Below are 127,814 nucleotides of genomic sequence, written 5' to 3'. Positions count from 1 at the left end.
GTTTTTAGTGCCCCATTTCGGCCAAAAACGCTTATCAAAATTGAAATTAAGTGTGTGGTAAGCATAATTGCACCTGCAGAAACACACACACACAGGTTTCTGCGTATTTGGTTCTAATTAAAGCCCCTTCCTCAACCCATAATTGCACACACATTAAGTATTTAGGGGCAGAAAATTAAAACCCTGGTAGAGTTTTGACAACTAATTGTCTGAGGTCTTCTTTTTCTACTGACTGATTGTGCATATTTCCATGTATACTACTTGAGACTGAGAGCATGAATTGTGCAAAATTGTGAGCTACAATGTCATAAAAGTCACAAAAGCTGGATGGATAGACATCGTGACTTGTAGGTTCATGAGGGTTTCAAGAATTACACACGTGCATATGTGGGCAATACAAATTGAAATCAAATAAAAGACAGCAAAAACTAAGACAGTTTGAACAGACCAGCAAAACGAAACAAAAAAGAAATCTTTCTTATACGTTGACTGACATCTATGCCAGTACATTAATGAACCTAAGTTCATGATGTCATGTAAACCGTTGGAAGAGACATCATAAATCTGCCAGCAAGATGCATTATGCACATAAGGTCAAGAAAAATACTCAAAATATAAAATCTTCAAGAATAAGATGGCACAAAAATGAACAGAATTTGTAAAGAATATCATTGAAGTGCAGTGCATACAAATTCATTGTATTTCATGTGTCTGCATGCAAACAGGAGTTTGTCTGCACTTAAATTTGATTAAGCTGCCTTGATGCTTCATGTCTGTCTCCACACACAAGTTGATGAGATAATCCTGGATTAATCAATGCATCACCATCTGGGGTGCTCATTAGCGATATTGTACAACCTTGATTAATAGCTCTCTTTTTTCAGCTCTTTTTTTTTTTTTGGGGGGGGGGGGGGGGGGCAGGGATTTGTACAGCCACAGACAGGATGGCAGATATTCAGTTTAATAGCGATAATCAACACAACAATAACACTCCATATATAAAGTCACTGCAGCTAGGTACACTTCAGTTTACTGTAGACCAAATTTCTATTTTTAACTACCAAAGCAGAGGATTCCTTCTAATCTACACACAACAATAGCTGTCTACACCTCATTAAAGATGAAAAGAGCCACCCACTACACACAAAACTTGGTTTGAAGCTTCCTAGGAAGGTAGATTATGAATGTATTAAAAGCAATCCTCTAATCATCTGTCCGTCAGACCCCGGGAAGATGAATAGAGGCAGATTACACACTCATAAAGAGATAGATACAGTATGTAAATACACATATTGGTAGACAAATGAAGAAACAACAAATACAAAGATAATGGAAGGATATTTTATGTACTATTCATATTCATAAGACACATGAAGTGTAAGATCTACTTATTGTGATGACTGTACAATTGTATATAACTGGCAGAGTAGCAGTGGCAAGACAGTTTATAGATTTCACACAGAGAGACATCTAGACAAACACACACACACACCAATCAACATCTAGGATCTTCATCTACTACAATAATTTTGAGTATAAATATCAAAGATCATTACTAATGATGGTTTTGAACATCACTAAAGTTTCCAAGAACTGTACAAAGTGCACGGTTTAGCTCTTAGAACATCGGTTGAATAATTTTAGTCACTACATTTTACAAAGGAAATGACTCGACGTTAACAAAAAGCACCATTATAAGAGCAGTATGTTATGGAAAAACTTCTCTTACAAATCATAAATATGTGTAGAGAACCTGAATTATGGAATATAATATGACAATGTCAAACAATCGAGAGCTGTGAAACATTTCACATCAGAGCTACAGAAGCATTAATTACAGAAGTTTATATTAGATACAATAAGTAACTAGACGAATCCTCTTAAATGTAAATAAAAAATTAGGCTAATGTATATCTCAATTCTTCACTTGTAATGTGATGTCTCTGTGGTTTGTCATTTGTACATGTGTGTATGCTGTGCTCTAAAAGACATGTATTTTGATGACTGTCATTATATGATCTTCAAATTATAAGTTACCGGTACCTCACACATTCATGTTTCCATACTCATTACCATGAGCTGTTCTTAACCATTTGTGCTGTGTCATCACATTACCCGTATATAGTTGGGGATCATAAAGGAAGAAAATATGTGGAAAGCTGACTCTGGCAATACATTGTCAAAGCTTTACAGTCTTCTAAAATTAAATTCTTAATATTCATATTTCAAAAACTAGGGCAAATCATAAACAAGCTTAAGCATAGAGCTGACAAATTCATATCTGGAAAAAAAAAACCACCCTGAAATCATATCACAGTACATTACCATTTGGTAAACAAAATCATGTAAAAAACATAATAACGATAAAATGAATATGCCATGTATTTATGGTATTGTAGGTGTACAAACTGAAAAACACATACAATTGTAAATCCATCCTTTATTACGCCTTGAAAAAAAGAAAGAAAGAGGGATGTATAAGTCCATTCCAGAAATCTTACAATGGAAAATGTGGTAAAGAAAATGAAGTCCTTGTTTACCTTTTAGGCACCAATGAGTCAAATGTGTACCAAATTTCACACACATACCTATGGACAAGACACTAATGTGGCATGCAAAGGGTTATAACTTAACATAAGATCTTTTTCAAAGCTGAAGGTTTGAATGGCAGAGTGCCCTTATCAATACGCATACATCACACACACACACACACACACAAACACACACACAGGGGATGTGTATACATGTATCAACAAACTTGGGGGTTAGTGATATAAAGGCGATATTCTTAGTCCCCTTGATCGTGAGAAGCAGGTGGTACAGGCACAGTGACTGGAGAAATGAATTTCCTGCCCATTGATAGCACCATGACGACAGGCATACACAACAACAGCTGGATGCAGAACCGTTTTATATTATAAAATGGATACGTGTGTAAAGTTTTTATTGTTGTTTCTATAAAAAAAAAGAAGAAAAGCACCACCTACTCAGGCTCTTTGGGGATGAGGGATGTTGCATTGAATTTTTATTTGAATGGAATTATGTTGACTGATCACTAATGACGTGCAGGAATTAATGAAACCTAATCCCAGTGTTTCTGTGAGTGAGTGCATGTGTGTGTGTGTGTGTGTGTGTGTGTGTGTGTGTGTGTGTGTGTGTGTGTGTGTTGTGTGTATCATCGTACGTGTGTGTTTTTAAAGAAGCAATACCTTAAAATTTAACTTCAAACTCCTTTTTGTAATTACAGTCAACCTCGCTTAAGTTAACCTCAAAAAGTCGAATAATCGCCTAAGTCGAAGGTCTTTTCAAGTCCTTTTCTCTTTACATTTGTCTTGATGTTCTTGAAATAAGACGTCAGACAGTGCAATGTGTCCCATGCATTTATCTTTTAGACTTGCCGTCTACTGATTCCTGCTTGTTATGCATGATGGTATAACAAGCAGGAATCCTCATAAGTCGAATAAAAAAGTCGAAGGTATTTCTTCAGTCCAAATAAATTCGACTTAGGCAAGGTTGACTGTATACTTCTTAAGGTGCTATATGAAGTGCAATAAACCGATTCTGAGCTCACTAGTCACATCTTGGAAAGAGGGGGAGCACCATCAAATCCTGAAACTTAATGAAAACATTGTCTTTGCTTGTGCACATATTATAATCTTCAAATGAGAAAGTTCGACTGCTGATATTAGATGACTGAAAGCACAAAGCCGCTAAATGCAAAATTGGCATGAAACAAATGAAATTAAGAAGTTCTATTAAAATTACAAAATGAGAAAACATACATGGAATTATGATTACAGACACGTTAGCATATGTTCAAGCAGGAATAATGTTCAGGACAACACAAAACCTAAGAATTTTTAACTTAGTACCGATAATCAATATCATTTTTAATGAAATCCAGATTTCTCCTCAGGTTTAGAAGATGTCAACTTATCACAAGATTTTATCACATAAATTGTTCAAAATATTAATCGTACAATATGAAATTTGAGCCTCAATTGATAATTTTCTCTTTGCTTCTACTCGGCTAGATCGGCACAAATGTGTAGGCCTATGATGAATCATGGGCATAAAATTGTGATACTGCCATTACTGGTGCATGGACGAGATGTGAAAGATGTCGATAATTCATTACGAAAATTGTGTCTGGAATCACAATGCGACTTACAGTTTGTACACCTTGCTAAAAGATAACTTTTTGTAGAGGGGTTAACTTGAAGTCTATTTTCAAAAAAATAGGAGTGAATATTCAAATTGACATAATTTTGCAAAACTCATAATTTTCATGACTTTGTGCATAGAATTAGTGCTACATTTGACCAAAATTTCATCCTCTGACTGAGTACAGAATTCAGAACCACAAAAAATAAGCGTCCAGTGATTCGATCCACTCTCCTCTCGCGACACAAATCACTATAGTATTACAGGGTGGTACAATATCAATGACAATGCAATATGGGTGCTGGTGGATGATGCGACACTGACACTGGGCCAGTCCCCAGCCCAGGCAGGGCCGTGAGATTGAAACACAGTTCACATTTCACAATTGATTTCATGAATGGCTGTGGATTCTAGTTCACAGTAGGCCTAGTTGGTGTCATTCAGTTAAGCAAAATTAAATGCAACTTACACAGGAACAATGCAGGCACTTGCACTGGTGTAAGTCTGCAGAAGAAAATAAGCATCGTAAGTAACATCCGGCCGTAAAAGCAGTACCGCATGAGCTAGCGAGTAGCGGAGATGCTAATTTCTCCGGCCCGACGATCTGGGGGACCTTCGTAACGAAATCCCGAAACGTTATGGCCGTGGGCAGCAAAAGACCATGAAGACTAGTAACAAGTTACACGTACAGCTATATTAGTATAAATACGACATTTTTGATAATCATATCATCACATCGCATTCAGTTAGGTATAATCATTCTGTAACTAAGTAGTATTGCGGAACAATGTTAACAACTTACTTGTGTAAAGATCAAAACTCATCGATCTGCACTCATCGGTAGAGCAGTTCCATCGTGGGTCATGCATGCAGAGCGCATCCCCAATCAGGATCCATGGCATGCTAGCTATAGCTATGCATGCATGCAGCAGCAGCAAGCAGAGGGACCGCTCTTACTTACTCACCCTTCCTCTAGCTTGGCCCTCCCCGGCGCCGCTGGCCTAGCTAGCCTGCGCTGCCCCGATCGAAGATCCTACGTTCCCATCAATTCGATGTGAGAAGCGCGCGCACAAAATCCAGTCAGTGCCAGTACTGTGGTGCTGCCCTCATCGTCAAGTGAAAGAAATTGAAATTAAGTAGGCGCTAGCTAGCTAGGCCTACCCTGCGAGAGAACGAAAAAAGAAAAAAGAAAGAAAGAAAGAAAGAAAGAAAAAAAAGAAGAAACCTAGAAATGAATGCCAAAACTTGATAGATGGGTTCTCTGACAAACAAATGAATTAATACATTGAATAAATGAATAAATAAATGAGAAAATAAATAAATAAGTAAATAAATAAGTAAATAAATAAATAAACAAATAAATATAGTCTGTAGATTGGATGTGATGATGCTATTGCCTTACAATCTTGTGCATTTCTCATGTCATAGAATAATTGAATTACCCTCTCGACTATGTTTGCTAGATCAAGTAAACTTACCTCATTAGATTTGCAAGCTTGCAAAATGATAACATGGAAGATATTGAGGCTATGACAGCATCACCTCTATGATGTGACCAATATCTCTTCATTGCTTTTTGTTTTTCTTTTCTTTTTTTTTCTTTTTTTTTTTGGGGGGGGGGGGGGTTCATGGGCAGTTCAAATTAAAGGTCAAACTCTTTTACCGGTACTTTGCCCAGTTTGAATGCACTGTTCAAAGTTCTGCTCATTGTTTGAGTTTTATTGCTTACACTGAAGTCAATGTGGTATGAATAATATTTCTCCTTGTCATGATTCAATATCATTTTGATCAAGATCACATATGCCTATAACGTGAACTTAATAAAATGGCATCAGCATCTCAGAAGCCTCACATTGACCTGTTTACTGATAAGTATCAGCTATTCTGTATCAAATCCCCTTCTTAAAAAAGATTAAAAAAGACAAAATTGTATTCATGGCATCAATATTTGATGGTGGTGCTATAGGCCTACCGATTTCTGCCTAATTTCTGTTGCGAAGTTCATTTCATTTCATTTCATTTATATAGGGCCTGTTTCATTTTCACACGGGCATCTGCTTCAGCCAAACCGGGAGCCAAAGCGAGTGTTCTTAGCACTACAAGTCCACGCATCTTAAAAGATAAATAAATAAACAAACAAACAAACAAACAAACCCAACCAGATACATATAACATATGATGCAGGAACATACAGGAACATTATTTGTAAACAAAAAAAAAGTTGAAATAAACCATAAAAAACAAAAATGACATCAACATTTGAGATTGCAGGCTACACATCACAAGTTTGTATGGAAGCTTGAAGATTGATTACAGGTAAGCCTATATCTTCATGATATCTACATACTGGTAAATAAAATTGAATAAAATTGAACTTCGCAAAACAATGCAAAATTCTTGTGCTCTGCACTTATTGCATGTCCATCACATGCAATCAATGAAACTGTTTTACTTCTCTGACTTTATATAGTATATATATATTGCCATAAATAAATCTGATCAAATATGGAGCTGAACAGCCCACTTAGAAGATATGACAATCATCAGTGGATAGAGACTCGAAGGTTATCTGTATTCAAGCAAAGATTAAAAAAAAAACACCTTCTTGCATCTTATATTGATTGATGATAATATGACCTTTAATTAATGACCAAGTGTGTAATTACGCATACTTGTACCATGTCACCACTCTCTCTGTTTTTATTTCTTTTCTTCTCTTGCTTTCCCACCTCCCTTTTGTTTTTGTTTCTCACCTCCGGTCTCACCTCATTCCTTTATTCATTTTACAATACATTGTACTATGTATATCATTTCCACTAACCTGCATGTAATTATGTGTTTGTTTGTTGTTGTTGTTGTTGTTTTTTTTTTTTTTGGGGGGGGGGGGATCTTAACAAGCTGTGCTTTTTCAAGGTCCCACACATCATTCCATGTATAAACATCAACCTGGTTCAATTTTTGTAATTATACAAAACAAAGCACGTGTCCCCACAAGGGGTTTGTATTACATCTTATTTTATGTAAATGGTTTGTGAAAATAATCTGAAATTGAAATTGATTTTTTTTTGTATTTCTGTTTTTATTGAAAACTATAACATTTGCCATGAAACAAAGTACATATCATACCTGTGAAAGTATAATGCTCAATGGAGCATAAATGAACACACAACCAAGACAATACAATACAATACAATAAAATTGTACCATGTACTTGTACCATGTCACCACTCTCTCTGTTTTTATTTCTTTTCTTCTCTTGCTTTCCCACCTCCCTTTTGTTTTTGTTTCTCACCTCCGGTCTCACCTCATTCCTTTATTCATTTTACAATACATTGTACTATGTATATCATTTCCACTAACCTGCATGTAATTATGTGTTTGTTTGTTGTTGTTGTTGTTGTTTTTTTTTTTTTTTGGGGGGGGGGGGGATCTTAACAAGCTGTGCTTTTTCAAGGTCCCACACATCATTCCATGTATAAACATCAACCTGGTTCAATTTTTGTAATTATACAAAACAAAGCACGTGTCCCCACAAGGGGTTTGTATTACATCTTATTTTATGTAAATGGTTTGTGAAAATAATCTGAAATTGAAATTGATTTTTTTTTGTATTTCTGTTTTTATTGAAAACTATAACATTTGCCATGAAACAAAGTACATATCATACCTGTGAAAGTATAATGCTCAATGGAGCATAAATGAACACACAACCAAGACAATACAATACAATACAATACAATACAATACAATACAATACAATACAATACAATACAATAGAATACAATACAATACAATACAATACAACACAACACAACACAACGAAAATGTCTCCCTGCATATGCAGTGGAGTCCCACCACAACAAGAGCCATGGAAATAAATTACGTTCTATAAAATAATAATTACATGTATTGAAATCACACAATAACAGGGAAAAGCATTCACAATAATTTGAGATAACGGCCGGGTGCCACTTTTGAAAGAAAAAAGAATCAAGTACAGATTTGTCGACTAAGGTAAGCTCCCCACCAATCTCTCTAACATAATAACAAGGGCAAATGCCCTATCATTCACTCCAAAAACACTAAAACGACTCTGCCTATTATTATAGGTGGGGCTCCACTTCATAATATTACCCATGTCTGCACAAAATTAGAATGAAGTAACATTCCTTTACTGATTAATCACTGTGGTACATGTACGTAGGGAGAAGAGGAATCAAACTATTATATAAATGAATGTCCATTTTTTACAATGAGAGCCCAATTTACCACTTTTCTCAGCTATTTTATGTTCAATTTTTTGTTTCATTCGAACAAAAGACATAAAGGATAGAAAATTTAAATCTACCTGCTGAAATTTGCAGCGAATTACATAATATTTAATACATAAGAATAAAAAAGTAATACACCTGTCGTGCCTATTTCCAGTATCAACACCAAATAGGTAATTAAAATCAAGGTACACTGTAGTGACTCTCTTGTTAATCATGCTGTCAATACAATAAGAAAGCTTCTTCCAAATGTGAGCAACTACTGTACAATCACAAAATATATGTTTCAAGGTTTCAGGAAACTTCTTACAAAAATAACACAATGGAGAATCACTTCGACCAATTTTATACAAAAATGAGTTGAGGGCTATTGCGTTATGAAATATTTTAAAATAAAAAGACCTTAACTGGGTATCTAATGTACAATTAAAATTGTTTCTATGTATTGCGAGCCAATCAGTATCATTTCCATCCAAACAAAGACATTCTTCCCACTTGTTTTTAATCTTGTTCTGAGACAAATAGTCTTTATTTCGTAGCAAAGAATATGCATGTTTAAGTACTTTGGGTTTTCTAACCAACTCATCAGAAACAATTTTATCAAAGATATTTTCATTGACTTCATGCTGATCTGTAAACCAATCCAAAAACAAACCATTCATCAGGGAATCGTACTTGCGACGGTCCATTATAGGGATGTCATATTCTAATACTAAATCTTCAAAAGTCTTCACAAAATTGGCACCCCTATACAAGTGAGAAACATACAAAATACCTCTTTCATACCAAGCATGATAGTAAAAATATGGTCTATGTCTTAAACTCACATGCTTATTATACCAAATGGAATCTTGAATATGAAACTTGGTTAAATTCACTTCTTTTAATATTAAATGTCTATATTCGTACCAAATCTTCAGAGTTTCCATTGTTTTGACAATTTTTTAAATTTATTTAACACACATTGGGGAGCTTCTGTTTTCCATAACATTAAATAATCATTGTGAAACAATTTGAGCATTTCGATTTCTATATATTTCCATGCACTCATATAATCATTATTCAAAAAGTGTTTCACTCAGACCATTTTCTGTGATTTTGCATATAATAGGTAAAGTACAAGGATCAATCATTTTCAGCCCGGGCCGCCTTCTTCATATGAATCACAGAGTAAAACTCTTTTAACCCGGTCATTGCCATTATTCCAAATAAATTCATATGATACTATCCAGTCTTTTAAAAAAAGAGTTAGGAATGTTGATACATAAAACTGAGAATAGGTACAACAACTGACGCAGTAATAAAGTCTTAACAACTGTTATTTTCCCAATTAATTATAAGTTCCTTTTCCTCCAGCAATTCATAACTTGTTCTATCTTTTTTAACTTCACAGGGAAATTTAATTCATATAAAGATCGCGTGTCCAGAGAATATGTAACACCCAAAGTTAAAAGTCTTAATTTTCCAAATGAGGCCATTTTCTTCAAAGGGTTTTTCTTTGCTATTCTTTAAGTTACCAATGTGAATTGCTTCATATTTAGACATATTTATGCGGCAGCCTGAAAAACTATAAAAACAATGTAACAATTCAAACAAATTGAGAAATGAATCAATTTCACCATTTAAAAAGCAAATAGTATCATCAGCAAACAAGGAGATCTTTTTTTCCACATCCCCAACCTTAATACCTCTGATGACTGGACTGTCCCTAATAGCAATAGCCAACATTTCAATGGCCAAGATAAACAAATAAGATGATATGAGGCAACCCTGAAATATACCCCAGTTCATGGAAAATGACTTTGACAAAAATCCATTATTAATGACAAAGCTTGATCTACTATTATAAAATGTTTCGGATATAATCAATAAAATTTTCTCCAAGGTCAAATTGCTCTAATGACTTAAATAAGTAGTCATGTTCAATCCTATCAAAGGCCTTTTCAAAATCTAATAAAACTATTGAACCAGGCTCACTCACAAAATCAGAGTATTCAATAAGGTCAATAATGGTCGGAATATTTGCACTAATATTACGACCACTCAAGAATCCCTGTTGATCTGAATGAATTAGAGAATTGATAACCCTTTTTAAGCGTTGACTCATTACTTTAGCAATTAATTTGTAATCCACATTTAACGAGGAAATTGGCCTATAACTTTTGATTTCTAGAGGGTCTTTCCCTTCTTTCAACAACAATGTTATTACCGGTACTCCATTTCTTTGTGTCTGGCTTAATAAACCATTAGTGAAAGAAAAATTGTATGAGTTTATCAGCATATCAACAATATCATTGAAAAATATTACATAAAATTCACTAGGGAGGCCAGCCAACCCTGGAGTCTTGTTTGAAGACATTATCTTTAAGGTAGACCACAATTCAGATTTTGTAATTGGGCCATTTAAGATTTCTTTTTGAATCTCCGAAATTGTTGGAACATCTAATACTGAGTAAGCCAGATAAGAATAGAGAAGCGGCTGCAACATCTTCTTGGGAACAATTAGAGGAATATAGGGACTCAAAATAAATACCAATTTCTTCCAAAATTTTATCTGGGTCACTTAAGATATCTCCATCACCTGACTTTAATTGGCGAACAATTTTTCTTTCATTATTGCGCTTTTCTAAATTACAAAAGTATTTAGAAATTGATATTGAATTGGTTTGCGAGTGTTTGTTTTGTTTTCTGCAACGGTGCTAGCGCCACCCACGTGCACCTGCTGCAGCTGCTGCGTCCACGCAAAGTCGATGTACATTTTTTTTAGATCGGATACAAAAAAGATGAAGCACAGCCATAGAGTTGGAATACAGCTCTGTGAGCACAGCACGCCACTACACGCTTAAAATTATCCGATATATACACCGCACTAAAGATCTTACACTCAATGTAGAATCCTTTGATTGCAAGGTATTCCACAGTAGCTCGGCTTGGCACAAAATCCGTGCAATATGACATCGGAGGGTATGTTACGGGCGGCTGGTTTAATCATCTTTAGGAGAGTGCGAAGGGATGTCGAGTACTTACTCCTGCAAACTTCATATGGACGACATCACTGGACACCGCCTAAAGGTAAGGAAGAAAAAGTAAAAGAGGATCGAGTGAGACAGTTTTTCCGCCACACAGCACGGTCAGCACGGTGAGAGAGCCCGGGCGCCGAGCCGCCTCGCTGATTGTGATCGGCACCTCCGTGCCGTGCGTGCATGCGATGGGCTGGTGCACGGTGGTGGGCGGATGGCGGCGTGGGCGTGGATACCCTGGCTTTTATACCCGTAGGCCTACCTATATCATTGTTGTTATCGTCATTAATTCCTCCGCTAGGCGCTAGAGAAAGAGGTTATGTTTTCATCGGCGTTGGTTTGTTTCTTTGTCTGCTTGAAAAATAGCTCAAGAATTTGTGAACCTGAACGGTAAAATTTGCTACGTACAGGTACTTCTAGTAGGTACTTCTAGATTAACCGCAGCAGCGACCCCATACGGACAAATTCGTACCGTAAGTACTGTGTTACAGCGCCCCGCGACGGGGTTACTTCTAGATTAGAGTTTATACACAGAAAGATCCGTGTGTCCGGCCGGATCTCCGGAGCGGAGGAGTCTTTTATTTTTTTGACGTTATCGCTCTCCGGAGGAGGGGATCCATGAAGCCAGAGACGCAGTCTCCGCGGAATAAAATCCCTGATGACCAGATACAGGCCGATCTTTCGGTCAACTTCTAGATCTACATGTCTTAAAGGACAAGTTCACCTTCAATTCTAACTATACACAGCCCAGTCGGGCTACTTCAATTCATACTAGACATGTAGTCCATGGGCCAAGACCAGATTTTTACGATATTGGTACCACTTAAAGGGACAAATTCTGCTTATGCATTTTGAAATGGTATGTATCTGTAGATGATATTTTGCTATGATAGCAATTGTTGTTGTTGTTGTTGTTTTGTGTTTAGTGGCGTTTTCCATTCTCTTTAGAATATTTACGCCAAACACTTATCTATAAATTTCTTTTCCTTTTATCATTTTTTTTTCCAAAAAGAATATTGTAATGAGTATCCTTGGTCAGCTGTCGGTACGTCTATTTGCCTGCTTAATTCCAGAGAAGTAGCTTAGTCTCAGTATCAGCCGTTAACCCTCATAACTCCAAATACCTTTTTTAAGCTTGGTAAACCATGGAGGTCACAATCCGCTCCCTCTATCATTTCAATATTTTTCTATCAATTGCTCTGAAATGTGGCAAAAATGTAACTCAAGACATACTCTACAAAATGGCACCATCAAAACTTTTCTTGGAAACCACAAAGAGGGAGCAATTTGTCAAAATACAAAGAAAACAAAGAGAATTCCATTAAATAATATTAGATTAACTAATTTTAAGACATATGTCGGGCAGTCAAGGCGAAATTGCATAGTTTTTGCTGTTGATCTCTATCTAGACATATAAAGACACATTTGAACTTCATTTTAACCTTTTCGGAGTATTTACAGGTCCAAATCTTAAGAAAATGGTGTTTACCACAGAAAAAAAATCAAGACAAAACACAAGAGGGCGCTGTAGTTTTTTCAAACATAATTGAATACTTCCTTTAAAAGTAGAAAATTTTATTATTTTATGTTGTGAATACATAAGATAATAAGTAACAAAATAAGGGTCAAAATGTGAAACGGAACTTGCTTATGTTTATTTGTTGCCATGGTAACCAAAATATGTTAACACTAATTAAACATATCTTATACAACGTATATGCGTAATAAGTTTCGGGAAACGACATCAAATTTAGAGGTGATCAGACAATATATCAAACTTATAGTGAGCAAAATTTAAAATTTTCAGTATCAACGGAGCACCTCTCTCTCCAAATTTTTGCTATTTTGGAGATAATAACAATTCATCCACTGTCACATAAACAAATGTGAGGGAATCCCCATTCCACATACGCGAGCTGTTGCATTCTTCGTGTTCTTAGAGTTGTTATTCAACTATGCGATCAACACTTTGGAGAATGTTTAGGGAGAAAGAGTGAAAAAACACGGCATTTCAAAGGACACTATCAATGGCGAAATTGTGTCTGTCACCTTTTGTCAAAATCATGATTACTATATTCGTAATCAAATGATTCTGTACCACTCCAAATAACCAACATTTCGATATCATTTTGACATATGCACCTCAACAAACAACTCCCAAGTACCAAAACGTCAATAGCGAGATATCTACATATTCAGCAAAATTAAGAGCGCAACGAGAGATAGCAAAACATCCTTCTTAATACTTATAATTCTGCAAAACGGGTGAGTTAATGTTACTAAATATACAAAACACTCTTCAGAGCAAATTTACGTCGACACCTAATGGAAAGGATAAAGTGACAGGAAATAGAATAGATAGTGCCATGATAATCATACCAAAAGATATACAAAAAACGAACATTAATTCTAATTCAAACAAACTAATGAGCAAACACAAAATAGGCACGCAGATGTATATTATGGACGTTAATCGAAAAGAGAGAGTTTTTAAGGCGGCTTTGTTCTGCTGTCTTGTTTTTATATACGATTTTCGATATACTGGGGAGTAGCAAATCTCCGCAAATGCAAATAGAGCTATGTCGACGGAGCAAATTAGTGCTTGTTGCAGAGTATTGTCAGAATTTTCAGAGCAATTGCATTTTGGTAGAGTTTCATAAGTCTGGAACAGGGAAGAATTATTATAACGATCCCCTCTGACACAAGGTATAAAAAAATTCCAAGTAGATATCGAGAAACAAATAGAATTGCGGTGAAAAGTCGAAATTACTTTGCTCCTTGCCATGCATCATGCTAGAATAACCAAGTTGCGAGAAGCACAATTAACAACCTCCCCCCAAAAAAGGATGATTTTTTCAATTGTTGAATGGCTTACTCAATATCTGATAAATCATTTGAAAATGTGATGTATAATTACATGTAAAAAAAAAGTCTGGTTTGGGGGTAAAAGTCTAGGAATGGGAATGGACAAAACCCTCCAATTCCCTTGCTGTATACAACCCATATGGGGTACGACCGCGGTCATTTTCTGGTATCAAGATCTGCAAATACCTTGTTTGAGGCTGTTATCTAACTTGATATATAATGGAATTTACATCAGTATTCCGCTCTTCTGCTCTGTATAATCTCATCATTTTGAACTGCCATCTTTATTGTGATTACTCCATAATTCCAATTTTCATTGTTCTTCCAAACAGGAAATTTATTATCACTTATCTTATTATAATAATATGTAAGCCTTGATTAAGCTATGTCTTAAAATTATTCATTGATTCAATAGTCACTCATCCAGATGTAGCCCTTGAATTGGCTATAAAACTGCTCGGCAAAAGATATGAAAATATGCACAGTGGAATGTAGCAATTTATTGTAGAAATAAATTTCCATGGATATTTTAGCGAGAAAATGAATGGCAACGAATGATAAGAAAATACCGTTTTGCGGTAACGTCTCCCATTCCATACATTTTTTCCTACATAAAGAGAGGTACCATGTAGAACAGCATTTGGATATGGCCGCGGATGCCTTGAACGTAGACTATCACTCCACAGAGAGATACACCGCGTTTAAAACAGTGCGCTCCGTAGAGACCGTGCTTTATCCTTCTGTGTATAGTCTCGGTTCAGACGCGCGGGCTGATTATTAAAGCCCAGAATGCATTGATTAAAGACTACATTTTTCATGACTAAGCTACTCATTTGGAATTGCTATCATAGTTTGATACACTTATATATCCCTAACAAACAAAACGGCACCACAAAGGTTTTGTCCCTTTTGTTGGTACCAATATCTGACCTGGCCCATGGACTAATGTGGGTTGAGTGAATGCAGCAATATTAACACATCAGTGAGAGTTTGAGGAAAATCGGACAATCCGTTCAAAAGTTATGAATTTTTGAAGTTTCTGCTCACTCAATGCTAGATGAGAAGACTACTATTATAGCTTGTGATGTCACATGTGTACAACGTTATAAAGAAAGAATAAAGAAAATTCAGCATATTTTCACTTTTCTCGCGCAACGAAAGAACACTTGACTTCTCTCTTTCAGAAGGTAGGGGGAATAGTATTACCCTTAACATATGTCAGTAACAAGTCGAAGAAATGTGCCATTTATTTAAAAAAAATGAAATTTTGTGAAATTCTCGTTTTTATTTTCCTTATATCGTTGTACGCATGTGACATCATGCACTGTAGTAGTCAACTCATCCAGCAGTGACTGCGCAGACACTTTAAAATTCATAACTTGTGAACGGATCGTCCGATTTCCCCCCAAACTTTCACTGATGTGTTCTAATGATATTGCTCATGCTGCATTCACTCATTCCACATACTTATGTTGAATATATGAAGGTGAATTTGTCCTTTAATTGCTTTATGAAATAAACAAAAGTACCCTCAAATGACACAAGGAACAGATGATTAAATTTTGGTAGTGATCTTGGGAATTTGTATGGATTTTTAAAGGATTTCTGATCTTTTAGAAGATAGGGTTGTGGAGGATTTGAAGTAGATTGACAAATGTATTCAGGTGATACTCTAGCATGTTCAAAGCTATAACCTCCAAAATTTAACTTTATGAAAATGATTGGTCGTGACAACACAGAGGAAATATACACTGAAGGAAATTGATTAAACAATCAAGTTCTTTATTACACTTTGAGGGGCCATGAACTTGGGAGTTCAAGCTGCACATATTTGAGGTTTGCATGATACAAGCTCTTGAACATGTTGAAAGTGCTTGCTCTGGCTCTGCTTGGGCGAGGCACCTCGTAGCTGGAAGCTGATGACGTAAACAAAAAGCTTCTATATTAGGAAATTGGACGATTTTCATTGAGCTGCTTGAGGGAGGTCTGCACTCTGCTACGAGTCTGAGTGCTTTTCTGATTTTCTTTCAGTTGATTGGTGATTTGACCTCATCCAATCCCGATTGGGTCCCCCCCCCCCCTCCCCCCTTTTGAATAAAAATTGTACATGTGATGGAGTCTGGACTTTGGTGAGCTATGATTAGTATAATAAGTGCGTAATCTTCAAGCATGAAGCTGCACTTCGCTGAAGAAGAAGATACAGACCGTCACAGATATACCACTGGTATTAAAAATAATTTTTGACCTGAATTGTTACTTTCTTGTGATAAGATTTGGTTATAACCATGTCTGTTTAAACAGGAGTGCCATGTACCAGGTAGGTCTTTTCCTCTCAGATCAATATAAAATATGGTATAGATGTTTTTCTATTGTTTTCTTCTTTCTCCTCTTCTTAAAATTCATCATCTTCTTCTTTCATTTGTCTTCTTTCTCTGTGATGTCACAGGGCATTTGGATCCTGGTGAAGACTACCGCACAGCTGCTCTGAGAGAAACAGAAGAGGAGGCTGGCTACGAGGCAAGTCAGCTGAATATCACAGACTTTAAGAGTACCCTGAGCTACCAGGTCAATGGTCGACCTAAGGAAGTTGTCTACTGGCTTGCAGAGCTGACAGATCCAAATGCACCAGTGAAGTTGTCACATGAGCATCAAGCCTTCAAATGGTCAGGCCTCGAGGAAACATGCAGGCTTTCTCAGTTTGAGGACATGCAACAAGTGTTTCGTAATGCTGAGAGCTTCCTAGCGAGGTGATGGATTTGAACTGAGATCCTGAGGACGCGTGATTTTACTTTCTGAAGGAGTTAAAGGACAAGTTCACCTTCATAAACATAAGGATTGAGAGAATGTAGCAATATTAGTAGAACACATCATTGAAAGTTTGAGGAAAATCAGACAATCCGTTCAAAAGTTATGAATTTTTGAAGTTTTTGTGCAGTACCCGCTGGATGAGAAGACTACTGCAGTGTATGAATAACTTAGATGTCACATGCGTACAACAATATAAGGAAAATATAAAGAGAATTTCACAAAATTCCATCTTTTGAAAAAAGTACAAATTCCCCTGATTCGTTACCGATAAATGTTATGGGTAATATTATTCCCCGTGCCTTTAGAAAGAGGCAAGTCAATTGCTCTTTTATTATGCGAAAAAAGTGAAAATATGTTTAATTTTCTTTTATAATTTCTTTATACTGTTGTACGCATATGACTCACAAGCTGTAGTAGTCTCCTCATCCAGCGGTTCCAACACAAAAATTTAAAAAATTCATAACTTTTGCATCGATTGTCCAATTTTCCTCAAACTTTCACTGATGTGTTCTACTAATATTGTTGCATTTTCTCAATCCTTATGTTTATGAAGGTGAACTTGTCCTTTAAAAGCCTAGTGAAAAGGTGGTAACACTTTCGCCAGTGGGGACATGTGACAGGACTAGTGTTCGGAGGTGCTGAATTGTGTGTGAGCACGATAAAGATAACAGAAGACAGTGGAACATGCGATAGAAAGTGAGAGAATGAATTATGTACAGGTACTTCGTTGATCAGATACAGTAATATGGGTGCTAGTGAAAACCTCTTCCACACACCTTTGTGAATTTTACATGCTGAGATGGCATTCAAGGTCTGTGTTTGTTCACTTGGTTGGATAATGTGATGTAGTCAAGTGTGCAAATATACATTCGTTCATTTTGAATTCCAGTGGTCCTATTGTAGCAAAATTTTAGCATATCTGTTGGGTCACTGAACTTGTTACAATTTAGTCTTGATCCTCAACTGCATCATGCCCATTTTCTGAGTGGTTATTATGATATACATCATTTAAGACTAAGGGCAACTATAATTGAGGTATGCCTCCAAGATTCCACCAAAGTACACATGTGTACATTGTATATTGTTTGTGGCAGGCTAGACATTACCCATCCAGCAACAGAATCAGTCTCACAGTACATAACTTACCTCAACATATGTGACCCGCTACAACAGAATGATCCTAAAGTCGGGCGAGGTCGATTATTTGAAAATTGCATGACATAATTCCCTCATCTTTCTGCTTTAAATTGATATATAACAATAATTATAAAAATAATCGGCTGCGGAGATATCGATGTTTAAAAGAGAGCATGTCGAGACGTCTGGGAAATCACTGTTTCGAGAAAAGCGCCCTAAAAATTTTCCTTTCGACGCCATCGCGATCAAGGGACACGCAAGTCAGTTTTCAGCTCCGGACAATAGAAGGTAAGCCCTAGCAACCCCCGAAAAGTTCATTCAAGCACAGCGTCTGCGGTCTCCTCACCGACCAGCGGCTGAGCATAGAGCAACCCGCCTGCACGCACCAGTCGACTGGGCAGTGTGCGAGCTTCACGCTATGGTTAGCAGCAAGCAGCAAACCGACCAATGAGATCACTCTGGTCGGTGTTAGGGGTGGAGCCTATCTGTGGCGCTCAATCCGAATTTTCAAACCAGTTTCTGCTTCGCTGAAACGCTAAAAAACATGGCTCAGAAAAACGCTATTTTTGGGTCTTTCCTTTCATCATTTTGCGTCAAAATTACGACAAATGATAGAAGACATGTCAGACTCCAATAATATGTCAAAATCAGAAAATCGTAAGTTTTGACAAATTTTAATGCTCTGACTTAACTCGATTTTCACGGCTTCGACCGTGCGCGACTTTAGGACCTTTTTGTTGTAGCGGGTCACATATATCAGCGGTCATTACATTGTGCAAAACACACCGCAAACACTAGATCGCAAACACTAGATCACCACACGCTCCCGCAGTTGAATGAATGCAAATGGAGAGGTTACATACTGTTCAGTTGTCTTTATTGCTTGATCATCCCTAATCCTGATCCTTCAATTCCTATCACAAACTTAGGTGACTATTAAAAAGTCAAGCATGCATCCAAGTCTCAAAGTCTTAGCACCCAAGGACTAAACTGGCTAAAAACTGTCTGGCTAAAACTCTGACTGGCTGAGACTCACTGGCTAAAGAAACTGACTCTCTCTCAACCCCCCCCCCCCCCCCCCCCCCCCGATCTATCTGATACCCCCTGGCCCTGGTTATTGCAGCTGCTGTGGCCAGTGCCAGGGGTCGTGCTCTAGTGCACACAAAGACCTGGGGTTTCAGTACAGATTTTGCACACACAGGGGGGAGGGATGCATGAACCTGGGTTTCTACTTGGAATTGGTAAAAGATATCTTGCTGATGTACATTGTAGTGGACGAACCCAGTGATAGCAAGGTACATGCCACTGTAAAAATCTGTTTGTCCATATGTAACTACAGTAATGTGAGGGTTCATGGGTGTATGCAAGGGGGGGTCGGGAGGGTCGTACGACCCCCCCAAATTTTCAAGAGGTCCACTTTTTGTAAAAGACATTTTTTTTTAGGGCTTTTTACTCTATATAGGCCTACAACAGGAAAAAAAAAAGTGACCAGGTGGTGTTCCAGCAAATTGTCAAAAACCTCGTAAATTTCGTAACTTAGTTTTAGTATGCCATAATTTACCTTATTTCTAAGCTGCACTGCCATGCCGAAAAAGTCACTTTTGTATGCACCAAATTGCCCCATTTTAAGATATAGAATTCAAAAACTCCCTACCGTGGAAGGGGGGACACCCCCCTCCCACACCCTCCCCCCGCTCGATCGCTCCGCTCCCTCGCAAAGGTAAAGGTCCAAAAATTTTGGTTACGACCCCCCCAGAAAAAATCCTGGATACACCCCTGGGGTTTCCTCGCCAGTACTAGCATCAGTGTTTGTGTCCAATAATTAAATTTATGGACAGTTTTACAACTCAAATCTTCAAGTACTAATGAAATCTCATGCAATTCCAATTTCCAAAACTAGCTCAGTATACTGTGTGCCATGTATGATGAAACAAAAAACAATCTAGAATATCAGGATAAATCTTCTCACAGTAGTGATATTTCATTGTATCTGTGTTTGTTGGAAATTTCATTGTTTCTGTGTCTGTTGTATAGATATAAAAATGGATTCTTGTATTTGTCTGTAAAGTTATGAATGCCTTTCAATGATATGCAATTATAAAGAAAGAAGTGATAGTAAGGAAGCAGTTGTGACAGTTTTAAAGTGACTGTTATGTTGGGTTAGAATGTGTATAGTGCCACCAGTGATAGATTTTACAGGGGTTCTTGAAACTCCGTATTTTGTATTGTATTAAGAAAAGATAAAAGTAATTTCTCAATTTAATGGACAATGCACTTCTAATATTTGAGCAAGATGAGTGAAATTGCATGAAAAGGGTATTACAAATGTAGGAACAGCTGCAAATATTGGGCTAGCTTTTCATAGAAATGAAGCATGACAGATTGAGTCAGTGTACAGTATTGAGGAAATTTAAAGTGAAACAAAAGATAGAGAGTGTAAGGAATGATTTGCTGCAAATATCTAAGCCTCAAGGAAATTTCTGATACCAGTGAACTTGGCTGCAGTGTCCATTCAAGAAATGCAAGTTGAGAACTTGTCCAAGGCAGGGCTCAACAAAGATAAAGACCGTGCGGGGGAAAAATTGCTCTGAAGCACTGTTGCCATGACAACAAGCACCAGTCCTATATACATTGTACAGTGCACTCCCGTTATAACGAACACGGTTATAACGAAATTCCGGTCATAACGAAGTAAAAATTGGGGCTGCAACGTCATCCACTCTATGTATTTCTATTGTTTATTTGTTCGGTTACAATGAAATTCCGATACATCGAAAGAAAACTGCCGGTCCCGAGGACTTCGTTATAACGGGAGTCCACTGTACCTGATTGCCTGTCCCCATTGTAGCTGTTCTTATTTCATGTAAGTGTTCAAATGGTCTTTTATGCTACAGAGCCTCTGATTGGCTTTATGATATCAATTGCACTGTTTATCTCTGAGAATGTTACTCAGAAGAAAAATGAAGAATTCATTCCTGGAATCACTCATACAATACATGTCTGTTTTTGTCTGTTGTTGTGTCTTCATCTTAAGTGACTTGTTTGCAAAGAGTACCTCGCAGGTACAACGTTGTAGTTGTATCAAGGATGTGTGAGTGTGTTATACATGTGATGTGTGATCAATACCTCTTAGTGACTATTTTACCATGTAGTTGACTTTGATATAAGTAGTGTGAAATAAAACAAAGACAATGGTACAACTGTTAAGCAAAGTTAGACATTAAATGAGAAATTAGTGAAATAAAGATTTAGGTGGTATAATTTGATACATAGGATACACCTTTTTTCTTTAATCCATATAAAGACCTTGTATACATATATTTTTTTATATTGGTGCACAGATCAATGGGAGACATGTAAGGGGATTACATCATTACCTTGGCTAATATGTATATAATTTTACGTATATTTTGTAGAATCTGCTGTAAGGCTAATACATGTGTTCTTCATCACTCTTACCAAGGGGGGGGGGGGGGGGGCACTATATTATTTCAAAGTGAGGGAGCTGACTTTATTTGAGCAGGGACTTCGATTTGCTTTTGACAATGGGGATGGGGGGGGGGGGACATTTTGGTACCACGTACATTTTCTGATGCCTCTGACAAGTAACAACAAAAAAAAAAAGGAAGAAAAAGGTCTTAACATTTTCTGATTCCACTTCTGTTGTTAATCAACGGACAAAAAAAGGTCTTTACATAATTATTTGGGTGACAAAAAAAAAGTGTGTGTGCGTGTGTGTGTGTGGGGGGGGGGGGCACCCCTAGCTCTCTTGAGATAATTGTGAAGGATTTAAAAAGATGACATAAGAAAGGAATTTTCAGTAATTCTGAGGATTTACAGTTCATCTAGTTTTGATGCAGTTTATCATGGTATGGTATTACATGCACACTGTATGTGTATATTACATCTGAAACTCCTTTCCAGCAGTAGAATGGAATAATCTCAGATTAAGCCCTACATATTGCAGAGCTGCCAAGTCTCACGCATTCTGCGTGAGACTCAAGCATTTAGGGTGTGTCTCACGATCTCACGCATGGCACCCATTTTTCTCACGCATCTGGTGAAGTCTGCAATTTGGGCCAAAAATAAGGAGCATAGCTCAAAGGATTAAAGTGATAGTTGCAATTGAAGGTATATTTCCCTTTTGCCTTTCAAAATTAGTAAAAAATAGTCACTTAAGTATGCACCAGATCGCATCATTAAGAGCTAATAATTCAAAAAAGCTCCCTACCGTGGGAGGGGGACACCCTCCTCGTTCGCGTGCGCATGCGCGCGAGCGCCGAGACGCCGAGTCATAAAAATCTCACTCATAAAAGTTTTTTGAACTTGGCATCTCTGATATTGTCATGGTAACTCACACATCATCTTCAGTGACGGATCCAGAGGGGGTGCACAGGGGGCACGTCTCCTCTTTATTTTTTGTTAAAACAGAAGAAATTTTTTTAAAAATGGGGAGGGGGCATGCACGCCCCCCTTAATTTTGCAGGGGGGGATCCAGGGAGGACCGCAACCGGCGCACGCCCCACCCCTTTATTTTTTGGTTGAAACAAAAGAAATAAAAAGAAAAAATGGGGGAGGGGTGCGTGCTCCCCCCTTTAATTTTGTTAACACGCCCCCTCTTTACGGAATTCCTGGATCCGCCCCTGTTTTGTACAGGCACCTCCTCGTTACGGGATTCCTGGATTCCCCCTGATCTTTGTATTGTCTAACCCTGACTCTACAAATATAATTCAAAGTCAAAAGATTGTCGCAAATGCTTCATATTACACAACATACAACTTGTGTGAACGATGTCAGGTGTATTCACACCAATTACTGTACTCGGTATTACAAACACAGTACATGTGTACTAGGTTTAATAAATGCACATACATGTAGATGTGGCCCTGAATAACACTTCCATTTTTTTTTTTTGCCCCACAAAAGAGAATATCAGTGATTGTGAAATCGTCAGTGAGAGGGTTTGCATAATCTGAACAAATCAGTGAATAATTTGAGTACCTCTCAGACAAAGGGGGCAAGGCGACCACAACATTGACATTTTGATATTATCGATTTTTGAGTTTATTTACTTTTGAAGACAGCAACAACTAATCTTACTAATTCAGACAATGCATTGAGTTAATGCAAAGTGACATGAAGAAGAAAATTATATTCGAGCTGAAAACGAGCGAGGAGGATGAATAACGGATACACATGAAACCTAAATTTCCAACTTTTGGATAATCTTTTTTAAATGTATTTTTACAGTATGTCGGTCGTGCATCATGTAGGCCGTAGCAGCCTACGAGCAGTGTTAGAACTAGCCAGCAGTGACTTTCGACTACAGAGGGCGTCGTGAAGATGAAGACAGCATGCATGCCGCGGGATTTTTGCGTTCCATCCATCACTGCAAGCTGCCTGAGCTGAGGTTTGTTTGACAGGGGACAAATATACCTTCATGAACGTTGACAACTGCTTTTTGGTGCATTTTAGAGAATGTGAACTCGTTTTCTATACCCTCCTTCTTTTGACGTGATCCGCATTATGGTGCTAGGTGGTGTCAGTGGATGAGCTGGAGCCGAGGGTTTAGTAATTTGTATTCGCGTCCCACACGTAAGAATCTCTGTCGGCAATTATCACATGTTGATTGTTTATGTTGCACGTGTTAATACACTGACATAAATTTACATAGTCTACGGACGTACTGCGACCAGCCCCAACGCGCACGCGAAGCGTGTTGGGGCTGCAGCCACACTCACAGTATAAGGCAAAAAAAAAAAAAAAAAAATTGTGTGTTTGCTCTTAATTGTCAAAACCCAAGAGGTCGGTAGGTCGTTTTTGTTTTGTTTTGTTTTGTTTTGCCCCTTTTGTCCATGTCAATGCACTCAAAACTCCAAAAAGTCCAAGGGATTCATTAAAATTACGTCTTGCCAGGGCCCGGTACGCGAGGCAGAAACAACACTCATAACGACACGTTCATCTTTGTTAAATTTTGCAAACGGCTCAAAAAAAGTACCTTCCAGTGAGATGCTGGCAACTGAATTCCAAACCCCCAAACACTGAACAGTTTTGGTGCCATGACGGCTGGTAACGCCAACTAACGGATGCTGCAAAAGTAGCCATCTTGGTTACTGCGACCAGCCCCATACGCATAGGCATATGGGGCTGCTGGTCGCAGTTACCATCTTGGCAGCCGCGCTGCGCTGCACCGCGGCCGTTACGGTAGCGGTAGCTAGCTAGCTAGCGCCCACTACCTATGCGCATATGCATGCATTGATTGGATTTCGTGCCCGTGCATGCACGCACTTGAGCCAAAAAGGTAGCTAGCATGCAATGCATTAAAACGTAGCCTGCGCTGTGGCCCCGCGCTGTCCGAACACAATTACGACGTGTCGATGAGATGAAAAGAAAAAACAAACATATTCTTTAGACTTTTTTTTTTCCATTCTTTAGCTTAAAATTGATGATTTTGGGTTTAAAACCGTTCACAAATTTGCAGAATATGAAATTTGTGGAAAAAATAAACTTGAAAGAGCCAAAAAAAAAAAAAAAAACCACAACCCGAAATTTCCGTGATTTTCTGTCGGTCGCGTAGGGCAAACAAACCATTTTTTTTTTTTTTTTGCCTAACTGTTAGTGTTACGGAGCGCCCAGGGGTTAATACGGATGGTAATGTTTCATTTTAAATTACCAGTGACTAGTGTATTACAATATTTTAAACATAGCATCAATTACCATGATAACATTTTTAGCCATTCGGTCCTTCCTCCTGTAAAACACAGCCGAATGAATGCCGAACGAAAAGCGTTCGGCCTGTGTCCTTGGTTTGTTACTCATGTGTGTAGCCTGTAGGGAAGGATGTGAGTCACAGTATAGGGAAGTATTGCGGTTGAATTCCAACTTAATTACTCAAAATTTCTTCAATTTGAACACTTACATATTTGTGGTCCAATTGTTGATAACATCCACCATAACCATGACACTCGCTCGCCGTGGAACGTCTTGCTCCTCCGCGCTCCAGTACCGGTACGGCGCGGCGGTAGTTTTAGTTTCTTTCAGGGAAAATATTGGAGACTACCGGTCAAGAGGAATCTGTGAGAATGAAAACTGCTCCATTCAATGGATTTGAAACCTGTGCGCATGCGCTAACCAGAGTGCAATGTAGCCTTTTCACAAGGCCTTCTCACTGTATTGCGTTGCTTTCTTGGTGAATGAAGAAGCGATTCTCCGGTACTCCCAGCCGAGCGCCACAGCGCGCTGTCGCGTGCTGTCGCACTCGGCGTGAGAGCGAAGGAAAGGACCTTGTCCAAAGGCGAAAAACATTGCGCCTTACATGCATAGAGTCTATTCATAATCATATCGCCAATGTGCTATGTGCCTTCGCAAAGGTTGTTTCAAAAAAAAAAAGGGAGGAAAAGGGGAGAATGGAGATGGACTCGTACTAGTCGTAGAAAAACGTCTTTTCAAGACCGTAAGATCAGTTTCAAAGTGTGCAAGTGAATGGCAAGTATGAATTAGATAAGTGACTGTAATGTAGAGTATAAAAGTAAGCCTTTTGCTGGTGAAATACATTACTTATTTCTAGAGCCACTAAAATTTGGGTTTGTCTTCAACGTTCAGTGACAGCACTCTTTCAACTCTGGGCGCTCCCTCGGTATAACTGTGTACAAGGAGCGTCCAGGGGTTATTCTGATACTGGACCTGGAAGTGTGTCATAATGTGGTCAGTTGCCAACCAACTTCAGTCTTCTCTGGTCTTCAGAGTAGAGCCAGGGGTAACCCCAGGACGCTTTTTTGCTCAGTTGTACTCTTCAGAGAGATGTATTCCTTGTAGGTGTATGTAACCACAGTCCACACAGCACAGTCTGACATGACTGTAGTCTGTAGTGTGGGGCACAGTCCTCGCCGATGAGCAAATGGTTTTCCAAGCCCAATTACAAGGCACATAGCATGAAGTAACTATACACAGCCCAGTCGCTGTACGTAGATGCGTAGTAACAGCGTCTGGTTGGGCTAAGCATGAAGTTGAACGTGATATGACTGAACAAGAATTGGGAATAGCTTGTTTTCAAGTGTGGAGTGTGGAGCTACATGTGAGAACAAGTCGTTTTGAAATACCTGGTACTAGACCTACACTATAGTATCTATTTGATCAGCATGATCAGTCATAAATAAAACTTTATAAAGTGGGATTGCCACTTTGACTGGTATGATGACTTAGACGATGTCCATGGCAAACTTTGTGTATCCCACAAAATACACAATTTCTGGTGTCTATTACTCAGCTCAGTGACAGTTGCCAGTTAGTTATCTTATGCTTGTGTGTTAAATCACTAATTTACCACTCCATTGAATGTTCTGCTGTGAGACTTGGGAATGGTTCTATTCATGTAGATATGCTATAGTCAGTAATCACTATCATGCAGTGTGTACACACTGTCAGTCTCCACATTCATGTGCCAGTTGGATAAAAGATATCTTATGCCTGATTCAGCAAAGTACCTCTTGATCTTGGTTTCCATCAGATAGGTTCTTGGACTCGGAGGAGGCATTGATGACATCAAACATGGCTGCTGATTCATTGCAGCATGAGGGCGCTGCTCATCATGTGTTGATGAGAGACCTGAAGGAAGCCAACGAGCAGCTAAGCAGCATGCAGATGTGAGGATTTTGCTGTACTGCATGTCAAAAAAAAAAAAAAAAATTACAATGGGACCCTCTACAATGATAACTTAAAAAATAGTGAATCAGTCCAGATACAATTTCAGGATAAGAAACTATAACTTATTACCCACATTGTTCAGAAAACCCCATCTTATTTGCTTCAGTGGTCAAAGAGAAATGAGGATTTTTGTTAAGCATGTCATGAATCCCTCCCTCCAAATACTGTCCAATGTGTTTACAATTTAATCTGCAGTTCCAACTGCATCCAGGCACTAAACTTCGAAGTATCAGACCCATGACTCGATTTACATGAAACAATATTTCTCTGTGACCACTTTACCAAATTGAATGGGGTTTTCTGCAAAATATGGCTAAGATGTTATATTTTTAGACTCTGAAATAGCATTCAGACAGTTTGATCATAATGGAAGTTACCAATGCAAAAATCAAATTATTATTTGTTTTTGGAACACACTGTATACCAGTAGTTGGGTTGCACAGTTGATGTTTTGGTTACACATTGAATGAATCATACAGTGCCTGTTTGTTAGACTCTTAATGTGCCTAGGTGCTGCGCTTAATTTACCAAACTTTTTTCATCAGCATTCTGTAATCCAGCGCTGCAGGCTGGCACTGGTCAGACGGTCCAGACAAGTAAAAATCACTGTTGGACCAGTAACGTTTTTTTTTTTTTTTTTCAGGAATAGACCAGTAAAAAAATGGGGGGAAAAGAGTACGCAGCCCTTTAACAATTTTGGAATCCATCCAAACTTGACCTAGTTGTAAAGTACACGCAAGCCGATTATGACATGTATTCCCTATGTATCTCTTACAAATTGTTTTTCTCTCTCTCTGTCTCTTTTTTGTTTGATTACCTTCTGCAGATCGTCTTCCCAGCAAGAGTACTTGTTGGTCAAGATTTACAGGAAAACAATATGCCGGCTGACAGCAGACTTTTTGTCAAACATTGATGATGGTGAGCTTTCTGTCGTCTTGCACCACTCTTCCACTTCATGATAAACATTCCTAAAAGGGCACTTTTAAATTCTGAATGTCTGCTGGAACCAATATGAATAGATCATTTTATAAAGCACACCACCATTGACAGTTTCAGTGGTCATGAGAAATTATCCCTGCAAGATTGTTAAACTGCAGATTGAAATCCATGCTATTAAAGGACACAATTTTTTAATGATTAGATTGCATTGGGCAAATGATAAAGTCATCTTTACCTTCTGTGAGAAGGATTGTAGAAAAACATTTTTTTTTTTTAAATATGAGATTGGTCCCTGTTTCAAATGCATATTTTATGTTAGTACCTCTAAATATGTAAGATTATGGTTTAAGTTTGATCAGTGAGAAAATCTGTAAGTACTTCAAGATTGATTTAAAGGACAAGTTCACCTTCATAAACATAAGGATTGAGAGAATGCAACAATATTAGTAGAACACATCAGTGAAAGTTTGAGGAAAATTGGACAATCGATGCAAAAGTTATGAATTTTTAAAATTTTTGTGTTGGAAAAGCTGGATGAGGAGACTACTACAGCTTGTGAGTCATATGCGTACAACAGTATAAAGAAAATTTAAAGAAAATTCAACATATTTTCACTTTTTTCGCATAATAAAAGAGTGCTTGACTTGCCTCTTTCTAAAGGCAGGGGGAATAATATTACCCATAACATTTGTCGGTAACGAGTCGGGGGAATGTGTACTTTTTTCAAAAGATGAAATTTTGTGAAATTCTCTTTATATTTTCCTTATATTGTTGTACGCATGTGACATCTAAGTTATTTACACACTGCAGTAGTCTTCTCATCCAGCGGTTACTGCACAAAAACTTCAAAAATTCATAACTTTTGAACGGATTGTCTGATTTTCCTCAAACTTTCAATGATGTGTTCTACTAATATTGCTACATTCTCTCAATCCTTATGTTTATGAAGGTGAACTTGTCCTTTAATGTGCATGAAATTAAAAAAAAATGAAAATCACAAATTTCAAAGTATCATGTATTCTGCAATTATACAAATGTGACCCGCTACAACAAAAGGATCCGTAAGTCGTGGGAGGACAGTTTTCTGAAACTGGCATGACATTATTTCCTTCCTTTTCCACTTCAATTTCATATATTACACGACTCATAAAAATACTCGATTGCAGAGATATCCATGATTTTGTTAGCGCATGTCGAGTGGTTTAGGAATCAGCGTTTCGAGAAAACTGCCTTCGAAGTTTTCCTTCCCATGCTACCATGATCAAGGGGAGGCAAGACAGTTTTCCCCGCTTAACAATAGAAGGTATGCTCCTAGCAACCTCCACGATGTTCATTCAAGCTTAGCACCAGCGGTCTAGCACGACCAATCAGTAACTAGGATGCCACGCACTGACCAATAAGATCACTTCCTCATTGCTAGGGGCGGGGTCTAGCTGCGGCGCGAAATCCAAATCTTCGGACACGTTTCTGTTCCGTTGAAAGTCAGAAAAATCATGGCCCAGAAAAATGCTATTTTCTTGCCTTTCCTTCCATCATTTAGATTCGAAATTTCGGCAGATGTTAGACGCTACATTAGACTACAAAATTATGCCAAAAACAGAAATCTGATCGTTTTGACCGATTTTGATTGTCTGACTTCAAACTCGATTTTCTCGGCTCAGCCGTCAGCGACTTTAGGATCCTTTTGTTGTAGTGGGTCACAAATTATCCCTGTTTGTCAATATTCCCTGTCCACTGTGACTGAAGCCCAATATTGTGTGGGATGTTTTTGCAAACAGTGTCAACAAATCAAATTGGAAAATCAGCTACTGTTGATTCAAAATTAAGTTTTCTGTGATGTATTGCCTTTTCTTTTACAAAAACCATGCATTGTTTATGCCTCCGCCAGGAAGTGGTGCCGGAGGCATTATGCTTTCGGGTTGTCCGTCCGTCCGTCCTAATGAAACTTGGCATGTATGTGTGTTAGGGGGTGAAGTTGTGTTATCTAGGAAATGGTTCAAGTTATTTTGAAACTTACTACATATTTTTGCTTGTTCTGCCTGACGGTGATTATCTTATTATGATTTCTAGGGTCAAAGGCCAGATGAAAATGGCAACAATTTACTATTCAATACAGAAATTACACTTTTTCTCCATACCTTAAAAATTACTCAGTGCATAAACTCATGAGTGGATCAAAGTCAAGTTAAAGTTCTTAAATCTCCAAATACATGCTCTCCTATCCATCCAATTCAACCTAGGTCAAGGAAGGTGAACATTCAACACATTTGTGACAAACTTGTCATTTTAATATTTTGCCAATTTTGTGAAAATGTAATCATACGTTGTCCACATGTACTATAGACCTATTAAGAGAACCATGCATTATGGCGGAGGCATACCAGTCGCCATAGCGACATTTCTAGTTCTTAATTTCACTGTAATTCTTTGTTATTAAAGATTTCATGTTCCAGAAATGCATTTTTTTAAAAAAAATCTGGGCAACAAGTCTTGAAGATTAAATAAAGCGTATATTCGAGCAGTTTGAATTAGGTGGGATAAAATATTGTTCAGGTGATATCAGATTGGTCCCTCCCCCCCCCCCCCCCCCCCCCCCAAAAAAAAAAAAAAAAGAAAGAAAAATGGAAAGGGAAGGTCAAGATTTATCTCTTTGGATGTATTTACTTGTAAGCTGTAGTACTCTGTTGGTCATATTATGTTCGTTGCCTTTTGCTACCAGACTTTTAGATCATCAGGGTTGGGCAAAGGAATTGCTGCATTTATCGTAATGTGACACAGTGACTGCATTTTGTTTCCTCTTACTATATTTAGTGTGCAATGAATTGTCCGGTGAGTCTGTCAGTTCTGGGAGTCAGCAGTGTGTCGCAGCGCTCAACTTCATCCAGTACTATGTCAACGGGAAGCCGGAGATCTTTGTCGGTTCCGACCCACCTCATGACTCACAGGGCGCCCAGAGCTCTGGCAGCAGGGATTCGGACAGAGGACCCCATTCTGACTTCTTTGTCACGGAAAGTGAGTCATAAACTGTTAGCTGTGTGTACAACTTCCTTTAGATGTCATTCAACAAACAACTGCTCCCTTTCAGATGTTGGTACAGAACAGGAAAAAAAAAATTAAGTGTGAATATGTCCTGTTCGTTATTGTATGTGTAAGCAAATAAATTGCAGAGTGCTATTGACATAATTCACCTTGTAAAGGTTATAGAATACAAACACCTGCAGGTCGTTTCTGCCCTGGACTTTGTTCATAGTTCGTTCTTGATCACTGTGCAGTTTCTGATTGGAAATTATATCAGGAAATTACAGTGTATTTTGTGTAAATCAATGAGGGAAATATGATGCATGTAAGCCATCCTGGGCCCCATTGCAAGAAAGTTGCAATCAATTGCAAATAATTGCTAATTTTGAAACAACCATTCTGATTGGCTCAGGGTCTGCCCTATTAAGAAGACATGCATGCAACAATGATTTTGATTGGCCAGTGACGATCAGTTGCAAGTTGCGTTTAAACGCAAAGTTTCTAGCAACGGGGCCCAGGTCTCGTAAGACCCTACAGTCTGTAAAAGCATGTTTGTTCCTAATGAGATACCACACCTCCATTTTGTGTGAGAGCAGAAAAGATTTAAGTATAAACTTTGGTAGAAATGCAACATTACATATGATAGAAAAATCTGATCAATTCTGACAAATATATAGAGACATATGACAACTTTTTAATGGTCAGTCAATTATCCTATATGCATGAAGTGTCTCAGATGTTGTGTATTAGACTTTTGCATTAAAAGCAAGCATTTAAATGTGCCGTTACGATGCTCATTTTGAACTTCAAGACCAGTGGCCCAAGCAATTTAAGCCAGAAGGGGATTCAAATTTTCCATATTCTGGAAGACATCAAAACAAGGGATGCATAAAAGCATAGCTCCTCACTGCCAGGAGGGCTTCTAAATATGATCAATTGCAAATCCGTCAAAATGTGTTGATAGAAATCAATAGAAATTATATCACTGTGTAAATGGGAAACTGTTCTCAAATGGTAAAATATCACTATCTGTATCAAAGTTTTATGTTGTTTGTTTGTTTGTTTTTTCAGCCTTGAATAAATGGCTTCTGAGTCACCTTTTTCAGCTGCTGGCTGAACATGGCTGTCGACTTATCCACGAACAAGCCTCCAAAATTGTCCTCTCTCTGCTCCAACTCATCAAGTTCAAGGAGGCCAACAGCTTCCATCGCATCATCAATGAGCTTGTTCATCTTCTGGCTGGTAAGCCAAGGCTGGATAGATTTAATAATGCATTTTAAGAAAAAAAAACCTTGATGTGCTGCAGAAGAGTTTGATATTGTTATTGCATTTTTTTTCTTCGTAGACAATAGTGAGGTATTTATGGGATTGGTCTTAGATTGGTTGAAATGCAAAAGGGGTGGATTTGAAATCTGCCATCTTGTAGATGTTGTACAAATCATCTTAAAAGAAGTATTTTGTCATTCTGAGATTGCACGTCTTTATCCTATCAATTGCGGCCTACAAATTTTTCTGTTTTGGGTATTTTAACTTTATTAGCGGAGAATACATTTGAAGTTAGAAACCCTCTGTAAAATGTTCAAGAGGTCATTAATGTAAAACTAACATTTTTCAAGGTTTTTTATTGTGGTAGGAACACTCATTCATTAACAATCTCCATTTTTATGCCTCCGCCACGAAGTGGTGCCGGAGGCATTATGTTTTCGGGTTGTCCGTCCGTACACGTACGTCTGTACGTGCGTCTGTAGCATCCATACGTCCGTACGTACGTCCGTCCGCATTCGTTTACGCGATAACTTGAGTAATATTGACTGGAATTTTACCAAACTTGGTCCAAGTATAAAGTATGATGGGGCAATTACTTAATTAGATTTTGGGTGAAATTGGCCAAAGGTCAAAGGTCAAGGTCAAATCATGAAATTGTATATTTTTACGCGATAACTGAAGACTGGATCAAGCAAATTTCACCAAACTTTGCCCGAGGATAATGTATGGTGGGACAATTATTTGATAGATTTTTGAGTGAAATCAGACAGAGGTCAAAGGTCAGAGATCAAGGTCAAATCCTAAAATTTATCTGTTTATGTGCTAACTCAAAACTGGATGGAGCAGCTTTCCTCAAACTTGGTCTAAGGATGATGTATGATGGGGCAATTAGTTGAGTAGATTTTAGTGACATTGGCAAGAGGTCAAAGGTCAAAAGGTCAAGGTCAAATGCTAAAAATGTTGTTATTTCCCCCATATCCATGCCATGCCCAAAGGTATTTTCTTGAAACTTAGTGTAGACATGTACTACTGCATAAAGATTCTCCAGAGAGAGTTTCATGTCATAATTTCAAAGGTCAAAAGGTCAAGGTTAGGTGAAAATGTTACAATTTCACTTTTCTCGCAAATGGTTCAATGTATCTTCATGGAACTTGGTACATATGCATGTACTGACTGGCAGGGATTATCTAGGGAATTTAGGGGTCGTGGGTCAATAGTCGGGGTCAAAGGTCAAGGTCAACTCCTCAATATTTTACTATTTCCCTCATATACTAGTATATATATGCAATGCTTGCATTATTATTTCTAAAATTCAATATACAATATGTACACAACATGTATTACCTAATGGAGATTCTCTTGGAAATTTCCTGCCAGAAGGTCAAAGGTCAAAGGTTAAGGGTCAAGGCAAGGTTTAAATACAAAAAAAAATACACTGTTATTACACTCTTTCTTCATACCTTTAAAATTACTCAATGCATAAACTTGAAAAAGGGTCAGTCAGAAGTTAAGTAAAAATATTCAATTCCCCAAATACATGTACCTGAACTCTTTCTTAGATAATTATAGCAAACCTAGTTCAAGGAAAGTGAACATTCAAGATATTTCGGACAAACCTGTCATTTCAATATTTTGCCAGTTATGTGAAACTGTCATCACACATTGTGAAGACATTGTGCTATACACCTATTGGGAGAATCATGCATTATGGCGGAGGCATCAGTCGCCATAGCGACATTTATAATCTGTATATGTTGTGACCTGCTTCTGCTCAGAGTTATCAAATGTACATGATTTTGTGACGTACACTCTACAGTGTACCTGACTTCAGGTGAAGTGTCATTAAACAGATCAAGTAATAGTTCATGAGAGTGAAATTGGTAGATCTTTGTGTTCCAAAGTTACCCATGATTCAGTAGTAGGCTTGGAAAGTTGGGAATGAGAAAGCACTGTAAATCTGTCGTAAGTAATGAAGCTCATTATAGAATACATAATTTTGATATTTAGTTATATTTGCAGATGTTTTAGATTCCTGGAAAAAAAAAGTCAGAACAGAAAGAAGAATTCAAGATGTTTTATTTGTGTTAGGAGTAAAATCAGATTTGAATCATTTGAATCCAAACCATGCAAGACCAGATGAGCCTATGAATGGTGTTTTCATCAAAGTCCTAACATATTGTGACTTAAAGAATATTTATTTTTGAATATGTGAATATTTCAATCAGAACTGATGCAGATAAACCATGGGAGCTTCACCGATGATGATGATGAGGTCAAGGAACCAGAGATACAAGTGAAGCACTTTGCGATCAATGTCGGCCGGATAGCTAATGAGGAGGTATGATGTCTTTGTCGGAAGTTTTGCATGAATGAATAACTTAGTATACATGTACCTGCCAATTGTTGTGCTAAGAAATGATTTCATAGTTTATTTGAAATATCCGTGACAAAGTACTCTCTATTATGATATGCCTACTGCCTGTGACTGTATTATGTTTCATGCAATACACATCAATGAGATGATGAGTTTCATGAATGAAGAGAGTCTAATATAGATGTCCTCTGTTTGTTAACTTTACTCTTGATAAAGCAAGATTGCACACTTGTTTTGTGACATTGTGAACACCAAGTTAGAAGGAAGGAACTAGGCTTAAAGCTATCCCAGGAGTCACCCTATGCTGAAAGTCAAGCAACATCTATTATAGTTGTTTCGTTAGTTACCATTCTCATTCTTAGACAGCCAGAGAAAAAAGAAATAAAGGGATGAAGTCTACAAAGAGAGTAAAGAAATATCTTCTGATAAGTGGTATTTAGTTTGCCTTGTAGAAGTTTAGCCCTTCTTTCAAATGGTAGTTGAAGTGAAGTGTTAACCTGTTGAAGACTAATCCCAAGGATACTTGGGCAAGGGTCTATGGAAAATGTGTGTCGTAGCAAGATTAAACCGTCCTCAACGGGTTAAGAATGTACATGATGCATTTTCTTGCAGTGCAGCCGATGTTATCATTATTCTGTGTAGTAGAATGAGCAATTTAAAGGACACCATACTGTATTATCTCCCGTTCGGGGAAAATCATGATTTTCTTTTAAAAGATTTCCTTTTGTTTTCCCCCCTATTTTTTTTTTTTTCTTTGGGGGAGGGTGCAATGTTATATCTGCTTTTGCACCATGCCATGCTAATGATAACAGATAATGTAAAACGAGAAATTTTCGCGTGCATTTTAATTTCGCGAATTTCGCGAGCGCCAAAATTCGCGAAATTAAAATGCACGCGAAAGTTTTTGTCTACACTGCATGCATTGAACACCAGTGGCAATTCGCGAAAATTTCATGCCACGAAAAGGGCTGTCGGCTCCAATTCGCGAAAATTTCATGCCGCGAATATATCATGTTTTACAGTACCTGCAGTTTGGCAAACCTTTTGTGGATTTTAAAGGGCAATGCTTAATATGTACATACAGGTGACATAACTTCTGATATTGCAATTGCTCACTTTCAACAATGCCAGACACTACAGCATTCTGGCATGTTTTCCAATTTTATTCAAATTTTCAATAGTTTGTCTGCATTCAATACACTTCGCCCTTATTGCTTAAATTTGCAGGAACATCAAGAATTCAAAATCATCAGCTCCCATCCAAAGTGCATAGAAGTCTGCCACGTCAGTAATTGCTTTCTCCTACAGGTTGCCATCTGGTAAGACAGTGCTCTCGGCACATAGGAGTGTGTTTCATGTGTTCAGATAAGCCTGGAAGGAGAACTTGCAATGCCCTTCTATGTTAATCTAAATCTATAGGCTTAAGAGTAGTCATATCTACTGTGGCACTGTATACGCCAAACTATTTTGCGAGGTTTTCATGTTTGCAAATTTGGCGAATCGGATGCTATTAGCAAATTTAAAAACAAGCAAAATATTAACTCTGATTCTGACCTGAAAGCGATGTGCATGCATACATTTCTTCTTTCAGTACTGTACTCCACAATCATGAAAGTTACCACTCTTGAAATTGTCTGGAAGTCCCGATTCAAGAAAATTCAGACTCGTTAGATACGTGGCATATACAAGTAATTGTTCGATAAACACTAATGCTTCTATACAGATTTACGTAATCCCCTTCCCTTGTGTTTGATGACACTAGAATATTGAACTTGTCTTGCCAGCAATACCTGACAGTTTGAATATGCATTTTTAGATTTTTTGTTTTTGTTATGTTTTTGTTTTGTTTTTGTTTATTTCAGGAGGAATGTAAATGATCTAATTTGTTAGGGCTTGGACTGTCAATCACAGCATATTGGGCTCAAGTTGGGTTTAGTCTATACTTTCTGAAATAGGGGTGGAGGCATAGTCACATGTTCCCTACATCTTTGTGTCAAAGGAACTGGCTGATTTCTGGTCTTGCCTAGTGGATCTCTTAACCTGTTGAGGACGAGTCCCGAGTATACTCTGGCAAGTGTCTATGGGAAATGCGTGTTGTAGCAAAATCAATCCGTCCTCAACGGGTTAATGCTTCTCGCAGACCCAACCAAACTTTCTACCAAAATTTATATTTGGTTTTGCACCCATTTTACATATTGGATACTGCATTTAAAAAATAAATAGATAAACAAATAGACCAAAAAACCTAAAAGGAATGCAATGCACTTAGTCATACTCTGATTCAATGGAAACTCGGTTTTGATGTTGTCTTCCAGTGATGTTCTGAGCGAAATGGCAGCAGATGCCCAGTCCTTTTTGTCACACAGCATGCTGCTCCTGTGGACCACATTGGCATGGCAACTGGAGGATGGTCAGCTGGAGATTAAACAGGTCAGGTGTTTCTATATATGCTGTGTGGAGCCACTTTAGTACACAATGCCTCCAGGGCTTATAGTCTGTTCCATCTTTATGCTTACAGACATATTTGCTGCCCAATTCTTCTTTATTGTGTTTTGTATTGTATCAGCATACTGAAAACTGATAAAGCTGATGGTGATATGTATTGATGTTGAATGATGAGGATGATTACAGTGATGATAATTATAACAGTAGGAATTCAATTCAATTCCATGCCATTCCATTCCATTCAATTTATTTCAATTCATTTATTTTTCATTCCTTTTTCCGTACATAACATAACACTAAATAAATGTAACGATAGTTGTAATGCTAATCTGCTCTGATGCAGAGGTTGCCTACTGTACACAATCTGTGATCGAATAAATGCATTGATGAACATGTGACTCAGGTCTATTTTGAAGTCTTGCTTGTCTTTTTCTTTGTTAACAGGCGTCACTGAAGACCTTGGCTAGGCTGATCCATTATGTGGGTACACCCCCTCTGCAGTCCATCAATCACATTGTTGATCTGATGTTCAGCATGCTTACTTGCCTCCAGTCAGAGCATGACATCTTCAGGGAGTTCAGGTAGGAGGATGTTGAATTCAAGAATGGCCCTGCCCTCTTGCGTAAGCTTGAATTAAAGAGAAACAGACATTTGGCCACATATAATAAAAAAAGAATATGTGCCAGATATTCGATCTGTCAGTCTTTGTGATAGTGTGGCTTAAAATCTAGTAGCATACACGTCTACATTAGTTGTATCGATGTAATTGTAGAACCAATAATTTGAAAGTGATAAAGTTGCCCTCTTAAGCAGATGAAAAGGAATGACATATCCAGACAAGCAATGGTTAATGAAATTGCTGTTGATATATATTGAAATATTATTTCAAAAGTGGTTGTTTGTGTTGAGTGTTTGCTCTGTTGCTGAAGTTGTTTTACCTAATAAAGCAATACAAACATCAATTTCATTTTGTGGGCATGCTTGAAGATAAGAAAAAAAATTGATAGAGAGAAAGAGAAATTAGCATCTGGTTAGGACAATTGGACTAAGTAGTTGTCTGGAATTAACATTTTACCATTTTTTCACAAACTGTACAGAGATCGCACCGGACTGGAGGAAAGTCTTGCAGACTGCTTCCTCACACTGTTTGAGGAGCATAATGGTGGCCCCGCCCACCTCCTGCCTGCATCAATCATTGAGATGGTGACGGAGAAGCTGGCGGAAAACTTGCTAAAGTATGGTCTGTGTACCCTCAGGACAGGTGAAGATGGCTTTAAAAGTTTGATTGGTGATGATGACTTGAAAAGTTAGATTTGTGATGATGACTTCAAAAGGTTAGATTTGTGATGATGACTGTAAAGAGTTGGATTTAGATTTAGATTTGTTCCAGCTTGCATTGGTTTGATCCTAGCAAGATGCTAGGTTTGATCCTAGCAGTTATTGTAATAGCAACGAGAGCATTACAAGGTGCTACACACAGGATACTAGTAGTTGGTAGATTGTTTGCTGTTCACTATTTGACACAGTCTCCCCCCCCCCCCCCCCCCCCCCCACCCATCCCCATCCACACTTTGCTCTCAGTGAAAGACAGTCAAGTAATGTGAGGTGTTGAGTAGCCAGAACATTTGCTCAGTTGTGTTCAAATCATTTTTCTTTTTTGTTTTATGACTTATCAAAGAAAATATACCACCAGTCTTTGTTTGTTTTGGGTTTGTTTTGTGTTTTTTTAGGACTGCTCATGCATGTTGCTCTGAAAGTACGAGGAAATATCTAAATATCTACCCTCTCCCTTTCAAACAGGACATACATGAATTGTTCAGATGAAATGTATTCAAATCAGTGTGTAGTTCTGTGCTGTGTCTGTATGTAAGCTTAATGAGTTACACGGGAACTCAATGTTTCAGGGTGTTCAGAATTTGATGTAAGCTGTAAAACAGGACATTCAGTTTGATGATAATTGATTCATTTTCAAGCTTTCTTGACAAAAGCAATGACTAAATAATAAGTCACCAATGTAACTGGTGGTTTACTTATCTGTTTCTTTTTTTTTCTTTAATCATTCCACATTAATGTAAAGTTGATATCAGTCAACATTTGTGTGTGAAAGCAAGTTTCTGTCTGTGCTCAGCATGCCTTCTGTTCTTCACGAATTTGCAGAGCGTCTAAGACAGGCATTGTGCCACCTGATAGTGTACATTCATCGCCACGTCCCACCTGGCTTTGAAGCCATGGAGGAAATACGTCGGTCTAGAATGAAGACCATCAACCATGCCCTTGTCCAACAACTTCACATGCTTCAAAATGCTCAGGTAAGTGAGCTCAATGTCACCAGTGGTTACAAACACAAATGTGTATTTGCTATTGTTTTTCTTTAAGAAAAGAAATTGAACAAATAAACTTACTGAAAATGGTTTGATCTGTTACTTTTCTGATGTATGATTTTCTCTCTAAAGAAATAATAAAGTTACATGGAGAGACATATTGATGTCTATTCACAGTATATTAAAGAAACACCAAAAGAAACTTAATATGTTTACTTAAACTGTTTAAACACTGAACATACCTCTGATTTTTCTGAAGACTTCAAGCTTTGCAATCTAAGAATTTCTCTGTCTGTCTTGTACAAGCAAACTTATTTTTGTGACAACAGCAATGTAGGCATATCAGCGGTTGAGAAAGATAAGGGTGTTAAGTTAATTTTGGCCAGAACTGAGTTACACATGTCATGCTTCTTGTTGCCTCCTGGACATGAAGCCACTTCAAACATGTATCTATTCTAATTTATGTTGATTAATGAGTTATTAATGAATGATAAAAGAGGCAATAACTATTTTACATACTTTAATTTTGAGTCAGAAAGGCATCAAGTCACCCAATGTAGAATGAGAAGGGATGCATCCCACTGTGCTGTGCAATCAACATAAAGCCCTTCTCATACTTAATTGCTAGGCGATGTTGCAGCTTCACTTGAAATAGGATGAAAGATACAATGCTAGGCTAGATTATTTTCATCCTTTTTATGCCTCTGTCCAAAGGGTGCCTGCCAGAGGCATTATTTGTGTGTGTGTGTGTGTGTGTGTGTGTGTGTGTGTGTGTGTGTGTGTGTGTGTGTGTGTGTGTGTGTGTGTGTGTGTGTGAGAGATATTTGATGTTTGGCCATCTTCTGGTGAATAGCCTGAACCATGTTTTCATGAACAGTGGTCCTTTGAGCTTTATTGGCTGTCTGCCAAGCTCATCTGCCATGTCTGTGGCCAGGTGAAGTATCTACTTGGGTGAAAAGAAAATATTAAAAAATACATAATAAGCTTTCCATGAATACAGTTTATACTCTGACATTGTATTTAATCTAAACGTTTTTAACTAATAAAATTCACAAATAAAACTTTCCACAGCAAGGTAAAAGCAAATAAATTTCACCTGAGGTATGGTCAGTCCGTAACCATAAAATGCAGGCTTCTCGATATGCTCAACCAAGGCTCTTCCATCCTGTTTGAGTCAACACTGTTCCCCTCCTGGGAATCATGCTTGATTTTGTCCATCTATTTACCTGATCCCGCAAAGTCGTGGCTGGGATATCGCACCTAGAGGCAGCTCTTCTCATGGAGATGGCTAATTTCTACCACTCTCTTTTATTTTGAAACTGTAATTGTGAAGAGAACTGTAATTATACCTTGATAAGGCACTTGCCATTGACGTGCTTGTGGGCAGCGAATTCTGCAAGGGTCATTTTCCTGGCAACGCCGGTTCAGTGGGCATTGCTGAGAATGATGTCCAGGACCTCCGCATCCCTCACTCTCTGGACATTTTCCCATTTTACTATGACAAAGAAGTAGAAAAAAAACATTAAATGATAAAATAAATTAATAAATCATTATAGTGATTATAAAATCATGATGAGAATGTGAAAATATGTGGGAATTATAAAGGGCTTCAGATACCTTATGCTTGAATTCAAACAGGCACAAAGTTATGCTCAATTCAAAAAAAAATTATGCTTGATCTTAGGCCTGATTTTAGGCATAATAAGGTATCTTTATGGTACAGATTTACAATCAATATTGATCTAATGCTTGAGTCACTGAATGACTCAAGCCAATTCCCAGTTACCTTAAGTTCATTTTCATCCAGTGCACTACTTCGCCCTCTGATGACGCGTCATCATTCCCCCTCATTTTTGTACCAAAGAATGTTTGTTGCATCCTAAGTGCTTTGCTTAAATATGATGACATTGTGATGTGATAGCTTCGTCTTGCAATGAATAATGATGATATGATAATAACAATAGTTGTAATGATGATGATGATAAAAAAATGGGGAAAAAATAATATGTTCAGCTTAAATATTGCATGATGCAGTCAAGTCTGTATGCACCCTACAATAATTATTCAAATGATTACAGAACAGATGCAAAATACATATGTAATACAATACAAATAATATAAAAATATTGCGCTGAATGACAAAAGTAATGAGAGTCTTGTCTTGAATGTCTATTGAGTTGGTGCTGTACGGACAAAGATGGGTAGGGTGTTCTAGATGGTGGGTGCCATGATGGCAGAATAGGGTTTGCTGTAGGTCAAATGTAAATGACCTGAAAGCAGGATCTTTTCAGCTTCTCCCCTCTGTCCCTTCTCTCCTGTCTAGCTCTCCCTTTCATCTCAAGGTGTTTGTGCTGCTCCTCAGTATGCTTCAACTTTTCTTCACTGCTGAGATTATCAAAGCAGCACACTCCTTGCACAGGTCTTTTTTTGGTTGATGGAAGTGGAGGTTGTGTGACCGACAAATTTCCTGTTGGTGCACAGAGGATGAAGTATGGCTTCCTCTTCTCTTCTTGGCAGTTGTCACAGTACAGTCTGTGCATTGTCGTTATGTTCAAGTTGGATGCCAGGTATTCTCAACTTGAAGAATTCCAGCAGTAGTGGGATTCTACAGTGGGATAGCTTTTAATATCCAAGGCTTGATGCAATTTTTTTTTCATTTATGACCAATTAGGGCCATCAAAATTCATCAAATATCATTTAGATGGCCCAACAATTAAATTTTTGTGGCCCTAAATGTTGTGTAGACAGCTTCCAAGGTGCTTGGCAATGGTGACATCATGTTTTTCAATCACTACAGGTATGACTCTGCGCAGGTGGTTGATGTATCTGCCACATAGATCTGGAGTCGACTTCGTTCTCCAAAACTCATATATTGCTTCCTTGGGTTCTGGCAGAGTCTGCGGCTTGGCGTTTCATTGAAGCCATAACTTGAGCTGGTGCCACACGAGTTCAATAGAGTTGAGGTCAGGACTCTCAGGAGGGGTGACCCACCAGTTGATCCCGTTCGCCTTCATGAACGCCTTCGTAAACTTCGAGCAATGTTTAGAATCATTGTCCTGTTGAAACCGATGATGATCAGGATACGTTGCCTCTATAAAGGGCATCAGGGTCTTGCGAAGAATTTTCTCACAGTAGAAATTGGAGTCCATTATGCCTGAGATTACAAGTTAGGATATCCGTTGCTCCCCTCCGTGAAATTCTGGCCCAAACATGTAATTTTCCTGGATGTTTTGGCCTTCCCTTCAGTTTCCTCTCCTGCCCCCTCTTTTGGAAGCACAACTGTGAATTTGGGTGGAGCTGTACGATACACTCGTTGGTAAAAATCACATCATCAAAGGTTTCGTTGTCGGCCATTAGCTTCTTGCAGTGGGGTTCCCTTTTTGATTGATTGTCGTGACGGACGATCTGCGACGATTTAGCTCGGCAGGGGAACCAGCCAAGGCTTTGCCTGCACCGCCTGATGGTCGATGAAGACACATCTAGATGGTAGTCTCTGCAAAGTAATATTAATAATAATAAATCAAAACAACAACAATAATAATATAAAACATAGCTTTTTACTCCAGATACTAACAGCAAATGCCACAGTCTGCCTAACAAACTGTGGAAGGAACCTCCCTTGGTAACCCATCATCTTCCATAGTCTGTCCATCTGGGTCCAGAAGTCAGTCACGGGACCACCCCCCTCACTGAGGAAGAAGGGTTCCTCCGTGACTGACATCGGGAGGTATCCAGGTGTGTGGGCCCTCAGTTTGCCTATGTACACATTCAGCAGTCTCTCTCCTTTTTTGGAAAGGAATACGTCAGCTGCTCCGTAAGTTGCCTTTGTGTTGTGGTCGTGAACCTTCAATGATAATGTTCATTACATACATTATTAAATTGTCCGTCAGCCTTTAAATACCATGTAACTGATTGATGTATCTGCCACATAGATCTGGAGTCATCTTCGTTCTCCAAATCTCGTATATTGCTTCCTTGAGTTCTGGCAGAGTCTGTGGCTTGGCGGTTCGTTGAAGCCATAACTTGAGCTGGTGCCACACGAGTTCAATAGGGTTGAGGTCGGGATTCTCCGGAGGGGTGACCCACCAGTTCATCCCATTCGCCTTCATGAACGTCTTCGTAAACTTCGAGCAATGTTTAGGATCATTGTCCTGTTGAAACCGATGATGATCAGGATACGTTGCCTCTATAAAGGGGATCAGGGTCTTGCGAAGAATTTCCTCACAGTAGAAATTGGAGTCCATTATGCCTGAGATTACGAGGATATGGGTTGCTCCCCTTCGCGTAATTCTGACCCAAACATGTAATTTGCCTGGATGTTTTGGCTTTCCCTTCAGTTTCCTCTGCTGTCCCCTCTTTCGGAAGCACAACTGTGCGTTTGGGTGGAGCTGTACGCTACACTTGTCGGTAAAAATCACATCATCAAAGGTCTTGTGGTCGGCCATTAGCTTCTTGCAGTGCGCTTCCCTTTTTGATTGATTGTCGCGATGGACGATCTGCGAGGATTTAGCTCGGCAGGGATCCCAGCCAAGGCTTTGCCTGCACTGCCTGATGGTCGATGAAGACACGTCTAGATGGTAGTCTCTGGAAAGTATATGCTGATTGTCCCTGCTGCTTAGCTTGTCGTTTTTCCTTGTAAAGGTTGTCAATAATAATACGGAAATCTTCTAGCTTCGAACAGCGGGGATTTTCCTTCTGCAATCCTGTGATGCCTTGCTCCGCTAGTTTAACTTGTAAAGAAGTTACACCAACATGATCATCTCGAGAGAGAATAATGATAATAATAATGATAATAATAATTATAATGATAATAATAATGATAATAATGATAATGATAATAATAATCATGATGATAATAATAATAATGATAATAAAACTCAAAACAACAACAATAATAATATTAAACATAGCTTTTGACTGTGGATACTAACAGCAAATGCCACAGTCTGCCTAACAAACTGTGGAAGAAACCTCCCGTGGTAATTCATCTTCTTCCATAGTCTGTCCATCTGGGTCCCAAAGTCGGTCACGGGACCACCCCCCTCACTGAGGAAGAGGAGTTCCTGAGTGACTGACGTCTGGAGATATCCAGGTGTGTGGGCCCTCAGTTTGCCTATGTACTCATTCAGCAGTCTCTCTCCTCTTTTGGAAAGGAATACGTCAGCTGCTCCGTAAGTTGCCTTTGTCTTGTGGTCGTGAACCTTCAATGATAATGTTCATTACATACATTTTTAAATTGTCCGTCAGCCTTTAAATACCATATAACTGGTTGATGTACACTTTGTTGTATCTGCCACACAGATCTGGAATCATCTTCATTCTCCAAAACTCGTATATTGCTTCCTTGAGTTCTGGCAGAGTCTGTGGCTTGGCCGTTCGTTGAAGCCATAACTTGAGCTGGTGCCACACGAGTTCAATAGGGTTGAGGTCGGGACTCTCCGAAGGGGTGACCCACCAGTTGATCCCGTTCGCCTTCATGAACGCCTTTGTAAACTTTGAGCGATGTTTAGGATCGTTGTCCTTTTGAAACCGATGATGATCGGGATACGTTGCCTCTATAAAGGGGATCAGGGTCTTGAAAAGAATGTCCTCACAGTAGAAATTGGAGTCCATTATGCCTGAGATTACGAGGATATCCGTTGCTCCCCTCCGCAAACTTCTTGCCCAAACATGTAATTTTCCTGGATGTTTTGGCCTTCCCTTCAGTTTCCTCTCCTGCCCCCTCTTTCGGAAGCACAACTGTGAATTTGGGTGGAGCTGTATGCTACACTCGTCGGTAAATATCACATCATCAAAGGTCTTGTGGTCGGCCATTAGCTTCTTGCAGTGCGCTTCCCTTATTGATCGATTGTCGCGACGGACGATCTGCGAGGATTTAGCTCGGCAGGGATCCCAGCCAAGGCTTTGCCTGCACTGTCTGATGGTCGATGACGACACGTCTAGATGGTAGTCTCTGGAAAGTATATGCTGATTGTCCCTGCTGCTGAGCTCGTCGTTTTCCTTGTAAAGGTTGTCGATAATAACACAGAAATCTTCTAGCTTCAAACGGCGGGGATTTTGCTTCTGCAATCCTGTGATGCCTTGCTCCGCTAGTTTAACTTGTATAGAAGTTACACCAACGTGATCATCTCGAGAGAGAATAATGATAATAATAATAATAATAATGATAATGATAATAATAATGATAATGATAATAATAATCATGCTAATAATAATAATAATGATAATAAAACCAAAACAACAACAATGATAATATGAAACATAGCTTTTGACTGTGGATACTAACAGCAAATGCCACAGTCTGCCTAACAAACTGTGGAAGAAACCTCCCTTGGTAATTCATCTTCTTCCCTGGTCTGTCCATCTGGGTCCCAAAGTCAGTCACGGGACCACCCCCCACACTGAGGAAGAGGGGTTCTTTTTTGACTGACGTCTGGAGATATCCAGGTGTGTGGGCCCTCAGTTTGCCTATGTACTCATTCAGCAGTCTCTCTCCTCTTTTGGAAAGGAATACGTCAGCTGCTCCGTAAGTTGCCTTTGTCTTGTGGTCGTGAACCTTCAATGATAATGTTCATTACATACATGATTAGATCGTCCATCAGCCTTTAAATACCATGTATAAAGTGGTTGATGTATCTGCCACATAGATCTGGAGTCATCTTTGTTCTCCAAAACTCGTATATTGCTTCCTTGAGTTCTGGCAGAGTCTGCGGCTTGGCGGTTTGTTGAAGCCATAACTTGAGCTGGTGCCACACGAGTTCAATAGGGTTGAGGTCGGGACTCTCAGGAGGGTTGACCCACCAGTTGATCCCGTTCGCCTTCATGAACGCCTTCGTAAACTTCGAGCGATGTTTAGGATCATTGTCCTGTTAAAACCGATGATGATCAGGATACGTCGCCTCTATGAAGGGGATCAGGGTCTTGCGAAGAATTTCCTCACAGTAGAAATTGGAGTCCATTATGCCTGAGATTATGAGGCTAGCGTTGCTCCCCTCTGCGAAATTCTGGCCCAAACATGTAATTTTCCTGGATGTTTTGGCCTTCCCTTCAGTTTCCTCTCCTGCCCCCTCTTTCGGAAGCACAACTGTGAATTTGGGTGGAGCTGTACGCTACACTTGTCGGTAAAAATCACATCATCAAAGGTCTTGTGGTCGGCCATTAGCTTCTTGCAGTGCGCTTCCCTTTTTGATTGATTGTCGCGACGGACGATCTGCGACGATTTAGGTCGGCAGGGGAAATATATCAAATTAATTTAAAAAATAAATCAAATCATGGGATATATAGCAAAATATCAAGAAATCATTCAGAGGTTGATCATTCAATCATTTTGTCGAAGAATCTAGTAGATCAAACTTCTTCCTCTTTTTTTTTTTTTGACCAATTGACTTAAGATTTGGTGGGTATAATCACTATCATATGTTGATTTGTAATATAATTTTTTCATCTCTGTGTAGTAATGTATTAACTTCCTGACAGTAAACTTTATGTAAATCATACCAAAATGTATTCATGTAAACTCAATTTTCTAGCAATTCACTTGAAATGCAGCTCCATATCTTTAATAGTATCTGACCCTTTTTGTGTCAATTGAAAGTGATATCACCAGAATTCTGATGTTTCTTAAAAGATAATACAAATATCAATAAGATTCTGATTATTAATGGGATGAACTCACAATTCATTGTTATAGGAATGACAGAAGGCTGGTTTGGTAATTGTTGGATGGGTGTAATATTGGAAGATAGCAAGAAAGTGTTAAAGAGGGTTTTAAAGTAGAACCTAAACCAAGATATTATTCCAGAATGTGATTTGATATATGAAACAAACAAACAAAAAGTAAGTGAAGCTCAGGACTCTTTGTCAAAAATGGCTTTTGATAATGAATAACAAGCTTCAACGAGAAAAGATACTCGTAAATCAAACAAGTGTTTAATAGGTCTTTCACATTTTACAAGTGAAATCCTTGGATGTGACTGCCCTGAAAGGGATGTGTTAATGCACTTTGTTATTTTGATAATGATGACAAGTATTATGATTCAGGGCCCTGAGGACTAGAAAGAAGTAATCTTTGATACTGACTTCTCAAAAACTCTATTTTTTCTCCGAAGTGACTGAACTGTTTGGAGGATCATTATTACTTTACAAGAAGGTCTCGGTGATACTCTTTATACATGCTTGAGTATAGGGGTGTTTACGTGTGTGCACTTTGGGACAGAGTATCTAGCATCTACCCTGGTAAACTTTCAGACAGTTTCACAAATCTACTCTTTGACTGCAAGGCAGTCGGGATGAGACAGCTCATCCTTTTCGTCCCCTGCCTTCAGATTGTGGTAGAAGCTTTGGTTCTCTCTTGGGATTACTCCAGCCTGACACAGGGAAACCATGTCGGGCTTCTTGGCATAGCCCTGCAGGGTGTTTCAGGTGATTTCCTCGCCCTGCCTTCTTGACTTCACATGAAGATAAATTGTATTTGTACTTGAATAGGATGGTACTTGGATCTTCCTTCTCATACCTATGAATTACCTTCATCTTCATCAAGTGCACTACTTCACCCTGTGTATTCTTCTTGGTGTTTGTGAACAAATGATCCTCCAAATCCTTCAAATTGAGGATGTCTTTTTGTTGGATCTACCTTTGTTACCCTTTACCCAATACAAGTTTTCCGGCATTTTCTTCTGTGTAATCAACTCAGTGGTGAGAAGTTTTACCATCCAGGCAAAGTTGAATATTTGGTTTTTAATAACACATGCAATAGAAAAATGGAAAAAGAAGATCAACAAAAACGACAAAGTAATAAAGAAGTCTAGCAGTTTTAAACATGGGCCATCCCTTTTGTATTCCTACTAGTATCTTTAAGGCACAATTTTCATGCTGTACACTATGTCGTTGTCACTCACACTGGTGTATACTATGTTAATCGGAATATCACATGTTCCCAACTCTAACTCTAGTCCTGCTGCCACTTCTTCCGGTAACTGGACGCAATCCCCGGATTCCAGTATGATATCGACAGGAAACCTTAAAAAAAAATAATAAAGTAATAAAAACAAAATAGAAATGAGAAAACAACAAGATTTAAGACGAGAGAAGAAATTCATTGATATGATACATATAGATGTATTCGATACATGGTAATCAATGAACCACTATGAATAAGCGATTGAAACAAGTGTTTGGAAATGTCATCCCGTTACCGTAGTGACACGACCAGTGTCGGATCCAGAGGGGGCGCAACCGGCTCATGCCCCCTTTATTTTCGTTAAAAACAAAAGAAATAAAAACAAAAATGAAAATGTAACCCTAAAGTCGCACCAGAAATATTGGTCACACCCCCCCTTTACAAAATTCTTGGATCCAACCCTGCACGACTATACATAATAACAGATCTGTGCCGTGAGTGAGGAACAGAACATTTCAGTAAATGCGTTTTAATATGAAACGTGAAGCTTTAAACTGTAGTTAACATCACTAACGTCTATATTGCCTACCTGCCGTTGTACCTTGTAAAATGTATGTCGTGCACACATTGTATGGAAACATGCACCATTAGAACAAGATCAACTGAAACACCACATGGGGAAAAAAAGCAACTGGCTATAGTTTATTTACAAAAAGGAATTGAACCGCCCAGTTATTTGAGATCTTAGGATAATTCGATTTGGTACTGGAATAGAAAAAAAAAAAGATACTTGACCAATATGATGTATGTTCTGCTCAAATTACACTAATAGAAAATACATAATGTAACACATGCTACAAGTTTGTAATCTTTCTTTCGCTGTGTACACTTCAGGGACCCGTCTAATAAAGAGTTGTGATCTATTCAAATCAATTGCAACTTTAATATTGAATGCAAAGCCATCAGAAAAAAAAGTTTTGATTGAAATTAAGATGGAAACTGCAGTCAATCAATCACAGCTTGTGATTAATTGCACCTTTCAAGAGATTTGTGATTGATTGATTTTTATCACAAGTTTTATAAGACAGGGCCGTGGTCGAGATATCCAGAAACCAGTCTTTAGTCGCTGGCCCACGGTAGTCTGGCATACATGTGTCTACGTGTTGTTACATCTCCGAGACGAGAATATTATTTATGTTTTGATAGCAAAACAAAGAAATCAAAAAAATGTTCCGAGCAAGCGTAAAATAAACTTGTTGATCGCTACCCACCGGATTGATGTTTCAGTCATTCCAAACCAGATTTTCATCAAATAAACTTTGAATTCCTATTAAAATGGTATGCTCTGTACTATTTCATACAGTGTAAGGGTTTTGTTAGTATCTCGCAAAAAGTTAAAAGCCCAATTTTTATCTCCATCAATACTGTACCATCCCTTTAATGTTACCATGGAATTCACCCTTACCGGCTTGTGTCTCCGATGGCCATGACAACTCCATGCTTCTCCTCACGTTTTGGCTTTGAACACTGTGGAAAAATGACAGCAAGATAGACACAATGAACAATAAATACACAATTTGTCACCATCTTACAAATATTTCTTTAGAATTGTACCAGTAATTAGTATCTGAAATTTTGTTGATTTGGCATGGATTGACCTTTTACAACCATATATTATACTACTTGATCTATTCTTTATCATTTGTCATAAGTTACCAGAATTATATGAATCACTTTCCTATGGCAGTTATGTTTTCAGTAATTATTTCACAAGATACAGCTCAAAGCTCTTTTCGAAATTATCATTGAACGAATTAAAATTTGTTTAACATACCTTATCATGAACATTGACTCTTGTAGCGTTCGCCAAAATTCCCTGAATTCATGGGTTGAACAGCTTATTAATGTATAACACATGTACATTGCAACAGACAAAGTACAAATTCTTTGCTCTTGTTCAAATTGTATTCGTCCCCGTAATTATGGAATGAACAAAAGCTTTGTCCATGTTCTCCTGTAGGCCCCAGTCAATAATTTTATAAACACAGATCATGAATGACCTACACGATGATCCCGAGAGATCTGGGATAGTTTTCACCTGGGAATGGGACCGACAACGAGCGAGCGTTGATAGGACTATACATACAGTATGAACACGGCAGCTACACGGACAAGGCCTGAATCAAGGCAAAATATCGTTCTGGCCTGCTTGCAAAATCATCAAATTTCATCTCAATATTTACCTGGTGCCTAAGAAATGTTTCAAATAAACCTGCAATAACAAGATATTTGTTGGGTAATGACGAAAATTCGAAATATTAACCAAAAAAGTTCGCATCTCCGAACTTTCCCGATTGGAGTCAGACTAAACTCGGACTCTAGTGGGACAACTCGGCCTCGCTTTGCTCGTGGAACATCAGTCCCCTGATTATGCCATACGTGTTTGACCTCCAAAAGTTTCCTTGTTCACCTCCCGTATTATATCATGTCCAAGAATTATACCCAAAGCATAAACATAGATCTCTTCCGTGATCACCCTAGATCAGATCCTGGGCGATCTGGCATACACTGGAGCATTAAATACTTAAATACAATATTGTAACCTAAACAGAACCTATAAATTTACATGTATAATGCCAAATGATATCCAAATAGGATTCATGTATGTGTGTGTGTGTGTTTGAATCGTGACCTTGAAATGCCTGCTAATAGAAAGTAACATTGCAATTTTTGTAAAATGAACATTTACCTCGATCTTGCTAAAACGCATACTTGAAACGCGTCCTTCCTCTTTAATCACAGCAGTTATTGTCACCTTTCTTCCGCACATGAGGTCATTCCCTGCAACAGCGGCTTCCCCCCAGAGTACGACGTCCAATTTGGCACCATCATTTTCTATTTTCATCGATTTTCTTGTGTACCCTGCGGTCTCTACGAATTCTCCCGCCTACAATGTATAAAGAAAGCAAATGAAATGTCAAAACCGATCATTACCTCATTACTCTAACGAAACGATAAGTACATGTACTCTCAATTCAAAAGTTCTATTTGAATAACTTGACAACTTTTTGTGTGTTTTTTCACACAAAAATACAAAACAAAGATCCAAATTAACGCTATTTGCATGTAAACCATTATCACCTCATTCATTGGCAGATGTAAAAATGAAGCAAATGTCCCAAGCAGGAAACATAAAAGAAAAATACATCTATGTAGTTAATAGCTAAACGGTGGCAACTATCTATGTCATGTATTCATACATGGTCAACCCACATGTTTACTATTTCAAAACTAGACACCTTTGTGTCAAACTCAGCAAAACTGTTACTACAAAAAATTAGATAGAAATTTATCTGTGAACTGTCATATTTCTCTAATTACTATCATGGGTCATTTTATGTAACACAATTGTTTACTGCAATTCGTTAATCGGAAGTGAACTCCCGTTCACCGAGCAAGATACATTGTGCATTAGTTTCCCACATCAGGTATGCACACCTGACATATGCGTTACTGTAATGCACGACTGATCTAAACGGTACAGATTCAACGACAATTGAATATTTAGATATGCTTTTTACGAACTCGCATGAAATGTAAAAGTTTACCTCGACAAGTTTTCATGATTGTTACATGTAAATACCGCTCAAGTAGTAACTTGTCCAAAGTGACATGAGCACATAGCCCTTTGGCGCTGCAAATTGGAGTTATGTTTACAACTGTGCGTGTATGTGCCCGCTTTTTTTTTCCCCCGACATAGTCATGTTGTACCCATATTAAAGGAATTGTATCGTTTTGGCTGACACTTCATTTCAGGTTTCTAACATTTGTGTTGCTCAGATAAATAGAAACCTCGTATGAAATATGAAAGAGCAAAAAAATGTGCCATTTTTAACGATATTTTGCCAGTAGAAGACTGCACAAAATAATGGTTTGATAGTGTATTGAGAAAACTGTACTCACTTCCGTGATGTCCCCACAGATCCTTAAGCATCTCTTGAGGGGAGCTCCTCTCGCCTCTGCCACAGAAACGACCTGTGGGTTGACGAAGTCGTCTATCACCTTCGTATCTCCCGCAAAATTGCTCACTTTGGTGAAGATCTACAAAATGAAGTAAAAATCAGTGTTTGGTAAATGCAACTGAACCAAACATATATGCATCACATGTAATACAGTAATTGGAACTTTTTTTTTCAATCATTGCTCCATTTGAATGTTATGCCTTTAAATCATGCATCTTGCACAGTCTATACTTACTAGTAGGCATATCCTGACATGAAACATTAATTGCTAACTTACCTTACTTTTCCCTGTCACTCTTAGAGTTTTGGGACTCTCGTGGACATCAGTAAGAATCAGTCTCTGTCCGTATTGTGTGTCCAGGAGACTCTTCGCCTGATGTGATGAGTAGTTGTTCGCATAGCAAGGTACAATTCTTCCCTTGCAATCCCCCCCAACTACGTACAGTGTTCCTACAAGAAATTTGCTCCCCTGTCCTCTCCTCGTTCTCTCCTCAAATTTCTCGACGATAAACACTTTTTGGGGACTGGCCATTGTGAAACTCTCATATTACGTGCACTGTTTCCACTATTTATTGACATTGAACTTGAGAGGAATTTGCATTCTCCAATGATTAACATAATGTCAAGATGTCTTTCACGCTCACGCCTTTTTCAAAAATATGCGTGATCGAAAACAACAACAACAAGGCAAACCAAAACAAAGAATATAAACGTTACCTTCTGGATATATTTCACTTAAACTTGCACTTGCCCTATACTTCGCCTTTTTAAAAACAATGTTATTCAAATCACACTGAGAGATGCAAGTGCATACCATGCGGTGCAAATGTATCCTGGGCCCTAGATATGCTAATTCATTTGCGATTGATTGCAACTTGTGATCAACCGCATATGTGCATATCATAAACAACTTTGTGATTGATTGTTCCAATCACTGTAGATGCGCTTGAAGTTAGGAGCTAAATAGAATGTCAATATGTTTTTGTGTGCCTAATACTGAAATCCAGAAGTCATTGTCTGGAGCAGAATTTTTTTTTTTCTATTTTGATTTATTTTCTATTTCTCAATTTAAAAAATGCATCAAATATTAAAAAGTAAAATAATGCAAAATATGCAGCCAGGATGCACAATAAATTATTGTAAACAAATAGGAGAGGGTGGTCAAACTCTAAAAGTTTCAATCTAATTATAAATGCCAAAGAAATATGATGGACCCTAATTAAAAGCAAGCTTGTTACGCATAGGTCCCAGTAATGAACCGAGTGTAAAGATGAATATAAATAACATGGATAGAGCATAACACTAAAATATAGAAAACAAAATGAAAAGACAAGAACACTTGAGGATATAGCATATCTATTTTTTTAAAAATATTTATTGCATAATCTCAAATGACAATATACTGAAAGTAAACTGTCATAGAACAACTGTATGACACATGTACATACAATATAACTAGACCTAAGATGTACACTCTAGCATGCACTGAGGATTTGAAAGTATGTTCAATATTACAATAATTATAATTGTGCGGTAACTCCAATTGACAAAATTACTCACTCAAATTATAATGAACAATTATCAATAGATATGAGAGCAACTTATAATACATAGAACTCATATGTGTCATTAATAGAGCTAGTCCTCATTGTCCAAGACAGGCATCTCTGGTCCACTTGTTTCTACAGTCTGTTTAATGAGTTCTACATGTACAGGGGCCTGTTTCACAAACATGGGAAATCGATCCAACCCAAGACCGATCCCAACTCTGGGATTGATACCATCCTGGGAACGACTCTTGTGACCTGTTTCACTAAATCGATCGTTGCTTGGAAACGATATTTAATTGAGTTCGACCATTTTACTATTATTGAACGGGGATATGATCGACAGTGACCGATATTGTAGCAGAAAAATTGCAACTCCAACTAAGCAGAAGGTATGATTTGAAACTTTGAAATCGCTCTTTCGTGGTCATACCTAAAGCATAGATAGTACGCTAGTATAGAAGCGTAGAGCAATCTAAAGCCATCATATTGGCGTACTTTACAATGGTAGGTGGCATTGAAAGAATATTTACCTGGCTTTTCTTTCAGGCCAGTGCCATCGTCACTTCTTTGACAGCCCTAGAAATTGACGGGATGCTGCAACCATGAATTGTTGAGATCTGTTCGAGCAGACTCCCCATCACATAAAACCCAAGGGTCGCAAATATCTTTTGCTGGGCTGTGAGAGCTTGACTTTGGATGTTTGGGGTTTCACTTTATTTTCCAACATATCAAGGATATGAAGTACCCCTCTTCTTGAGAACCTGTACCTTTTGAGCATTTCAGCATCATTGTAGAGGTGGAGCGAGTTTGTTCTGTCTCGGAAAACCCGCTCTCGCCTACGAGCTCTCTCCACTTGTACTGATAAGATGGCAGCCACGTTGAATGTCTATGTATCTTTCCCAACTTAGGTCTGATCTGAATCAATCCCAACTTTGTGTTCAATGCCTGGCTCTGTATCGTTCCCATATGGCTTAGTGAAACAGTTCCCAACTTTTTGGGAATGATCGATCCCACAACTCCCCCTGAGATCAATTGAATTGAACTTAGGATTGATCCCGGAGCTTAGTGAAACAGGCCCCAGGACTTGTACCTCCCCATTCACGTTCTTACAGTAACTGGTGTGCACTGTAATCTTTGTGATCTGTCAAAACTCACTCTTCATCCTGCGACTTTTGATCACTACTTTATCGTCATTGCCAGTGATTGTGCTGCTGGTGTCCATCACAGCACCAGGAGAGTAGTAGTTCAATGCACAGACAATCTGCTGAAAGGGACTTAAAAGCATAGTTTCTCTGGGTTGAATACTCAAGGACTGTGGTCAAACTGTCAGCCAGATCCATTAAACAGACTCTGGTTAAATGGTATTTGCGCATAGTGATCTTTGAGATCTGATCAGTGTTCTTTTCCACATTGAGATTCATCATTGAATAAAAAATGACATATGAAATTAGAGGGAGAATAAAAATGATGACATTATGAATACTATAATAACAACTGAAAATATCAAAATTCGGCTGACCATTAAAATTTGATATGAAATGAAAATATGAAATAAAAACACTGATAACAATACATTTCTGTATGATGAAAAAAATACAATTTTTGCATATTACAAAAAAAAATAAATGAAATCATAAAGTACATCTATGAAACATTTTTTACATTTTGTGTTGAATAAAATATTTTTTCATGCCTTAAAGAAATGGAAACTTTTTTTTTGTAAGTAGTCCTTGCATTTTTATTGATTTGATAAAGAATTTGCAGAGTCATTACATAATGCATATTTTTTTAAACCTAATATCTAATAATCTAATCCATGATTTCTAAGAGTATTTTCATACTTAAATAATTAATACCAACAATTATATCACACTTAAAAAAAAAAAAAATAAATTTTCTACCTGTCTAAAAATAAATCTGCCATAAAAGACTGGTATATACTTTTCCGACTATACAAATATACCTAATATATATTGGTACAACATCTGGTATAGAAGGTTATGCCAGTTGACCATTCTAAACAGTATATGAAATTGTTTGTTACATATTTTTGAAATACATGTATTTGCAATATGTGTATCTTGTTTCAAATTCAACTGTGTACGCACAAACTATCATGGTAATTTAGACACACATATAAAGAGAAGAATCACAGATGTACAGTGCTTCCAGTAAAGGTTGGTTTTTAATTTTTTTTTAAATTCTGGATAGGGCTCCAAATCTTTAAAGGCAATTATCTCAGAAGAGCCAGAAGTGACACAACACCCGATCATTCTCAGCCGACGATATTGTCTTGTGTAAAGTTTACCTTCATTTCTAATACCTGTTATTAAAAAAAATATATATATATACACCCAAAACCAGTGTGTAGTTCTTCCACTGGAGCTTGCTATTGAGCGTGAGCTCCAACCAGTCACTGCTGCTCTGGAAAAAGAACAGCCTGCTGGGCCTGGAGACCGGAAGTCCTCTGGTACCTTGAGTGAAGTGGTCACTGCCGGCAGCAGCTGTGTAATCGACCTGACTGACACCAGTAGTGGAGATGAGGCACCGGAGGTGACAGGGACCAAGCTGTCCAGGAAGAGGTTATCAGATGGGAAGTCAGCCTCCTCAAGGTTAGCTTCTTCTAAAGGCATTATCTACCATTTGCAGATGAAACAAAATCCCAGCTTAAGTGCTTCAAAATAGACCTAAAATGTGAGTTAGTGATAGAAACAACCAATGTAAATCAGTATAATCATTGTTACTTAATGTTGAACATACAAGATATAAACAATAGAATAAAAATGTTTCTAGACTAAACCGTTTACAGTTATGGTTTACGGTAGGATTTTTTCAATACAACTGACCTACATGTACACATATGCATCAAATGTGATAACTTCAACATTTTTTTTTTCTAGATCACTGCTCCCACTGGTAAAGAGTACCTTTAAAGCGACACCATTTCCAAATGTCTGTGAGAGGTAGTAAGTTGTGGGGGAAAGGGAAGACAACTCCTCTATGTGATGGAAACAATGCTCTTGAATTTGTTAATTTAACCTTTACTTTGAACTAATTATTAATCATCACATCCCCAGTCTTGCTTTCGTGGCCAACTTGCACGAATGTTCTGAACTTAACCCTTCAGAGGCCGGGGGGCCTCTGAGGTCCCCCTCGACATTCCATGCGATGTATCGCCATCGCAAAAAGCTATCGCCCTGATGTTTCATGACTTTTTTCTTTTGAGTCTCCCGCATCTTTTGACACCAAATTTGGTGTACATAAATATGTACATGCATGTCAGACCAAAAATTGTTCGAAAACGTGAATTCATGACTATTGTACAATTTCAATGCAAACTGTGCATACAGTCAGATTTCATTAAAGCATGATTATTTGGGGGTTTTATTGATTAAAATCAATTAAAACATATTTTCATTTTTGAAACACTGTTGTGACCAAATTTCATCTTAAAAACAATAGAAAACATCAAGAAAAAACCAGGAAATACATAAGAAATTAAAAAATAAGAAAATACTTAAGAAATTTATCTGATGGTGCATTTTTTTCTCTTATATTTGCTGAGAACACTTAAAAGAATATTTACACTAGCTTTATTTCAGTGATTTATACCAAATAGTCTAATTTCATGCATCATTATGCATAAATTAGCATAATTTAGTCTTAATCATAATTTTTTGAAAAATCAACTGTAGTGTTTTAGATTAGTCAAAGGCAATGTGTGTGCCAATTTTCGTCGCGATCGCGCTTTCAACGGTCGAGATCTGGAGGGGGAGGGGGGCGCCTGGTAGACCAGAGAAGTGAGCTGCATTCGAAAAACCTATCTATTCCCTTGTCACATTTACAGCTGTACCAGTGCCCCTACATTGTATGTTTAATACTGTTCATAATTTGCCCTGTGCTACATATGTTTTCATCCATTTTGTAAGGATTTATGAGTTCATAAATATATGTTCACAAATTTATCGAGTCAACATCACACTTAGATATATGTTACCAATTTCGAAGGACATTGGTGAATATGGATAGCGGAGGTGGCAGCATTTTAGAGAGGGAGGAAAAAATGAAATTCTTTTAATGTGTGTGATGTGCAGGTACTTCCTATTCCTTTCAATGCTTGTATATGATCAAACAGACGGACTCATGCAGGAGGGGATTGTGAGCCGATGTCGAAAAAGTCCCCCACCTTACAGGAAATCATTTATAAGCGGGATTCGCTGTGCGGCATTAACACCTCTGATAACAAGGTATGAAATCCCTGGTAAAATTCATAAACCACTGCATGCAATGTCAGTAATGCATAGACATCGGGACTATGACAGGGCTCGACATGCATGTATACTATGGCCTGTTGGCCCAGGGCCTGGGGCTGCTAAAAATTTTTCTTTTGGTGTCTCGATGGATCAGCTAAAATCCAGACAGAATTTTAATACTATCCTATTGTTCTGAGCCACCAAAATGTCAGATTCGAAGATTTTAGTTTGTTAGACAGACCGTCAGAGAAAAAAAAGTTATTGTTGAACCCTGACTGTGATGTTGAATCTTCCATTTAATGATGTTGTGGATGAGCTAATCCCTAGAGCAGTGATCAACCAAGATGTACATAAAATTGTACTCTATATATACATGTATTGTGTATATATTCTTGGAACCTACTTTAAGGTAAAGGAAGAACAGAGAGATACACATCCACCATGAAGTATGTGAGTTGTGTTGATGTAGCAAAACAAAATGAAAAGCGTGCTTGTAGTTAATTTGCTAGTTGAATACATCGTTTCAAGCTGTTTTGCATTGTCACAGAACTTGTACTCATTCCCTGATGTTGCATAAAAATGGGCCAAATGGAAGATATGTTTGCAGATACCAGAAAATATTCCCAACTTCTATTTGTACAAACATACAGCAGAGTACATATACTACTTGTGTAAACAAATCATAATGTTGATCGTGTACTTCATTCTCTCTTAATCGTACTGGTCTCCAACTTGGGGACACTAGTGCTGATCTACATGTACCAAGTCATGGACCCAGATGCTATGCATTCTGAGTTGAACTGAGTAGATGCAATTGGATTGATCTATCCAAAAGATCATCAGAATTTCCTTTATGTTCTTCTGCTAATAATGCATTCACTGAATCCACATATACGTTATGTGTAAATTCTCTTTTTAATTGACTTTTTGCAAGGAATATAACAATGTATCTATCTTTCTTTGGTAGTATGAAGTGTCCTTCGAAAGTGATAATTTCCACAATGCATTTCAAACCTTTCACCCTTGGCCAGTCGGTCATTATTAGCTTTGTAATCAGTTATCTCATGATGCATTTTCCATGTAGAGTCTGTACCATGTTGTGGAGGCCACCCGATGCCTCACAGAGATCATCAGCAGGTGCTGCAGTCGACATCATCGGCGTGGCAACCCCAGAGACGGGCAGGCGGCTGCGCCCAGGACCGCATCCAGGAAGAAGAGGGCTGGAGGAGGGAGAGAGGGGGATGCCGAGGCAAAGGCAGAGCTGTCCATGTGGATGAACATGGAGGATCTGGAGAGGCTCAGTGGGCTGTGGCAGAGGACCCTGCAGCATTTGGCAGAGATGGGAGGAGGGGTCGCCATGGCAACCAGAAGGAGTGGAGAGGAGGGGGGCCACAAGAGGGAGAGCGAGGGCCTCATCCAGTCTTGCTTTGAGTGTATCTGTCGCTGCATTGGCGCTGTTCTGTCAGTTGCAGGTATTATCCTTCTGTCTTGCCGTTCTCACAAATTGATTTATTAACCTGTCGAGGACAGGCTGATTTCGCTATAACATGCATTTCCAGAAGACACCTGCCCGAGTATACTTGGGTCTCGTCCTCAACGGGTTAAATGTGTGTTATTGGGTCTTCAATATCATTTACAAGTCACTGAATAGTAAATTCCTAGGAACTTCATAATTTGAGGTTGCAAATGAATGTATATGAGCATAGGAGATGTGCTGTCTTTATGGCACATTTTGGTTGAAAAACTGCAGGTGAACAGTTCATGTCTCAGTATAGTGCTCAAGATCATTACTGATTGCTCACATGTACAAACACAACTTATGTTATGCCCTCACTGTGCTGTGATGTCAGTGTCCACAATAGTAATGTCATATGTTATAACTGGAAAATTGTGTACATTCATTTCTCTCGTTTGAATGCCAAAACAGAATAAAGCATGATGGTAATTATTTTCTGCAGACTCGAAAATATTCTCATGTCATCAAGACTGTGTAGCTATATGCAGCGTTGATGCACCCTGAATGGCAATTAACATATCTCTGACATGGTTGTGTTTGTTTTTGTTTATATAGACATAGTGAAGCTTCCGGTCCAGTTCTTGCATGCTACCACGTGGATACTGTGTATTCCATGGCTACCTGTAAGTCAAGCATAAGATATTATTAATCTTGTCGGGCTTAAAACTGTCAGTTGCAATTCATAATGAGGGGACATTTTTTTTTTGCAAATATTGCTGTATCAAGTGTGCTCTCTACATTTTGCTAATCACGTATGTGGTCATATAATTGCAGACTTGAAGCTCTTGTGTTGCCGAAGGAGTACACCCTCAAGCTGCAAAGCACACATATTCAGCTTCAAATTTGATTTCTGGATTCATTAAAGATTTTACAGTGATTTATATTACATCGAATAATGCCAATGACAATTATGTTCATGAGTATGAGTTCATCCAATTTAATAGTCGGTTGTCTTTGGGCTTCACTATTCCAGATGGATTCCAACTGGCTTGACTTAAAGTCATTCGGGAATCTGACTGCCAAGCAGGCTGCAACTCTCAGCAATAAACTGGCTGAAAAGCTGGGTGAGATTTCTGTTTTCACTATTCTCATTGCAGTCAGATTTTGTAGAGTTCCGGCAGTGATGTATAGTAGGTGATAGATGCAATTGTATGACCATTCATTTCATCATTTGAAATTCCCTGCGACTCAGAATATGGGAGTATTTTGATTAAGACTTTATAGATGATAAAAGTAAGGTCAATTATTGAAATACAATTTCAGAGGCACTTCTTTGTGGCTGGTTCAGATATTTTAGCATTGAGATATTTATGGACTAAAAACAAACTGCAGATGAATTGCTGCTAATGTTACAGACAGCTTGTACAGGTTAGTCATCCTCTTTGTCACCACTCTACCACAGAGATGTTGCGAGTAATGGCAAGTTTATTAGTTCTGGTGACTGTTCATTTGTAGATGATGCAGCAGCAGTGGAATAAACTTCAAGAATATAGTTTGAAATGGATGTATGTCTCAAGTGCATGTCTTGCAAACAATAGGCTAGCCTACTCCTCCCGTAAGCAGCTGCCTGTACTGGCCACTTATAAGCCTCGTCTTAATCTCAGTCACATTCAGAGTAAATGTTTTTCTGTTTGATACAGAGGACTCTTCCAAGCAGCTTTGCCTACAAATCCTGCCTCTGTTGACCAAGGATGTAGCACCAAAGTGGAGACTGCACATCTTCAAAGATGCCCTGGTGAGATCATTTTATCAACAGAGGAAACAGAAATTTAGACCCCTATTTTCATATTAAAGTTATCACTGCTAGGTCGTTAGAAGACTACAATAGATAGATACTATTAGCTACCCCCTACTTGTACATAAACTACAGGCAAACATCTACAGTCTGGTGAAATATTCCTTGAGGCTGAAGGCTGAATGGAATATGGCTCCAGATCTTTGGTATTCCCTACATTTCATTAGAACAAGAAGGGGGTAGCAATGTTGTCTTTTTAGCACTTGTGCACTAATATCAGCAACAATGTAAACATGAAGTACAATGGGGCAATGACATCACTAAATATGGGAAATATTAAGTGGATGGCCTGTATTTTGTAACCGAGTACACTGGTAATTTAGAATACATGATAGATCAATGAGATTACAGAAATCATGATCACTAACAGAATTCATGATCTCTAAAAGACAAAATTTATTCTCATTGATTTCATGTGAAAGAAAGAAAAAAGTTAGTGAAGATTTATGTACGTACAGGTCAGTTGGAGATTTAACATCACCTCGTGCAACCAATTTTACACATGGTTTTGATGTAAGTAACAGTTGTGTGAAAATGTAAAACTTTATATCTCTACTTCTTTTTCATTTAAGGTATTATATCATTTAGAGGAAACCTGTATAAAGCATTATGCTCCTCTTATTTTGCTGCATTTATTAGAGCCAACGTGAATGTAAATGGGATTTGTTTATTTTTGTTTCTTGTTTTATTTCGGAAGTCTCGAAAGAGACTACGATGCATAAAGAGTAATAATAGGAGAGCCCGCACGCGCGTCCAGCAATACGTTCGCGTTCGTTCCAGCCGACAGGAGGTTCTCCTGCATAGCTCTGCGGTTTGAAATTTTTCCTTAAATTCATCGCCGGAATTTTCCTTCTCGCGAGAAAATTTTGCTTCGCCGGTCATCCGGAACCTACTGAGAAGTGTTTTGACGCATCTTTCGAGCCTAATCGTTACATTGGTTCGATAAATATGAGCTCGAAAGAGCAGCACGATCCATCCTTCGCTTTACGTGCTACACGTGGACAGGAGGTCTGTGCCACGAAGTCAGAGTTACCACCACCAGCGCCTCCCTCCGGCGATGCCGGTACGGCGCACGTACAGAAGAATGTGAGCATCGGAAAGGTTTAAGATTCAGGGAAGAAGACGATTAAGAAAATTCCCAAAAAAGCTCCTCATACGGTATCGAAAGCCCCTTCCGAGGATCGGGCGTCTACCTCCGGGGACGTTAGTTCTCGTCTAGACAAACTTGAAAATCTCCTCGCCGAAGTGGTGAAACACCTTCCCCAATCGCATGATAAAACCACTAGCCGTGCTGCTGTGGTACATACAGGCGCGTCTACATCGAAATCTACAGCGGAGGAATTTTCCCGCTTGCCTACTAACGTCCGCCATTTTGTTGGGGACGATTTTGATACGTCTACGTCTGAAGACGCAGAGCGTGATGGACCGTTCGATTTTGACGAAGGGGTGGAAGAGGTTCCCCCTGCTGCACAGCTACCACAGTTGGCAGCCAAGTATGCTATCCCCCTCGGGATTGGGGAGGCAGTTGACGAGGAAATCGCAAAATCGGTGAACTACTTTATTGGCAACAAACTAGAAGATAAAGCCATCGAGGAAACGGTTGAAAAATACCCCCCACCGAGCAACTGCCCCCACCTCGATACACCTAAAGTGAACGCTCCCATTTGGGAACACTTGCAGTCCGTCACGCGTAATCGTGATTTGAAACTACAGCGAGTGCAGAAATGTCTGACTCGCGGTATTGGGGCTCTTCTTCGCTCTCTCGACGCGCGAGATATCTCCGAGTCTCAGCAAGACGCACTTGCTCTATTGAGTAATGCGCACTTTGAACTGAATTGCGTGCGGAAGGAGCTGATTAAGCCGGACATCAACTCGGAATACGTGCATCTCTGTAAGCCTTCTACACCAGTCACGCAGCTGTTGTTTGGTGATGATCTCACAAGACAGATGAAAGATCTAAAAGAACAACATAAGGCCTCTGCTGGGGTCATGAGGACCCAGTAGAAACATACTTCTCGTCCGAGCGGCTCTTTCCATCCGTACAGACGGCCCTTCAACAGCGGAGCTCGCCGGCAGGCTCGCGATGTGGGCTGGACGGGCTCGCGTAGCGCTGCAGCCTCACGCTTCGTGCATGGAACGGCAAATCGTCCTTTTGTAGACCAGCGCTACCAGGGGAAGTCGCGACCTCCCCCACAGCAACGGCCACAGAGCAGAGCTCATCCACAGGCCAGAAGCAAGACTCCCCACAACAAGTAACCCAACAGCCCGCCTCTGAAGAGGTAGGAGATATAGATTCAACATATTGCTCATTTGACATGTCAGTAACTGACCATGATGCATTTCTACCTTATCTAGAAGAACGGTATTCTAGATCTACTCCTCAATTTACTAGATCTATAGAATCTAGACCTACCACTTCATGTGTAAATGACCATCCAGTTGGAGGTCGACTGAGGCTTCATGCATGTAATTGGGAGAAGTTAACTTCAGATCCCACAGTACTACAAGCTGTGAATGGCTATAAACTTGAATTCAAGCCTGAATGTTTTCCACCTGAAAGGGTTAATCCTTTGGTTCAGTTCAAAGTAAAGAATGAAGATTTGGCCAATATCCAAGCTGAAATTGATTCACTGGCAGCCAAGAATGTTATTGAACCTTGTTCACATGAAGTGGGGGAGTTCATCTCGAACATTTTTACCCGCCCTAAGAAGAATGGCAGCCTTCGGGTCATTCTTGACCTCTCAGAATTGAACAAACGCCTAGTCTATCAGCATTTCAAAATGGATTCCATCCATACAGCAATGCAATTTATTACACCAGATTGCTTGCTAGCCTCAGTCGACCTTCAGGATGCTTACTATTCAGTACCAGTTGATCCGCAGGATAGGAAATACCTGCGATTTGTGTGGCAGGGCAAACTTTGGCAATATTGCGCACTGCCAAACGGGCTTAGTACAGCACCGCGTTTGTTCACAAAGCTTCTCAAACCGGTTTTTGCTCATCTGAGAAGAGCAGGTCACATGGTAGTGGGATACCTTGATGATACTATCATTATTGGGAAGAGTGAGGCTAGCACTCAAAGAGCAGTCGATGCTACGACTGATCTCCTCGAAGACTTGGGGTTTCTTGTCCATCAGACTAAATCAGTGTTAAAACCCACTAAAGAAATCACCTTTTTGGGATTTGTCCTTAACTCTGTGAACATGACAGTTACTCTTCCTGAATCTAAGAAGGAAGATATCACTGCTGAGTGCACAAGTCTGTTGCATGCCACAGAATCCTCTATCCGAGAAGTGGCTAGAGTAATAGGGAAACTGATTGCTACCTTTCCTGCAGCCCAATATGGGCCCCTCTACTACAAAATCTTGGAAAAAGAGAAGATTTTGGCATTGAAGGCCAATAAAGGTCATTTTGATAGGAAAATGAGCTTGTCTAGTAGAGCCAAACAGGAACTTAAGTGGTGGATTGATCACATACAGTACACCTCTAATCCTATCGACAGACCCAGGCATACAATAGAATTGCGCACTGATGCGAGTGGGTCTGGTTGGGGAGCAACAGACATGTGCACAAACATAGGGGGACGATGGAATGAAGTGGAAAGAGAAAAGGCTGTTAACAATGAGATAAATTATCTAGAAACCCTTGCAGCAGGATTGGCATTGAAGTCCTTTTGCTCTAACCTGAGAAATGTTCATGTTCTCATTAGAATGGATAATACAACTGCAGTCTCATATATCAACAATATGGGGGGCTTCAGATCCCAGGAATGCAACAATTTGGCACATGATATTTGGGAATGGTGTATTGAAAGACAGATTTGGATCACAGCCGCCTACTTGCCAGGACGGCTCAATACCACAGCAGACTTCATGTCAAGGAAGTTTAATGATCGAACAGAGTGGATGCTTAACAAAACCCAATTTACAGAAGTGGTAGAACATTTCGGCCTCCCTGAAATCGATCTTTTCGCTTCCAGACTTAATGCACAGCTACCCAGGTATATCACTTGGCAGCCTGATCCTTCGGCAGAGAATGTAGATGCATTTACAGTGGATTGGGGTCCATTATGGTTCTATGCTTTCCCTCCCTTCTGCCTTATCCCTAAATGTCTGCAAAAGATAAGGGCAGATAAAGCCACAGGGTTGTTAATAGTACCAAACTGGCCTACACAATCATGGTTCCCAGCACTTGAGGACATGCTGACTGAAAAACCACTTGTCCTATGTAGACATGCACAACTTCTTGTTCAACCTGTGTCTTTTATGCCCCACCCCTTACACAAACATTTGGATTTGCTCTGTTGCAGGCTTTCAGCCAACCCTTCAGGTCGCAGGGATTGAGTGCAGGGACCGTCAAGGTCATCGTAGCTTCTTGGAGGAAATCTACACGACAGCAATATCATAGCTTCATCAGCAAATGGAAAGTTTTCTGCACTGCCAACAACATTAACTATCTCCAGACCTCTTCGGAATGGGCACTAGAATTTCTTTCAGACTTGTTCCATAAGGGAGCCAGCTACGGTACTATAAACTCTGCTAGAAGTGCACTGGCTTCTTTTCTGACACTCACAGACAGTTCGTTTTCCATAAGCACTCATCCTCTAATAACTAGATTTGTGAAGGGAGTCTTTCACTTACGACCCCCCAGACCACGCTACACGGAGGTGTGGGACGTTAGAACTGTCCTCAACTATCTGAGGAGGAAATCACCTGCAGGCGAATTGGGTTTGAAAGAGCTAACGTTGAAAGTGACAATGTTATTAGCGCTTCTCTCAGCACAGCGGGTGCAGACATTGAATGCTTTGAGAATAGACAAGATGACATTCAAAGACAACTCTGTCAATTTCGTCATTGATGACTTGTTAAAGCACCACAGACCTGGTAATACAGGCCAAGTCGTTAGCCTAAGAGCGTACCCTCCAGACAGACGAGTTTGCATTGTACGATACCTTCGAGAGTATCTGAGAAGGACTCAGATCATTAGGAAGGACCAAAAGTATCTGTTAATAAGTTTTTGTAAACCGTATCACAGGGTTTCTACCCAAACTTTGTCACGATGGATTAAGACAGTTATGACAGAAGCTGGGATTGACACCAGCTTGTTCTCGGCACACTCCACGAGAGCAGCCTCAGCGTCTGCTGCCCAGAGGAAAGATCTGCCTGTACATGAGATTTTGGCACAGGCAGGCTGGAGTAACGAGAAGACATTTCAAACATATTACGCGAAACCCCTCAGGAATGAGAATAGGGGTTTCAGCCATGCAGTATTATCATAAAAGGTAAAGCCATACATTGTACCCCTTGTGGTAATTATGGTCATTGGCACAGTTCTGTGTGGCCAAAAAATGTGACTACCAGCTTCAAAGTCTCCTATTATTACTCTTTATGCATCGTAGTCTCTTTCGAGACTTCCGAAATAAAATAGAAAATTTAAATGAGAACTTACCTGTTTGAAATTTAAATTGTATTTTATGAGGAAGGCGAAGGAAGAGACTACAGTCCCTCCTCTCCCACCCTTCTTCATAATCTCAGGTAGTTCTCAATAGCAGTAGGATGACTGCTGGTATTGGTATTCACATTTTTCGGAGCTACTAATATTGCTGGACGCGCGTGCGGGCTCTCCTATTATTACTCTTTATGCATCGTAGTCTCTTCCTTCACCTTCCTCATAAAATACAATTTAAATTTCAAACAGGTAAGTTCTCATTTAAATTTTCTATTATATTATATTTCTTCCACTTGACCCTGGACAGACCAGCAGCAAAGCAAGCATCCAGACATCTGCCATTAAGGCTCTCCCCCTGTTACTCCTCAACTTGGGACCAAACTACTTCTCCTTCGCACAGGAATATCTCCAGTAAGCATTCACTTGTATTTACTGTATTCCTACGACAACATGTAGGTTCTACGTACATTACCATCTATCAAATCCAGGGGGGCATTTCATGAAGGAACTTGTCGGATAAAATATCTGACAAGTCAATTATATCCGACAAGTTTTGAGAAATTCTTTAGTCTGATTGGCTGATTTCTCTGAACTTGTCGGATATAATTGACTTGTCAGACATTTTATCCGACAAGTTCCTTCATGAAATGCCCCCCTGGGCACTGTTTTTGAAAGTTGGTTACCCTGTTGGGCTAGCCCTGATGGTAGTTGTCAGTCTTTTACAATTTACAATAAAATCTTTGGTTTTGATTGGCTGAGGTCTGGTCACTGACTGTTACAATGCTGATTGTCAGAAACTGACTACTTGTCAGGGCTGACAACTTTCATGAAATGGTGCCCAGGATGTCATGAAAAATGTCTCTGAGGTTCTTCCAGGGCTTTCTCAGAACACCCCATATCGTGACTATTAAAAAAATAAATAAAGATGGAGGAACGTTAATTGCTTAAAAAATTTTGCTTCTCAAGAATTGATTTCGATGTAGTTCAGAATCATTTCAATGTGAGTGGACGTATGCTTGTAAAGCACTGTGTACCATCCTATTTCATAGCCCCCTCTGTAGATCTGATTCGGATGAAGTCTGTTGCTGTCTGGCCGAAGTGCTGGGGGAGCTCTGTTGTGTTATGGCAGGAGCGTGTGGACTTACCAGGTAAGATCCACTCAAAGGTGTAATTTTTCTCTTTTTTTGTTTTGTTTTGGTAATCTCTTGTATGTCTTATTAAAAGCTAAAATATTGTTTTCAGAACGACTCAAAATTCATCTGCCACCATTTGGAATTTGCTTGTGATATATTACGAGTTTACATAGAAATGTACCAGACTGTTAGTAATTTGCTGGGATAATGAGTTGTTTTTTAGTATATTGAGATCAAAGTGTAAAATATTAAAAATAGCATACTAGACTTTAATTTTTGAAGAGCCCTCCCTGTTCAGTAATAAGTAGATAATAGAACAGTATTTGATGATTGCTTGATATTCCCTGACAATCAAATTTCCCCACAAGATTCACTCATGTGGAGGAGATTGATAGATACTGTTATAGCCCGATTTGTCGATTATTGATAATCAATTATAAAACATTATGTAGCGACTATGAATGGATATGTTCTGAGAATGCAACACTTTTTGCGTACCTTCTTGGCTGATATTTTACATTTTCATCATTACCAAACTAAAATCCTGTTATCGCAGCATTATTTCACAGATTTCTTATGCATATGTGTCCAATTTAGAGCAAATATTGCCAGTTTCTGCAGGCGTGTTTTACCTGTAACATCTAAAATCATGGTGAATGCTTGTTTCATACAGTACAGTGTGAAGTCACTGGAGTCAAAGCTAGGCTAATGGCATAATGTGTTGTACAATGTGCAGAGATTTGGATGAGGGAAACAAACCCTTGCATACGGCAGTCAGGCTGGACTGGAAGCAATCGGGTCCTCATTCTGATGGGGTCTACCACCCTCCGCAGCAGGGCATTGTGGATCCATCTGTGGTCTCACCTTTCATGATCTTGCTGCAAAAAGATGTCCAGACAAGACTAGGTATGTCACAGGGCTGACATTGATGATAATAATGATGATGATGATGATGAGGACAGCGATTGGTTGATGGTGATGACGGCGATGATGATGAGGACGGCGATGATGATGGTGATGGTGATGATGATGATGATGATGATTTTGATTAGTGTCACATAGTGACCTAGCACCTGGTCACTCTGTGGTTTTATTTTTTTTTTAGACCTGCTAGTTCATCTACTAATAGCAATAATAACTACCGTTATCGCTACACAGCCACACTAAAACTTTAATAGGCCCATGATGTAAACACGATTGAATTCACGTGCACACAAATCAATGTTTGACTGACCGTTTGACACAACTTTGTTTATTTACTCATGTGTAAATTCTACAACAGGGTAATGATGCCTTGTGAAGGAGCTTGGCATTAAGTCTATGCAATCACATAAAAATTATCATTAGTGTGAGCACTCAACTTAGATACTGTAGTCGACGTCTGCATTGGCTATACCAATACACGCAGCCTCTAATACACCACACGTCCAATACAGCACTGCCACTGTCTGTGTTCGCAAGATGTCCCCACAAAACGTCTCGACATCGTCCGTCCTTCCCAAGCCGGATCCAGATCGTCGACCTCCACTGCTAAACCCTCAGCACAGCACGACGAGCGTCACGATCATTGTCTTTGATGAGAGCTCACCGACCTCCACTGGTAAACCGTTAGCACAACGAGCGTCACGGTCATTGTCCATGATGAGAGCTGACTTGCCTATCGTGGTCGTCCATGCTTCCTGCTTATCCTCTCCCCTCAGCTGTATCTAATTTCCCGCACGTCTACCTTACCAATCTCCCGACTATAAAAATGCATAACCTCCCATACCGAATGTACGACACTACAGTACGTCCTATACAGACCGCGGCGCACGGAATGTGGTCGCGTGTCAGCTGTTTACCTATGGTCTACTGATTTGCATACGATAAACAAACAACTACGCAAATTTTCAAACCCACCATATCTTGGCTATTATACTTCCATTGATCTAAGCTTACACTGTTCTCTGTAATAAAAAAAAAACAACTATCGTGATCTATCAATACATGCTTGGAAACCTAAGGAAATACATGTTTCATCCTGACAATATCCCCCACCTTAAGATATAATTCAAGGGGAAATCTTAATTATATCAACAACAACAAAAAATGTATTTTCCTTGTAAAACACTGGCATATACAGTATAACAGTTATGTTCTACACAAAGAAAAACCTAGCAACTAAAAATCACCTTTATTAAACTATAACAAAAACCAACCATATACCCTACAATTATATACAACCCTGTGCATCAAGCAATTACACCTTGTACATACCAGTTCTAATTCCTTTCTGAAACATTACCTAATGACAAACAATGATTTCACTACTACTGACTAAGCAAACAATAAGCTTGCAAAAAGTGTGCTCTCTATGTACTTCACATGTGTAGCACATAATTCTAATCGGTTTCACCTAAAACTGATGTAATTGATAAACACTTGCAACATACACTGATCACTACTGTGCCTATCGTTTCGAATCAGTCACATTATATGCACTTGTGTAGATGTTTAATAAACCACCAGAAACTCTCAAATATCACAACTTCTCTTTAATTAATGCCAAAATTATTAAAACTACAATAAAACTTTCCAAAACAAACAAAACCAATTTCCCTTTTTTTTTTTTGTAATAAAAGAGTGACACATTCCAAGTTCAAACAGACTTATTAAACTTACATAATAATCATAGAACAATTCTACGAACAGCATGATTTTTTTTTTCACACTGCACATCATGCTTTGCGTGACTATGCATACATAAGTTTGAGATTTGGATAATACATGTATGTGTGTCAATGATGCCCCATAGAATTACAGAGTATCAATGCTAACCTTGCAACCTCTCGACTGTCTGAAGATCTGGTGTCTAAGGAGAGACATTAAACCTATCTCACTCCTCAACTCTGAATTATCACCTATATGATCCTGTATAGTAGTATCCAGTAATAGTTGGATAATAACTCAAGCTATGTAATTAAACATTACATATGCGATAACAACTCAAACTACAATCTGTACATGTACATAATTACACACTACAACGCGATTGCCCTACACCTAATCAATAGCGACGTTGATGTAGTGCGGGTGTAGTCTTGTCGCAACGCTGAAAGAAATAACAGAAATAAAAACAAGCATCATATTCTTTGCTTCGCGCATTTTGTTCTTAGCAAACAAAACATGTACAAAGGAGTTACTGAACTTATTGAATTTTCTGCATGTATATGTCCATATTAACACCTGTCTACAGCCAACCATGTTGCCTGTACATTTAAAGTAGACTTCCATAATAATGCATCTTTGTAACATGAAGAAAAATCTTATAATACTGTACTGACGTCAAATATATGCAATAAACACTGTATAAAAAAAAAATGGTTTGTCAGAATTTGTTATTTTGGCTTTACTATGTTCCATTTGAATTTGACCGTCTACTCTGTGTTGTAGGTTCACACTAGGCGGCTCATGGCATCTGCAGCCACATTGTCTTTGCCCTTTACAGAGACGAGCCTGAACCTGTGCTCCTGTAGGCTCATGCACCATCGCATGATTCTTTTGTTGTGCATTTTCTTCGCCTGTATGTACGTTAACGGCTTGTGATCTGTGTGGACTTCGAAAGACCGGCCACACAGATAGAACTCGAACTTGCGAATGGCCCAAACAATCGCAAGACACTCCTTCTCGATAGTGGCATAACGACATTCCCTCGGGAGGAGTTTCCGACTTGCGTAAGCCACTGGGAAGTCTTCGCCATCCCGTTCTTGCATTAGAACAGCACCTAGGCCAGTGTCTGAGGCATCGACCTTCAGCTTGAATACCTTGGTCTCATCGGGTAGGTGCAGAATGGGTGGCTTGATCAAGCTCTTCTTCAATCCGAGGAATGCTTGTTCTTCGCCTTCTCCCCACTTCACCTTCTCGGGACTTCCCTTCTTCGTGAGATTTGTGAGGGGCAATGCCACATCGGCATAGTTGGGTATAAAATCCCGGTAATAGCCGGTAAGGCCTAGGAAGGATCTGACCTGCTTCTTGGTCACCGGTCTTGGGGCCTCGGCAATCTTCTTTGTGAGACGTTCGCTCGTCTGTAGGATCCCCTCACTCACCTCATGGCCAAGGAACTCTATGGACTGAAATCCCAGCGCACACTTGGTTGGTCGAGCTGCCAAGTTGGCCTCCCGCAGTCTACTCAACACGGCTGAGAGTGTGGTCACATGTTCCTCCCACGAGTTTGTGTGCACCAACACATCGTCAATATAGGTCACCACATTGGGAACACCCAATAGCAGCTTTCTCATCATCTTCGTGAATTGGGCCCCTGCTGTGACAAGTCCAAATGGCATGTATCTGAATTGGAATTGTCCTATCGGTGTCAGAAACGCTGTCTTGGCCTTGTCTGAGTCTCTCAAAGGGAGCTGCCAGTATCCCTTTGATAAGTCCAATTTACTGAAATACTTGCTCTTTGCAAGTGACGCAAACAAGTCTTGCTGCACCGGCATCGGCTCAGGATCGAAAACCGTAACCTTATTAAGGCGCCGAAAATCGATACAGAAACGGTTGGTTCCATCCGGTTTCTTTACCATCACAATCGGATGACCATAGGGAGAGTCAGATGGTTCAATAACACCCAATTTCATCATCATCTCAACCTCCTTCTGGATTTCACCTTGCAACGCTTGGGGTACGCGGTATGGTGGTGACCGCACCGGTTCGTCTGTGGTCAAGTGTATCTTGCACTCTGCAATACTTGACTTCTTTGGTACATCTGTGAACACATCCTGATACTCACACAATAATCGTCTGATCTGCTCTTGTTTCACCTCGTCTAGGGAAACATCCAGCTGTACATCCTCAACGAACTCTCTCTGAATCGGACAAGGCATTTCTGGTATCTCAGTGACCACATCATCGTTGTTTTCCATGCCTTCGTCACTCCACAACTCATCTACACCACCATCATGGCACACCTCGAAACAACTTCCAGCAGTTTCTTCCTCTGCTACCCTGCTGAAGTATCGCTTGAGCATGTTTATGTGGAATGTCTTTTTCATGCCATCTACATCCACTACGTAGTCATAGTCATACTTGGCACCGACCACCTCATATGGCCCTTTCCATTTGACCAAGAGCTTGTTTTGCTCCGTCGGCAGTAACACCAAGACTTTGTCTCCGATCTTCAACTTCCGTTTCTTCGCACCTCGATCATAGTAGGTCTTGTACCGCTTTGCCGACTGCTTCAAATTTTCCTGTGCCATCTGCCATGACTCAACAAGTCTCTTTCTCAACTCGATGACATACTCATACTCACTCTTTCTTTCTGGCTCGACAGCATCGTTTGTCAACAGCTCTCTCAAAACCTCCATGGGTCCTCTCACATGCCGACCGTATAGTAATTCAAATGGAGAAAAACCCAGGCTTGAGCTTGGTGCCTCTCGCAAAGCAAACAAAAGGGCAGGAAGATACCTATCCCATTGGCGTGGCTCCTCTGTGCACAACCGCTTCAAAGACGATTTCACCACAGCATTATACCGTTCCACTAGCCCGTTGCACATGGGATGGTATCGGGAACTCGTCAACTGCTTGATTGACAATAACCGGCAGACTTCTTTCATCAAGTCAGAGACAAATTGGGGTCCTAGGTCAGACATAACCTCTTGCGGTATACCCACTCGACTGTACACTGTCACCAGTGCTTCTGCGACATCGACTGTCGTTATTGACTTCAACGGAATCGCTTCCGTATACCTCGTGGCATAATCTACAATTGTCAATATGTAGGTGTGACCACGTTCAGAGGGAGTGAACGGCCCCATCAAATCGATGGCGATACGCTGAAATGGTACCTCGATTGTTGGTAGTCTACCTAACTCCACCTTTGGCACTTTGCCTTTGCTGATGGTCTTCTGACATACATCACATGATCGGCAGAAATTGGCAATGTCTTCATACATGCCCGGCCAAAAGAACTGTGTCTTTACCTTTGACAATGTGTTGTTGATCCCTAAGTGACCGCCAAACAATGACTCATGTGCCAAATGCATGATATCAGCACGATATGCCTTTGGCACCACAACAAGTTTTGGGCCAATCCCCTCTGTCGGGTTTTCCGGATCTCTTTCCTGCCTCAATAGGCACCCCTGATCTACCCGGAACAGATACCTGGAATTATCAGTCACACCAACCTTATTCCACGATGCTCGAAGAGTGGGGTCATCTTTCTGTTTCTGACGAAACTCTGGCGGATCTGCGACTTTGACCGAATCGACCACAACTAACCCCTTCTTGGGTTTTGCACTGCGTGCTTTTTGGGCCCGTGTCTCCACAGCCATGACAGTTGGCACTCCACTGTCATCATTCCTGACTGAACACTCTATCTCGCCCAACACCTGGTCTTCCTTCTGAGATCGGGTTCCGACTGCCATCACCTGTGGATCATCTTCTTTCACCTCAGAAAGATTGTCAACCTCTTCCTTATCAACGCCATCAACCTTGGTATCTACAGTTTGCTCACCATCTCCAATGACGTATCTACCACCATCATCCTCCTGATCAGCATCGTCACTCAATGCTTTGCCCCCTCTGGGCACCCACTTCAAATCTGGATCATTGGGCTCACGTGCACCAGTGACATTCCCAACAATCACTTCACACAAGCAATCCGGCATACACAATGCTTCAATCTCACCTGAAAAATATGGGGAGTCTAACTCTACCTTGGCGACTGGAAATTGCTTGACTGTTCCATCAATCAACCTCACTGTTTGACACTTCCCAGTCAGCTGATGTCTCTCAACCAGTCTGGACTTAACAACACATGTACTGCATCCTGTGTCACGGAGTACTGAAATTGGAACTTCACCAGGATATAACCTGCCTGAAACAACTGGCATACGATTCATCATCGCACTTACTTGTCCGTAAGCCATTCCCAGCTTTTCAACTTTCTGATACCCGTCCAAGGGCACATGATTTCCAACAGGCATGCACGCAGCTGATTGCCCTGTTGCCTGTGGCTGTTTGCCACCCCCGTCATTTGACCTCAAACTACCTATTGAGTTTCCTGGACTGCCAGCTGACGGCGTGCTAGCATCCATGTTTGACCGTGTCATTTCTGATCCTTCAGTTAGCACCTCTGTACCAACCATTGCTTGAGCTGATTTCACACGCACCATGGGACAATCCCTCTTCAAATGTGTAGGACTCCCACACTGATAACAACCCCTCGGGCCATCTCCGCGCCCAGCCCCATACTGGGTCTTCTTACCCTGTGATGGCTGATTCCTTCCCCTCACTTCAAATGGGCGCTGTGGGGGTTTCGGACTACCTGGTGTGTTTTTCGCACCACCTTGTGAGGGCTTTGAACCTCCCCATTTCTGATTCTGATCAGATGTCTTTGATTGCTGTCCAAATGTGTGCACACCATGTGCATTTACATACACATCAGCATTCTTACTGACCGCCTCCATTGAATCACAATCCCTTTCTTTCAAAAATGCCACCACTTCCTTCGAACAATTATTCAAAAATTGTTCCCGTAGGACTAGATCAAACAACTTATCATACTCTTCATCGATCCCTGACAACTCAATCCACTGCACCAGATACCCTCTGAGCCTCGTCGCAAAATGATGTGGCCTTTCTCCTTTCTCTGGCCGTGCAGTCCTAAACTTCCTGCGATACCCTTCTTCAGTCAACTGAAAATGCACCATCAACTCCTGTTTGACTCTTGCATAATCATCTCTATCAGCAGGCTCCATTCTGTTCACCACTTCAAGGGCTTTGCCACTCAGATTTGAAATCAGATATAAGGCCTTGAATTCAGTAGGGATCTTCTGAATGTCAGCAAACAACTCAAACTTGTTGATATAGGCATCGAACCTATCCCGATCCTCGTCAAACTTGCCTATTTTCAAGTGCAAACCACTCAAATCCACATGCGTACTGGAATTTGTCGATCTCATTTCAGCCATTTTCATTTCATGTTCCCGGACCTTGGCTCTTTCCTCAGCCCGCATTTTCTCTGCAGCCTCATCACAACGAGCATTCACGAAACTATTCAACTCTCCACCGGAGTAACCAAGTTCCCTACCAAGGGTGGCAAAGTCTCTAATTTGTTCTGGAGTTGCCATCGTATCATCCAACAACAGCCAACCAAAAGAACATCAACCAGGAGAAAAATCCACTCCCAATTCACAACAATTCACTGAATACTCCGCTCAGACTTTTAACTGCGAATTCGACACAACCTCAACCAGGTCTACTCTTAACCAGTACACACCTTAATACATGCATACACTGCATACAATACCATGCTCAACTACGTAGCACCTTAAATCAACCACATGATAAAGAAGCTTTTAATTTTCTTTACCAGCCTATGGCTGTGTCTTACACCACCTAACATAGATCTAGCGTTAGCAGGTCTCGGTGGGACCTCCAAAATTGTCACATAGTGACCTAGCACCTGGTCACTCTGTGGTTTTATTTTTTTTTTAGACCTGCTAGTTCATCTACTAATAGCAATAATAACTACCGTTATCGCTACACAGCCACACTAAAACTTTAATAGGCCCATGATGTAAACACGATTGAATTCACGTGCACACAAATCAATGTTTGACTGACCGTTTGACACAACTTTGTTTATTTACTCATGTGTAAATTCTACAACAGGTTAATGATGCCTTGTGAAGGAGCTTGGCATTAAGTCTATGCAATCACATAAAAATTATCATTAGTGTGAGCACTCAACTTGGATACTGTAGTCGACGTCTGCATTGGCTATACCAATAGCAATACACGCAGCCTCTAATACACCACACGTCCAATACAGCACTGCCACTGTCTGTGTTCGCAAGATGTCCCCACAAAACGTCTCGACATCGTCCGTCCTTCCCAAGCCGGATCCAGATCGTCGACCTCCACTGCTAAACCCTCAGCACAGCACGACGAGAGTCACGATCATTGTCTTCGATGAGAGCTCACCGACCTCCACTGGTAAACCGTTAGCACAACGAGCGTCACGGTCATTGTCCATGATGAGAGCTGACTTGCCTATCGTGGTCGTCCATGCTTCCTGCTTATTCTCTCCCCTCAGCTGTATCTAAACACCCGCACGTCTACCTTACCAATCGGAATCTCTCGACTATAAAAATGCATAACCTCCCATACCGAATGTACGACACTACAATACGTCCTATACAGACCGCGGCGCACGGAATGTGGTCGCGTGTCAGCTGTTTACCTATGGTCTACTGATTTGCATACGATAAACAAACAACTACGCAAATTTTCAAACCCACCATATCTTGGCTATTATACTTCCATTGATCTAAGCTTACACTGTTCTCTGTAATAAAAAAAACAACAACTATCGTGATCTATCAATACATGCTTGGAAACCTAAGGAAATACATGTTTCATCCTGACAATTAGGATGGTAGGTGTGATGGAAGTAGCAGGTGAATTGATAGTGGCAGCTCTGCCCTACATTTGGCAAAAGGAAGCAAATGACAAATCATCCAAATCTGAAATTATCAATTCTAAATGTTAGATACACTGTCTTCTACTTAAATGATTTCATTTTTTTTTTCTTCCAAGTGCTTGTTATGATGAACAATAGCTTGGAAATTTGCTTGAAAGTGATCTTTCTTGCATGCATATCTGCACAAATTTGTCTCAATCATACTTTTCTAAAAAATAAAGCAAGCAAAGCTGTGATTTTTGTTTTACTGTTTAGATCCCTCAAATAGTTTACATTATGTATACATGTATGTGAACATACGAATGATGATCTACTTTTCTGTTCTCTGCCGCTAATGAAAGGGATGCTACACAGCTTGAGGCAGGTGTTGAGTCATCTGGACCTGAAGCACACAAACTCAGCCGTGACAAGCATCCTGAATGCGTACTTGACCCTGGTCGTCGACGACAATCCTCTTGTCCGACAAGTCTTCAGGTAGGAGCACCTGTAAACACAGAGCTGACTGGTCTTGCCATGTTTGCAGGAGGCTTCGTGAAGGTTGAACATATGTCCATGTCCTTACGAAAGATTATAGCAGTCTCCCCCGATTTGGTATTATCTTGGCCTATTGATATGCTTGTTACATTCAAGTATCTTCCAGACTGCTCTGTGAAATTTTCCTGATTTTGATGTGTGAATGGTATGTACATGTATCCCCGACCTACGTAGAATTATTTCTGCAACACCCTTTCTGTAGAACCATGTGCACCTCATTTAGTGTGTAACTGTTTGTGCCAAATGTACCTGTGATCTGCTCAGTTCTATACATTTATGTAGCATATGCACAAAAATAAATGCATTTATCTAGAAACCTGTAAACCTAGGCTAAAAAGGTCTGTTGGCTCAGTGAGAGGCTCACCCAATCTTTCAGTGACTGTTACATGCACTGAGAATAGGCTTGACCAGCGATGTGCCTTGGTCACTGATTGGCATGCACGCTGGATTGCTTTCTTCGCTCATTGACACACTAGATGTCTGGAAATGTCAATGAATAGAGATTAACTGATCCCCTTGATCCCTTTTGTGCTACCATGATGACTGCCTTCTTGTTGGACTGAGGCACATTGAGTGAGCCTGCTAACTTTACAAGTAGGTCGAGTTTGGATGGATTACTAAAAAGATACTGATAAAAATGTTTGGCGAGTCATTATAGATATTTAAGATATTATAGTTGTTTAAGATATGATTTATTATTTATATTTATTTATAATTAAGATATTTAAAGAAATTTAGGAACACTCAAAATGAATATCAGGAGAGGAGGCTCCTTGTAGTGAAACAGATTGAGATCATACCTACTGAGGCACATCTCTTCATGTTGATAATGTCAGTCTGTGGTCTATATTTTATTGCAGTCGTAACATCAAGCACCTGGTTGGAAATGGTGACCAGTGTAGTGATTTGAATGTCCAGGCAGTGGTCACTCAGCTCAAGTCGGCCTTTCTGACAGGCAAGTCATCGGGCAACGGACGGCTGCAGGAAACTGTCGTCAGCACTATGGGAGAACTTGGAAAGTGAGTTTGATGTACTAAACTCTTCTCTCGTAAAGGTTTGCAGTGGCATGATTAAACTTATCTTGCAATGTGACATGCTTGTGTCTTTAATGTTTCATAGTTGGCAAGCCATTTAACCCGTTGAGGATGGTTTGATTTTGCTACAACACGCATTTCCCATAGACACCTGCCCGAGTATACTCGGGACTCGTCCGCAACGGGTTAAGAGCCAGTTTTAGCTTAAAAACAGAAGTGATGTGGTAGTCGGGGTGTTTTTAAGTCATCCAGAATCAATGGTTTCAGATTTTTCTTTTCCATTTCTGTGTGAAAAATCCAGAATACAAGACAGATATCACTTTGTTCACATAGATTACTGACAAGGAGAAATCACTGCTTTATTGGCTTTGTATGAGAACATTAAAAAATGTTACAAAGAGTTGTAACTGTTTCCAGACTTGTATGCAAGAGTAATGCTTGGCTGTTAACTACCACTGTTATCATGTCGTGATGACAAGTACCAACTTTTATTTGATTGGTCCAGAGTTGCAGAGGGAGAGCTGTTGATGGTGGTTGTTATCAGTCTGCTTGAGAGCCTCCTGTCTCCCATTACCATGGTAACCTCCATTGCCTACATTCAGGTAAGCCATCTTATACTTATTGCTTGTGTTGCATCTCCCCATTAATATCTTTTTTTTCTCATCTTCTTCTTCTTCTTTTTTTTTCAGACATTACCTTATGAACTGAGGATGTCTATGGATATGTATTTTTTAAATGTTGAGTAGAACAATCTCCTTGAGGTAAACTTAGCATAGTCAAAAACCATTGAGTAAAATTCAGCATATCACAGACTGTTCTTAATATGCTGTTGGTGGAAGAATCGTAGAACTGCCCAGTCTCAAAATGTGCAGTATTTGTTGTCTTTTGTAAAGGAGTTTAATGTGCCTTTAGTCATTTAATGACTGTGCATTGAATTATATTACACGTTATGACTTCATTCGTGTCTTACATGTACCAATAGCTTTTAATTTTTAATTTGTCTGGATGCAAAGGACATCCTTACCATTGTATGCCCAGAAAAAGTCATGCAGTGACTGGCTTTACAGCACAGAATTTGAGGAAATAATAACATCAGCTTTGGAAGCAGATGAGTTGATTTTACAGACACGACAGACAATGTCAAATGCACTTCCACCTGATGTTGAGTCGCAAAACATTTGTATTTTCATTATGTGCAGTGCTGTGTATTGATGCCAACTAGAAAAAAAAAAAGAGTAATTATTTGCTGTCCATATGTTGATGCGAAGGTGTCTCTTTCTGACTTCTAGCTCCATGCAATAGCAGAGGCCAAAGGTCAAAACATGGGATCCATCTTGTCCCAGTTCAAGCAGCCGGTGTGCAAGTTCCTGGTGGAGGCTATGCACGAAGCAGTGCGGTCCTCCTGCCAGAGCCAGACCCAGAGCCAGGTAGAGACCCAGAGTACCCAGGACCAGGACCGGGACCCATGCCTGGAGACTATTACCAAGGTGGCCCATGCATTCAAGTTCAAGAACCTGGAGGCTTTCTACACTGTAAGTGTGCTCTCTCATAATTATCTTGGTCTTACTAGTAGTTACATCATTGTTCCCGAGAATTGGGGGGTCATGTACCTTGAAGTTCTCCCATTTTGTTACTTCTTCCATTACTTTTCCTTAGAACTGGAAGGCATTTTATCTTGTAAAATTTATACTGACACCGAGCATGGAAGCAGCAACGATCATGTTTTTGCAATGGTGCGCCAAAAGTAATCATGTCTGTTTCTGTTAAAGAAAAATCATTGATTCGGTACAACATCACCCAAAATGGCATTCTTATGTCAAAATCAAGAGCAACAAAATCACCAGTTTAAGATTAATTTTGTTACAAAATTATAAGTGGGGAAGTGATATTCTAACAGGTCCAGACATGGTTTCTTTTGGCACACCATAGCAAAAAAAAAACCCGGACCGTTGCCGTTACCATGCTCGGTGTAAATGGGCCTAAAGTCTATCCTTTCAGGGGAGATCCTTCCTCATTTATGATCCAAAAAGGCATTGTACAACAGTTATGTCCTTCTCATTTTCACTGTACAAATTTGCGGCTAAAACCATTTTCAGCTATACAGTTCTTATGCGGAATATCATATATCTGTATTTTTTTCTTTGTCTGTTTACGTCACGGCAGCGCACTCTAGAATTTCTGCTTCCCCATATTGTGAGCAAGGCAAGTCCAGAAGCAAGCATTCTACTCAAAGCTATGGCAAAGACGCTGAAAATGGTGAGTACTTGCTCAATTCATCTGAATGCTTGTTTTCATATATTGCATGGTTTCTGTGTGATGCTATTTGCTGTGCAACAGTGCATTCTTTCTTGCAATAAAATCAGAACTATAGTGCGTGGTAGCGAATGTTATTTTGTAAAAAACTCGCCAGATATTGTTCTGCCTTTTCTACCGCATCAATTGCTATATATTTGTAATCATAGCAGGTAAAATGACAAAATTTTGTGGGAGACCATGTTTGATGTGAACTCTTAGAGGCAACACAGATATGAATATGTGGGACCAGATGGGATGGGAAAGGGTCAGCAGACTATGTGAGTTGGATTGCTCCACTCCATCTTCAGACATACATGTAGCAGTGTGCAGTGTACACATTTTTCATTGATTGAATGATTGATTGATGATTGATCTCTCACTGAAAATTTCCAAAATGCAATGATCTGTGATGCAGAGTCATCGCGAGATGCTGGTGGAAAACTTCAAGTTCATCTTCTCATATCTGGTGAGGACCCAGGGCAAGACGGAGCTTGAGAAAGCTCTTCACTACATCCAGGTAAGGAATGCCTAGATCTAGAAGGAATCCTCTCTGTTAGACCCCCCCCCCCAACTTTGTGCTGTAGGAGCAGTTAACAGAAAGTGGAATCAGTGCAACCAATAATCAATAATCACAAAGATGTTTGTATGTTTCATAGCACTATGTCTATTTTAATTAAAAGATGTGATAGATACAAAAAAGTTGTGGGGCTTCCTTTACATTTAAGATGTATATTGTTACAAGATTCACTATTCAGTTACACTTGTCTAGCATTGCCTTTGCTAGAGATATAGCAATGTCAAAAGCTCCATGGGAATTGCGATGTTGTTTGATTGTTTGTTTGTTTTTTATGTATGTGTGTTTGATTGATTATTTGTTTATTTATTTGTTTGTTTATTCATTTTTTGAGGGGGTAATTATTACTTTAACGCTGTCTCAAAGTGTTCTCTTAAAAGATCTTCATACTGTTAACTGTCCCTGTCCAGACTGAGACGGAGATTGAGCTTGGCAGTCTTCTGAGGATGGACTACCAGAGCCTTCACAATGAACTTCTGCTCCATCTCAGCCACAACTTCTCCCAGGTAGGAATGCTGGGGTCTGAACCTCCTTCTCGCACTCCTTACTTCTTTCAAGTGCCCACAGACTGTACAATTACACCCCATTCACACATAAAATCTAAATTGTGAATGTGCATGTTTTTTTGCAAGTAATTGTACCATTATAAGCGTAGGTTTACCTCGTATGTTCAACACTGATCACCCCAACTCTCCTCTTCTCGGACACATCTATCGCATGATGTTGTTCATCTCTGTTGTGCGCTTGTGTGCAAAGAGTGACATAAAATGGTGCATTTCAAGTATGGCTACCTGTGAAATACATCTAGACACTGCTCAAATTCTGTAAAGCAAAACTGTAATGTACTGAGACTTTTAGGATAAAAGACAAATAGGCTGAATATGTATCTCAGTTCCCATTGATTTTGCTTTAAAAGAATAGTGGGTGTTAGCCCTTGCAATGATAACTACTCAGTGATCATTTCCTTATTTCTGCCTTGGTATAAAGTTGCAATGACCTGTTGTGCTATGATGAGAGTGTTATTGCCTTCAAACGGTTTTTTACAAATTTTTAGCAAATTGCATTAAATGAAATCAAGACAGCATTATTGAATTCTAAACATTTTTCACATCTCTAATCACATGATTCTGTGTACATAAATTGAAATGCATATCAGTAGGCCATCTAACTACAACTGTATGTAGATTACATGTATCATACGTACTTTGTTTTATTTTTCATTTTTACACTAGTTAGAAATACTTTTGTTCAGGTGGTTAACAGGGACCATTAGTGCTAAACTGGAAGCCAGCCAGTTTCCAGTCATTAATAAGATCTGACTGTCATTAAGAATAAGGGCATGTAAAATCCAAACCACTACATCAGTAAAGAGGGGTCTAGACTTTTTTTTTGTTTAATTCTTGTGATGTGAGATTTGTCAAATTAATTCTTCCAGGTGTTCAGCGGACTGGCCATGTTGGCTTCCCGCGACGATACATATAAGGGACCCAGGCCCATCACAAAGCCTGATGACATGGCAGACTTCCTGCAGCCAAGACTACTGGGGATTCTAGCTTTCTTTGACTCACAGCTGCTCAACAGTAGAATACCCATTCAAGATAAGAAACTGGTAAGACAATATACTTCAATTTTTGTGTAGTAGCAGTGGATTTTTTTGTTCAACTTGAAGAGATATAAAGTTATTTCCTGTGAAAATTCACAATGTTAGTTGCAGTATGAATACATTTTTGTTGTCACAATTTCATAGTCATGTTTTGTATATTCACTTCCGCAAACAGCTCTGATATATTCCATGTTGTTTGTTCGTGCTTATCCATCTGTTTATCTACACATCTTTTATGCCAGAATGCATTTATTGTGGAATCTATATATTTCTTTCTCTCTCTATTTCTTTCTCTCTATCCATGCTTATAGAAGGTACAGTTTTTTTAGAAGGTACAGTTTCTCTGTATATATCTATTCCTATCTAATATATATACTTGCTCTCTGTCTTCTGCACATTTTATATTCTTTGATGTAACTGCATCTATATCTCTCTTCCTGTATTAAAGCTGTGAATTTATATGTGTCCATTTTGACCCAATATAGGGTGCTTTCGAGCACTCTCCTAAAGCGAACTGTACTGTACCAAATTCTGCGCCAGAGGAGTGCTCGAACCGAAAGTGTTTCGTACCATACTGTACCGAGCCAAAAGTGGACCACTTCCGGATGTGCTCCAAAAGCATACCAAAAGTTTGTATGTAAAAAATGCGCGTAACATGCACATATGTAATACTGCAAAGAGTTCATTTTCTTTGTTCAGGACATCTGTAAGTGGTTTAAGCGCGACAGGTGAATGACCCTTTTGCTACGAAATGTGTGACCTCCTCTAAAAGAAACTCTTGAGGTACAAATTGTACGCTTTTTCAACGGAGCACTAGAAGGCTCCAAATCTGGTGCAGTTCAGTACACTTTGGTTCACTTTAGAGCGCTCAAACTCACCCAGACTCAGACTCTTATCTGGACCTTGTTAATTAATGTCAGGCCATGGAGAGTCTGGTGTGCATCATGAGACTGATGGGAGCACGTCACATCACCGGACTAAGGGTCAAGGTGATGACCACCCTTAAGATTGGACTGAGGTACAAGGAGCACGGCTTCCCTGCCCTCTCCTGTAAGGCCTGGGACTGCTTTGTGCACAGGTGGGTGAAATCTGACAAATACAGGTAGATCCTTTTCTTTTCGATCAAGCACTGAATTTGTCATTTATTTTCTGATTCATGTATATACGATTGATTGATTCATCTTTTTATATGCCTATGTGTCAATCTATATGTTTGCCTATCCATACGTTTGTTACCTACCCATATTCTATCTTGTTATCTATCTACAGTATCTGTCGATCTATCTATCTATCTATCTATCTATTTATCTATCTATCTATCTATCTATCTGCATGTATCTACTATCTTTTTATCTGCTTGTCTATGTGTCTTGTCATCTAGCTATTTATCTATCTATCTATCTATCTATTCATCCATGAATGTTTGTCTGTCTCTGTTTGCCTCTGTTCCTTTTTATTTGTTTTTTCTTTGTCTCTTACTTCCTCTCTCTTTCTTTGTATCTTGCTAACAGCTTATTTACTTGATTTACCTGTATTTTAGTTCGACAAGTACAAGTGCAATCATTCCGTCATCCACTAATCAGGAAAAAAACACTAAAAATGTTCAAGGGTACAAAGAATTATGCCTTCATTCGTAAAAAGTGATCAAGTGGTGAATGAGATATTTGTCTTTGATACCTTACATGATTGGCTGATAGTGTGGAAGTTCCTTCACTGGGTCCCATGCTGAGTCAGGTGATCGTCACCCTCCTACCTCTCCTCAACCAGCTTCCTCAACAGACCAGTGCCATCATACAGTTCCTCATCATTGAAAACAGGTCAGAATACATCATTTGAGTATTTCCTACTATCATGATATGCCTACTTATTAAAGGGCTCAACATCAGTGATGACCCTGTGGCCTGGATCTGCTAGAAATTAATGTTGGGCCACAAAATTTCCAAAGAAAGGCTACCGTTTGGTGGCCTGATTGGGCAGCTAGAATTCAAAATGAATGTTTATATAATATTATCCTTTTATTTCAGACCACTACATTTTTTTTAGGCCACCAAATTGTCAAATTTATAGATTTTGAGTGGCCTGAACAGGCCCCCAGAGAAAGAAGGTAGTGTCGGGCCCTGCTTATTAGCATCACTGCTTCGTTGTGCACAAATGTGCTTTGGTTAAAAGTGGAAACTGTGCATTTTATTTTGACACTGACCAGTTCAGGGATATTTGCTTAATATAGAATTGCTACTGAAAAATTTCTTTTTAGTACATATTTCAAAATTTTCCAAGAATCATTTGTGTGTTTTAATTTCCATGCTGTTTTAGCAAATCACAAACTTTGTAAAAATGTTCAGTATATAAAATATTCAATGTTTACATTTCTTTTCTTTTTTTTTTAGCTGCAGTTCAATATTTCTGTGGAGTCTGCACCAGAATAGGGAGCATTCGCCCATACCAGAGCAAGAAGGATAATTTCATAGTCATGCAAATGGCAAAACTGCATCGAAAATTTTATCCAATACCTGGAAATATTACAAAACTCAATCTGTATTGTAATTTAAGTGTGCAAATTTTGTTTGAATTCCAGGAAACATTTCAAATCTAAATTTGTACAGAGAGATACGAGGTATATTAAGCCATCAGACAACTTGTTCAGAATGAAGTTTTTTTTATGCTCCCTGTGGTGTTACACACACCCACACACACACACACAAAATTATCAATGACAGAACATTACACATTTTCGAAGTTCAATTTGTATTAGTCCAAGAATGTAGTGGTTGATATTTCTACATACTGGTAGTTTTATATTGACACAGTTTTCCCCCAATTTTCCCCATAGAGATGCCCTGAGTGACCGCTTCAATGAGATCTACTTCCTGCCAGACATTCCTGAGCTGCATGAGGTCAATTCTGTCCTGAAGGAGCACAGAGAAGACCCTTCCAGCCAGCCTGACCTTCGAACCTTGTTACGAAGGTCACTGAAGGGGATCACTCACGAGAGTGTGGACGTCAGGCTTCATGCTCTCTCCAACCTGAGAGATTTGCTCCGAGCAAATCAGGTGACCTATTCTCTTGATCACATGTTCAGTGACAGCATATATAATGTAGAAAGATTCATGTGCATTGAAGACAAATTGATCAAATGTTAACATGAATACATTAACTCAATACGATAAAACATGTTTTCCTTAAAGGTCCAGTTTACCTTTGGGAGCAGTGATTTGAAAAATGTTCAAGATATCGCCTTTCATGCATATGTGTAGGTCTGTTTTACCACAAAACACCCTCCCATATATTTTTTTTTTCAATAAAGCCTAAAATATAAGGAGACGTCAGTATTTTTCTCACTAAACCGTAACTGTAGACGGTTTAGTCTGGAAAAGTTTTTAATATAAATATTGTTCACATTTAGTATATTAACAATACTAAACATTGATGTTACTGATTCAATTTTTCGCAGTGATTGTTTCTATCCCTGACTCACATTTCAGAACTATTTTAAAGCACTAATACTGGGTTTTTGTTTCATCTGCAAATGGTAAATCATGCCTTTAAACCACAGCCTGAAGATACAAAGCACTGGATGAGTGGAGAATCGTATTTTCAATGTTTTCTTGTTCAGTTGTAATTTATACTCATTAACAAGTGTGGCAGGTGACCTATGTACTAGTGATGTGTTACATACATATACACTTGTAGGATGAGTATTTAATTTTAGCTGGTCAGTTATTTGATTCTTTGTATTAATCACTTGTTTTTCAGTAAACTATAGTCAATATGTTGTTTTACAGTCTATATATGTATCATTTGTGGTTGTTGGCACTGTATGTAAAAAAAAAAACAGGGAAATTTGGAAGTTTCATTGTCATATTGATTACATTTCACTGCTTATTCATCTAAGAATGAAATATTAACAGTTGCATATTCACAGTTGCATATTCATTCAGGTAGCTTACAATCCAGTAATACTCTTTTCTAATGTCCATACTTTAACTATTTGTTATTATTTGTAGTTATGCAAGTACTGAAAAACCAGAAACGTTTGCAGCATGAAACTTTCGCTAATTGGAACAGACAGCCTTTTTTTTTTTTTTTTTTTTGCAGCATGAACCTTTCACAAATTGCCACTGGCATTCAGTGCATTTTCCAAATATGTCATCCTCTTGAGAATCTTATTGCTGGGCATAGATGTATGTATATTCCCTGTAAAATGTGTACTTGATAACCTCTTTTTTGTCTTTGTGACATTTCAGGCAAGCCTTCATGAGTATGTTATGGGGAACGAGACAGTGGCACCAATCATCAGTGAACTTGTTTCTGTGGTGAGGATAACTTTGTGCGAGAGCCATTACAGCTATGGTTTATACACAAAGGACAACTTTTTGAGTTCATTTATATCATGTCTCCATGCCTCCACCACTACTGGAGCCAGAGTTATTATTTCTGTATGATATTCATCCTGTTTGATGGAGTTTCATTGCACTAATAATTTATGTGTGCCTCAGTGTTTTTGTCTTCTTATTACAATTTTGTCAGTGAAAGTGAACTGAGTTATCAGGTTATAAACCTTATGATATGATACAAATAGATAACATTTGTGGGAGTATAGTGTGAAAAAGTATTCGTCAACATTGTTTACCTATTCATATTTAGTGGGCAGAGCTTAGAGCACTGTTGATGCAACTTGTCCAATAGTCAGCCCCAGCATTCTGCAATGTTTTGTTTATCTTGACACTCTAGAAATGACACTCTCATATGAATTAATTTTGAATAGTAAACACAAGTAGCAAAAACAATGTGTTTTATGCAGGCACCAAAAGCAAGGTGTTGCATGCAAAACTGCCTTGCTTCAAGGCTGCCTCTTAGGGATAGTGTTTTCTGAAATTCCAGTGCCCAACCCTTATTTGAATGCCTTTCCTAAGCCATACAGTATGTGCATATCTGTGCACTCATGTTGGATCACGCCTGCTTAAAGATTTAGACTCCTTGGACAGTCTTTATGTTGTGAGTGTGAATGGGATAAAATTTGTATTCTGCCTGACTCTTCCATGTCCCAGCTGCTATCTGGTTGCCATGATTCTGACCACAAAGCCCAGAACCTGTTTGGGGAGTGCCTGGGGGTCCTTGGTGCCATAGACCCCGGGAGACTGGACCTCAGCACCTCGTCTATGAAGAAGGACATGTCTCGCTTCCGCGTAAGTGTCTGTGTCAGTTCTAAATTTCCATCATCTTACATAATCAAACCTGATGCATATACATGTAAATCTACATGGTTATGATATGCCCAGTGTTGACCAGTAAGCTTCGTGTATCGTGCTACGATCCACTAAATCATTGAGAAATTTGTGAGGTTTTGAAAGGTGGCGTCACTTTGATGCCTCAATTAAATATCCATTTGGGATGAATATTTGTGGAAATAACGCTTTACTGATCTACGACCAGATTTATGAAGCAATTTGTGTGTGTGTGTGTGTAAATGGGTTCTCTCTGTACAGGCTAGTGTAGAGGACTCTAACTTTGCATTTGACCTGATCAACGACTTGGTGAGGGCATTTCTGGCAGCAGCCGACCCCAGGTCTCAAGACTGCTCAGCTTATGCCATCCAGGAGATGCTGCAAATTTTCCAGTGTCGTGATGTCAGCAAAGTAGGGTGAGTTAGACTGATAGTACAGTAAACCTCGCATGAGTCGAAGCTCTCGGGACTGACAAAAATGCGTCGACTTAAGTGAAATTCGACTCTCGCGAGAGTCGATTTTTTTTCGACTCACAGACAGTTATGTACATGTATTATAGTACATTTGCATGCATGTGTGTGTGTGTGTGTGCGTGTGTGTGTTTGCATTCAAATTTGTCTGTTCTTGAAGATAATGTTCTTATTTCGTTCAAAATTGAACATGGAATTTGTATCAATACTAGTAGTTAAACGTAGTTCTGAGAATGTCTGCGCCTGGCAATGTGCATGTGCTATGTCTGTGGTGCAACATAGGTAGCCATCACTGTCAACCTACCCTGAGACAAACACTCTCCCAGGCCCATCCCACCTCCATTGAACAAAACTATACAGCCAGCCGGGCACGCACAAACAAGCTCCGCCCACTTGGCCTGTCACTAAAATATTAAAGCAGCGATTGGTTGACCAAAGAGTTCTGGCTTGACATGGATAAAGTATGGATGTGCTGTGTGTATGGATAAAGTATGGATCGATGTTCTGTGTGTATACATGTATACATGTGTATGTATTCGACATGCGTGCAGAGCGGTACGGTGAGTGTGCATGCTTACCTGCAGCAGGCCAGGGACGGGGTTCTGCGACATGCCGATTTTTTTGTTCTCCTCTAAATGTAATGAGAATGCCAGACAAGTCTTCGGCTCAAGTGATGTAAACTACGTGTATTTTGTACAAAAGGGACTGAATGTTTTACTTCGACACAGCCGAAATTCGACTCTCGTACTTCAGCTTATCCAAATATTTCTTTAAAAAATACATAGGGAAAAATCGGGACTTTTTATTTTGCGTCGAGTTAAGTGATTTTCGACTCACTCGACGTCGACTTATCCGAGGTTTACTGTAATAATTATAGTGACACACACAGGTAAGAAAGGTTTTTGTGGATGCAGGGGTGTGAAGCTTGGTCTCGGAGTTCTGGCCAATCTTTTTCTTGAATGTAAAAAGCAGAATTATGTTTGGGATGCTTGCAATGAGGATTTACTTGTCAGTAGTAAAGATTGGCGCTGTGAACACACCTTCAAGTGTTCTTCAGGTGGGAAAACTACGCTTTCCGGGTTGTCTCAATCATGTTGGCATACACTTTTAATCTGGCACACCATCAAGGAATCAAAGTGGTTGAGGAAAAAATCTTGCAGTCCTCAACATCTTTTATCTCATGTTCTGTTTGACTTGGCCATATTTACCCATGGTAGCCTCTCCAGTGTTAGCACTGCTGCTTCAAAGGGCCAAGCCATTATTGATACCCCAGCATTGCTAGAAGAGGGAACACTGTTGATGAAACATTTTGTCCCAAGGATGTACTGAAGCACCTTGGAGGAGTCAAGCTCAGAATTACCAGATGAAAAGTCTTAAAACCTTGGCTGCTACACTAAAGTACTCTCACCAAGAGATACAAAAGTTAGGCAAATGTGTTATGATCCAATAGAACCAAAAGGGCAGTCAAGGTGTACATCACGGCACCTTTAAAAACTATTTGCAGAATGCTGGAAACTCATGGTTTGGAATGCTTCTCTACATCTGGGAAGGTTACAAGTCCTCTGACAAGCCTTTCTGATTCTCAACTGATGATGTAGGTTCCACAAAATTTGTTCTTGTGACAATTGCTTCCATGAAATATCTGCATGCTAAGCCAAACATAAATTATACCCACAAACATAACCCTAACAACCCTATCACAATTCTTACCCTAACCCTAAGTCCTTGGAGCAAATAGTACTGGAGCAATTGGTTGCAGCAGCAAATGTCGTGTCACCGATGATGTTACCTACCAGTCCCCTAATAAATGCTAGTCACTTTAGTCAGTATTTTGAGATTCTTAGTGTTTATGAATTGAACTAGGTAAAAATAATTTTTGAAATAGGGCTGCTAAAACAAAGGGATTAATGATTCCAAAACTTAAAAACAAACATTGGTAAACTATGCTTTTCAGACACAGGGGAAGTCAAATTGATTAAAGTACTCCAAGCAGCTAGGTGTTAAAGTGCAATTCTCAAGAAATACAGAATTGACAGCGTTCAAAATTAATGTGAACGTCTCTGAACTGTATGTTTGCATATTCCCAAGAAAATATTGATGTAATTACTGAATTCCCAGCTTTTTAAACACTAAAAATATTTAAAGAAAGTGATGATGCCTAACACCATTTGGTCTGTCATCTTGGTCACAGACCTGGTCAACAGCTGTGGCAGCGCTTCCCAGAGCACATCCAAGAGATTCTCCTCCCCCACCAACACACCAAATACATCCCTTCCACAGCATCATCCATCGTCAAGGTGACCACTCATCCCATCTACCGCAGCAAGAAGGCCAAGACCTACAAAGAATGGGTCTGCACCTGGACCAGCTATCTAGTGACTAAGGCAAGATTATGGCTATTTGGTTTTCTTGAATTGAGCTGAGCTTGAACCCTGTTTGTTTCTTGGACATTTTCTCTCTTCTTTTTTTTATTTGGTCTTGTTCTGGTAGTTTCTGAAAGGGAGATGTGATGAGAGTTTGTGGTTTGTTATTTGTGATTATGTAATGCCTCACACGGAAAGACAAGAAACCGGAAGCTGCAGGAAATATATATAAGATCTCTATGACATGCAAGGCTATATCATACAGACGTAGGTTGCTTTTTTGGTGCATTGTTGATATTATAGCCTCGAAGAATCTCAATTGGATGTGACCCAAGGAGCTTGCTTGGTGGGTCGTAACGCAGTGTTGAAATCCTAAAGGACAATAATATCAAGCAAGTGAATTTTTAAAAAGATTACGCATGTTCGATCGCAGTTGCACTAGCCACTTTACACATCAGGCACTGCCATAGACATTTGCCTTGCAATTGCATTGGACAGGGGTAACCTCTCTAGCTATGGAAGCCAAGCGTCTACAGTACATGTACAAAAGTACCGCATATGTAACATGTACATACCAAAAGAGGGCGGTTGAGCATTACGGGGCTGAAGGAAATCGTTGAAATTACGTCCTCTGAATTTAACGGATCAGAATTCAGGATTCATGAAAGTGAGGAATATGAAGTCATATGTATGTCTGTCTTGTGGTAAAGTGCTGCAACAATTGCAGTTATCCTGGCAAGAGAAAAAGCATGCAGTCTTCCTAGTGGCAACTTTTTGATAAATACTTGAGGTGAGAGGATCACACATGATGTAGGCTACATACAGTACTGCTTTGTGTTAGAAACACCCCTAATTTTGTGCCTCACAGGTGAAAGCAGACAAACCTGGTAAGATCTTCCGTGCCTGCAGCATGATCATCAAGCATGATATCCACACAGCCATGCTTCTCCTCCCCTACACTCTTCTCTATGCTCTCCTGGATGCTAATGAAGATGACAAACAGGAGGTAGGGATTATCCAACGCTGGTGTTGGTGTTTGTGTGCCATAATATCTCATTGTACAGGCAACTCCTGTAATAACAAAATTTTCAGGATCAGCAGTTTTCTTTTGTTATATTGAAATTTGTTGTAGCCAAACAGTAAAGTATATAGAGATGCATAGATGATAATTTGAGGACCTAAATTTTCATTTTGCTGTATAACTTCCATTGTACTTGTGTTTGTAACAAGAGGAGCACTCTGTATTATGAAGCATGTCATCACTTTAGCCTGCTTCATTTTTCCCTTTTCTTCCTAGCAGTTAATAACCAAAGCATATCGTCGATGGGGTGACAAGACCTCGTATCTCAAAAATGTCAAAAAAAATTTTTTGGCTTAATGGTCAAATAATGGGCCAAGTGATGTCTTGGCCAAATCCCAACTGTCTTACTCCAAAAATGAAGCCACCATGACATGTCAAAGGAAAGGCTTTCCCATTCACTACAGTGCTTTGGCCGCCATGTTTTTTTGCTCTCCTGAACATTTGTCATTTTTGAGATACGAGGTCTTGTCACCCCAGCGACGATATGTAAAACCTAGATGAATTAATTTTCTATGAAGTTTTGATTCTTTTTGTTACTGGTCACCTCATCACCAGCTAACTTTTGAAATATTACTCATAAGAGTGTCTCAGTCATTATTGCCTTCTGGTATTGCAGGAAATAATTACAGCTTAATCTTCACTCCTTTTGCACAGATTCTCTTGGCACTAGAAGAGGAGCAATTGTAACCAGGCATTCATGATTTCATAGCATCAAAAATATCTGTCTTTTTGGTAGTACTTCTTTTGTGTAGGAACTATATATATTTTTTTATACCCCCACCCACTCATAGTGTGTATGGGGGTATATAGTAATCACTTGTTCTTGGAAATTGTAGCATTATGAAAGTATCAGTATTTCAATTATCCTTGATATGCATCTAAAACAGCTGAAAAATTATTCTATGTGGTCTTGTGAGTAGTCTTCTTGGTATCAAAGCCAGGCCCTGTATGGTGATTGCAGTAGCTCACCATCTGTAGTAAATCATTGTTAGTTACATACCAGCTGAAGTCACACTGCTAGTAAATTCCTGCCTCTGTCATATGACCCGGTGACATCATGCAGATTCAGAACGAGATTTTGGCTGTGCTGACGCATGCGGAGAAGGTTGAAGATCAGAGGTCTAGTCAGGAGAGACACATGAGCGCCCAGACGGTGTTCTCGGTCCTTGATCACATGACCAACTGGAAGAGACAACGTGCACAGATTCTACAGGCCTCCAAGAGTAGGCGGGGTGCCGGCAATTCAGGTGAATAGTGACATCCTCTGACTTCAGGCTTCCCAGCCCATCAGGGAAATCAGGGGAAATTATTTTACCTTTTTTTCCAGTCATGGAAAAGTCAGAGAATTGATAAAAATGCTTAAAATGAGGGAAAAGTCAGGGCGTTTATAAAAATGCCTAAAATCAGGGAAAAGTCAGGGAATTTTGATTGTCTCAAAAATCAAAAGTGATTTATACTGCAGCAACATAGAAAACGTGAAACTGCATGAAAATGAGTTGAAAGAATCATCATGGAATTTTGAAACTTCATCAGGGAAAAATCAGAGAAAAATCAGGGAATTTTGTTTTCTTGAAATGCTAGGAACCCTGAAGTTTCAGAACAGCAGGCCTATGTTTTTTATTAATTTCGTTGATTTCTTCATTCATATTGACTAGTGGTACATATAACAAATGTTGTAAATGTAGCAAATATGTGTATTGAATGGGAGTCATGTGCCCTTCCTCTTATAGCAAAGTATGGACACATAAAATAATGATTTGTTAAACAGCAAAAGCTCATTGTCAGACCATTGGCTGGAATGTGTCTGAAATTAGTGCTAAATGGGTTGAATAAAACCAGCAGAACTGCAAATTTGATGACTATACACATACATGGTACTACAAGATGAGTTTTGTCAGAAAGTGAAGCATTGCTAATCATACCTTCTGACTAGAGATTCAGTCTGTAGTAAAAAGTTGTTACTCGTACTGTAGATCAAAGGTACAGGCTCTTGTGAAGAGATAGAATAGTAGATCTTATTACTTTCTTCACACTTGTACAGTAAATTGTGGAGTTTCATTTGCATATATATAAAAAAAAAAAATATATATATATGTATATATATATATATATATATATAATCTCTTCTTTCTTTTTTTTTTTTTGGGGGGGGGGGGGGGGGCTTTTCCAGGCACAGAATACATATCAAACTTCCTTTGTATTGTTTCTGTAATACTGTGTATTAGTTGAATATCTACAATGCATACATTTCACTTTTGAAATTTATTTTGCTGTACATAACCCTTTCGGTCACAAAGCAAAGTATTCACAGCTTCAGGAGTCAGTAAAGTGTACATGCTCCCCCTAAGCCATGTCCATTGTTTTGCCCTCAACCATATTTTCTCCAGCTGAGATTGCAGCTGTTGAGAGCCACCTGAAGTGCGTGAAGGAGTTTCTGCAGGAGATCCCACAGGACATCCTAGCGAGGGCGTCCTTCAACTGCCGGGCCCATGCCCGGGCACTCATGCACTTCGAGTCGTACATCTCAGCCAACAGGCAAGATGTTCAGCAGCATTTGGGCTTCCTGCAGGTCAGTTGTCTTGTTTACTGTTTGTTCGTTTTTTGGTCCAGAGATCACACCCCATCAAGATAGAGGAGATCGAATGGTGGCAGAGAAAAAGTTAGGACATTGATGTCATGGATACTGTGTCTTAAATAATATTCTTTTATATTAATTTCATGTGACAGTCATTTAACACAATATTAGTAGAAAAACCTCTTACTCTTAACCATTACCACCCAAGTATTTCTTTGATGGAAGCTGTTTAGAGAACATTTTTTTTTTTTTTTTTTTTGGGGGGGGGGGCAGGAACATGCTTTTTAGTCAGTTGCAAAACCCTTAAATATTCCATAAGACAGCACAACATCTGCAAATCAGTTTGATACCACTCAACTATAGTAATTAAACAAATATCTGCTTCCAATCATGATTTGACATCCTGCAGAAGCTGTACATTGCCATGGATGAACCTGATGGAGTCTTGGGAGTCTCTGCCATCCGCCTCCAGGAGCCAAGCCTACGGGAACAGATTCATGACCATGAGAGCACTGGTAAGATACAATAAAGCAGATATACAAACATATTTTGTGGTTTATATACAAAGGTAGATACAATTTGTAAGTGGATAGATAGACATATAGATAGATTGATAGATAGATAAGATAGATCGATAGATAGATAGATAGATAGATAGATAGATAGATAGATAGATAGATCGATATGTAGATAGATAGATAGATAGATAGATAGATAGATAGATAGATAGATAGATAGATAGATAGATAGTAGATACAAAGAGGGATACATAGATATAATGTATATGAATAGAATGATGGATGGATATATACATTGTATTATGGTATATAACATAAAAATTATGTATTCACACATGCATTTATAATTAACATAGATGGATGGAGGGAGGACAGATATTAAAACAGCTCTTGTTAGTATGAAACATTTGTACAAGATAGTTGTACAAATGTTTCATACTAACAAGATAGTTGTACGGTATTACTGTTGTGAAATACATGCATGGGTATGCCTGGCCCTGCAGGAAACCTCCAAGATGCGGTTGCCTGCTACGAACGAGCAACCCAGCTGGAAACGGGAGAGCTGGGGCATCACAAGGGACTGGTCCGCTGCTTGCTGGACTTGGGCCAGCTCAACACGGCCTCTGTCCATGTCAATGGGGTGCTATCTCAAAGGTAGATATATCCTATCTCCACTCTGTTTAGTCAGAGCCCCACTCCTTCCCCTCCCCCTTGTTTAAAGCCTTTTTCAATTTGCTCAAAGTTTTGAATATTGGAGCATGTGACATCAAAATGATGAACTTGAACTACATTCCCAACCTACTCTTTGTTGATACTTTCTTTTGTAGACTAATAGGTACGAGACATCATTCAAAAGTAAACTCAAACATGAAAAGACTTGTGAAGTGAACATATGAGAGCATATGATTAGTAGTCATGATTCAGACATTTCTGAAGATTGAATTCTTAGGCATTTGCAAGTTCTTTGATTGTTCATGCACCATTTCAAGGAAAATTCCGACTACAAATCTTTTTCTCTATTGCTATTTATGGAGGTGAATTTGCGGTCATAAGCATAATATGAAAACATAAAATATGTTATATTAGCAATATTGATTAGCATGTCGTTGTGTTGCCAAGCATTGTGTGTGCAAACCAGCAAGTGATGGTCCCTGCCTGATTATCTGTTCATTGCGGTGTATGCTCCCCTATTCCAGACCAGACTGGACGAGTCAGCTGAACTCCTACAGAGTTGAGGCCAGCTGGAAGCTCGCCAAGTGGGACGACCTGGAGGCCAACCTGAAGCCAGAGGGGTCCAACACCAACGACTGGAATGTCCTGCTTGGGAAGACTCTGCTTGCTGCTAGAGATGGGGTAAGAACCGGTCCATGGACCAAATGATCAATTTCTGGAAGAGGTCTGCAATCATGATGGCGCTCATGATAGATTATTATGTGACCATTCTCAAATACTGTAAAAGCAGTTATTTTCACATGTAGATGTTCTCACAAATGATGAAGTCATACACATTTTTCGCCAGATGTTTTTTTTTTTTTTTTTTGCGATTTGATACTGATGCTTTCGTTCACTCTGCCTCTTTACTATACATGGCTATATTTTTACGTGTTGTTCAATATTGTGGTCCAACAGTAATTTGCGAAAAAATCAACCCTCATGAAAATGACATCTTTTACATTAGCCTTAGTTGTATGTATGTTGCATTGTAGCTCTGCCAAAAAATGACATGGACAGATTCATGTTTGTTTGTATGTGCATGTACAATTGTATGTTTGTCTTTGTGTTCGTGTATCTTTGTGATTGTGTATCTTTATCACATGGTTTCAGCACTCCATTACATAAGAAACTAGGCCTGCCAGCCTTGTTGTGCTGGAGTTGTTCCATGATTGGAGAGTTTAAGAGTGTGGAAAGTTTTGGAGGAGTTGAATGTGATGAAGCTCTCTATTGTGGGGTCAAATTGGGTAAATACAGGAATGTTTGATTTTTTTTCTCCCCCCCCCCCCCCCCATCTTCACAACAGAACCAAGAGGATTTTCTGTCCCACCTGCGACTAGCCCAAAGTGCCCAGATGGGCCCTCTGTCTGCTGCTAGTATGGAGAAAGGCTCCTATCAAAGGGCCTATGACTATATTGCCAGGTAATATGCAAGACTCTCATGCTCAAATACCCAGTCAGGATTCATATCAGAATTGCACAGTACCGTCAGTGTTTTGTTTCTTCTTTTGCGTGTGTGTGTGTGTGTGAAAAGTGGGTATGCATAAGAAATTGACCCCCACAACTATCACCATTGGACTATTCTTTCACTAATCAGTTATTGCAGGCAACTCCAGTTATACCAAAGTTCTGGAGACAGGACGTTTTCTTTCGTTATATTGAAATTTGTTAAAACTGAAATGAATAGCCCTATGGACTTTCGCAATAATATGTTTAAGACCTGAATTTTATCTTGTGTAGCAAAATTTAGTAGTTATACGCCTGCTTGTTGTGACAGGAGTGCGCTGTTTTGTGTACAAGGGTGACTTCCAGAAAGAAGGCGATCGTTTCATTTTCCTGGCTTGTATGGGTAATGCTGCATTACAATTCCCTTGCTTTTTTAAAACATGTATTTTTAGTAAGTTATGCCTGTAATCTTGGATATGATTACCCTCATTACAAGCTATTGACATTAGAAGTAGTGTTTGTACTCACTATTTGCAGAATACATTCCCTTGAAGGACTTGTACATTTATATTCAAGTTCTTGTAGTTGGCTTTCAATTTTTGATTCCAAACATTGTATTCACTGCGATGTCTGTAGACTCCACATGCTGTGTGACCTGGAGCAAGGGGTTAGTGGTCTTCTGGGCATCTCGGCCGGTGGCAGGGGGAGCCAGTCCCAGGCCCAGTTGATGGGCAGCTGGGATGCCAGGCAAGCCATGGCCCAGTCCTCCTTCAGGACTCAGGAACCCATGCTGTGTCTGCGTAGGGTCATGCTGGGCTTTAACCAAAGGTAGGTATCATCAGAAGGCAAGAAGCAGAAACAACAATGAAAGTTCCATGTAAGGTACATTGGACTATTAAAAAGCAAGATGTTTACAACATAAAGTTTTGCATAACTGCAGTGGATGAAAAAAAAAAAGAGGGAAAAAAACTCACATTAGAATCAAGACAAACACAGACTAAGCCTGTGAACAATTTGGCACATAATAAAGCATCAAAATGAACACTTGCTTAATACCAGTAATTTCTGTGGTAACTTTAGCTTTGTATTTACTTGCAAAGTTTTGCAGTTCCTCAAAATTTGTGCTGGTGAAATACAACATTATCATTATGTTATAACATGGCAGCACCTTTAAATGAGTTGTTAGTTCTAGAAGAATTTTGCTCATAATGATCTTCTGAAGAGCATGTCATTACATTGGAAAATTTGACAATTCTATGATTTTTAGTGCAACTTAAGAATATGATACCAACTAAAATTTCCATAGGAGCAAACTAGATTTTCATTATCCACAGCATTTACTGTAATGTTGCTGTTCAATATTGATGCTTCTCTTTAAAGGTAAGAACATCAATGCTCTACACTTGTGTTGACAGAAAGTCTTGTTAGTTAAAGGGGAATCTACAACAAATTCCATAAGATTTCATTGTTTACAAATAAATGATACACTGCCTTGAACTTGTTACTAACATATGTTGATGATAATAGTTTTTTCCTACCTTCTTATAGTGGTCAGTATGCTAGAAAAAGTGGAAATTTGTTGAATTCTCTCTATATTTTTCTTACATCTTCTTTCCCTGTCTCAACGCTGTTCTTCCTAGCTCTGAAAATGCCAGTCTCAACAAGGACATAGGCCACTGCTGGCTGAAGAGTGCAAAGGTTGCAAGAAAGTAAGTCCTACATTCTAGTTTTTGTTTGACAACCAGTGTTCCATACAGCTCTCCCAGAGTATGTTTTGCTTTTGTCCAAATGTGTCAAGAGTGTGGACATGTGTTTTGTTTTATTTGATTTAGCCATGTAGTTGTGATATTCCTATGCATGTTCATTCTGTGTGTGTATCAGATGTCTGAATGTCAATAATCCATGAAAAACCAAATCCATGTGTGTGTGTGTGTCTCTGTGTGTGTAAATATCTAACTTGAGTGAGCCCATATACAATTAAAGGTTACTGTACTATGGCAGTGATGTATCATGGATGTATACAGATGGTTGTCAAAGAAAAAAAATCAACACATATGTACAATTGTAAGTTTTAAGTTATTTCTGTAAAATATTTATATGTATCTGTTGGAAATGGAAAAAATAAATGAATGAATGAAAAGTGAAGTGGAGAAATTAGTTCATATCAACAAGTGTTTTTCATAAGGCATGTTCTTTGATATGTTACATAATCTCTACACTGCGTTTTCAAAAGATTACTGACAAATCCACAGAAGTCTGATTTCAGCTGGAAATTGTCATGTATGAAAAGCGGTGTCCTTAACCCTGTGTGCTTGTGTCTGACACCAGTCTGTTTAACGATTCTCTCTGTGCCTGCAGGGCAGGTCATCTCCAGGCAGCGTACAGCTCCCTGCTGAATGCTAGTCTCTACTCCCTACCAGACCTCTGTATAGAGAAGGCTAAGTGGCTCTGGGGCAAGGTGAGGAAGGTTTTATCAGTGCTAGTCTTTGAGCAAGGCTCTTGATTACTTTGTTTTTTCGCATTGCCAGTGTGACTTGAATGCTCGTGAGTTTCTGAGGGAAGCACGTTATATGTTGGTAATGCTACATCCCTGACAATTCTCTCAACCTTATAGTGTTTAACATGTGACATAAATCATATATACAATTCAATTGTGGAAAAAAAAAAATATTGCATGGCTGTAATATATAATTTAGAGATTGCTTTGAATAGGTTCTGTACGAGGATGCTTCATTAGCACATTTACCTGGTGTATAAAGCAAATTACATGCATTTGTACAAATATATGAAACATGTTTGATAGTTGTTAAACACTTCATTGAATAGAATATACCTTGATGTACTTACTACTGTATCACCATACAATTTTTATATCTCACTGTAATATCAACCTCACTTCTGTATTTCTCAATGCATTACTGGTTCATGTTTGGGGAGGAGTCTAGCTTTAGAACAGTGTAGCGTGAAGTAATGTGCATGTACTGTCATGATGCACTTTTGATTGTTTGTGTGTTTTGGTTTTCAGGGTGATTGCCATCAAGCACTGATTGATCTGCAGAAGGGCGTGGCCAAACACTTTTCCCATGGCAACCGTCTCCAGTGTGACAACTCAACTGAAGCTAGAGCTGAGAGATTGGCCCATGCTAAGGTTCCACTTCAAACCAGTTTTATCCAAAGCTTTCATAATCAAGCACTTTTTCTACTAGTTGCTTATTTAGAGAGGTCTGGTATTTGATACACTGTGACATTCCTGTCTGTAATAGAAATGCACAAAAGTAACCTTCCCAAGAATTATTTTCTTAATGTGGATAGCAAGAAGGTACGTAAAATTCATCCTTAATATCAAAACCCCAAACCTTTTTGATAGAGCTCAAAGAAGGCAAGCACATGATAGGATATATGGAGGAAGGCAAATAGATGTTTTTGATAGTTGGCCCATGAAGAGTCATGATTAATGTAAGAAAGATAATGTAAGCTGCTAGTAGAATGGCCTTGAATATAAATATGAATATCTTTTGAACGAGGAGTTTATGTCTTGAATTAAAGCAATAGTAAACCCCAACGATGCTTTGCCCTAAATTGTTTCTTCTTGATGAAGATTATGGAGTAGATTCTTTCCCCTTGATGCATTCACCAAGAGTTGTGGAAGATCATTCCATCCTTTTATCCCCTTATCTTTGTGATCACTTTGATTGTTGAAATTATTCCCCCCCCCCCCTCCTCCCTACTTTTCCCACAGGCCTTATTGCTGGTGGGTAGATTCATGGAGGATACAGCAAAGTTTGAGAGCAACTCGGTGATGAGGCAGTACAAGGCAGTGACGGAGGTCAACCCGGAGTGGGAGGACGGACACTTCTACATGGCCAAGTACTATGACAGACTCATGCTCAACTTCACAGACAGGCCCGAGAAGGCAGGGTAGGTCATCGTGCCGTGAAAGAGCAACTTCCAACATGTGCTTTATAATTATGTTGCTGCTGTTGGCAGGACTTGACATTCTTATTGCATGGTATGATACAATAGTAGATGATGTATTAGGCATTGTATGGAGCAGTGGGCGTCCTCGTGGTTCACCAGGGTCCCATTTCATAAAACTCGTTATCAATAACGAATGCCACATTTCTGTGACAAATTTGCTATCAGCCAATCAGATCCAATGATTTCAGTAGCTCATAGCAACTATCGTAACTTGTTATTGTTAACAAGTTTTATGAAATGGGATCCAGGTGAGACCCTCGTTCAAATTCAGAAGCTGACCCAAGAAACTAGGCATAAACTTCACAGTCATCCAACACACTGTCAAACCAGTGGGGCTTCCTAGCATAAACTGAGAATGATCACCATTGCAGCAAATTATGTGTACACAATATCATCATTGTGCACATTTAGGATATGGTATGGAATAGCGAGTCCGTACTAAAGGAATTTTTACCCTTTTCCACATAATGTGAGACTACAGATATTGTTATTTGAATTTTGAATGAAAAGCTAATAATGATTCATTTGCTCTTTTGCAGAGAGTTTGTTGTCCATGTGGTCAAGAACTTTGGTCAGTCGCTGCTGTACGGCAACCAGTACATCTACCAGTCCATGCCACGCCTCCTCTCCCTCTGGCTGGACTATGGTGCCCATGTCTCTGACCTGGAGAAGAATAATAAGGTTGGGAAGGCGGCCAACGTCATGAGCATGCTGCACAAGGTCAGTGTCGTTTTCGACTGTTTATTTGCATGGAGAATTTTAGGTTTGGAAACCGTCATCAGAGATGTTTTCTTTTCAGAATCATCTTTTGAATTATTAACTTCAAAGTGAAACCAAAACTCTGCTCATCATTGAATTATTTTTGTAATCCAGAGTTATTTAAAGTACAGTAACAAAACCGTGAGATGAGAAATACTTTTACTCCTGGCCATGTGTCTGTAACATATACGACTTCATGAGAGCCTAAATGGTGGCTTGCTTAGGAATGCATTACACTGTGCCATTAAAGCACAATGTGTTTCAGAGGGATAAATACCAGGATAACCAGAAAAAGGCATATACATGAAATAGTAAAAAGAAAGAATAAAAAAAGAGATATGAGCAGAGGATTTGATTTTGTCAAAGCAAAACTGTGCTTGATCTGAAACTTGAACTGTGCTGTCTGTTTGCCTTTCGGCTAAGTACCCTAAATATTGCTTGTAAAAAAAAAAGTAAACAAAAGTCATATCAAATTCTGATGGACTTTAAATATATTGATAAAACTACCCTGTATGGTAGACATCTACTGCAGTAGTAGTATTATGTTGCATTGAAATTGACAAAAAACAAAGAGCTTTGACATTTACAATCTTACAATGTCATGACAGTTATTGAGCTGCACATGTTTAATGACAATGACTGTAAAATGTGTATACCTCCTGGCAAAATTGCTTTATCTTTTCAGATTATAGCAGAGTTCACAGAGAAGCTAGCACCTTACCAGTTCCTGACAGCTTTCTCCCAGCTCATCTCCAGGATCTGTCACTCACACAAGGAGGTGTTCCTACAGCTACAGGTATTACAATAGTTACTCTCAGATGATGATTCTTGATCTCGAGGATTGCTAACCTTAAGGATAATTTCTACAGGGCGCCAAGTATTGCATGGTCAGTTTTTGTTATGAAATCAGTCACTTTGTCTACGAATGACTGATTTTAGGACGAAATGGCTATTTTGTTATTATAAACAAAAGACTGATTTCGGAATGAAATTGACCGTGCAACACTTGGCGCCCTATAGAACTTACCCTCGAGGTTGAGGATCACCATTCGAATGCATAGTGTTCCCTCAGTCTTTTGAAACTTGAATTGCACTTCATTACTGCAGTATACATTATAATGTTCTTCTTCAGTGAATTAACCAACGAAGCAGTGATTAAGTGTTCAAAACACTACCAAGATAATTTCTACATTGAGATTTGTTATACCTGTCAATATCATTTTATTTTTTGATATCCCATTGTTCAATCCGTCATTATGTATGGCATTATTCTCCTGAGTAGTTGTTATTTTTTCATTTACAAACCTGTGCATTTATTAATTCATTTGATTGCTTGGTATGCCATGGTGTTTTTCTCTTGTTGCTTAAAAAGAGCCAGCAGTCTTGGGTATTGTTTTGAGCAGTGAAGCAGAGGTGCTTTGGTAACGCATGGTCGTAGAGTGTCCCACACGAAAAATAAAAATAAAAATAGAATAATAAACTAAATGAGAGACATTCACTAATCTGTACTTTTTACTTAGGTATGGTGTCTTTATTTGGTGAATGAAGAAATTAAGTTCTTTGATATTCTTTTGTTTATAAGTAAAAATATGTTGTCTCCAAGAAGCTTCTGCAGGAGTGCAGCTTAGATAATGCAAGTTTGCTGCTCAAATGTTGTCCATCTCTTGGAACTTTCTCCAAAGGGTTTTTTTCATTCATAGCTGTACAAATTTCTTCATTTACTTGCATGCTGATGCAATCTTATGTACAGCAAATAGTCATGGAGGTGAGGGAGGTTTTGAAATTCTAACTTACTCCATGCTAAACTGTTTATCAGAGGAGAGAAAGGACATGATTTATAGCATAACTTTTTTTTTTTCCATTTTCATCGGCAAGGAAAAGATTAACCTGCAAACTTTGCAACATTTCTTTCTCCTCATTCCTCATTGCAGGAGATCATAGCAAAGGTGGTCGTTGCCTTTCCTCAGCAAGCAGTCTGGATGTCTATGGCGGTATCAAAGGTAAGTGCATATGTGACTGCCCAGCTCAATTTCCCATTTTCTACACAGATTAAAAGAGTTTTAAACTCTGAGCTTTAAAATAATGAATAACCTGTTCAGATTGAACGATTGTAACCTGTTCACAAAGTGATTAAAATGTGAGAGGTAGGAGCTGTAGTTTTATGGAAAAGGGAGAATAGGTGGTTTAAAGGTTAGGGTCACTCGAGCACAATTTTCCAGTGAAGCAACACCTGTTAAAAAAAATAAAGTGCAATTCAGAAAAACTGCTCATATCTTGATTTCAGTTTTGTTTTAAGCTGCCATAGTTTGATAGTAGGAAGAGAAAAGATCACTCTCCCAAGTAAGGAAACTGAGAAATGCTGAACCTGTCAACCCAAATGACATATTTTGGTCCATAACTGAGAATCCCAATCGTCATGCTTACATTTCTCTGTTAATCACTGTACTCCATGGTTGCGAATTTAAACACTCATGAAATTGTCGGGAAGTCCTGATTCACGAAAAATTAGACTCACTAATGATCTCTTCTTTTGCATTGTTTAATATTGCATGCAGTCCACGTACCAGATGAGGCAGCGGCGGTGCCTGGAGATCTTCAGCCGTGCCAAACAGTTGGATAAGAGTCTAGCAAAGTTCATCAATGTAAGCATTGCAACATGAATGCCATTGTATTCATGACTGTGTCATGAATGTTGTCATGTTTTGTATTAGATTAGTCTACCCATTATTCCAACTAAATGTTCACACAGGTAAAAAGACACAGTAATCTTAATCTGTTAAAATTTGACTGCCTTGCAGGTTGTAACCTGCAAGCCAGTTGTGATGTTTAGATGTATTGTTAAATCTCCACAATTACTGCAAAATTTGCATGAGTTTTTTAATTTATTTTTTATTATAACCTTCTACAAAGTTCTAGTCAAAGTATCTAGGGCATGAAGAATGAAGAAATAAAAGTCTGTCTGTCTGTAATGGAAGTACTGTTGATAGAACATGATACACAGTGCCAGAAGGTGCAGTTGAGAGACCCTCATTGAGAACCTTCCCCCATGTCATTTCTACTTACACTACTGTGTAGGTCAAGTAGTTGAATGTTCCTTCACACAACGCAAGATGTCCGAGATAGCCTTTGCATGAGGTTGTATTGTTTCATTCACATTCATGTTGTGTGTTTGTTTGTTTTTGATTTTTTTTTCCAGAATGCGACCAAGCTGACAGACAGACTCCTTGACCTGTGCAACAGACAGGTGGAGAGCAACTGTCAGAGGTTGAGCATCAACAATGACTTCAGGTCACTCAAGAGGCTTGTCTCAGACAGGTGGGTCTAGACATTCCCCTGTCCTCACTCAAAGTTCTCCTCTACTTGGCTCAAGCCTTCTCTCTCATTCGGGAATCATTGTATGATGGTTGGAGCTAACATTCTGTGACAGACACGTTTAAAGGCTATTTGTGTGATGATGCCCATACCTCTCTCACATACAGTAGATTGGGATGATGTTACCAAGTGGATGTTACTGTGCAGGCTGAGTATACATACTGTACGAGCTGAAATTTTCGCGAATTGCTACTTGGAGGATATTTTCGCGTGTTGTTAATTTCGCGGTTGCGAGGGTCTAACTGAACTTAGTTATTCGTGCGTTGTTATTTTTGCGATTCAAAGGCGATTCGCGAAATTTGCGAAAATAAAACCACCGCGAAAATTTCAGCTCATACAGTATGCAAGGGGGCGACTGTGATGTGCTAATGTTGACAGCCCTGGTGCTGCCATTTCAATTTGGCTTCTTACTCCCCTGAATGGCCCATGTTTTTATCCCTTATTTGTGGAGCACAGGCTCATTCCTGAGCAAGTGCGTACATCACAATATATCAGCAGACTATGTTTGACCTCATGCCTGTGGCACATACATTATAGGCAGACTGGTCTAGGGCAATTTAATACCCCCTGGACAATTACCCGGACCCTTCCCCTGACGCTAACCCTAATCCTAATCCTGAATCTAATCCTAACCCCAACCCAAACATTAATACTCTATCCGTATCACTATCCAGTATTTAGTGGGGGGGGGGGGGGGGGGGGGGGGGCGGTAATTGCCCTGACATGAGGCAGACTAGGAAAGATAATGAAGACATACGTGTGTATGAAAGTGAACAATGGAATGCACTTATTGTCCATTTTTTCAATACAGCCTGTTTTGTCTGCAGTCTCTCAACAAGTATTGATTTGTGCCATTGTGTTTTGTTGTCTCATTTTTCTTATTGCAGCAACTTCCACCGCATCATCGTCCCCCTCCAGTCGGCCATGACGGTGACCCTTCCCAGCACTCAGGGTGCCCACAGGGACCACAACCCATTCCCTCTCACTGAGGTCTACATCGAGGGCTTTGACGACATGGTGAGAGAAGTTATTCCCTTGTGACCCCCAAAATTCTACATGTTCCACCCCCCCCCCCCCCCACCAAAAAAGCAAAACAAAAACAAAGCTGACATCAACAACCCAGAGTTGATGGTTCCAAGCAATGCCAAGATGACTCTTTATCATTGTTCATTAAAGTTGAAACAACTCCTTCCCTCCATGATGCTTAAAAGTGACTGTGGGTGTGAGAGTTTCACAAGTGGTGCCCTTATGACTCTGATTTAGTCATAGAGTTCAAGTGCTCCTTTCCCTTCGTGGTGCTGGATTATGATGGGGGTATGAGACTCTTTCAAGTGGTGCCATGAAGACTGATCCTATCATTGTGCAATAAAGTTGAAGTGTGCCATATTCCCTCCATGGTGCTAGAATATTATGGGATGCAAGAGTTTTTTGAGAGGTGCTCTGAAGAATCTGATCCTATCCTTGTGCTACGAAGCTGAAGTGTACTCATCCCTCCGTAGTATGAGAACGTCAGTGTGGGCGGGCATAAGAGGTTTCAAGCAATGAACAAATAAGTCTAATTTTCTCACTGTGCGCTCAGGTGGAGGTTCTACCGTCCCTCCAAAGACCAAAGAAGATAGGAATACAGGGCAGTGATGGCAGGCTGTATGTCATGATGTGCAAACCCAAGGTAGGTACAGCTTCATTTCCATGGCTTATGCACATCTGGTTACATTGAGAATTCAAAGATTAACATCACAAAATAGTCTTTCAGTGCAACACACATTTTGCAATCTATATGAAATATCAAACTGTATTTGCTGTATAATTTGTGTTTTATATTGTGACTTTTGTACATAATGATGTTGGGTTAGTCTGCACCTTCAAGAGAAAAGTGATAAGCTGCGATGAGCTAGAAACAATTTTATTCACCCTTGAAGACTGGCTTTGGGACAGCCAAGGCTATTTTTTTAAGGAAAAAATCCACAGAGGCCAGCTATTCATCCAGTAGCAGATGCACCACACACAGAGTACCATGGTATTTTATGTCGGCAAAGCACATAGTAAAGCTTTTTTGCTTAGCGGTATGGCCATTTACCAGGTATTTTAATACTGGTTTTGAGAATTTAAGCTATAAGAGGTGCCCAAGCTAGAAATGGAAGACAAAAAATGGATGAGAAAAAGTTGACCAGAGCTGCAGTAACATTAGTCTGAGCAGGTTATTGAGCTTTGAAGTGCACTTTTTTATGTACAAACATTGTGTATGTGTGTGATAGTTTGGCCACCAATGAACTTGTCAATGTGTCATCTTGGCTTTCACAGCCCTTCTCCACCTTCATATTTTCCTGGGCAGCTGTGTGCACTCTTCTAGATGCATTGTGATTCATCATAAATGGTTGAATGTCAGTCAGCTTTAAATGACCACAACCTCGTTGGTTTCCCTTGGTTAGGATGACCTGAGGAAGGACAATCGTTTGATGGAGTTCAATGGTATCATCAACAAGTGTCTCAGGAAGGATGTGGAGTCCAGGAGGAGAGAGCTTCACATCAGAACATACGTAAGCCTCTGACACTTCTGCCATTTCCACTTGAATGTGTGTGTGTGTGTGTGTGTGTGTTTCTGTGTTTGTGCATGCTATTGGTAGTTAAGTGAGTGATATATTAAACCAAGCCTATGTTTCAATCATTAGTTTTACAGTAAAGGACTACTGTAAAAGTAGATATTTGCGCGGCTAATTTTTTTTTATGCTAGGCCGGGTAAGAAGAGTTATATGTTTTTTTGATTCCGCGGAATCAAGATATCGAGTACTGGAACATACGGCAAGCAAAATTATTCACATGCTTTTATTTTCGCGCTAGTTTCTGGTTGCGCGAAATGCGCAAAAATTTCAACACTGCGAAAATTTCCACTTTTACAGCAGTGGCTTTCATGTTCATGCTAATCTATCGGGATGTTCAGCCTTGCTGCTATAAGAATAAGAGAATCTTTGTTACTTACATGAGTGACTGTGTCAGTCTTTTAGATAATGTGTGGTTCATGCTACCATAAAGATTTATGGTGTTTTTATTCATTGTGTGTGGGACAGGCTGTCATTCCACTTAACGAAGAGTGTGGTCTGATCCAGTGGGTTAACAACACATCAGGACTGAGGCCAATCCTACACAAGATATACAAGTATGTATTTCACACTGTAGAAATCACAACAACAAAAAACCACTTTGGACATCATTTCTTGATGACAGTAATTTATCAAATACTGTAATGTTCTTCATATAGTAGTATGTGTGATATTCTGTTCTTTTTTGTCCACAAATTAAACTTTGATGTCGATGCTACAATGTGCCGTGCTCCAACAGCTGCAAGTCATTGAATTATTTTTCATTTATCAGTTGTTTTAGGCTATGGTAATGTCATTTAGGAATAGTATCTCACTCTGCATGCACTTATATCTCATTAAAGTGGTCCTTTGATGTCGCAAAATATGCAGAATTTGCAGAATTCAATTAGATTTGATGTTCTGACAAATTCTTTGAGTCTGAGATGCATAATTTAATGCTACATGTACACCTTGTAAGAGATGATGCTAGCAAAAGCTGTCAAACGTAAAACTGAATTTTGTGTGTGCAGTCTTAAAGTTCGGATGCCGAGGATCAGTACACAATAAACCTAGGTACAATTGTAGCAGTGACCATAGTGTAATTGCAGGATGTTAGACAAAGGAAACCTATCTATATCCGTTGTGAATTCAGACTGTTCAAGTATGTGACTAAATTCATTAGGACATGTTCAGTTATGAGTGATGATGATCTATAAATAAACATCTTTAGAGAATCAGACCATTATTTACATTTTGAGTGTATTTGAAGCATTTTACCCATGTGACACATGTGAAGGCACAGTCAAACACGACCAACACACATCAGTTGTTGACTTCACTGTATATTGGATTACAGGGAGAAGGGCCTGTACACTTCTGGTGTCGAGCTGAAAGCCATGATTCCAAGTCTATCTGCAACTCTGGAGTGAGTGTTCCCTTGTGGTAAATAACTTTCAAGCAACATGCTGCCTGAGTTGAAACCAATATTGATAGACTGGCTCACAATCTTTTTTTCTTTTTATACCCCCGCCAAACGAAGTTTGAAGGGGGTATATAGGAATCAGCGGACGGTCGGTCGGGCGGTCGGTCGGGCGGTCGGGCGGTCGGTTGGGCGGTCGGTCGGGTGGTCGGTCGGGCGGTCGGTCGGGCGGTCGGTCCGTTGCAAATCTTGCGTCGCGAACTACTTCCTCAGTTTTCAACCGATTCCCATAAAACTTGGCACAGATGTGTGCCTTGGGTTGTAGATGTGCAAGACGTATTTTTTGACAGTACCCAAAAGTACGTTGCCATGGTAACGGCATATTATGGGCAAAAATGGGTACAAATCTTGCGTCGCGAACTCTTCCCACAGTTCTTGATCAATTTTTATGAAATTAGGTACAGATGTTCATCTGAATATGTTAATGTGCAAGACACATATTTCCGCAGTGGCAAAAAGTGCGTTGCCATGGTAACGGCATGTTATTGGTAAAATATAGGGCAAAATGCTTCATGGCAAAACTGCTTCATCAGTGTTCTTCCAATTCTCATGGAATTCATATTGAATGTTTGTCTTAGGATATAGGTCAGCATGACACATTTCTTGACAGTGACAAAAAGTATGTTGCCATGGTAACAGCTCACATATTATGAGCCAAAATGATGGAAAATTTTGTGTTGCAAACTACTTCCTCAGTTTTTGCCCAATTTCCATGAAACTTGGTACAGATGTGTGCCTTTGGTTGTAGATGTGCAAGACGCATTTTTTGACAGTACCCGAAAGTAAGTTGCCATGGTAACGGCATATTGATGGCAGAAGATCAAGGAAAGATCTTGCGGATTTAACTATTTCCTCAGTTTTTGACCAAAGCTTATGAAATGTTTTTTGGCGGGGGTATAACCAGTCGCTGTAGCGACATTTCTAGTTTAATGTTGTTTTCAATCTGCAATCGTGTAGAACTAAGCATTCTCCAGCAGTCATCATTGTTACAGATATTTTTTCTTGTATTCTTTTAATCTTTCCTGTATGTGGTTTTTCATTATGATTAAACTTGACTGTGTGCTCGTTCTCTAAATTTTGGCACGGAAAGGTGCTTTCACGTATCTTTTGTTTTATGTCTCCTCTATGACAATGTGGCACAAAAATTAATTCAAAATATCTGTGACTCCTACAAGGTATGCACACATTTTCAGAGTGACACTCATTCTCAAACTGTTTTCTAACCTTGTTTCATGCAGCCAAAAGCTGAAAATATTTGAGGACAGGCTGCTTCCTCGATATCCTCCAGTGTTCGGAGAATGGTTCCAGAAGACGTTCACCGACCCAACATCCTGGTGAGTCTCCTCTTTGTCACTATGACTACAACCAACTGATCTTTATTTTTTTCATGTTGTTGTTGCCAGAAATGGATATTCATTTCGAGAGTCAGTTTCATGGCACTAACTTGTATGAGAATAAATAAATGAAGAAATAAATGAATTGATAAATGAATGAATGAATCAATGAATCAATCAACCAACCAACCAATCAATCAATCAATTAATCAATCAATCAATCAATCAAATAAAAGATAAAAAATGAAGATGTAATACAAGTGTGCTTATGAGAATAGCATATACTAATGACTAATGTTTTATAGTTTGATTGTGTCTATAATAGCAACATATTTGAAGAGAGTGCATAATGCTGGCCCATTTTGTGTCAGTGTTTACAAGCATCTGAGGAAAGATCATACCATTGTACCATACGTAACCTCACGTGGCCCATTAGCGTCTACCAGTTCACCTATTCCATGTTAATACTTCTGTCAAAATAATTTTCAAAAGTTTTTATGACAAACAACAAGCTCCACACTCCTGACACGAGGCTGTTCTGATGTCATACCCCAATTCTTCAGGTACTTGAGCCGCCTGGCATATGCCCGGACTTCAGCTGTCATGTGCATGGTTGGCTACATCTTGGGACTGGGTGATCGCCATGGAGAGAACATCCTCTTTGACTCTACCAATGGGGATTGTGTGCATGTCGACTTCAACTGTCTCTTTAATAAAGTATGAAAGTTACTGTATACACCAATTATTTTACAACATTTTATTTGCGCGAATCTTAGCTCAGGATGCTTTATGATTTGATAAAATGCTATTGACATTTTAAAATTCATATACTTAAAAGTTTCATGTTACTTGTCGCAAAAACATAAAGAGCATATTGATAACAAATATGAAATTTGTTGCTGAATAACCATGCAATCATAACACAATATTCTCTATGGCATATTTTCTATATGGCAGATTGCCCATGGCATTGAACTATCACAGAGCAGTCTTCAAACCCAGTATAGATTTGTATCGGTTGCAACTCAAAGATGGATGCCGGGTTTCTCTACCCATTCCCCTTTGTACCAACTTTGTTTTTATGATTAGAACTATTAGTTAGTCTTATTTATACAGCGTAGCCACTCCAGTGATCTGAGCACTGTAGGAACTGCTTTTGATAGAAACAAAGATGGAAGTACAAATACAGAGAAAATACCAAGAATTTAGGAAGTGCAAGTTTAAGTAACTTTGTAGATTTCCATTAGTATGTAGCATGTATATACCACCTTACATGTTTTATTCTTTAGCTGTGTGCTCATTTCTAAGGTAGTCCCTCATTATCTTTTACAAGTGAGGGATTTCACCCCAAGGCTTTACTTCAGGCAATATTGAGCATGAGGTGTGCAGTTCTGAAGGAGGAGGCCGATGCTCATCATACATCTGATTATTACTCATTTCGTTCCAGGGAGAGACATTTGATTGGCCAGAGAGGGTGCCATTCCGACTGACCCACAACATGGTGTCTGCCATGGGCCCCATGGGATATGAGGGAGTCTTCCGACGGGCCTGTGAGGTCACCATGAAGGTCATGCGCGACCAGCGGGACCCACTCATGAGGTAGGCACTTGCCCCTCTTCTTTAAAGAGCTATAGCGATATTTGTGTCATGATCCTGGTATATTACAGCAAAGTGCCATGAAATCCAGCGTAGTGGAAGCTCAGTGCCCTAAAAGATCTTCACTGGCTTGTATTCTGTTCTTGAAATTAGTCTGTCTAGCAATACAGTATTATGTTTGATGTTGCATGATTTTTGGTGATGTCAAGTAAAAAATATGGTCTACCTTGCGGATTTCTATTTTCCATACACTGTTGGTGTGTCGATACTATTGGACCTTTAAAGGGACTGTAAAACATTGGTTGTGGCTTACTACAATTCTGAAACAATGTCATGAGATGTCATGGTGTCCTTTAAACCAAACATAGAACTGAAACATTACACTGTCTGAAGAACGGCTATTACAAGAATATGTCTTTGTATGTAATGATATTTTGCCTACAGTGTCCTGAAGACGTTCATCTATGACCCCCTGGTTGAATGGAGCAAACCATCAAGGGGAAGAAGCAATGCCCTCAGTGAATCTGGGGAAATCAACAATGAAAAGGTATGGGAATGACTTTGTCAATTGTTTGTCTGTTTGTCTGTTAATTAATGATAAAAGTCATTAAATTTCAAAAATCTTAAGCCGAATGATTCATATAAAGATAAAATAGATGAAGTCATTCTTTTTTTTTTTCTTCTTCTTCTTCTTTTTAAAGGTAGAGACTGTAGACTGTTAAGATTTTGGCAATAACTAGATGCATGAACATTGTTTTGTATGTAGATATGAAAAATGGTAAAATTGATTCTGTGACTACACTGCAAAAAAAAATGGTCAAAAAACATGTCACTGAGTAGAAAATATTTCCTTTTCATAGAGCTATGATGGTCATACTGACAGCAGAAAAGTAGATAAGAGCCAATTCATTATGACATCTGTGCAGTTAAAGATGCAATTCCACACTAATTTGGTCATAAACTTTACCAGCTGCAGCAAAATCAGACAGAATGGTAGGGATTGTGAGTTGATGATGTCACTCCAGCTAATTTGCATCTAGTCATTGGTGAAAGCATGTGAAACTTTGAAATTCTGTAAGTTTATTACATTGTATTTCTTGTCTGATTTTGATGAAATGTCTATCATTTTGTTCATTTATTCTTACTCTATCAGCAAGCCAACTTGAACAGGGTGCAGAGTTGCACTACCGATTTTGAGCTTTATTGAATGACCTGGAAGGAATTAGGTCTGTGGGTGCTTTGCTTGATAGACCCACATGCAGCTAATCATTTTGGTCGGACTTCACAAATGTACACGTAGCATGAAGCCATGGTTTCAATTCAGTGTATGGACTACAACAAGTTTGAAATATTTGTAGGCATGCCTCGCTCAGCCAGTGTCGGCATGTGTTCAGTTTTGGACGTCCATTAGCGTGGTATGCTATATGTTACAAGCATTTGTGCAATCAAAATTTGAATAAGCCGTATACTGTCTTGTAACCACCATTGTGAATTCCTGTTTGTTTGTTTGTTTGTTTGTCTACTAAGAAAATCAAAATGTTGCCCCATATTTTCCCACAGGCCTTGGTTCATGTGAGAGATATTGAACAGAGACTCCAGGGCATCCTGAAGAATAAGAACAAGACCCGAGGATTGCCCCTGTCCATCGAGGGTCATGTGGATCATTTGATCAGGGAAGCAACTGACAAGCACAACCTGTGCCAAATGTACATCGGCTGGGCTGCATACATGTGAAGAGGTGATCCTGTTTGCAGCCATCTTCCTGTCGTCATACCAACAACGGCTACTTATGCCCAGACCATTTGGATGGAGGGAAACCTTTGGCAATGCGGATTTCTTTTGTGATGAACAGTTGAATATGCTGTGTAGGTGAAATTCGTCCCTGCTAAACCTTACGCAGTCGGTTCTGACTGGCAATGTTAAAAGTACCTTGATTTTTGCCTATCGTGTCTTGAGGCAGAATAAGTCAGGTTTATTTATCAAAAGGAGCAAGAGCTGGACTTGAATGTAACTTAAGCCTCTGAGTGGGCAGGTGTCCGTAGTGTGTGCAACATGAACCCATGCAAGTGTAACTATGTTGGCAATGTGTACAATGCCCTGTGTTGCCTGAGTCAAATTCATTAGTCATACTGTACCACCAGGACATGAGGACTATGTTTATTTGTTTGTTTATTTGTTTGTTTGTTTGTTTGTTTGTTTGTTTTTGGAGTCAGGGGGTAGGAGTGGGTGGGAGGGGCAGAGGGTAGGGAAGGCCAAGCAGCAACTTTGCCAAAAGTATGATGTGAATACAATGCCCAGTTCTGGGAGTTTGCTGCCCTGCCTCATGAATGATGAATTTAACTTCCTCCATGATTTGTTTTGGAGATATTCCTTCCGAGAATCATTTCCGTTCTCCCTACCTACCTCAGCTTGACTTTAATGCATGACACTCATCTCTATGTGCACACTGGGGAATGCCACCATTGCAATCACTACATTTTCGGTTCAATGCCAGATTCTGTATGCAGATAGTTATTGCCAGGATCTAATATATAGGGCAACAACATCTCCCATAATTATGTGGACAGATCCATATTTGGAGGGCATTATCTTGATAGAAAAAGAGATCCCTTACATACAAGACTCAACATCAGCAGTGGCCCGGAGCCACCAGAAATAGGTCACCAACACACCACCAGGCCACCACTTTTGAGAAATGTCAATTTTGTGGCCCAATGTAGGACCACCAAAAATTTGTGAGTGTGTGCATAGTTTTTAATGTGATTTTCTCACATGAAAAAGGAGAATAGCTCATGACTCAGTGCATGAGAAGTGCAGCATTTCAGTATAGCTGCCACGACCAGGGTTGCAAGATTGAAACTACAGATTTAGTCTTCACGGCCAAATTCAATCTATTTTACAGCAAAATTCGGCCAGTGTGTATATTTCTCTCGGCCTAATTTCACATCCAAATTTTATTTATTCATTATACAAGTAGGTTTACCATATGTTAAATATAATCATTTCATGAATATGTAGTGTCACAAAAATTGTGTTTATGCCTCAATTCAGTATTGAACCTGTTACACTTTGTAAACTTAGTTACAGTACATGGCATATGAAGCCCTTTATCATACCAGCCGATGTTCAGATAATTATCAGGTTTTATGATCATTTTCATGTTTTATTTATAATTCTTTACTTCTTAGTTACAGTAATATATGATATTTGAAGCAGTTATTTATACCTGCTTATCTTAAAATAGTCATTATACTACAGCTTGTGATGTCACATGCATAGAATGATACAAGCAAAATATAAACAGAATGTCATGAAATGTCATTCTTTTTTGACAAAAGTACTCATTCCCGCATTAAATCGTTGCTGACGTATGGTGGGGTAATATTATTTCTCCCTGCCTTCTGAAAGAGGCAAGTCGAATACTCCTTTAATATGCCAGAAAAGTGAAAATATGTTGAATTTTCTTCATTTTCTTTATATTGATTTTAACACACATATGACATCAGAAACAGTAGTAGTCTTTTCATCCAGCGATGGTCCAATTTTCCTCAAACATTCATTGATGTCTTGTATTTATTTTCTCATTTTCTCAATTCGCATGTATATTGTGGAGGTGAACTTGTCCTTTAAGCCACCATTAGACCCAAACCCTGCCAAACACGCACCACTGCACACAACAAACACCATCCTTCCCAGAATATCACATGATCCCTCCTCATCCTGCTACAGACAGCCAAAACACAACCCAAACAACACACACGTCTGCCTAGCAGGTAACTACACAGTAAAGTAGAGTTTATGTTTGTATATTGTATTACTGTTTGTCATTTTCTGTTATATGATATGTCTGTATGTGATATACGCCCACCAATACAATTAAATGTATTAAATTTTATGTTTATTTATAGTAACTGTATACAGTATCCTTTATTGTGTTATGTCTTAAATTGCTTAATACATTGTATGTTGCCAAATATGTAATGAAGTCGTTAGCTCATGCTGAAATCACGCTCAATTCATTAAGTTCATTTCTCCATATGGTTTGTTATACTTAAGACTTCTATTCCATGTTTGTATGAACAGACAATAAAGTTAAAGGAAGACCCAAGGTCGAAAGCTCCTACTACCCAGGTGGCAGTGTGTGACATCTATTGTCTTCATTGTCACAATAATAAGCCCTCCTAAGATGACAAACACATTTGGCAAACATAGCAGCATCATACCACTGAAGATGCAGTGTATATATCTAAGTGTGTGCATACTGTATATATAATGAAGAAATAAACTGGTAATGCATTTTTTGGCCAATAAAGAATGGTATGAGTTTATTCAACTCTAATAAACTCATTCTTTATTGGACAAAAATGCATTACCAGTTTATTTCTTCATTTCTTCGTGGAGCCAATACGTGAATTCTCAATATATATGATATATTATTAGGTGATACGCTATCAGCGTATCACCTATTGTGATTGTCAAAATTTCTCTTTTTTTTTATTCTTCTTTCTTTCTGCCACATTTTGTGTCGTCAATATCTCAACAATGACATTACGGAATAACATAACATTTTCAGTCAACATGTCTCATAACAATATCTAGCCACAATAAGGTTTTCATGACAGTAACATATCTATGACGTCATCTAGGCGCCATTTTGTGATTTTCGGACCTTGTCACATGATCGATCATAACTTCATAACTAGATATCATTTCTGTATCATTTTCGGTGGACATAAAGTTCAGGTCAGGCTCTATCTTACGTTTTAACGCTAGTTACCAAGGTCATCATTACGAGCGCGTACGCGCGCGTTAAAATTTTAAAAGGCTCAAAACGACTTCCCAATGGGAAATCTCGAAGTTTCAGACAATTTTAAGCGTTTCAAACATTTTCTCGCGTGCGCGTCCGTCCGCGCAATTTCGCGCGCAGAGGGCGTAACCAACATGAAAATGCAATTTTTTTGACTGATTTGGATTTCTGATACTTTGAGTAACAATATCCATTGATTTCCTATCGATTTTGACCTATAACAAAGGAATGCACTGGCGTCAAAGTTGAAATTCCGCGCGCGCGTCTTTCTGCAAATATAGTGAAAAAACATGTTTTTGTTTATGTCGCCATAGCTCTTTAAATCGTCCATTGACCCTATATTTCTATTGCATATTACAAAAGCATATGAATTGGAAATAACGTTTCAAGTACCAATATTGCCAGGAAAACTCATGACGTCATCATATCATCATCTGAAATCAAAAAAGTGGAATTAATTTTTTTGAGGTACTCTTTCTGACATTCATTTACTCGTATCTCTATTGTTTAAGCTTAATATCACCCCAAATTCAGATATGTTTTACTTTGAACATTTGCCTTTCAAGTCCATGTCATGGTTTTGAAATTTGATGACGTCATCATACTTTAAATTGTGATTAAAGGTAAAGACGCAAAATCGGACAAGTTTACGTGTTATGTCTATGGGAGGTGATTTTTTTAAAAACCATACATTGACTTGACAACGTTTAAGCTACTTTATCTCAGATGATTTTGCTTCATTTCCTCTGAAAATTAAGTATGTTGTAGCTGTGACAATAAGCTGCAGTAATCATGCATTTTATTCTTTGAAATCTCCTCATCAGGTTGACAATTTTGCAATTTAAAACTGAAAATGAGAATGGAATGCGGACGAAACGATTCCTGATTCATCTTTCACGTACATAAGTTTACGTTCCTCTAATTTTCTCGTCGAGACGTATGGCCGAGTGGTTAGAGGTGTCGTCACAGAAACGTGAGGTTGCACACGTTCGGGTTCGAACCTCACAAGAGCACGAAAGAAAATAATAATTTTTTTTTTTACTTTTTTTCTTCAATGGAGTACTACACCTTCGTCCATGTAGAAGTCACGTTCGCATGTAAACACACCTATACGCACACACTCACACAGTATCCCTTTGTTTAACGTTGGAGACTGCATTGCTTCGACTGCTGCAAAATATTGCAGGCTGGGCTTTTCAAGCTGATCAGGGTATATTGTAACAAAATGAAATTTGTTCATATCAATTCAGTAACACAATGTAGTCGTGGTTACTTTGTGCTGATTTTATACATGTAAGAAGCTATACATTGTAAAAAAAGGTATTTGAATTGTTCCTTTAAGTCAGTCTTCTGTATTGATGATTATTTGTCAATTAGTGGTTTTTGTGGAGTTTCAGATAATGATAAAAAGTATGTATGATAAGTGCAGCGATACTTTCTACAGTTAGTTCAAAGTTGTGTTACAGAGGTTTGATACATACATTTAGCATTGTGTTTGTGTGTCCACGTGTGTATACAGGTTGGCCATATGGCACATTCTAGACAATAAATCTTAATTAATTAGCAAACGCGATCAGCTATGGAACTGAATATGGTACTAATGTATGATGTTCATGATTCTCATTAAACTGTGACGAGTTTAAAGAGATAGCTTAACTGTGTGTAAAAATAAAGCAATAATAAGGAAATTTTAAGGGAATTTGATAACCATGCCTATAATAATTTCATACAGGTACTAATAGCTGCCTCATATTCGTGTGATTGATCGTCATGTCAATAGCAAACTGACAACGTACGATTAATATATTATACATTAAACAACTGTCTTTCAAATCCATATCGATGTTTTCTAGTTTGATGACGTCATCATACTTTAAATTGTGATAAAAGTAAAGACACAAAATCGGACAAGTTTACGTGTTATGTCTATGGGAGGTGATTTTTTTTTAAAACCATGCATTGACTTGACAACGTTTAAGCACCTCTATCTCAGCTGATTTTGCTTCATTTCCTCTGAAACTTTAGTATGTTGTAGCTGAGACAATAAGCTGCAGTAATCATGCATTTTATTCTTTGAAATCTCCTCATCAGATTGACAATTTTGCAGTTTAAAACTGAAAATGAAAATGGAATGTCAACAAAACGATTCCTCATGTATCTTTCACATACATAAGTTTACGTTCCCCATATTTTCTCGTCGAGACGTATGGCCGAGTGGCTAAAGGCGACGTCTCAGAGACGTAAGGTTGCGGGTTGGAACCCCACAAGATCACGAAACAAAATACTTAGCTATTTTACTTTTTTTTCTTCAATTTTGTATTACATATTCGTCCATGTAGAAATCACGTACGTATATAAACGCACCTATACACACACACAGACACACACACACACGCCATATCCCTCTTTTTTGTGTGTTGGAGACCACATTGCTTCGACTGCAGCACAATTTTGCAGGTTGACTTTGTCAAACCGATCATAGTATGTAATGACGACGACTGAGGTGTTGTACTTTGAACAATTGTCTTTCAAGACGATGTCATTGTTTTGTAATTTGATGACGTCATTACACTGAAAATTGTGATTAAAGGCAAGGTATCAAAACCAGCCGATTATAGGTTTTATGTCTGCGGGACGTATTTTTCCCAAGTTGCCAGAAATGGCATAGCGACCTCAGTCGTTACAAGGCCGCTTTTCCGTCTAGCAATGCAATAGATGTTCACACGGCCACGTTGGTTGAGTGGGCATTGACTTTCCCCCTGTTATATCTATACATTGTTTTTTTTTTGTCTTACCATTTCCGTGGATGACCCGTGGCCGAGTGGTTACAGAAACGGTTTCGCATGTACGCTCAATATAACTTCAAGGTGCCTATGCAATCACATTCTTTTCTTTGTCGATCACAGATGACTGTCATCTGATGACCACAAGCGTATCACCTAACTCGTCCTCAATGTGACGAGTTTTCATGTCTCGTTTATTATTATTATTTCAGTTTTATTTCCACAGGGTAGTCTCATCAAGACCAGCAGGTCCTGCTCTTCCAGAGAGCCCTGCCCATGATAAAAATACATAAACATTCATCTTAACACAAAGTTAATCTTCATACATTATTGAATAGTAAAACATTAAAATCTACACACATGAATACTTATCATAATCCACACAATCAAAATGAAATAAAATCATCTCAATAGATATATTTCTTTACATAAAATAAAAGTGAAATAACCCATCCCCTCCCCCCCCCCCCAACAAAAACTAATAATTACAAACCCTCACGCCCACGTACGTACACACAATGCAGGCCACTTGGCGCAGACACGTTGGTGTACCAACCCGAAAATCTAACCCTGCCATTACTCCCACACACGCACGCACGCACGCACGCACACATGTATACCGTTACACACACACACACACACACACATACACACACATTTACATACAAACAGACACACACACATGCACACACACATCCGCGCGCACACACACATGTACACACACACACACATGCACACATACACACAAGCACACGCACATGTGCGCACACACGAACACACACACAACACACACTCGCTCATACATCGTCCCATACTTTCTTACACTCCACTTCCAAATGCATAGCGAACTCATGCATGACACATAATGTACCTGTATGGGGGATGCACACACACAAGCAGGAAGGTGAGACCTCCGTGATTACCCGTGCTACACTGTGCGTACGCACATACACGTGCTCGCGTGTTATACACAATAATTTTGTATACATACAGTACGATAACAGTCATTCATGTGCGTGTATAAAATAGTAAGATTAAAAAACAAAACAAAAATGTCACACGTCTACGATCTGTACTTAAAACCTTCATAGAACAAAGTGGTATGGGGAAATCACCTTCAACATGCAAATACGGGTAGAACAAAATGATCAAGGCACCGCTATAGACAAAACAAACAAACAAACAAACAAACAAACAAACAAACAAACAAAAGAGGTACCCGCACTCCTTCCCGTGCAGGGTCACAGAAATAACCTATATGGTATGTGTGATTTCCATGTCACCTTACCCTGGACCTTAAAGCAAAAATAATAAAATCCGAAGTTGCTGTTTAAAACACTGCAAAGATTTACAGTTTTGAACGAATAACGGTAGTTTGTTGAACAGTTTTGCTCCGGTAACTGCTAAGGTGCGAACCTTAAAATCTGTCTTACATCTTGGAATAAATAAGGGACTATTAATAGCATATCGCGTAAAATAATATACTGGTCGTTTACTAATACATGAATTCAAATACATTGGGGCTATATTATTCAATATTTTAAAAACCATCAAACACTGTTGGCACTTAATCCTTTGTTGCACTGTTTGCCAATTCAAAATACTGATAAGGTTGCTTTGTGGGGTGGAATAATCTGCATGTAATATTAATCGTGCATACCTATTTTGTAACTTTTGCAATTTTGCGATGTTTGCTTTAGAGGTATTTCCCCATACGCTGTTACAATAATCTATATGCGGCAGTATCAACGAGTAATATAACTTTCTTAAAAGTCTCTTGGATAAATAATGCTGAACTCGTCGAATACAAGCAATCGTATTTGATACCTTTTTAACGATATCATGTATGTGTGAAGACCATAGTAGATGCTTGTCAATCGTAACACCAAGGTACTTGATTTTATCTACTGATTCTAACAGATTGCTACTGTATTTGATGGAAATGTCATCATTTTGAGTTTTTCTCCTAGAGCCAAAAAGTATCGTTTTTGTTTTGGTTGCATTTAAGCACATACCATTGCATTGTAACCATTGAACTACATTATTGAAATCTTTTTGCAGATTGTTTTCACATGATTGTTGATCCTTTGCCTGATTAAACAATGCCGTGTCATCTGCATACAGAGAGATATTTGTCTCCAGATGGAGATTTAGATTACAAATATCATTGACATACAAACAAAATATCAGCGGTCCCAAAATGGAACCTTGTGGTACACCAGGGGGGCGTTTCATCAACGAGTTCGTCGGAGTTTTCACCGACGAATTTGCTATCAGCCAATCAGACCAAGGATTTCATTAGCTTTTAACAGTTGTCAGTGTAAATCCTTGCGTCTGATTGGCTGATAGCAAATTCGTCGGTGAAAACCCCCGACGAACTCGTTGATGAAACGCCCCCCAGATCTCACTGTGAGATAGTTACTCATGGTACCTTGTATGCTAGTACAATGTTGCCTATTTAAGAAGTATGACTTAAACCACGCCAATTCAACTCCATTAATGCCGTAACATAACATTTTTTGAAAAATCAAATGATGAGGTATAAGATCAAAGGCCCTTTTCAAATCTAGGAAAACGGCACCTGTGACTCTGCCTTTGTCCATATTGTCAAGAATTTTCTCTACTATATGGGTTAAACATGTGACAGTTGAATGACCAGGTCTAAATCCTGATTGAAATTCGCTTAACATTGATTGTTCGTTCAGGTATGTATATAATTGCGTATGCACAGCTTTCTCAAGAATTTTGGACAATATTGGCAGCACGGAGATGGGTCTATAATTACCTAGTTGCATTCGATTTCCTCCTTTGTGAATAGGAGTTATTTTTGCTATCTTAAACTCGCTCGGAAAACAGCCATGTTCTAATGAACAATTAAACAGCTTTGTTAAAGCACCAGCTATATAAGGAGCAGCTATTCTAAGCAACCTTGGAGGTATGTCATCAACTCCAACTGCTTTAGACGTATCAAGATGAGATAGTTCCTTTAATACAAATTCTTCCTTGAGTTCAACAAACTTAAATACATTTTCAGTCTGATGTAGCGTCTTTAATGCATTTGCATTAAGATTTCGGGTGTCCGTATTACCTAAAATTTCACTTCGTACATTATTAAAAACTTTATTAAAAAGTTCAGCGACTTTTTCTTTCTCTTCTATAATTTCATTATTCAAAACAATCTTGATTTCAGAACTACAATCTTTTTTAGGCAACAATTGTTTCAATACTCTCCATGATGATTTCATATCACAATTCTTATTACATAAATTTTTATAATAATTTCGTTTCAGTTTCTTGTTCAGAACATTTGCTGCATTTCTCATATTTCTATACTTTTCCCAATAATACAAACTTTTATACTTATCATATTTGCGCTTAAAATAATCACGATCACGTGCTATACTCAAATATTCATTCGTTATCCATGGTGACCCTTTAGACTTTCTTTTTATAGTGATGTAGGGAGCATGACGATCACAGACCTCTTTAACTCTACATTTGAAGACATGCCACATCTGTTCTACGTTTTCATTTCTCACAAACTGATCATCCCACTGTATGATATCGAGGTCTTGCTTAAATGCATCTTCATCAAAATGCCTATACGAACGAAATGTTATCAGTGGACATCTTGATACTGGCGGTTTTTCTTTTAAGACAAGGTAAACCAATGAGTGGTCACTAATTCCCATTGACTGTGTGCCATTTTCCAATGATTTTAGATTATTTGTAACAAGAATCAAATCAATGAGAGTTTTACTGTTTGGCGTTATCCTTGTAGGGTTTTTGATCAATTGAGTAAATTGCATGTTATCACAAAAATCAAAGATTTGCCGCGATAGATTATTCTTTGTCAACATATTGCAGTTAAAATCACCAAGTATCAAAATGTCCTTTGATAAATCACTAACTTTTTCTAAATTTATTTCAAAACGATTAAAAAAATGTATTTCCGCTGTTTGACTGGCGATATACAATACCAAGTAACTTTGAATTGTGATTTTGTAGTCTTATTTCAAGCCACATCATTTCCAGCTCACTGTCTTCGAGATCACTTCTTCTTACATATGAAATATTAGCTTTTATAAAACAACCAACTCCTCCACCTTTTTCGTCTCTATCAATCCTTTCAAAACAATATCCATCTATGTGTAATAAAGAGTTGGATATACTTTCACAGAGCCACGTTTCTGAGATTGAAAGTATTTCATATGGGTTATTCTCCAAAAATAATTTCAAATCATCAACCTTATTTCTCAAACTTCTTATATTAATATGCGAAATTTTTAATCCCTTACTTTTTGGAAATTCAGATGAAATTCTTGAGGAGTCATCATCACATGACATTTGTGACAAATCAGCCAGGTGGGGCTGCTGATATTTAGTATTCTATCAGCGTTCCAGAATGGCATTTGTTGAAAAAGACACCTGGGACATTCCCACTTAAAGAACTGATAAGATGTATCATCATACTACTTAGGAGAGACACATCCACATTTAATGTGTATCCATTGAGTGCAATTTGTACAGAGTAAGGCCTTATGATTGCATTTAACAGGTTTTTGACAAACGTTACAAAAAGATGATTCAACCATAAATAAAAACAAAAACGATTCTACATTCAAAAACAAACAATAACATCTACTTGAAATGATCTGTAGGGTAGATAGATATATACAGTAAAATAAATGTAATACATACAACAGTTTACTAACCACTATAAGGTCGTATACAAATGCGAACAGAGGGAACTTGGACAAAATAAGTGTATTGAATAATCACAACATTATGAGCTTAACTGGCATATATTCGTATACAAAATTGCGCAGATATTCCAATCAATATATTACTTTCTTTTTTTATGGGCTGTGGAGTATTGTAGAATTTGCTGTTGAAGCAGAAATTCTTGAGTTCAATTTAAGTACCTGTCTAGTTTGGTGAGGTCGTCTTCCCTTGATACAATCACACGTCCCATGTCATTACGTAGCTTGACACAAATGCGTCCATCCTGGGTCCATATTCTGCTGATTATTTTCTTGTATTTGCTCCTGATCTTCCAGAACAGATCTTTTCGCTTTTTAGTGAGACTCTCATTGATGTACACTATGTTGTTTGCATTCTTGAGCTTGAACCTCGCACTATAAACACTTTCGCGTTTGCGGTAGTTGGCAAATTTCACAATCAGGTTCCGGGTAGGTGTCCGTGAAGCGTTTTTCGTTGACGAAATATATATATATATATATGATATATATATATATATATATATATATATATATATATATATATATACATATACATATATATATATATATATATATATATATATATATATATATATACACATACACACACACACACACATACATATATATATATAAGGTGTGGGCTCGGCTTTGTATGTTGTGGGTGCTGCATTATCTTATGTCTAGGTGTGACGGAGGTATGACTGCTCGCAGACGTTGCAGTTTGTTCACCGTTAGGCTTTAATTCTCCAGAGCTTGTGACCGAGTTACCGGTCTTTTTCAAGGGCTTGGGACTTTTTAAAAAAAGCGAAAAAGCAACCAATTTGCATGCATTTGAATAGAATAAGGCAAAAACAAGACAAAATAAAAGAAAATCAAAAGGAATATAGACAGCAACATGACATTCACTGCAATGGAGCGGGAATATTATGACATACACTGGCAGTGAAAAATAGCAGTTTAGTATAAATAAGCAATACAGCGTAACAGCGGTAATGACTGCAATGAAATCATTCAAAATACATAAGCCAACAAAATAGGTGGAACCGTATGAAATAAATCAAAATAAGACACACTGGTTACCTTGTAAGGCGCTTGGGGTATGCCTGCTGTATGTGTGTGGTGTCGGTGGGATGACTGTGAAAGTTTGCAAACGTAATGTGGGGGTAGTTAAGTGTGAGGGTGTAAATTTGAGTATTTGGGACGTTGGTGGAGCAAAGAGTTTGAGACTTCCATCAGATTAATCATTATAGGACCAAGTGCTGAAAAGTAGGTGGATGCTGGATACAACATCCTCTGAAACGTAGTAGAACTCGAACATTTCAATGCAAACTTGCTTTTGAAACTGGACTGAAAGGTCTTCCTATATACAAATGTAATACAAACTGTAAGCTTACCCACTTCCGCTATCACGTTAATGTTCTATCTTCTGATCAAAGAACTCAACAAAGTCATTAGCTGATTGCTCTGATGAGTGGTGATGCGGCAGCAAAGGGCGCCATCGAGGAGGAAGGACAAGACATAATCTTGACCACATTATAAAGACTGCGTTAATCAGTTGTGTTAGTTCTACTGTATTCGAAATATACTCAGTCTTTGTGTGGAACAGCAGTCTAGTGTATTTTATACACTGCATGGTAAAGTTCTTTATGAACAGCAGACCAGGGCCCCATTTCATATAAGATGTTAGGATAGCAACTCTTGCTGGAATGACAACTTACAAAAGCAACAACCAATCAGGAGGCTGGATTCTTGTCGTTACCATGACAATTGCCATTCCAGCAGGAGTTGCTATCATAATCATTATTATGAACTTTTTCGCGTTCCTGCCTTGCTGCACGGAGTGGACATGAAAACCATGCAACACGTGGTCGCCCGACAACATCATCCATCTTCGTTGTAGAATCGGATCATATACGCCATGGATTCTTCTTAATTCTGTATCACATATCAGTTAAGTAGGTGTGTCGGGGTCGTCTGCTGAGTTCACAATTATGTGAGCCTTTGAAATATCATATTGGAAGTTGACAACATAAATGTGTTTTATGTATGTATGTATATATATATATATGAATAACAGCAATAATTAGTTTCTGCTCGGAGTCCTAAGAAAGTATAGATTCACAACAGTAAGTCAATATAAAAACTCCGTTAGAGACGTCAAATGTATTGACTTGACAAAGCCCTATGGGCGAAAATTCGTCAAATTCACGTCTCTTATATTGACTTACTGTTGTGAATATATATATATATATATATATATATATATATATATATATATATATATATATATATACATATATATTACATGAAGAAACCTGCGTCTTTTCGGAGCGGTTGAAGTACAGAGCATAGTCAGATCGAATGGCAGAGATCGAGTTGCAGAAACTCGAGAGACAAAACGATAACAAGAACTCTCATTTGAAATCATCCCCGCACCCTTGCCAACATGAGGTATTGATTTCTTTTGTACACGTTCCTTGATAATTTCGAGAGCGAAAGAGCGATTAGATTGGTAATCACCACTACTGCTATTCGTTACATGAAAA

The 127,814-nt window shown here is 39.0% G+C and overlaps 3 protein-coding genes across 3 annotated transcripts; all 3 read left to right on the top strand.

Annotated features, from left to right (window-relative positions):
- Positions 1-11,364: 11,364 nt before the first annotated feature.
- On the top strand, positions 11,365-17,071 carry LOC139721279 (bis(5'-nucleosyl)-tetraphosphatase [asymmetrical]-like). The gene is made up of 2 exons (XM_071632600.1): positions 11,365-11,507; positions 16,767-17,071. Exons 1-2 carry the CDS (start codon positions 11,387-11,389, stop codon positions 17,069-17,071), a joined length of 426 nt encoding a protein of 141 aa, XP_071488701.1. The 5' UTR covers positions 11,365-11,386.
- A 9,704-nt stretch (positions 17,072-26,775) lies between these two features.
- Positions 26,776-58,055, top strand: LOC139721277 (serine/threonine-protein kinase atr-like). Its single transcript, XM_071632599.1, has 12 exons — positions 26,776-26,907; positions 27,795-27,886; positions 30,719-30,919; positions 31,997-32,167; positions 34,417-34,529; positions 35,793-35,884; positions 36,881-36,995; positions 37,455-37,591; positions 38,108-38,271; positions 39,168-39,319; positions 56,167-56,414; positions 57,938-58,055. Exons 1-12 carry the CDS (start codon positions 26,801-26,803, stop codon positions 58,053-58,055), a joined length of 1,710 nt encoding a protein of 569 aa, XP_071488700.1. The 5' UTR covers positions 26,776-26,800.
- On the top strand, positions 57,980-114,975 carry LOC139721333 (serine/threonine-protein kinase ATR-like). Its single transcript, XM_071632652.1, is given in 50 exon segments — positions 57,980-58,049; positions 59,140-59,527; positions 60,127-60,194; positions 60,545-60,635; positions 61,212-61,306; positions 67,122-67,225; positions 67,864-67,962; positions 68,684-68,853; positions 77,752-77,884; positions 78,805-78,963; positions 79,484-79,580; positions 80,268-80,510; positions 81,142-81,234; positions 81,689-81,790; positions 82,258-82,353; positions 83,283-83,456; positions 84,371-84,528; positions 85,148-85,267; positions 86,281-86,500; positions 87,695-87,763; positions 88,499-88,636; positions 88,937-89,091; positions 91,337-91,529; positions 92,377-92,514; positions 93,653-93,836; positions 94,977-95,158; positions 95,574-95,679; positions 96,186-96,336; positions 96,879-97,035; positions 97,700-97,815; positions 98,475-98,690; positions 99,494-99,547; positions 100,197-100,296; positions 100,864-100,986; positions 101,578-101,756; positions 102,356-102,536; positions 103,261-103,371; positions 104,507-104,575; positions 105,131-105,217; positions 105,772-105,890; positions 106,835-106,964; positions 107,527-107,616; positions 108,377-108,484; positions 109,013-109,101; positions 109,881-109,949; positions 111,242-111,337; positions 111,901-112,054; positions 112,785-112,936; positions 113,378-113,480; positions 114,494-114,975. Coding segments are annotated over 49 exon segments (6,420 nt in total). The 5' UTR covers positions 57,980-58,049; positions 59,140-59,322; the 3' UTR covers positions 114,668-114,975.
- Positions 114,976-127,814: the final 12,839 nt, after the last annotated feature.

The sequence above is a fragment of the Diadema antillarum genome, unplaced genomic scaffold, assembly GCF_040938485.1.
Source record: "Diadema antillarum isolate AM-2024a unplaced genomic scaffold, OU_Dant_1.0 scf00000141, whole genome shotgun sequence".
Lineage (NCBI taxonomy): Eukaryota > Metazoa > Echinodermata > Echinoidea > Diadematoida > Diadematidae > Diadema > Diadema antillarum.
Note: the sequence above shows the minus strand (reverse complement) of the source record. Positions and strands in the feature narration are given on the sequence as shown.

Excerpts from the sequence above, each read along its gene's own strand:
- LOC139721279 (XM_071632600.1), top strand. The coding sequence starts at position 11,387 with ATGACATCGGAGGGTATGTTACGGGCGGCTGGTTTAATCATCTTTAGG. Across the intron at positions 11,508-16,766 it reads TCACTGGACACCGCCTAAAG|GGCATTTGGATCCTGGTGAA; the intron begins GTAAGGAAGAAA and ends GTGATGTCACAG.
- LOC139721277 (XM_071632599.1), top strand. The coding sequence starts at position 26,801 with ATGACATCAAACATGGCTGCTGATTCATTGCAGCATGAGGGCGCTGCT. Across the intron at positions 34,530-35,792 it reads GCCGGATAGCTAATGAGGAG|GAACATCAAGAATTCAAAAT; the intron begins GTATGATGTCTT and ends TTAAATTTGCAG. Across the intron at positions 38,272-39,167 it reads TCTGTGTACCCTCAGGACAG|AGCGTCTAAGACAGGCATTG; the intron begins GTGAAGATGGCT and ends ACGAATTTGCAG.